Source organism: Anomaloglossus baeobatrachus, chromosome 2, assembly GCF_048569485.1.
Source record: "Anomaloglossus baeobatrachus isolate aAnoBae1 chromosome 2, aAnoBae1.hap1, whole genome shotgun sequence".
In the NCBI taxonomy this organism is placed as follows: Eukaryota; Metazoa; Chordata; class Amphibia; order Anura; family Aromobatidae; genus Anomaloglossus; species Anomaloglossus baeobatrachus.
In genome coordinates this window covers 280497699-280638557 of record NC_134354.1, presented here as the reverse complement: position 1 = coordinate 280638557, position 140859 = coordinate 280497699, and the positions used below count along the sequence as shown (strand labels likewise).

General features: G+C 49.7%; 1 protein-coding gene and 1 long non-coding RNA gene across 7 annotated transcripts; one reads left to right on the top strand and one right to left on the bottom strand.

The window, feature by feature from the left end:
* Positions 1-16060: 16060 nt before the first annotated feature.
* Positions 16061-21690, top strand: LOC142291355 (uncharacterized). The gene is made up of 2 exons (XR_012750460.1): positions 16061-16164; positions 21027-21690. It is a non-coding gene; the product is annotated as an uncharacterized LOC142291355 (long non-coding RNA).
* Positions 21691-28403: 6713 nt separating this feature from the next.
* On the bottom strand, positions 28404-91104 carry LOC142289858 (connector enhancer of kinase suppressor of ras 1-like). Of its 6 annotated transcripts, none has more exons than XM_075333801.1 (8): positions 90944-91104; positions 90618-90783; positions 83218-83420; positions 59836-60077; positions 59518-59675; positions 53793-53995; positions 37999-38083; positions 28404-28706 (listed from the first exon to the last, which is right to left on the bottom strand). In XM_075333801.1, the coding sequence occupies exons 4-8, from the start codon at positions 59885-59887 to the stop codon at positions 28692-28694; spliced, it is 513 nt and encodes a 170-aa protein (XP_075189916.1). In that variant the 5' UTR covers positions 59888-60077; positions 83218-83420; positions 90618-90783; positions 90944-91104; the 3' UTR covers positions 28404-28691. The 6 variants fall into 6 exon arrangements, 5 of the variants coding, with proteins under 5 accessions (XP_075189916.1, XP_075189915.1, XP_075189917.1 ...); XM_075333800.1 differs by having other exon boundaries at positions 90626-90783; XM_075333803.1 differs by lacking the exon at positions 28404-28706 and adding an exon at positions 43022-43078 and having other exon boundaries at positions 37998-38083; positions 90626-90783.
* Between the last annotated feature and the right edge of the window lie 49755 nt (positions 91105-140859).

The following is a 140859-nucleotide window of genomic DNA, read 5'->3' as shown; positions in this document are numbered from 1 at the left end:
TTCGAAGACCAACTGATGCAGGAAGCACAATTCTGCATATATGTACTGCAGCAAGCCTTTGAGTACTGGGCTAATTTCTAGTACTGCAGGTCTTGATTACATGCATGTGGCTAGCTTTGTCTGAAATCCAGGTCATGTGTCTCTCCCTCTGTTACGGAGATTGAGCAGAATGTAGTGTGTGGAAACTGCTTTTGAGACAAGGCTTTTTAGTGTGAGCTGTGCACAAAGGGAAATAAATTTGTTTACTGCTGTAAACACAGGACCTCAAGTTGAAGGGGACATCAAGACTGGTGGGACAATACTCCTTGTTTATGAAAAGTTTGTTTCAAGAAAATAGACTGAAAACTGTTCGGGTGAGCCCGCACTAACAATTACACTACTCAGAAAAAGTTAGGGATATTTGGCTTTCGAGTGAAATTTCAGGATGATCCTAAAATGCCCTCTAACTTTTTCAGCTGAACTTAATGTGATCTTCTCTAAACATTTGAAGGCACATGTCCAACTGTTCAGGGTTTCCATACTTTTTCATAACTTGCTATTCTCTAACATGGAGCTTAATGGCAAAATTCACAACAGGTGTTTGATCCTTGACTTGCCCAATAAATTTCGGAGTTCAGTTAGATTTGGTATTTAAACAGTCCTCCTCACCATGCTGTTCACATTTTGACATCATGAGACTAAGGCTATGTGCGCACTAGGCGTTTTTGCCGCGTTTTTAGCGGCGTTTTTTACCGCGTTTTTGTGCTGAAAACGCAGTGACATTGCTTCCCCAGCAATGTCAATGGGTTTTCAGAAGTGCTGTCCTCACACAGCGGTTTTTTTTTAGCTGCGTTTTTGTGGTGACCACAAAAACGCAGCATGTCAATTATTTCTGCGTTTTCCACTGCGTTTTTCACTCATTGAATTCAATGAGATGTTAAAAACGCAATGAATAACGCATATAGCCGCGTTTCTATGACTAAAAACGCAGCTATAAACGCAAGGGGTGGGTACTACAGTGACGTGTACAGGAAGAGGATTCCTTCTGTTGGTAAACACAGAAGCATGAATCCTCCCGGTACCGTCACCGCTGCCTCCACCTCCCGTCCTGTGCATGTCAGCTCCGTGCGGCGTCATGTCTGGGCGGGAGGTGGAGGCAGCGGCGAAAACCAAAGTGAACAGTAGAAAAAAAAAAAAATGTCATATACTCACCTGTCCGCAGGGTCCCGGTGCCATGCCCGCTCCCAGCTCCTCCCGGTCCCGCCGCTCTGGCTGTGTGCAGTCTCCCCGGGGCAGGACCTTGCTTGCAGGACCTGGCGGTGGATCACCTGATGCAGTCACCTGACGCATCAGCTGATCGCGGTGTCGCCGGCTTTTTCGCGCCCGGCCGGCTATCAGCTGATCCTGCCGTCAGGGGACTTCATCAGCTGATTACCGGCAGCTCCGGCAGCGATCGTATAGGATCAGACTCCTGTCCAATCGATCGCTCCAGGAGCTGCCGGTAATCACCACAGCACATAAGTGAGTATTATTTATTTTTTTTTTTTCTACTGATGCATCAGCTGATTGTATAATCGGCTTTTATACAATCAGCTGATGTGTGATGTGATTCAGGCACTTGATCCTGACACATCATCTGATCGCTTTGCCTTCCAGCAAACCGATCAGATGATATTGGATCCTGATTGGACGGCGCGGGACCCTGACCCAGGATTACTGCGGAGGGGGGTTTATTTCAATAAAGATGGAGTCACTAATTGTGTTGTGTTTTATTTCTAATAAAAATATTTTTCTCTGTGTTGTGTTTTTTTTTTATCATTACTAGAAATTCATGGTGGCCATGTCTAATATTGGCGTGACACCATGAATTTCGGGCTTAGGGCCAGCTATACAGCTAGCCCTAACCCCATTATTACCTAGCTAGCCACCCGGCTTCAGGGCAGCTGGAAGAGTTGGATACAGCGCCAGAAGATGGCGCTTCTATGAAAGCGCCATTTTCTGGGGTGGCTGCGGACTGCAATTCGCAGTGGGGGTGCCCAGAAAGCATGGGCACCCTGCACTGTGGATTCCAATCCCCAGCTGCCTAGTTGTACCCGGCTGGACTCAAAAATTAGGCGAAGCCCACGTCATTTTTTTTTTTAATTATTTCATGAAATAATTAAAAAAAAAGGGCTTCTCTATATTTTTGGTTCCCAGCCGGGTACAAATAGGCAGCTGGGGGTTGGGGGCAGCCCGTACCTGCCTGCTGTACCCGGCTAGCATACAAAAATATGGCGAAGCCCACGTCATTTTTTTTTTCTTTTTGGGCAAAAAACTGCATACAGTCCTGGATGGAGGATGCTGAGACTTGTAGTTCTGCAGCTGCTGTCTGCTCTCCTGCATACACTAGTGAATGGAGGATGCTGAGACTTGTAGTTCTGCAGCTGCTGTCTGCTCTCCTGCATACACTAGTGAATGGAGGATGCTGAGACTTGTAGTTCTGCAGCTGCTGTCTGCTCTCCTGCATACACTAGTGAATGGAGGATGCTGAGACTTGTAGTTCTGCAGCTGCTGTCTGCTCTCCTGCATACACTAGTGAATGGAGGATGCTGAGACTTGTAGTTCTGCAGCTGCTGTCTGCTCTCCTCCATACACTAGTGAATGGAGGATGCTGAGACTTGTAGTTCTGCAGCTGCTGTCTGCTCTCCTGCATACACTAGTTCTGCAGCTGTCTGCTCTCCTGCATACAATGAACATTTTGAAGAAGGAAATGACATCAGACCTTTTTTTTTTTTTTTTCATCAACAATCTTTAATGGCATTGTGCACTGATTAAAAACGCAGTGAGCAAAAACGCAGCAAAAAACGCACCAAATCGCGGCAAAAACGCATGCGTTTTTGCCGCGTTTTTTTAGCCGCGGGTGCGTTTTTTAGACAAAAACGCACATAAAAACGCAGCGTGAAAAAACGCCTAGTGCGCACATACCCTAAGGCTACATGCGCACGCTGCTTTTTTTCCTGCTTTTTTGCTGCTTTTTTGGCTGCAGTTTTGTCAGCAGAACTTTCTGACATCTGACTTCCCAGCAAAGTCTATGAGAAGTCAGATTTGTCATGCGCACACTGCAGTTTATTTGTCAGCGTTTTTTTTTGTCAAAAGTTTGTGACAAAAAAAATGCACCATGTTCATTCTTCCTGCGTTTTTGTCAACATTTGTCACCCATTTAAATCAATGAGGGCATCAAAAACGCAGGAAAAATGCCTGCTAATCAAAAGTGGTGCATTTTACCTGCCTTTTACCTGCGTTTTTGCTAGCAAAAACGCAGGTGATTTGTCAGGAAGTGAGGTCAGGCAAGTGGTCCCGTCCCGTCCCGTCCCGTCCTCCACGTGTTCCCCGAAGTACCGCTGTCCCCAGGGGAGATGATGTGGAGGACGGGGACTATCAGCAGCGGCAGCGAGAGGGGGATGGACATTGGCAGCTGAAAACATTGATTTTTCCCTCTTGCTGCTGCCGCCGCCGCTGATAGTCCCGTCCTCCCCGTGTTCCCCGAAGTACCGCGGTCCCCGCACAGGGGAGATGATGGACCCCTCTCACCGCCGCCGCTGACAGTCCCGGGCTCCACGCTCCTGCCGCCGGCCGGCTCCACGCTCCTGCCGCCGGCCGGCTCCACGCTGCTGCCGCCGGCCGGCTCCACGCTCCTGCCGCCGGCCGGCTCCACGCGCCTGCCGCCGGCCGGCTCCACGCTGCTGCCGCCGGCCGGCTCCACGCTCCTGCCGCCGGCCGGCTCCACGCTCCTGCCGCCGGCCGGCTCCACGCTCCTGCCGCCGGCTCCACGCTCCTGCCGCTGGCTCCACGCTCCTGCCGCCGGCTCCACGCTGTAGCGCGATCAGCTGAGCTGTCAGAGGTTACTCGCGGCCACCGCTGCATCCAGTGACAGCGGGTAACCTCGGTGACAGCTCAGCTGATCGCGCTATTGTCTTCATTAGCTGCATGGAGGTGACCGGAGCGGCGGTGTCTGCTGCTTCTCCGGTCACCTCCATGCAGCACTGCTGGATGCGACGCTGGAGCATGCTGGATTACGCCGGACAAGGAGGGCTTTGTCGGGGTTAATAAATTGGTAATGAGGGAATGTGTTTGTGTTTTTTATTTCTAATAAAGGATTTTTTCGGGTGTGTGTGTTTACTGTAACTTACAGATTAATCATGGAGGGTGTCTCATAGACGCCTGACATGATTAATCTAGGATTTAGTGGCAGCTATGGGCTGCCAATAACTCCTTATTACCCCGATTTGCCAACGCACCAGGGTAAATCGGGAAGAGCCGGGTACAGTCCCAGAACTGTCGCATATAATGTATGCGGCAATTCTGGGCGGCTGCTGACTGATATTGTTAGGCTGGGGGGCTCCCCATAACGTGGGGCTCCCCATCCTGAGAATACCAGCCTTCAGCCGTATGGCTTTATCTGGCTGGCATTAAAATTGGGGGGACCGCACGCCGTTTTTTTTAATTATTTATTTATTTCTAATTTTTTTTTTTTTCCAATTCAACAAGCTTTATGGGCTTGTTTGAACTGAAAAATACATGAAACAATTGTTGACAAAACTGCAGCCAAAAACGCACCAAAAAAGCAGCAAAAATGCACCAAAAAAGCACCTACATTTTTTGTGACATTTCCAGGCTCTCTCTGACAAGGTGCAGTTTTGGCTGCAGTTTTGGCTGCAGTTTTGGCTGCAGTTTGTGAACACGAAAAAGAAGCAGCGTGCGCATGTAGCCTAAAGGCCCCTTTACACACTGAGACTTTCTAGCGATCCCACCAGCGATCCCAACCTGGCTGGGATCGCTACAAAGTCTCTGGTGAGCTGTCAAACAGGCAGACCTGGCCAACGACGCAACAGCGATCCGGACCTGCAGAACGACCTAGCTAGTCATTGGGGACGTTGTAAAGCAGCTTTTTGAAAGGGAAGTCGCTGTAAAGTCCCCTTTACACACTGAGACTTTCTAGCGATCATGCTGCACAGCGGGAAACAAAGGACCAAAGAATGGTCCTGAACGATTTGTAGCGATCAGCAACTTCACAGCAGGGGCCAGGTCGCTGATGTGTTTCACACACTGCAATGTCGCTGGGGAGGTCGCTATAACGTCACAAAACCGGTTGCGTTACAGCGATGTCGTTTGCGATGTTGCAGTGTGTAAAGCCACCTTAAGACAACACCTAAAAATTGTTCAACATTGCCTCGCCATTGTGAGACTTCAAGCAGGATATTCTCAGAGGGAAGTGGCCAGTGAGCTTAGTGTCACCGTCTGTCAACAGAGATACAGAGAGACTGGAAGAGGCACTAAAAGGCATATAGGTTGACGAATTTTGGCCACATCCTACACGGATACCACTTCATTTTGAACAATGCCTTTCAGAGCCAGATGATGAATGCCACACAACTCCAGGCAGATTTAAGAGAGGTGAGAGGCACCCAAGTGTCACATCAGACCATTTGAAACCGTTAACATCCGTGTGGTCTACTTGTGGCCTGCAAGGGCACCTGATCGCACCACTAGTCACATACGTCACCATCTTACTGGATGACGGACTAGTGTGCATCAGTGCTGTTCACTGATGAAAGTCGATTCATGCTGAGGAGAAATAAAGGCCACCAATGATGTTGGAGACATCAAGGAGAGCGCTATGCATCCGCCACTCTTGTCACCAGACAACTTTTTGGTGGTGGTGTTACAGTGTAGACCATCTAGTCAATACAGAACTGCCTTACACTTTGTGAATGATACAGTGATAAGCCCCTACTACTTGAATAACATCATTAATCCAGTCACTGTGCCTCTGCATGAGCAACACAGATCAACAGATGCAACAGCTCATTGAGGTTGCATCATTAGGGAATGGCTGCTGGAAACTGGCGTACCTCAAATGGAGTGGCCTGCACTCGCTCCAGATTTGAATCCCATTGAAAACATATGGGATCAGCTGAGTCGCTGTGCAGAGGGCCGTACCTCTGTACCCCAGAACCTCAAAGACCTGAGGGCCACCCTTCAAGAAGAGTTGGATGCCACGCCCCAGCAGACAATACCTCGACTTGTGAACAACATGAGAAGTTAATGTCAATCTGTAATTGATGCTCAAGGCTACATGACAAGTTATTGAGCCTGACATTTTTGAGGGGGTATTTCCACCACTGTTATTGGCTTTTGTTTCAATAACTTGTTTGAGATGAGGAAATCACCACTGCATGATTCTACTTAGATGCTCTACTTTCATGATAAAATATCACTACAGTGTGAACGTTTTACGTTTTACATATATTTCACCCAATAGTCAACTATCTCTACTTTTTTGTGAGTAGTTGGATGTAACCCCAGCATTTTGTGCACAATGGGTGCATTTCTGGTACTACCAAAAGGACAAGCCTCTTCAGTCCCAGATTTTCTACCTGTTACACCTGATGCAAAAATGGCTGCAGCCTGAGACCTGCTTGCTTGGACAGATGGTGGAGAGAGTGGTTGTGGACCGATTTATCCATGCACTACCGAAAACCATGTAAAACTGGGTTGCCCTGGGAGATCCCTGGGATGCAGATGACTGTGAGTCTCGTGGAAATATATTTAGCTGTGGAGACCTCTTTGAGCAATCAAGGGAGCCTTAAGTCACTTTTTTGGGATACACAAAAAAAGGTCTAAGTCTCAGGAGGGGTTAGAGCCGGGTTCAAAGGGTACATCTCATACCATTGTCTGTTGGAGGTGTTTCTCCCCAAATCAGTTATCAGCCATTTGTCCTTTACCTTCTGAGCCAATGCACTGCTCCATAGGCTGGCACTACTCTTACTTTGCCTGCCCTGACTGACAGTGCTGTTCCTCATCCTGGCAAGGGACATCAGCTGTGACAGGTGACAGTGAATGGTGTAACTGTCATTGGACTCAGGTTTGGTGACCCTGGTAAGGACCACACTCCTGCATTTGCTAGTCCCTAGAGAGGGGGTAGGGGTAAGCTGTATCCATGCTGACACCAAGAACTATTGCATGTCTCAGGTCAACTTACGCAAAAGACTGCGGTTCCGTGATCACTTCCCAGTAGTCTGGTATGCTGCCAGGAGGTGGCTATAGTAATAAGGTCATGTGATGTGAACAGTGAATTTCATTTCACTTTACTAGCTTGAAAGTAAGATTTGTAGGCATCACTTACAGCCAATATCCATAACCTGGAAGAGTCCCAGGACAACTATGAGACTGCCAAGTTCAGAGACTTATCAGTTAGTGGTACCCTGGAAAATTTAAATATGTTAACTGATGTTCTCTAGGAGCCAGGAGCCTAAAGTCATTGGCCACAAATGGCCAGGCATAATAATGATCTGTTGTGTTGAGGGACCAAAGTGAGAGGCTAGATAAAAGAAGATATCCTCAAGGCACAAGAAGCACAGTCCAGGTCCAGGGAGTATAATTGGTTGGTTCAAGTGAGACAATTTTAACCATGGGATCGAGTACTTGTGTTAGTACCCACAGGGGAGACCAGGTTCCTTACCCAGTGGCTAGGACCCTATACGGTGGTGGAAAAGGTTAGAGGTCAACTATAAAATACATCAACTAGAGAATAGGAAGCCCTTTCCTATATATTATGGCAACCTGCTAAAATCCTGGAAGGATAGGAAACCACTAGAAACCCCTTTGTCACCTTTCCAAAGACAACACAGCTGGAAAATGGTACCCAAAAATCAGGGCAGGTTCTTGGGATTAGTGGATCACCCGCGAGTCATCAAGCATGAGTCTCCTGCTTGGGTCAATTTAAAGAGCCCTATGTCATGATTCGCCTCCCTATCCACATGGCTAGGGGGCGGAGCCTTCTCTCAGGCCTCACTTCCGGCCCCTGGATGCCTTTAAAATCTGACACTTCCAGTGAACCAGCGCCGGCTATAAGCTTAGTGCTGCTTTGCCTGTGATTGCTGGTCCTGTGAGTGATATCCTGATCTGTCTGTTCCTGTGCCCCCGTGCCCTTGTCTGTATTCTGTCCCCTGGTCGTCCCTCCTGTCCTGTGTCCCCCCTCCTATTCCCCACTCTGTTGCTTCCTCCGGTACTGACCTTGGCCTGACTTTGACTCTGCTTTTGCTCGTCCCTCCGGTCCTGCTTCTGCCCGTATGGTGTTTGACCCAGCCTGTCTGACTATTCCTTGCATGCTCTGCTTCTCAGCTGTGCTGATTAGGCAGTGCATGAGAACGCTGTGCATTTCCTTCCTGGTTCTCATTGCTCTGTGTAGTGTCGTCTGCTGCAGAGCCATGGCTCCCCCTGGTGGCAGCATTACAGTATAGCCGGCCTCAATAGGCTTTATCTCCCATAGGAAGGGAAAAAAAAAGCCATTTAATTCTTGGTAGTGGGATCCAACTTTGCAGGATAACAGACTGTAATGGATCCACTCAGTACTTTGTGCGAGCAAGTAGCCAACCTTACGCAGCTGGTGCAGGATTTGGCTGCAGAGCATCGCACCCTAGTAACTTCACACAACATTCTGCAGAGTGAGGTTTCTGCTTCTGCGAGGGCCACCTCTGTGGCAGTTACCTCACAAACTGCAGGACAGCATAGTCCCACTGATGTCCAACTGACCTCCCCCGAACCCACGGTGATGCTCCCCGATAAATTCTCGGGGGAGAAAAACCTATTTCGGACATTTAGGGAGAGTTGCAGGCTTCTCTTCACTCTCCGGCCTCGGTCCTCGGGGAATGAGACCCAGCGGGTGGGGATCATCATGTCGTTACTTAGAGGGGGTCCCCAGACCTGGGCGTTTTCCCTACCCCTTCGGCCCCGGAACGGCATTCGGTTGACCTCTTCTTTGACTCTCTCGGGGTGATATATGACGAACCAGACCGTGTACGGGTGGCTGAGGACAGGATCATGTGTCTCACTCAGGGAAACCACACTGCTGAGCTATATTGTTCTGAGTTTCGGCAGTGGTCCACTGAGGTACAATGGAATGGTTCTGCACTCAGGTGCCAATTCCGGAGAGGTCTTTCAGACTCCCTGAAAGACGCTTTGGCTCTGCACCCTCCTCCCAGCACCTTGGATGATGCGATGACGGAGGCAGTTCGTATGGACCGCAGATTACGGGAAAGAAGGGGAACCATGTGTGAGATTCTGCCCCCTCTACCTAGGGCACCTTCTTTGCCGGCTACGGAACAGATGGAAGTTGGAGCCTTCAGTCCAGATGAGAAGGAGAGGAGAAGACGCCGGGATCTCAAGCTGTGCTTCTATTGTGGACACCATGGACACTGGAGGAAAGACTGCCCGGCTTGCCCCTCCGCTAAACAGTCGTTGGGAAACTTCTAAGTCTGGGTAACGGTCGACGAGGTTGCCCAAACTATCAGGTACCTTTCCTCTCCTCCAATAAGATACTTCTGAATGTCAACCTCCGGGTCAAGGAGTCGGTCTGGTCTGCTACTGCCTTTGTTGACTGTGGGTCCGCTATGAACTTCATTGACTCTGAGTTGGTCCAAAGATTAGAGTTAGGGACAGTGAGGTTAGAAGGACCCATTCAACTCCTGGCAATTGATAAAACACCGCTGCCTCAAAACCTCATTCGGTTTGCTACAGAAAAATTTACTCTGGTGATCGGGTCTCTGCATTCTGAAACTATTTCTTGTTTTGTAATGGCCAATCTCCCTGCTGGATTAGTGTTGGGGTATCCATGGCTAAGGTTACATAATCCCGTTATTGATTGGGAGTGTCATACCATAGTCAAATGGAGTCCTGCTTGTCATAAAAGGTGTTTTCAATCTGTACCTGTGTTCTCCGTAAGTCCTGAGCGTCTTCCGGAATACCTGAGGGACTACGGAGACGTATTCTCGGAAACAGAGGCCGAGGTTTTGCCGCCTCATCGCCCATATGACTGTGCCATTGATTTACTTCCCAATACCAAATTGCCCAAGGCCCGTTTATATCACCTCTCGGGTCCAGAAAGGGCTGCTATGAAATCATACATATCTGATAGTATACGTAAAGGGCATATCCGTCCTTCTTCTTCCCCTGTGGCTGCTGGGTTCTTTTTTGTAAAGAAGAAGGACGGAGGTTTAAGGCTATGTCTCGATTTCCGAGAATTAAACAAAATTACTGTGAAAAACACGTATCCGCTTCCACTCATCCCTGATCTCTACAACCAACTCTCTGAAGCCCGGTAGTTTACCAAACTAGATCTCAGGGGGGCCTATAATCTTATCCGTATTAGAGAAGGGGATGAGTGGAAAACAGCCTTTCTGACGTCAGAGGGGTTATTCGAGAATTTGGTGATGCCTTTTGGTCTAACAAATGCCCCTGCGGTGTTTCAAAATTTCATCAACGATATCTTTTCCGATTTTCTTGGTCATTTTGTGGTCATCTATCTCGATGACATTTTGATTTATTCTGCTGATAGAGATACGCATATTATGCATGTTCGCTCAGTATTACAGAGATTACGTGATAACCATCTGTTTGCCAAGCTTGAAAAATGTGTTTTCTCTGTTCAGGAAATAGCCTTTCTTGGGTTACTCCTTTCTCGTGATGGGTTTAAAATTGACCCAGGAAAGGTGCAGGCTATCGTGGATTGGGTGCAACCCAGGGATATCAAGGCGCTACAACGCTTTTTGGGTTTCGCTAATTATTATCGAAGGTTCATTAAGGGGTTTTCTCAAAATTGCCAAGCCATTGACTGACCTTACACGGAAAGGGGCGGATCTGCAGAACTGGTCGCAAACGGCTGTCCAGGCCTTTCTTGAGTTAAAAAACCGGTTCATGTCCGCCCCAGTCCTGGTACAGCCTGACCTCGAGGCGCCGTTTGTTGTTGAGGTGGATGCCTCAGAGGTGTGAGCTGTTCTCTCTCAGGGCCCTGCTGCTCTGACTAATCTGCGACCATGTGCGTTCTTCTCCAAGAAATTCACTCCAGCTGAGAAGAACTATGATGTGGGTAACCGTGACTTATTGGCGGTAAAGTTGGCATTCGAAGAATGGAGGCATTTTTTGGAGGGTGCTGTTCACCGTATTACTGTCATCACTGATCATAAAAACCTCGCGTATATCGAGTCCGCCAAGAGATTGACGCCTCGACAAGCGAGGTGGGCTCTTTTCTTTTCTAGATTTCATTTTTGTATTACTTTTCAGCCGGGGTCTAAAAACGTGAGGGCAGATGCACTGTCTTGTAGTTTGGACCCGGTGTCACCTCCGGAGCCTCCTTCCTCCATTCTTCCACGAGGGGTGGTGGTCGCTGCCTTGTCGTCCGAGTTAGAGGCTGAGGTCAGGGAGGCCCAGTCCTCAGCGCCATCTTCCGCTCCAGACACTAAACTGTTTGTCCCTTTGCACCTCCGGTTACGAGTACTTCAAGAGTTCCATGAGTCCGTACTTAGTGGCCATCCTGGAGTTACAGCCACTCGCAGGGCTGTTGCTCGACTGTTTTGGTGGCCGTCTCTTCACTCAGATGTTGCTCGGTTTGTGTCTGACTGTGCTACATGTGCCCGTGCTAAGGTATGTCGTAACCGGCCGGCCGGGGAACTGGTTCCATTACCTGTTCCTGAAAGACCATGGACCCACGTGTCCATGGATTTCATTACGGACCTCCCTGTCTCAAATGGTATGACTGTGATCTGGGTGGTGGTGGATCGTTTTAGTAAACAGGCACATTTTGTTCCCCTCTCCGGTCTACCTTCTGCTGCGACCCTTGCCAACCACTTTATTGACCAGGTGGTTCGGTTACATGGGTTGCCCCTGAATATTGTGTCTGACAGGGGGGTACAATTCATTTCTCGGTTTTGGAGGGTCTTGTGCAGGAGGTTGGGAATTGAGTTGTCCTTCTCGTCCGCCTATCATCCCGAATCTAATGGGCAGACGGAAAGGACGAATCAGACCCTTGAGCAAATCCTGCGGTGCTTGGTTTCTGCTCAGCAGGAGGATTGGTGTACGTTTTTGCCCCTTGCGGAGTTTGCATTCAATAGCAGAGTCCATCAGTCTACGGGAACTTCTCCCTTCTTCTGTAATTATGGGTTTCACCCTCACTTCGGGACCTTCTCTAGAGTGGATTCGGGGTGTCCAGGGGCCGACTCCATCGTTCAGCATCTGGGAGAGGTATGGAAGGAGGTACATCGGTGCATCGTGACGGCTCAACAGTCCCAGAAACGCCAACGGACAAATGCCGTTCTCTGGGACCCCCCTTTCAGGTGGGGGACAAAGTGTAGCTGTCCACTCGGAATATCAGGCTCAGAGTTCCGTCTGCTAAGTTGGGTCCTAAGTTTATAGGGCCCTATGAGATCATCGAAGTGATCAACCCGGTGGCCTTTCGGTTGCAACTGCCCCAGACCTTGCGTATTCCCAATGTATTTCATACCTCCTTGCTTAAGCCATTTGTCCCTTCGGTGGTGGATTCTCAGACCCCTCCGGCTCCGATACTGGTGGACGGTGAGGAGGAGTACGAAGTTCAGCGTATTATCGACTCTCGTTGGGTTCGTAGTTCTCTCCAGTATCTGATTCACTGGAAGGGTTACGGTCCGGAGGACCGGTACTGGGTGCCGGCTTGCTCCGTGCGGGCCGATCGGTTAATTGCGGCTTTCCACCGGAAGTATCCTGGGAAGCCTGGGGTTCCAGTGGCCCCCCCTTGAGGAGGGGGTACTGTCATGATTCGCCTCCCTATACACATGGCTAGGGGGCGGAGCCTTCTCTCAGGCCTCACTTCCGGCCCCTGGATGCCTTTAAAAGCTGACACTTCCAGTGAACCAGCGCCGGCTATAAGCTTAGCGCTGCTTTACCTGTGATTGCTGGTCCTGTGAGTGATATCCTGATCTGTCTGTTCCTGTGCCCCCGTGCCCTTGTCTGTGTTCTGTCCCCTGGTCGTCCCTCCTGTCCTGTGTCCCCCCTCCTATTCCCCACTCTGTTGCTTCCTCTGGTACTGACCTTGGCCTGACTTTGACTCCGCTTTTGCTTGTCCCTCCGGTCCTGCTTCTGCCCGTACGGTGTTTGACCCAGCCTGTCTGACTATTCCTCGCATGCTCTGCAGCTCTGCTTCTAAGCTGTGCTGATTAGGCAGTGCATGAGAATGCTGTGCATTTCCTTCCTGGTTCTCATTGCTCTGTGTAGTGTCGTCTGCTGCAGAGCTCTGGCTCCCGCTGGTGGCAGCATTACACCTATAGGTCTTGTGTGTTTGCAGTTCATGCCCAGCCCTTGGTTTTAGGCAGAGGGAGGTTGGGGGGGGGGGGTTGTAGAAAATTCTAGCACTGCAGGTCTTGATTACATGAACGTGGCTAGCTTTGACTAAGTTCCAGGTCATGTGTTCCTTTGAGACTCTCACTCTGCTAGGGAGATTGAGCAGAGTGCAGTGTATGGAAACTGCAGAGACACAAGGCTGTTTAATGTTAGCTTTGCAGTGGCATAAATCTGTTTGGTGTTGGAAGCTACAGGACCACAGGCTGAAGGGAACACTGAGACTGGTAGGACCGTACCCCTTGTTTATGGAAAGTTTGCTCCAGGAAAATGGACTGTAAATTGTTCAACTGTGGGAGGCACGGGGCAGGCAGTAGTAGTTGTGCTTGCAGGAATCAGCACGACGCAGCGCAGCCGCTCGCTAACCCCATGCCTCCCCATCGCCACACACAGGATCACTCCCAACTCGTCCGCTCCACACTTCAGTTATTTTCAGAGAACATAAATGAGATGCCATAGCATTTGATTTCAACAACTTGTCTTTACTTTCTTTCTTTAGTTACAATTCCTTTCCGCTTTCCTCCACTTCTTTCCTTCACAACATCTGTTAACGTCTTGGTTACACGGTCACCATATTCAGACCCACAGGAGTTCCTTCCAGACTCCATTTCGTAAATAAATTTAGTGGCCGACCGTCTTCCTGGCACCTGGGTTCTGCAAGATACCGCTAGGCCCCTCATTTCCCCGTTTAATGTCACTCTGGCGTTGACCGGATCATACAGTCTCCTAAGCTTTCCGTTCCCACCCACAGGGATGCTTGCGCTAGGAATAGCTTATAGCATTTTAACTCCTCGATTGCTGGCTAGGTCAATAAAAAGCGTGTCCTTCTCCTTGAGGGCGCCACTGACCTTCGGTCTCACTGGGGAATTCGTAGGGAAATACGCTTCCAGGAACACAGCCGCTGCCCCGACTACCAGACTATACCCCAAGCACAGGGGACGTGAATAGTCCATCCTCCAGCTTGCCAGACTCACATATCCGTGATCAAGGGATGACTCTTAGAGTTGGAAATCAGTCTCGATCTGGGCTTTGCCTATTTTACTTCTCCTCTGGGACTCTCCTCCCTTTCTCTCTCTAACTGCCCTATTTATAGTGTCCTGTCCTCCTCCTCTATTAACCCCCTCTCTCTCTCTCTCTCTCAACACAGGTGCAAATAACATGATATTTGGGCCAGACTGCCACCTGGTGGCGACCCACACACAATACTATGCATTAGAACACAATATACTCAACCCTTCAGTGTGCTGCAGTTGTGCAGGGGTGGGCTATCCCCAACCCTCCCTACACAACACTGACGTGTGTGCCAGCTGAATGAACTGGTAATTTACTGTTATAACTTTGTGATCAGAAGAGGCTGTTTCTGATTGTTGAATCCCTGAGAGTTGTATAAAATCAATAGATCTGCAGGTTTGAACCAAACCATTTTGCCTTCATGAACGCTGCCTAATACCCATCCGACTGCATGAATCCGTACAGTATATATCTACTTTACAACATATTTACCCAGACTTCATGAAGGTCTTGGCTGTCAATCAACTTTGCTGGGGGAAAGAGGAGGTAAACTGAAACTGAATATTGCTGAAGTATAATATGACATTCATATTTACTGGGAAAACAGGATTAAACAAAGTACAGATGGCATCGAGAAACTTTCCAATAAGCACTGTAAGGAGTGTTTAAAAAGGAATATGTCACCAGGTTTTTGCTATGTGATTTGAAAGAAGCATGATGTAGGGACAAAGACCCTGATTCCAGAAATGTATCACTTACTAGGGCTTCTTGCTGTCATTTTGCTAAAATTACTGTTTCTCTCTGCTGCAGATCTACCAGTCCTCTGAATGCTGAACTCTGTATAACCCAGCCAACATCACTGATTGGCAACTTTCTGTGTACATTGACAATCTACCAATCAGTGGTGGGGGCATGGTTAAAATGAAGGATGATATGGCACGAGACAACTAGTCATCTAGTGATAATATCTTGCTGATATAATATTAATTTTATTGAAAAACAGCCTAGTAAGTGATGCATAACTGAAATCAGGGTTTCTGTGCCTACATCATGCTTTTTTCAGATCGCATAGCAAAAACCTTCTAAAAGATTCCCTTCAAAGACCCTGACACTGTAATGGCCATGTGAAAAAATACCTGGTGCAGTTAGCAACTAAACCACCAGGTGTCGCTTAAGTAAAACCAAACAGAATATACTAGCAGAAACCCTTCGAGGAACAGAACCCAGGGGAGAGTAATCAAAACAGGCTGAGGTCAATGCACAGAGAGGTAGCGTCAGGACAAAATGGGGAACCTAGACAGTCAGACTAAGCCGAGGTCAGTAAACCAAGGGAGTCAGTCACAGGATAGGGAAGAGAATGGACAACAGAGATGGGAAAGAAAGGAGAAAGAGGCTAATATAGCAGGGAGTCAATGGAGGAAGTTGGGCAATACACCGGGACGGGTAGAGACAAGGAGGGGAGATGGAGGGGGTCACAGGGAGGTCAGAGAAAGCAGACACGGGCAGAGGAAGGCAGTCAGGAGGACTGGAGGAGGGGAGCGATAGTGGGACAAGATCAGGGAAGACACAAGCAGGCAGATCACTAGCCGAGCACTAACCGAAGCCGGTAATATCACTGACAGCGAGGCAGCAGGGTCGGGTCTGCTATAAAGTGGAAGAAGGTCCAAATCGAGGTTAGAAGGACCCCTCCCACATGGTCAGGGAGAGGCTAAAAACCCAGAGGGGATGGCACGGGGTAAGCCAGCTCTGCATGGGGCCGGCCAGCAGAGCAATGAGAGAAACTGACTCCGCAGGACGACAGGCCTGCAGAGCATGGTCATGACAGGTCATGGCTGTTTTAGTGACAGATCTTCTTTAAAAGTTCACTTGAGTTATCTATATTATTTCTCTTTCAGTCATGGCATAAGGCCTGTTTCCGTTGTGCTAAGTGTGGGAAAGGATTGGAGTCTACAACATTGGCAGATAAAGATGGGGAGATCTACTGCAAAGGTAAGTAGCTACTACATTTTGCTACATTTATTATAGAACTCAGTAAGAGCACAAGATACGCAGCACAGGCTACAATTGTCCTGCTTTTGCATGTTAGTGGGAAGGAAGTGTACCATACTATCAATATACGACATGTCACTCATCTCAGTGACAGCAGCATGCTGTTACCTTTGACAGTGACACAGTCAGTTTGAATGACTGTTCTGCACATTTCTCTTCTGCCATTGTAACAGTTAATATCTTTTCAACTGTGGACTTTAAATTCTATCAGTGTCGACTTTTTTTTTCTTTGCTGCCTAATTTCCTAAGTTGCAGTGTACCGCCCCAGGGCTCGGCCGCAGCCGAGCCACTCGGATCCAGGCTCATCGGTGGGTGGCTCGAGCACCTCCGGGGGTCATGTCGCTCTCAAGGGAAGCTGGCGCTACTTGAGGGGTTTCGGTGGGGAGGTTCACGGCCGGAGCCGCAGTTTTGGGTTTAAGTTCGTGACGCCACCCACGGGTCGTGGTGAGTGTTGACACCACCGCTGCCGTTGACTAGGCTCCCGGGGACGGTGTTGCGCAGCCAGGTGTTAACCCCTCCGTGGGTAGGGGGTTGATGGTCCCGTGGCCCGGTTGTTGGGGTTAGGGTGCGGGCGTGTTGGCGTGATGCGGGGCGGTGCGCGGCCCGAGGGCACTGTTGTACTCACTATGACACATACACTGGAGTCTCTGGTAAACCAAAAAGATGGGGGTCGGTTCCCGCAGCCGGCTACGTCTGGTCCCCCACCCGGTTTGGTGGCTCCTGCCTTTCTCCTGCACCTCGTTTTGTAGACTTTGACTGCCTGCGCTTCCCCGGCTTTGTGTGTGTGTTGGGAGAGCCCATTTGCCCGCAGACGCTGGCCCGTGGGATCTCTCTACCTGAGCGGTGGCTTTCTATCCCCCTCGTTGGGCTGTTGTCTTCAGTCGGGACTTGGGTGGGAAAGAACCTAAGGTCCAGACACCAATCAGTGAATTTGACTCGGTCCAGTGGTTTCTGGGCCTCGTTCTGGGTCTGAGTACCCCTCCTGGTACTCCGGTTTCCAGTTGGTTCCCCGATTCGGTACCGGCGGGCCACTACCCTGTCCCGGTCCCTTACGGATCCACCAGCCGTTTTCCCGGCTCCTGCAGGCGGCAACCACCGTCTGCCACCCGGCTACGACCCAGATCCCCGACAGACGTTTTCTTCTTTTCTACTACTCTCCTCTCCTCCCTAACTTCATCTGCATGCTTTTCCCACCTCAGGCTATCCGAACTCCTCGGTGGGCGTGGTCAACAGCCTGGCTCCGCCCCCAGGTGTGAACGTCAAAGCCTGAGAGGGGAGACTCAGGGTTTTTAGGTTGGCTGCTGTTACCTTTTTCGGGGACTGGTGTTTGTGCAAGGGCCTGTCTGTGACTACCTGGCTAGTTCAGGGCGTCACAGCAGCACTTTGTGGGTTAAGAAAGACATTTTACCACAAACGACTCCCTGGGCCCCCCATATACCGTATTTTTCGGACTATAAGACGCACCCTGGTTTTAGAGGAGGAAAATGGGAAAATAAAACTTTAAGCAAAAAATGTGGTCATGACACATTGTTATGGGGCGAGGATCTGCTGCTGACACTGTTATGGGGGTAATGTCCCCAAATTCTCTACTAAGGTACCCCATCCTGGTAATGATCCTCCTGCCTTGTATATGATCCTGCTATAAACCCCCATCCTGCTCCTATACCAGCATCCTGCTCATATTCCCCCATCCTGCTCATATACTCCCATCCTGTTCATATACCCCATCCTGTTCATATACCCCGATCCTATTGATATACCCCCATCCTATTGGTATACCCCCATCCATCCTGCTCATATTCCCCCATCCATCCTGTTCATATACTCCCATCCTGTTCATATACCCCATCCTGCCTGCTCATATACTCCCATCCTGTTCATATGCTCCCATCCTGTTCATATGCTCCCATCCTGTTCACATACCCCCCCATCCTGCCTGTTCACATACCCCCCCATCCTGCCTGTTCACATACCCCCCCCATCCTGCCTGCTCATATACTCCCATCCTGCTATATGCCCCCATCGTGCTCATATACCATCCTGGTATATGGCCTGTATCCTATAGCACAGAGAAAAAAAATAAACGTTTATACTCACCTGTTCCTCACTCCCTGCAGCACCGATCATATCTTCCTCTCTGCACCACTGACCTGCGTGTGTGGAGCCGTTCCCCTGCTACATCGCGATGTCTTCCTGTCTGTGCCGATCAGCTGACCAGCTCAGCACAGATCAGCTGACCGGCACAGACAGGAAGATATCGCGTGCTGCCCACTGCTCCACTCACGGGGACGGGTGAGTGTACTGATTCACTGAACCCCGCGCTGGTAATGACGCGCGGGGAGCAGTGAATACAGCCGCACATGATCACTCCAGGCTGTAATTGCCAGGGGTGATCATGTGGACCGGCTCTTTGCTATGCGTGCATCCCCGTTCGTCCTCCTGCCCACCTGTCAGTGCCGGCTTCAGCGCTGAGAGATGGGCGGGAGGATGGGCGTGCATATGTAATGAGCGGGCCCACGTGGTCACGGCAGGCGCTCCTGCTGCCTGCTCGTGCCCCCGATGACCCGCAGCACCCTCATTCCCAGCCGCAGCCCTATAGTCAGACCATAAGACGCACCCCCAACTTTCCCCCAACATTTGGGGGGAAAAAAGTGCGTCTTATGGTCCAAAAAATACGGTAATAGATGATTTGTTACCTGTGCCTTAGGCTAAGGACACATGGCGAATAAAACGGAGCTAGTGGAAAGCAATAAAAAAAATCACATTGCACTCGAACCAATGTTACTCTATGGGGCAGCTCCCATGAGCAATTTTTTTTCTCAACCCTAATCAAACTGAAAAAACAATTGCAGCATGCTGCAGGTGGAATTCGATTAGTTTTCTCTCACACCCATACAAGTCTATGTTGCTGTGAATATTGCATTAGACTCCGCCATTTTGTTTTCCCACGTGCGTAAAACACTGTTGCCATAAGCAACAAACACAATTTTGAAAACATATATTAGACATAAATGGCTTTCATGTGGTGTAACAATCATTACCATAGAAACAAAAAAAATCACAAAGCCAAAGACTTATTAGCAGGCCCTCGTACTATTGAGCAATGTCGGCTAGTGTTTTTTTTCTCATGCCGATTAAGCATGAGAACAAAAATGTAGCTTTGTGCGTTTGGCAGCATACCTTAGCTGATTGGCACCCATACAACTCTATGGGTGCATTTGAAACATTGGACTACACTCGCATGACATCTGAGTGCAGTCTGAAATATGCAGACGAGAATGGAGAAAATGGAAAATATTAATCTCTCCATCTTCTCCACACCTGTCACATGAAAGAGAATCAGATATCAGTGAATGACACTTGGCTCATGTTCGCAGCAGAGATTGAGCCAAGCGTTGTTAGCGTATCGTATGCGATTCTCTTGTATTGGAAGTCGTACTCTAATGTGACCACGGCCTAATGCTGTTCCTTTTTCACTGGTTGTTGGAAGACGCTATGAAACCCCATTAGTTTGTTTTTGGATACACGAAAAACTAATAGAACAATGATTGAAAAAACTGACACACGGATCAAACTGTGGAAATTCGCATTCAAAACAGTGATGAAAATCAGTCAATTTTTATGACTTTGAGAGAGAAACAAATCTGAATGGGGTGTTAATGGCTTATAGCAAAAAAGAATCTAATTGTTTGAGGGGGGGGGGGGGGTAGGTTTTTTTTTTTTGTTTTCTTCTTTTTTTTTTGCTGACTTGAAGGTCCAACCACTGGAAACGCCAACGGTTCTGAAAACAGCTTTGTGAATGGATTGGAGATGCACATGCTCTGCGTTGGCTCCATTCATTTTTTATGACAGTGTTGCCCAACTCCCATCATCAAGGCCCACCAACAGTGCATGTTTTCAGGATTTCCTTAGCATGTGTTGGAATCACCACCTGTACAGTTGATTAAATTATCACCAGTGCAATACTATGGAAATCCTGAAAACATGCACTGTTAAGGATTGGAGTAAAGCGAGCTTTACACACAGCGACATCGCTAGTGATGTCGCCTGTGAAAGCACCTGCCCCCGTCGGTTGTGCGTTACGGGCAAATCGCTGCCCGTGGCGCACAACATCGCTAGGAACGGTCACACGTACTTACCTGCCTAGCGACGTCGCTGTGGCCGGCGAACCGCCTCCTTTCTAAGGGGTCAGTTCGTGCGGCATCACAGCGACGTCACTAAGCGTCCGCCCAATAGAAGCGGAGGGGCGGAGACGAGCGAGCGGAACATCCCGCCCACCACCTTCCTTCCTCATTGCCGGCGGCCTCAGGTACGGTGATGTTCATCGTTCCTGCGGTGTCACACATAGCGATGTGTGCTGCCGCAGGAACGACGAACAACCTGCATCCTGCAACAGCAACGATAATTGGGATTAGAACGACGCATCAACGATTAGGTGAGTAATTTTGATCGTTAACGGTCATTCTTGCGTTTCACACGTAACAACGTCACTAACGAGGCTGGATGTGCGTCACGAATTCCGTGACCCCAACGGCATCTCGTTAATGATGTCGTTGCGTGTAAAGCCCGCTTTAGTCAACACTGGTTTATGGGTCTGCTGAGTACAGCTCTCAATGATCTACAGTCCTATAGACAATTAATAGAAGAGAGGTCAAGCATCCACCCCTCCGATTGATTCACGATGGGGCTGCAGGTTTCTGTTCTCAGGATCTCTGGGGATTGCCTCTGTTGGACACCTAGTTATTTCCAAATATCAAGGTTTCTTGGCAACAAAGCTTAAATTGTATTTCTTTTTATTTTAGGATGTTATGCCAAGAACTTTGGTCCAAAAGGCTTTGGATTTGGTCAAGGTGCTGGAGCTCTAGCTCACACAGGATGAACATTCCATGAATACTTGTATGTCATCACTATTATAAGCATGCAATGGGCTTATTGCTGTTATTTCTTACATGCTGCAACTGAGAAGATTATATTTTACATTTTTCTGCTTTCACCTGATACCTGTAGTGGGTTGATTTTACTTAGCTGTAAACACTCCAAATGCACATAGTGTAGCACATGCCGAAACGTTGAGAAAATTAATAGAGGACCTTCAAATAAATTGATCACTAAAAAGATGTTTCCCACCCTGGGCTGAGAAAAGATGATTACGGGGTTGACAGCTGCTGAACTGTACCTTTTTGTTACTGAGTACAGTATCAACCCTACAGGAGGAATAGAAAGCATGTCAAACGTTGCGTCCGCTATAGTAAAAGGAATAGTGAGTAATACCATTTAATAACTAGCACTACAAGGAAAAACAAAATGCATTTTTACATTAACTAGTGATATATAATATAGAATTTAGTAGAAATATATTTAGGTGGAGAATCACTAACTAAATTGCATAGTTTGGATTACTGTCTGTTTCTTTCCACTCTAGTAAAATGTTGTTGCTAAATATAATAAAGGCATATGAACATCCAAGTGTGATTATTGTGTTTAATTTAATTGTGGTTATGCACAACCACTGAAAAGCAAAGGTACATCATGTTATCCAGTTACTGTATCAATATTCTAGGAGTCATGGCAGCTTTTAGGCAGGTTTGGAGTGAAAATAAAAATAAAAAAACTAAACTCATTTCCTATATACTTCAATTTCATTTTCTATCTTTTTGGCCGAGTGTGGAACCGAGAGGTTACTTCCAGGATACAGCAGGCCACGACAGAGGAACGAGACCAGACTAGGTTTAAACGCAAACTCTTTATAACCTGGTAAGGGAATCGTGAGTGAAACAAATGTGGTACGCAAATATCGACACAAAGAAAAGTACTTAATGAACCAAGATCAGGGTGCTGAGCCAGGGACCGATTCCAGTAGGAACAAGAACCACCGGGAACAATTTACCTAACCGGGAACTTCTGGAAGCAGTAGAAGGTATAAATCACTGTGTATTAAGGGCCTGTCCCTGGACACCAATTAAAAATCTTAACCCCTTCACCCCCGGCCACTAAAACACCCTATTGACCGGGCCATTTTTTGCAATTCTGACCAGTGTCACTTTGACAGGTTATAACTCTGGAACGCTTCAACGGATCCTGGCGATTCTGAGATTGTTTTTTCGTGACATATTGTACTTCATGTCAGTGGTAAATTTAGGCCGATATTTTGTGTGTTTGTGAAAATTTTGCAAAAATTTTGAAAATTTCGCAATTTTCAAATTTTGAAAATGTATGCCTATAAATCTGAGAAATATGTCACACAAAATAGTTACTAAATAACATTTCCCACATGTCTACTTTAAATCAGCGCAATTTTCGAAACAAAATTTTTTCCGTTAGAAAGGGTCAAAGTTAAATCAGCAATTTCTCATTTTTCCAACAAAATTTACAAAAGAATTTTTTTTAGGGACCACATCACATTTGAGGTGACTTTGAGAAGCCGAGGTGACAGAAAATACCCAAAAGTGACCCATTCTAAAATCTACACCCCTCACTGCTCAAAACCACATCCAAGAAGTTTATTAACCCTTTAGTTGCTTCACAGCAACCAAAGCAATGTGGAAGGAAAAAATTAAAATTTTACTTTTTAAAAACACAAAAATGTTACTTTAGCCATAAAATTTTAAATTTTCACAAGGGAGAAAAGACAAAGTGCACCATACAATTTATTGTGCATTTTCTCCTGAGTACGCTGATATCCCATATGTGGTAAAAATCAATTGTTTGGGCGTACGGCAGAGTTCGAAAGGGAAGGAGCGCCATTTGAATTTTTGAACACAAAATTAGCTGCACTCATTAGCAGACACCATGTCGGGTTTGAAGACCCCCTGAGGTGCATGTCGGGTTTGAAGACCCCCTGAGATGCCTAAACAATTGAGCTACCCCACAAGTGACCCCATTTTGGAAACAAGAGCCCTCAAATAATTTATCTAGATGTTTGGTGTGCACTTTGAACACCTGGGGGCTTCACAGAAGTTTGTAACGTTGAGCCGTGAAAAGAAAAAAATAAAATTGTTATCACTAAACTGTTGCTTCAACTAGGTAGCTTTTTTTCACAAGGGTATGAGGAAAAAATGCACCATGAAATTTATAGTGCATTTTTTTCCTGAGTACGACGATACCTCATATGTGGTGGAAAGTAATTGTTTGGGTGCATTGCGGGGCTCAGAAGAGAAAGAGCACCATTTGACAGCAAAATTGGTTGGAATCATTAGCTGACGTAATGTTGCATTTGGAGACCCCCTGAGGTGCCTAAACAATGGAGCTCCCCCACAAGTGACCCAATTTTGGAAACTAGACCCCTCAAGGAATTTATCTAGATGTTTAGCGAGCCCCAAGGGACTCCACACAAGTTGATAATGTTGAGCCATGAATACAATTTTTTTTTTCACCACAAAACTGTTACTTGAACCACGTAGCTTTTTTTTCACAAGGGTATCAGGAAAAAATGTACCATAAAACATATTGTGCAATTTCTCCTGAGTACGACGATACCTCATATGTGGTGGAAAGTAATTGTTTGGGCGCATGGCAGGGCTCAGAAGAGAAAGCGCACCATTTGACAGCAAAATTGGTTGGAATCATTAGCAGACGCCATGTCATGTTTGGAGACCCCCTATGGTGACTAAACAGTGGATCTCCCTCACAAGTGACCCCATCCCCTCAAGCAAATTATCTAGATGTGTGGTGAGCCCCTTGCACCCCCAGAGACTCCACAGAAGTTGATAACGTTGAACCGTGAAATTTTTTATTTACCACAAAATTTTTGCATCAACCAGGTAGCTTTTTTTTTTTTTTTTTTTTACAACGGTATCAGGAAAAACGGCACCATAAAACGTATTGTGCAATTTTTCCTGAGTACGCAGATACCTCATATGTGGTGGAAATAAATTGTTTGGGCGCATGGTGGGGCTCAGAAGAGAAGGAATGCCATTTGACTTTTCAAACGCACAGACGCGGTGCACTGATCGACCGCTGCAGGACGCACATTCGGATGAGATACAAAAAGAGTCGGTGATACGGAAAAAAAGAAAAAAAGTCACGCCAAAAATTGAGCAGGGATGCAGATCCGTTATCTGCATCCGTGATCAGTGCTTGGCGGGACGCACTGACAGATGAGGTGTAAAAATGGACAGGATACAGGGAAAAAAAAAAAAGTTATACTCACAGTACCTAGAGGAGTAGCAGGAGGAACAGAAGGCAAGCGAGATAGACATCTGTACCGAAGCAGCAGGCAGGACGTTGGACAGATCAGCAGAAGACCCAGGAAGAAGGACCCAGAGATGGAGGCAGATGTGATCGGGCCAGTGAAGAAATCGGACGACCCGGTGAAGGCAGGTAAGTGGACGTCAAGGGGAGGGGGAGAGCAGAGGGGGGGAGGGGGAGAGCAGAGGGGGATACCAGAGAAGCAAAGAAGGAAGGAAGCAGAATAGAGATGACAGAGGAGGCAGGCAGATCGCAGGTGGAGATCGGGACCGCGGGGGGCAGATCGGGGCGTGGGGGGGCAGACCGCGGGGGGCAGGGGCCATCACGGGAGCGCGCAGGGGCCATAACGGGATCGCGCACGGGCTGCAAGGGGAGTGGAATACTCACGTGGAGCAGGCGCAGAAGCGGTGACAAAAGCGGCGGCAGCGGTGGCGTGGTACCACAAGTACCAGCCACTCCACGCTGCAGACATGTTGGGAGAGGCTCCCCAGACCAGCACAGGCCTGTGGAGGACGGCCACCTGCAGATCAGACCGCCCCACTGCACACTGATTGGAGCGATTGCGCGTCATAGCACGATCGCTCCAATCAGTGGTGCAGGGGCTGGGGGCGGCATGTTTGAGATCCACCTATGATCTGCTGTACCTGCTACGGCATCTCATAGCAGGATCTCATAGTATCGCACTAATTCAGGCATTATTTTTGCCGAAATCAGTGCGAATGTTGTGGTTGGCGGTTCAGATTTGAACAGCCAATCACATCGATCGTCGATGGGGGTTGGCGATGCCACCCCCCCTGGGGTCAAGCAAAGGTCCCCTGCTGTAAGAAACAGCAGGGGACATCATATGAAAGCCGTTGCTATGGCCACGGCAATCAAATGAAGTTTAGGCCGTAAAATTACGTCCCTGGTCGTTAAGTCACGTTAAAATAGGACGTCATTTTACTGCCCGCGGTCGTGAAGGGGTTACCTGACTCTCTAATTCCCGCCCTTCCCCAACACATAAGCAACACCGGAAAGTACCCCGGGGTTAATCACCGGCTAGCAGGGATACACAAAAAGTTAGATTCAGTACTGTAGTAGTGACTGCTGCGTATTATGTATAAGACCTGGTTTAGCTTCAAAACCACTACTGAGTCAGTGTGCACACTTGTCCGCAAAAACAAAAAGATGTAGGCCGGGACTGAGCTCTGGAATTACTGTATCACCATATTTATCCAGAAAGTTCTCTGGTGCTATGGGGGGGTATCCGCTCCATTTACGGCTCCACAGCAGTTCCCTTTAGTACAGACACTCACGGGAACAATCCCTTCCGGCCTTGGCTCTGCAGCAGTACTCTGTGACATCCATTTAGGTCCAGTCACACGCAGCTGAGTTGACTTGGCTTGGACAGCAGTCAACAGGCTCTCCTTCGCACTCAAAGTCTGCTCGCACGACCGTCCGCAGGCAGTCTCCAACACTTCCGATCTTCAGCTCCGACCATGAAACAGGCAGCCACTTCTCTCTACCATCTCCTAGCTCTGGTTTTTTGTCTCTTTCCTCCTCCCAGACTGCACAGATCTCTCTCCGGTGGCTGGGAGGAGGCATTTCAGGAGAGGGCATGGCAGCTGGATCATCAGTAAGAGGTATTTCGGCTGGCTCACCAGGAGACACTGCCGCTGGCCCATCAGTCCTTTCAAGTGAGCTTCATAAAATTGCATCAAAATCTCGTGTATGAAGCATATTAAAGCTTCAGGATTTTTCCTGCCTTTTTTTCCCCCAAGCAAAAAAAAGACCATTTTACTGTCCCAGAAAATTGAATAAGATTTCTGAAATCTGATGTACTTATTTTTTTTCTTGCAGATTTTAAGCTTTTCCAAATCTGCAGCATGTCAATTCTTTCAGCATGTTTGCATTTTCTAACGAATGGGGAAAAGTGCATCAAATCTTTAACCTGTTTATATTGGATACATTTAGGGTATGTGAACAGTTTTTTTCTTTTTTAGTAAGTGGCTGTGCTATTATTTGAGATTCAAATCACATATTAAAATTTACAAAATATATTGAATATTACGGTAATCTCTTTGGAAACTGCTTAAACCTGCCATTAATTAATGCCAGTCAGTCATTTCACAATACTACGTTTTAATATTTACATCCCAGCATTGCCAATGTGCAGAGAGAGATTCCAGCCATGCCCTGCACCCCCAGGTGACTTCATTTTCCTCCAATTCATGATGACATGTGAAGAATGAGGGAGGTGACACAGGAAGTCAGCGTTACCATGAGCATGCAGGCGGCCCAGCAAGAGCAGGAGGAGACTTGCAGCTTTCTTAGGCCCCCTTCACACGTCCATTGAAAAAAAAAATAATTGTGTTGCACGGTCCGTTTTGCCCATCCGTGCGGCCAGTCATCTGTACTTGTATCATCCATGTGCAATCTGTGTGACATCTGTGTGACACATGCAGGAAAAAACTCGACACTGAAACGAATGGTTTTTAATGATGGATAGATACAAAGCTCGTAAAACTATTTAGCCAAATAAATAAAATAATTAAATAACAAGCACAGGTAAAGCAGACAGGTGAACAGATTAATGCCAAATTGGGGGGTATAATATAGTGTGTAAAAACAACTATCACTATATAGCAATATATTAAATACACCCCAACTTTAATAAATAGGCCATTTATATATAAATATTCAACCAACAAAGAAAAACAGCCAAAATCCAATAAAATATATTCCTTTATTAATAATATAATTAAAAACAGCAATTTCTAAGCAAGGTAAATGATGACAGGAGGGTCCCACAACACAGTCCAATAATAATTAAATATAGAAAGTGTAATTACATAAAATGGCCACCAGATGGCAGCAAGGGCTCAAAACAGGCGAACACACATGGAGAAACTGCCACAGAAATTATAAATAAATAAATATACATATATAAAGTGCAAATGCTATAGATTATACATAAAGTGCACAGCAATAGTAATAAAGTGTATAATAGTGATAAAGTGCACTATGATAAATAATACATACTATGGCAGACAATTCCATGTAGGATCACATGCAGAGGCACCAAACCAACCACCCGGGGTGAATCCAGAGTTGCTTAGTCAAAATGGACTACATAAAAGTACAATGTGCAAACAAATGTAAATACATTCAATCAAATGGATATACCTGAAGCCATATAGACCGTGTATAGGGAGCCTCCAACCCACCCTACACGTGTTTCGGCATACCTTCGTCAGGGAAATGTGTATTAAGACAGCTGGTATAGTCTCCTTTTAAACAATAGGCAGCCTATCAGCTGTTTAGGGCAGTCCCCACCGCAATCATTATAGGGCGCATGCGTGGGTAAGGAGAAGAGACCGCCACGTAACCGAAGACGTCATCCAGAGGCGGGGAGGATGACGCGAGCGGCAATCACCACGTGATATATCACGTGGCAAAACACTGATCACGTGATCCAACCCGCGTCAGATAAAGACGCGCACAGCCATGACGCGTTCCCACCCGATCCACGCATGCGCACAATTGCGGAGCACAGAGATATGAAAAAAGGGTAGATGGATAAAAAAAAGTGGCATATTATTACAGAAATATATTTATAAGCCCCGAAAAAACAATGAAATTACTGATAAAACATACAGATATACAGATCAATGATCAACATTAAATACATACCAAATAAATAAATATCATATTGAATAAATTAAACATATATAGGTGTACTAAAAAATGCAAAATATGTATAAAATAATATGTACACATATTAAACTATATTAATTTATGCAAAAGTGTATATAAATTGACACAAATATAGAAATATAGAAAATATGCACATAAATATACACATACATATGCATATACACTAGTGCATAAAAATACAACACGTGTAAAAATGGGAAAAAGTGTATACATATATGTGAAAATATAATAAAAATTATATATATATCTCTATCTCTATCTCTATATATAGATATATATATATATAGGATATATCCACATGTATGTATCAAAATAGTGAGATAATTTAAGTGAAAAATTGTAAAAAAAAAAAATCAAAAAACATAAAAACCTGTGCAAAAGTTACATATCAATATGAGTGAAAAGGTGATCAATCCAATATAATACACATAATATAACATCACGTAAAATCAGCATGTATAAAAAACATTCAATATATCCAAATTTTGTCTGTATATAAATAGATGTTAGTATCCATTGTTCGTCAGGGAAAAATCCAAAATGCTCCAAAATAAATAGATCCAATATGGAAAAAGCGGAATCCATCAATAAATAATAAACTACAATAAAATAAAAAATAATAAATGTTAGAAAAATACACAAATATAGAAAAGTAAATAAAAACATCCAAAAGACCATACCAAGTTAATCCACAAAAAACACTTTAATATATAGTTATACTAAAAAATAATTTAAAAAAATTAAAATTATTAAAAATAGCGATCAGGATAAAATTCTATTACCACAGAGGAGTATCAAAAAAATGTTTTTCTCTTATTGATTAGAATGCAAAAAGGGTCCAAAACTAATCGTCTCATTTAAACCCTTAGGGTGTATAGTATCCAATAACCATATCCACCGACATTCTTGTTGGGCAAGTCTCCTCATAACATTACCACCACGTATCCCCGTAATAATGTGATCTATACCCCTTACTTTGAACAACGAGGAATCCCCTTGGTGGCATTCCAAAAAATGTCGAGGAATTGTTTTTAAGGTACTGGTATCTAGAGCTGTATTAGCGGCATTAATATCACGGACATGCTCACGCACCCTGCCTTTTAGTTCCCTAGTTGTGAGGCCTACATAAATAAGTGGGCATGGGCATGTGGCGTAGTATGTTACAGCCCTAGTCGTACAAGTGATGCTATGAGTAATCTTATACTTCTTATTACCGGATGAATCAATAAAGTCCGTGGCAGTTTCCACATTCGGGCACGCCACACACTTGCCACATGGTTTACAACCCCATTTTGGTCCTGGTAAGGATGAAAAAGGCTTCTTGACTATTGGAACATAATGACTGGATGTAAGAAGGTCCCCAATATTACAACTCTTCCTTGCTGTTACACTCATTTGTGGCATAATATATTGCTTCACAATAGGGTCCGTCATGAGAATAGGCCAAAAGTTTTCAATACACTGTAAAAAAGTGTTTAAAAGAACCAAAGTCCTCAGTGGTTGATACCTTTTAATGGCTAACTGAAAAGATGGTGATAATTGCAAGCTTTCGAGACTACTCAGGTCTCTTCATCAGGCATGGTATAACACAAAATCTGAAGAGTCACATATTTATACACAACAGGACATAGAATAGTGCAGCAAAGAAAAAAAAAAACAAGTTACATGAAACATAACTATCACTATGGCAGGGGGGCAAGCTGTTGTGGCCATAAATATTGCTGCACTTCAGTGTGAAAGAGGACAATAAAACTTTCACACTGAACTGCAGCAATATTTATGGCAACAACAGCTTGCCCCCCTGCCATAGTGATAGTTCTGTTTCATGTAACTTGGTTTTTTTTTCTTTGCTGCACTATTCTATGTCCTGTTGTGTATAAATATGTGACTCTTCAGATTTTGTGTTATACCATGCCTGATGAAGAGACCTGAGTAATTTCGAAAGCTTGCTATCACCATCTTTTCAGTTAGCCATTAAAAGGTATCAACCACTGAGGACGTCGGTTCTTTTAAACAATTTTTTATCTATACTGGCTAACACGGTACAAAGATATATTTTACCTGTATCAATACACTGTTGCATTAAACGCCAATGTGAATGGTAATCCATGACTAGCCTAACAGGACCAGAATCACTCTGCTTTCTAGGATTATACAAGAGATCATGCCGATTAGAATTCTTAGCTCTCTTATATGCATGATCAATAATTCGTTGTTTATACCCACGTTCCTTAAACCTTTTTTAATCACCAGCCTGGGTTTCAAAATCCACATCACTAGAGCATATTCTTCTAATTCTTAAGAATTGTCCAGTGGGTATCCCCTTTTTTATGTGTGAAGGGTGTGAGGATCCAGCATGGAGAAAGGAATTCACTGATGTTTTCTTGCGGTATACATCTGTTTGCAGAAAATTCCTTCTGTCACGTTTGATAATGACATCTAAAAACTCAATATTAGTAGCACTATACTGAAATGTCAGATGAATATTAAGATTATTCTCATTAAGTGCCCGAATAAAACCTTCCAACTCAACAGATGACCCATTGCAAATGAAAAAAATGTCATCAATGAAGCGGGTCCAAAATATGACCCGCTCCATTGACACCAAGGATTCATCGGAAAACAGCTCTCTCTCCTACAGCCCCAGGAACAAATTTGCGTAGGCCGGCGTCAGGCATCATTATTTAAGCACCACCTGCCTGAGCCTGTTCCACCCTCATCCATGTTTGCTGGTCTGGCACTGTGAGGGCCAGTTCTGACATTGTGCTGGTGTTTGTGGTTCTGCCACACACACTGGCACCAGGACTGCCCTTTTACTCGCAGTTGTCAGTCCTTGCAGCATGGGAGCGGTTCAGACATGTATCATGTAGGTGGTGGTTCTTATATAGTCCTGCTCATTATATGACACCTTAAGGTACGATAATTTATAACAGTGTAGGGACCCCCCTATAGAAATTTGCCGTGACGGGGCAGGGGGGCTCAAATCATTGATCATTTGCAAAAAATCTCATTGAATTGTTACAGTAGCAATGAATTTGTGAATATTACACTTTTTATTTTCTCATTGTTGCATGCCATTCATGAGCAGTGCTGGCTCCCCTCCTCTTTTCGTGTCTGCTACATTAAGGATGATTCAGACCTACAGTACAGACCAAAAGTTTGGACACACCTCCTCATTCAAAGAGTTTTCTTTATTTTCATGACTAAAAATTGTAGATTCACATTGAAGGCATCACAACTATGAATTAAAACATGTGGAATGAAATACTTAAAAAAAAAAAAAAAGTGTGAAACAACTGAAAATATATCTTATATACTAGGTTCTTCAAAGTAGCCACCTTTTGCTTTCATTAATACTTTGCACACTCTTGGCATTCTCTTGATGAGCTTCAAGAGGTAGTCACCGGAAATGGTTTTCCAACAGTCTTGAAGGAGTTCCCAGAGATGCTTAGCACTTGTTGGCCCTTTTGCCTTCACTCTGCGGTCCAGCTCACCCCAAACCATCTCGATTGGGTTCAGGTCTGGTGACTGGAGACCAGGTCATCTGACGTAGCACCCCATCACTCTCCTTCTTAGTCAAATAGCCCTTACACAGCCTTGAGGCGTGTTTGGGGTTAAGGTCCTGTTGAAAAATAAATTATGGTCCAACTAAACGCAAACCGGATGGAATAGCACACCGCTACTAGATGCTGTGATAGGCATGCTGGTTCTGCATGCCTTCAATTTTAAATAAATTCCCAACAGTGTCAGCAGCAAAGCACCATCACACCTCCTCCTCCATATGTGACGCCCTGGACCCCAGGAGTCACAGGTCACTACACAAACACCTTACACCCCCTTCCCTGTACAGGTCACACCAGTCAAACATTAAACCCTTGTTGCCACCCTCCAGGGTTGATGTCCACACCAGGTGGGGCGGAGCCAGGCAGTTGGCTCCACCCACCGAGGAGTTCACAGGCTGGAGGCGGGAAAACACAGTAGCCAGTCCAGTGGTGGTCAAGGAGTCCAGTTCTGGGCAGGAGTGAGTGAGGAGTGAAAACTGTTTGTGTCTGGGTCACACCCCAGGCACTTCCAGCAAGGTCGGCAGACAGTGGTGGCAGCCTGCAGGAGTTGGCGAAGGTCAGCGGAACCATAGGACCGGGATCGGGCGGTACCGAACAGGGGAGCCGATTGATGCCAAGCACAAGGCAGGGTACTCAGACCCCGACTAGGCTTAAAGCCAACCTCTAGTCAAATTCTCTGATTGCGGTCTGGACCTCAGGGATTCATTCCCAACCAAGTACCGATTGAAAGCAACAGCCCAACCGTTCCGGATAAGTGCCACCGCCAAGGGCCAGAGATCCAAAGGACCAGCATCTGCGGGCAAAGGGGCTCCTCCGGCACGTATACGTCAGGGAGCGGACTACCGGTGCCCAGGCATTGGAGTCAACATACAAAACACAGGTGCAGGGAAACGACAGCCACCATCAACCCATCCAGGGAAAACACCGCAGCCGGCTGCGGGCCCCGTCCATCCAGCCGTTTGGTTTACCAGAAACTCTGTCCATCTGTGTGAGTGCACCAGTGCCATCCGCACCGCGCTGCGCCGCACCGCAACCCTGCGAACCCCATCCTATGGGAACCCAGTCACCGGGCCCCAGGACCAACAGCCCCTACCCACGGAGGGGTCAACACCTAGCTGCTCCCCGCCATCGCTCCCCGGAACCCAGTCACCAGCAGCGGTGGTGCCCACCATCACCACAACCCGTGGGTGGCGTCACGAACTCTATCCATCCCAGAGCAAATCCAATTCCTCCCCTTTTCACTCGTGGGTGAGGAGCGCTGCTCGAGCCCCGGGTCCGGCCCACTCGAGCCACTGAGGAGAAGGCACCGGACCCGAGCGCGATCTCCCAGAGCAGCCCCCGCGACGGGGAACTGGCCCCCGCCCTCGACACATGCATCATGGTGGGAACCAGGCATGTAGAGTCCATCCGTTCACCTTTTCTACAAACACACGGTGGTTGGATCCAAAGATCTCAAATTTGGACTCATCAGACCAAAGTACAGATTTCCACTGGTCTACTGTCCATTCCTTGTGTTCTTTAGCCCAAACAAGTCTCTTCTGCTTGTTGTCTGCCCTTAGCAGTGGTTTCCTAGCAGCTATTTTACCATGAAGGCCTGCTGCACAAAGTCTCCTCTTAATAGTTGTTCTAGAGAGGAGACTGTGTCCAAACTTTTGGTCTGTACTAATATATATATATATATATATATATATATATATATATATATATATATATATATATATATATATATATATATATATATATATATATATATATATATATATACACATATATACACACACACACACACACACACACACACACAGAGAGAGAGAGTAAGAACCCATCCGATCCAAATAGGCAAAGAAATAAAACCATAAATGTCCATAAATTACAAAACTTGAGACGTCAGAAGTGGCAAAGTGAAAAAGTATTTTACACACTGACATTTAGGCTATGTGCCCACGCTGCGGATTTTGCGCGGATTTTGCCGCGGATTTTCCGAAAATCTGCAGCAGCGGCACTTCCAAGCCATTTCAATGGCATTTTGGAAACGCTGTGTCCATGCTGCGGATTTTTCCGCGGCGGATTTGCCGCGGATTTTGATCCGGAAAAATCTGCAGCATGTCAATTATTGTTGCGGATTTTGGTGCGGATTTTGGGTATAGAATGGGGAAAAAAAAAAAAAAATCCGCATCAAAATCCGCGGTAAAAATAAGGTGCGGATTTGCAGCGAAAGTCGCAGATTTTCATGCAGAAAAATCCGCAGGTACATTCTACCGTGGACACATAGCCTTAATGCTTCATACGAAAGCCTTTGTGTTAACAGCTTCAAGTTGCCTCCCATATGGAGAAACTAGGGGCATACATTGCTCAGGTGTGATTTGGCCCATTCTCCTGCACAAAAACTGTTCAAAGTCTGAAGGTCATGTGGGCTCCTATGAACTATGAGCTTTAGTTTGTTCTATAAATTTTCGATTGGATTCAGGTCCAGTCATTGGCTGTGCAATTGTAGCAGCTTTTTTTTTCTTTTCCTTTGAAAAAAAAATTGAGAGTTTCATGTCTGTGTTTTTGGAATCATTGTCTTGAAATATCCACCCTTGTTTTACCTTCATCATCCTGGTAGATGGCAGCAGATTCTTATCAAGAATGTGTCGCTACATTTGTCAATTCATCCTTCCTTGAACTATTTGAAGTTTGCCAGTGCCATATGCTAAAGAACAGCCCCACATCATAATGTTCCCACCTTCAGACTTCACTGTTGGTATGGTGTTTTGGGGTGATATGCAGTGCCTTTTGGCCTCCAAACAGTGTGTATTATGGCATCCAAAGAGTTCAATTCTCCCTTGACAGGCTAGTCTAAATATTGTTGAGCAAACTTTAAGGCTGTGTGCTCATGTTGTGTTTTTATTTTAATGCATTTGTTAGTGCAGATTTGTCACAAAACTTGAAGGGAATCCTGATGCCAGCAATATCAATGAGAATCTTCAAGTGTCATACACACACTGCTAATTTGTAGCTTGCAGGTTTGGTACAAAAAAAAACCCCAAAACTGTAGCATGTGAATTCTTTCAGCATTTTTACAGCGTTTGATCACCCACTGACTTCAATGAAGACATTAAAAAAAAAAAAACAACACTATAAAAACGTGGATTTGCTGCATTTTTGTACAGTTTTTTCCATGGTTTTTAGACATATAAAAAAGCAAAAAAGAAAATATCATTACTTACAGCAAGATGGAATTGCAGCTGTATATTGCTCAGGCCAAAAGACTACTACTACTCCAGCAGGATACAGCTAAACCCCCACTAGGTGGAGGCAACACAGGTGCAGGTGGAGCCATTCACACTCACTTCCAAATATGGAGGAGGTGATGGCTGGATGGTAAAACTGCACACTGGTGGCTTGCATAGAGCACTGTTCACACTAGCAGACGCACAGTCACAAACCCGCAGCCTATTAGGTGACGCCCATACTATTAGATCAGGCGGGCTGCCAAGCCGTACCCCCACTGCGCGCTACGTAGGGACAGAAACTCTGATAGCAAGGCCTAACAAAAAGGGGCCTGGCTGTATCCTGTGCAAAAACGTTTGAGGTTTTTGCTTGGCTTGGCAGCCCGCCTGATCTAATAGTATGGGCGTCACCTAATAGGCTGCGGGTTTGTGACTGTGCGTCTGCTAGTGTGAACAGTGCTCTATGCAAGCCACCAGTGTGCAGTTTTACCATCCAGCCATCACCTCCTCCATATTTGGAAGGGAGTGTGAATGGCTCCACCTGCACCTGTGTTGCCTCCACCTAGTGGGGGTTTAGCTGTATCCTGCTGGAGTAGTAGTAGTCTTTTGGCCTGAGCAATATACAGCTGCAATTCCATCTTGCTGTAAGTAATGGTTTTTAGACAGCAGCGAATGCTATAGATATGGATAATAAAAACCTATTTGGCCTCCGTTTCAATATGAGTGTCAAATTGCCCCTGGGCGTCCCCGGGGCACATTCCTGTGGTAACTTTTGTCCTGCACTGGTTACAGTTGTATTAAACATATTATAATGGTTGTGTGGTTATTACTTGATTATGCACCTTGGTCTGCTCATTTGTTTGCACTGGCTAAGTTCTCCCTTTGTGAGACTCCAATACTTTCACACTTAAGAGCAATTATTCACACACACACCCTGTTGACTTTCTTTTCGCTTTATATTGCTATTATATTGCGTTAAATATTATTTATACAACCACTGTGATGGTGTGATTCAGAAAATAATGATTTTTACATTGTGCCCTGGGTCTGTTTTTGGCATGCTACACATTCACCCATTTTCCATTTTTAAATGGATTTAATATGTATAAGCCATTAAATTGATGTACAAATAAAGGAATTTTACATCAATCGTTGGAGAAGTGAGTATCTTTATCTGTCAGATCTACAATTAATAGATGGAGAGAGTGGACCGTTTTTGATGCATGAATGAATGAATGAATGAATGAATGAATGAATGAATGAATTAAAAAAAAAAATCAAAGTGGAGTTCCCCCACCCTTTTTCTGATTACTAGCAAAGGTAAAGCAGACAGCTGCAGGCTGATATTATCAGGGTGAGAAGGTCCATGGTTATTGGGCCCTTCCCAGCCTAAAAATGCCAACTCGCAGGTGCCCCAGAAGTGGCACATCACAATAGAAGTGCCAATTCTGGCGCTTCGCCTCAGCTCTTTCCGATTGCAATCGAGGTAATGTTAGTGGGGGTTGATGTCAGCTGTGTAGTGTCAGCTGTCATCAAGCCCTGGTGTTAGTAATTGAGAGCTGTCTATTAGACCAGTGATTCCGATGTAGTCCACAAATGGAAATCTAAAAGACCTAAGAGAGAAATTAAAGCAAGACCCTGTCACTCATTCACAAATTTATTAGAAAGCAAAGTTCCATGCTTCCATGTAGTCTAGTGTTCCCACAATATTTCTCTAATTACCTGGATCAAAGGTAATGAAACCTGAGAATGAGGCGCCATAGGCTTTGAGCAGCAGCCAGTCCCAGCTCATGCTACGCATCAGGAGACCCAGGACACTGATTATGTCAGGAATATCAACGCTCATCACAGTGATTAACGGTGATGATCCTGATGTCACCGGTCATCAGTGTCCTGGATCTCATGGTATGTTGCTTAACCTGGATTAGCTGCTGCTCAAAGCGCATGGAGCCTTGTTCTGCGGCTCCAGGTAATCTGTGGTAATCTGAGGTCCCAGGCCTTTGATCCACGTAATCAAGCAAAGTCGTGGGAACCGCTGGACTAGGTCAGAGCAGGCAACTTTGCTTGCTAATAAATTGATAAAGGAGGGATAGTGTCTTATTTATGTTTCTCTTTTATGTATCCTTCCCTGGACCATTTCGGACCTGCATGGATTTTTTTTTTTTAAATAAAATGGTGAACCAGGGAAAGTGTAGGGGGAAGTGTATTTAAAAAAAAAAAAAAAAAAAAAAAAAGTATATATGTGTGTGTTTATTTTCACTTACTGGGTTAGTACTGGGGATGTCTCAGACACCTCTCGTTTACTAACACCAGGGCTTGGTACCAGCTAACACTACACAGCTGACACCATCCAAAACTACCATCAACCCAAATGCCACCACACAAGGGCAATAAGAAAAAGCTGAGGCAAAGCGTCAGAATTGGCCCTGAGCAGGGCAGATCAAAATATTGTAGTGCGCCTGCGGAGGACCGCAGTGCCGGATAGCGTGCATGACGTAGGATGCGTCATGCACCCAGGTTTCAGAAGAATGAGTACAAAGATGGCCAAAAGAGGCGGCGCCAGACACAGAGAATAGAGACATCCATCCAACCGGTCTGCACCGCACCGCCCGTTAGGTATTATAAAGTGACTTTTACATTCTATACAGCAGCCTGATCTCTTATATACAGACTATTAGAATGCTGAATATAAGAGCGTGGTGGTGGCCACAGCTTATAGTTACTAAATCCGGTGACAAGTTCCCTTTAAAATGTAACGTTCCCATAAACTACACCATAGAGACACAAAAGACAGCATAAAAATTGCTGTCCGCTCCAGCTGCATTCTGACCTTCAAAAAGGTGTGAAAAATTCCTTTTAATAATTACTGTAACATGAAACCTGGATTATTTTGTCTCCATTATAAAAAAATACTGTATATTAAAAGATAATATTTACAGATATATGTTCATACTCAGGAAAGACCTTGGGCAAACACTTGGATCCTGCAAGGGTCACATCTGCATACGTAACGCCACTACAGGCTGGCACTATTAAAGGGAGTCTGTGTCTGCTTATTAACAGCTCAAAAACATTGAGTGAAGGTGAAATATATAGAAAATATTCCCATTCCATACCTTATGAAGCAGCTCTGCCAGCTCTACACACAGAGCAATAACATCCCGACTAGCGGAGTAGTCATTCAGGCGTGTGAACAGATACCTGGAGATAGAATACACAATGTAATTATACACAAAGTATACAATAACACACTGTGCAGAATTATTGGACTAGTGAGGATTTTGACCATATCATTTTTATACACATTTTCCAACTTTAAGCTGAATATAGTTGAATGCCAATTGCATGAAGCGGATCCGGTGATGTGTATTTGTGTAATGAGGGAGAATATGGCCTAAGGATATATACACCCTTTATACAAAATGGGCCAAAGAGCTGTAACTGACTCGAAAAAGTTCAAAATTGTCAAAAGTCTTAAAGGATGCAGCAGTCTTGACATTGCTATGATATTGAAGCGTGATTACAGATCCTTAAAAAGGTGGATCAGAAAAAGCAACACACATTAAAAGGGTTGTCAGATCCAAATCCACAACTCTTCATCAATTGTGCACTGGCAGGATTCTCCAGTGTCAGAGCCGAAAACGGAGGTCACATGGCCGCGACTACGCGATCTGCAAGAATCCAACTAGATGGGCGCAGCCTCACTAAATGCAAGCGTATTGAGTGAGGCTGCACTCATATAGTCAGATTCTGGCCGGGAGTATACATCGCATACTTGGAATCACTAACCGTGGTTCCCGACACTGACACCGGAGAATCCTCACAGCAACTGCCGACTTGTGGATTTGGATGGGAAAATCCCTTTAAACTGCTAAACATTTGGGAAAAATCAAACTAAGTTACCAGGAACCCATTATCCTCCAGTGCGGTCATATTCCAAAACTGCGTAGTAGGAGGCAGCACTTAAAGGGATATGCAAATGTAGCGCCCCTAACTATATCAGAGAACTGCATCCTGTCCTCCAGAGTGCAGGACCCAACCCCCGTTGTTACAGGTTCCCAATAACCAGTGTCACCCCATCAGCATTACAAATCCCAACCACACCTCACATCAAACCTGTCAGACACACCAGTGGGTTGGTCAAGCTGGAGTAGGGCCACCCACCTAGGGGTCAGGCAGACTGGTGGGAGAGAGGAAGGCAGTTGAGTGAGAGCCCTCAAAGAGTGAGGAGCTGGGAGTAGTAGCTCCCAGGGAGCGAGACCAAGGTTGGGTCGCAGACTGTGGAGCGGGACCACAGGAGTCGGGGACCGGTAGCAGGGACATTGGAAAGGGGTGTGACGGACATAGTCTTGGAGGACTATCGGCATCAGAACCCCAAAAGAACTTACCGGTACAGAGCACGGCGGAGTACAGGACCCTAGGTCAGGGGCAGGTTCCGCCGCCCTGATAATTAACCTGGGAGGGAGAGTATCTTCACAAACTTCCCTAAGAGCTCAGAGATTGAAGGCATCAGCATAACGCGGGGAATAGGGTTCTCCATAAAAGGCAACCCAACTGAAATCCCAAGTGCCAGCCATCAAGAGCACAGCTGCCCTACACACAGGTAGCGGGGCCCCAACAGCTTCATGCCAAGGGGCCACTAAAATTGTGCACGAAGGCAGAGTCCGGACTATCAAGTGACACCGGTGGGAGCGGACACCTGGACGGGCTCCCTGTAGTGACTGTGATGCACAGAGACTTCGGTTTATCTCCAGTGTGAGTGTCTCCTTTATAATCCTCATCCTGCACCACGACTACCCACAGTGAGTACTCTGTTCCCCTGCACCCTGCGCTCCCCAGTATCCACCAAAAACCCCAGAGCCCAGGGCCTTCCCTACTTGTGGAGGGACTGACACCTTGCTGCCCCAACACCATCTGCCCCGGTACTCCTTCCAGCAGTGGCGGTACTCCCATTACCGCAACCCGCAGGTGGCATCAAAAACTTCTCCCCTGTAAATAATCCCCCTTTCAAGGATCGGAGTGTTAGCCGAGCCCGGGTCCGGACCCTTCGAGGCAGCACCACCCCGAATCAGAGCACCCCGGTCTGCGCCGGGGCAGTACACGAACATGATTTTTCTTACAATCCAAGACACCCATGGCGGTTAAGACCCACCTGGAGCTTCATCAGAACAGGATGAACTGTGTCTGCAGGAAGGATTGTGGTGAGAGCGCTGGACTAATGTAATGGCGACTCTATTCGGAATTGGCGCCAATTCAGACATGTGACCAGGATGGGCAGCAGTTTGAGTTATATCATGGACACCATTTCATCTCATCCATGGAGAGTTCCTTTAAACGATTAAAAAAATAATGACCTGGTCCCTTCCTCACCTGACCTAAACCCTATTGAGAACTTTTGGGCCCTTCTTAAATGAGATATTTACGATGAAGGGAAACAGTCACCCATTTGTACAGAGTTTGGGAGGCCTTGATTGGCGCCTTTTAAATGTCAGAAATGTATTTTTGTACATTAAGTTGCATAATAATTCTGCACAGTAATAATTGGCCAATAATTCTACACACATTCTCCTAAGATAAATCTTCATTATTACTTTCTTAAATATTCAGGTTTATTAACCGTTTTGTTATGTCTGACAGCACTGTAGTTCTATAATAAAATGATTCATCAACCATGCATACTGCCAAATTATTGTGCACAGAGTATATATCAAGTGAAGTGATAGTCTCCATACGACACTGCTGTTTTGCTTTCTTCCCCATCACCACATTTTGAAAAATATAACCTTTTAGTTTTCCTATTTACGGTATATCAAAGTGAGTACACCCCTCACATTTGTGAATATTTCATTATAACTTATGGGATAACACTGAAGATAGGACACTTTGATACAATGTAAAGTAGTCAGTGTACAGCTTGTATAACAGTGTAAATTTGGGGTGCCCTCTAAATAACCAACACAGCCATTAATGTAAAAACCACTAGCAACAAAAGTGATTACACCCCTAAGTGAAAATGGCCACATTGTGCCCAAAGTGTAAATATTTTATGTGGCCACAATTATTTTCAAGCACTTCACTCTCTTGGGCATGGAGTTACTAGAGCTTCACAGGAGCCGCTGGAATCCTCTTCTGTCCTCCATGACGACATCATGGAGCTGGTGGATGTTAGGGACCTTGTGCTCCTCCACCTTCCATTTGAGGATGCCCCACAGATGCTCAATAGGGTTTAAGTCTGAGGACATGATGGCCAGTCCAGCCCCGCTACCCTCAATTACTTTAGCAAGGCACTGGTCATCTTGGAGAATTGTTTGGGGTCATTATGTTGGAATAGTGCCCTAGGGCCCAGTTTCTGAAGGGAGGGGGGGATCAGGCTCTGCTTCAGTGTGTCACAGTACATGTTGGCATTTATGGTTCCCTCAATGAACTATCGATCCCCATAGCCAGCAGCCCCCCAAACCATGACACTCTCACCACCATGCTTGACTGTAGGAAGACACACTCCCCATTCACACAGATCTTGTAACACTAATGAGTCACATGACACCAGGGAGGAAACATGGTCAATTGGGCACAATTTGGCCATTTTCTTTTAGGGGTGTGCTCACATTTGTTGCCAGGGTTTAAGCATTAATGGCTGTGTTGAGTTATTCAGAGGACACAGCATATTTACACTGTTATACAAGCTGTATACTACTTTACATTGTATCAAAGTGTCAGATCTTCAGTGTTGTCCCATGAAAAGATATACACAATATTTAGAAAACAGAGGTGTAATCACTTGATATACTGTAGATAACCATATTATTTGATTTTGGCTAGAGGTGCATTTTTTTTTTTTTAATAATCAGGTCTAGTGATGGGCGAATAGTATCTATTCAAGTTCAGATAATAGTTACTGAATTCAGAGTCTATTCCAGTATTCTTCACGACAAAAAAGAAAATGCTCAGGTTCCCCACTGACTTACATTAGGTTCATTATTCGTGACGAATACCGCCATAGTAGTTAGGGATTAGTTACGAATAATCCAAACATGAATAGTGACTATTCGCCCATTACTTCCCTTTTGGGATATATAATTTGATAATACACAATAATTTTTAATGGGAAAATTGATTAAGAGCACTTCTGCCGTTGCTTAGTAAAGGGGTTCTCCAGTCTAAAGAGCCAAGTCTGCAATGTCTGTGGATGCAGAAGTGCGAGAGTAAGATGCACACAGCGTCATGATACCTCTACATTCCCTGTGCCATTGGGCAGTCATGTATACGATTCATATAGCTGCGGTCACATGCCAACTAGTCGTATTTGGCATCTCACAATTTTCTTCTACTGAGAGAAGCTCAATAACACAAGTTGGCATGTGAGCATAAGCATGCAAACATATTTGTTATCATGTTCAGTAAGAAATTAATAAAATAATTTGAACTGTTCCTTAAATTCTAAGTTTATTCCTAGAGGTTTTACATTTACCACTAAAATTTATATAATGAAAAAAAAAAAAACCTTAATTTGGTATGGCTGTAACCACACTGACCTACAGAATCATTTGTGGGTAGAGATGAGCGAGTACCGTAATATTCGTATTTGCGATACTCGTACGGAGTACTTTGTAACACTCGCATATTCGTTTCGAATAGCGAGTACAATGCAAGTCAATGGGAAATGTGAGTCATTTCTACTGGAGTCCAGCAGCAAATTACTCGCATTTCCCATTGACTTGCATTGTACTCACTATTTGAAACAAATACGTTAGTATTACAAAGTACTCGTTACGAGTAAAGCAAATACGAATATTAGAAAAACTCGCTTATCTCTACTTGAGGGTTATTCTTACAGCAAAATGAATACTGTAAAATCAAAATGTAAACAATGGCACAATTGTGTTTTTTCACCATTACATTATATGGTAAAATTAATATGGCATTTCCCAGCCCACATTCAGCAATATCAGCATTTCTTCCTGTTTATTGCGATCAGCAGGAAGTTTGGAAATGTTACTATAAGCACTATTTGCACTGGGGGTGAGTAATGCTGATTGTAACTACGGTATGTACACAAATGTGGCAATATGAAACGTGTGCTTTGGAGCCTCAATTCAATGTTGGTTTCTAGAATACGCAGGAAATAAGAATTATTCTTACCGTTAATTCGGTTTCTAGGACCTTCCACGACAGCATAGGAGGTTGTCTCTCCACGCCCTAATTGGGACAGGAAGCACAGAGAGGTTAAAAGGACCCTCCCACCTCCCATAGCCAGTGTCTTACAAAGAACCCATAGCATATGAGAAGTACAAACACATCCAGGAACATCGAGGATAAGGGAGGGAATTACGTGCTGTCGTGGAAGGTCCTAGAAACCGAATTAACGGTAAGAATAATTCTTATTTCTCTAGTCCCTTCCACGACAGCATAGGAGGAATACCAACGAATTGATACCTAGGGGGGGGGACCACATCCTGCAGGACCTTCCTGCCAAAAGCCAAATCCCTGTTGGAATCCAGATCCAAACGATAATGCTTTGTGAAAGTATGGAGGGAAGACCACGTAGCCGCCTTGCAGATCTGCTCAGGAGAAGCCCCTGCCCGTTCAGCCCAGGAGACAGAGGTAGCCCTGGTGGAGTGCGCCGTAAATCCAGTAGGCGGAGACCGATGCTGAGCGAGGTAGGCGTCTCTAATAGCCCGCACAATCCAGTTGGCGACGGTACTTTTAGCCACCTTCTTGCCCTTATTTCGACCAAAGGGCTGTATGAATAGGTTATGATCAATACGCCAAGGTGCAGTAATAGCTAGGTAGTGCAACACCGTCCGACGAACGTCCAAAGAATGGAACACTTCCTCCCCCGGAGTCCTAGGATGCTGACAGAAGGAAGGCAGGACGATGGACTGAGAACGGTGAAAATCCGAAACCACTTTGGGAAGGAAGGAAGGATTCAGCTGGAAAACAAATGCTGTCATCTCTGACGGTCAGGTAAGGCTCCCGAATAGACAATGCTTGAAGTTCCCCGACTCTCCGAGCGGACGTAATAGCCACGAGAAAGGCAGTCTTGTGAGAGAGAGAACGGATGCTACAGGAGGACAGAGGCTCAAAGGGTGACTGAGATAGTCCGGTAAGTACCACATTGAGATCCCAGCGAGGTGTCAGGACCCTCTGACGCGGACAGAGTCTACTAGCGGACACGAAGAAACGGCGGATCCAGCGATGATCTGCCAGAGCCATGTCAAAGACTGCACTGAGTGCTGAGACCTGCACCTTCAGGGTGCTGGGCCGAAGGCCTAAGTCCAATCCACTCTGGAGGAAGTCGAGAATCTGCGCAATGTTAGGCCGGAGCGGGTCAGGAGGCCGGGAACCACACCAGGAGGAAAATCTCATCCAGATTTTATTGTAAATACTATTAGTCCCCGGTTTACGGTTGCTCTGTAGAGTAGCCACGACCTTGTCAGAAAGTCCTTGGGCCTTCAGTGCCCGGGCCTCAGAAGCCAGGCAGCCAACTAGAGTTTCTGGGGGTCCGGATGGAATATCGGACCCTGAGACAGTGGGGTCCGAACCCAGGAGGACCGGTCCGTCGATCCCGAGAGTCAGGATCAGGCTGTACCAACTCTGCCCTGGCCACAGAGGAGCTACCAGGATAGTTGCGGCTCCGTCGCCTCTGATCTTCCTCAGGGTTCGTGCTAGAAGAGGAATTGGGGGGGGGAAGGCGTAGGCGAGGCAAAAGGACCAAGTGTGGCAGAAGGCATCCACCCCCAACGCATTGTCCCGAGGGTTCAGGGAGAAAAATGTTGCGACCTTGCGATTTCTTGCTGAAGCAAAGAGGTCCACCTCTGGAGTACCCCATCTTGCCACCAGAGAGCAGAACACCGCTTGGTCCAGACTCCACTCCCCTGGGTGAACATCCCGACGACTCAGGAAATCTGCCTGAAGGTTTAGGGATCCCTTTAGATGGACTGCAGAAAGGGATAGCAGGGACCGTTCTGCCCAGTGGAAGATCCGGGAGGACACAGACTTCAGGGCGCCCAATCGTGTACTGCCCTGACGGCGGAGATGTGCTACCGTGGTGACATTGTCTGAGTAGACCAGGACGTGAGTGTCCCGGACGAGATCCTGAGCCGCAAGGAGGGCTTCCCTGACTGCCCTGAGCTCCCGGTAGTTGGAGGATTGGGAGCTGACATAAGGACTCCAGACCCCCTGAAATGGGGAGTTTGCCACCATAGCACCCCATCCCCGCAGGCTGGCATCGGTTGTTAGTGTAACCAGGGGCGTCTGAGTCCAGGCAACCCCCACCTTTAGGTTGTTGGGATGCAGCCACCAGAGAAGGGATGAGGAGACGGTCCCTGAGAGGCGAAACAGTTTGTTCAGGGAGGACGGGAGTCTGGCCCAATGCGCCAGGATATGATCCTGTAGACAACGAGAGTGGGCCTGAGCCCACATGACTGAGGGAATGCAGGACGTCATAGAACCTAGAGCCGACATAGCTGCTCGAAGGGTCGGGCGAGCCTGTCGGCGAAGCTTTGATATTTTGGTTAGCAGGGTCAACCGGTGGCTCCCCGGGAGAAAGGATACCTGTCTGTCGGAGTCCAGCAGCACCCCGAGAAACTGCAAAGTGGAGGAGGGTTGCAACTGTGATTTCTTGAGATTGGGGATCCAGCCCAAGGAACGAAGAATGCTTAAGGACTTCTCCACATGGCTCCGGAGGATCTGAGCGGAGGGAGCCACGAGAAGAAAGTCGTCCAAATATGGAACCAGACAGATACCTTGCAATCGTATGAAGGCGAACCACCTCTGCCATGATCTTTGAAAAGATCCTTGGAGCCGAGGAGATCCCGAAGGGAAGTACGTTGAATTGGAAATGAAGCACCTCCACCCCGTGCAGAACCGCAAACTTGAGGTATTGCCTGTGACACGGATGGATGGGTACATGGAAGTAGGCGTCTTTCAGGTCTATTGAGGCCATCTGGTGGTGCAGACCTATCAGTGGGATAGCCGATCTCACAGACTCCATCTTGAAACGCCGGTATCTGACCTGCCGGTTGAGACGCCTCAGATTGATGATAATCCGGACATCGCCAGACGGCTTTTTGACAAGGAAGAGACGGGAGTAGTGGCCTACTCCTCCTTCTGACTCGGGACTGGGGAAACGACCCCCGAATGCATTAGCTCCTGAATCTTCGAGTACAGGAGGGCCTGTGAACCCTGCGCCAGAGCCGTGACTCGGAGGCCTGGTAGAGGGGGGGGGAGATGAATTCTATTAATAGACCCTCTGAGACGATCTTCAGGACCCATTGGCAGGAGGTGATGGACCGCCACTGGGGAAGAAGAGCCGAGAGTCGTCCCCCTACCCGATCCGAGTCATGGTTTGTCTTGCTGAGGACGTTGTTGATGGGAAGGGATGAGAATGTTTCTCCCTCTTCCCTTAGGGTAGCTCCACCGGCCCGACTTCCCTTTCCCCCTGGGCTGGGAGGACTGAGGCATCGAGGGGCGAAAGGACCGCTTCCTGGAGGGCTTAGGATCCGGCAAGGCCTTACAATCATTCGCCTTGTCCAGAATGTCATCCAGGGCAGGCCCAAACACCAAATCCCCTTTAAACGGAAGGGAGCAAAGTCTCATTTTAGAGGTGGAGTCTCCACTCCATGCCTTAAGCCAGAGGGCACGTCTGGCAGAGTTAGACAAGACCGAGGTCCTGGCAGCCAGGCGGACAGACTCCACCGAGGTATCCGCCAAAAAACTGGTAGCTTTCCTAAGTAAGGGAAGGGATTCTAGCAACTCCTCCCGAGGGGTACCCTGGGAAATATGAGCCTCCAACTGGTCGAGCCACCTAAGTAGGGACCGGGAGACACAAGTGGAGGCAATATTGGCCTGAATGGTAGAAGACAAGGCCTCCCAGGATCGCTTCATGAGGCCCTCGACCTTCCTATCCATCGGATCTCTAAGCTGGGAAGTATCTTCAAAGGGGAGCGCCGTTTGTTTAGCAACCCTGGCCACCTGCACATCCACTTTGGGAACCTCCCAATGCAACCCAGAAGCCTACAGGGAAAATCGGCGCCTGGGGTCACCCCGGAAACGCTTCTCAGGAAATTCCCATTCCTGAGAGACAATATCCAGAATATTGGCATGAACAGGAAACCCTAATTGTTTGACGGTTTTCAGTCCAGCGAACATTTCATCCTGGACCGAGGGAAAAACCTGCACTTCCTCTAACCCCATAGTGCTCCTAACCGCCCCAATAAGATCCCCCAAATCTTCTGAGGGGAAAAGGAAGGACTGGGCAGACCTCCCGGAGGAAGAACCCTCGTCGGGACCCTCCGAGGCGGAATCAGCATCCTCATGATCAGACGGGGCTGACTGGAGTTTCCTTTTCTTTGGGGTAGAAGGGCCAGGAGCAGGGAGGGAGGCTAGTGAGGCCTGAATCTCCTGTTTCATCATGGACCGAAGCTCGTCTACCAGGGACGGTTGTTCAGCCCTAACAATCTGGTCCGTACACTGTTGGCAAAGCTTCTTATCCCAAACTGCAGGGAGCTTTTTTATACAGACTGGACACTTTTTAATCTTTTCAGTCTTTTCATAGCGGTCAGGCTTGGCAGGCTTATCAGATTTCTCAGACTTCTCTAATGTGTCACCTTTGTCAGATTTTTTAGCAGGCTTGTCCTCCTGGAAAACACAGACCAGGAGGAGCCATAAACACCAGCCTGAGACTATGCATAAGGGACCACCCCCCTCCTTACTTACTGCGGCATGGGGAACACTGGGCTCTGCAGACGCAGGGGAAGACATGTCAGTGAGCACAGTAGAATTCCTTACCATGATTCTGAAGTCTTCAGGGCGGCCTTTATGCAGAAAGGCCTGCCCTCCCCAGTGATAGGGAACGTTCCCCGCCTCCCGTATCAGGTCCCTGACAGGCCGTGGAAGCGACGGCGAGTCCGTCACGCTGCCTCCGTGACCGGAAGTGCCCGGACCGGAAGGTCGCGAGACCGGAAGTCCCGCCCGCGGCAGCACTTCCGGGTCGTACTGCAGCGTGCACACAGGAGGCGGTCGGCGGCTCAGGGAGGACGCCGGCCGGGGAGCTACACAGCCCGCATCACCCCAGAGGAGATCCGGAGGGCTGGAGCAGCGGTCCCTCACAGCGTGAGGGAACAGTATGGGAGGAGCGGCGAAGGCCCGTCCGATACTGCCCGGCTAAGGTAGGGGAAAAAAAAAAAAAATAGATATATATATATATATATATATATATATATATATAATTGCCTTATTCTGTCTGTCTGTCTGTCTGTCTGTCTGTCTCCAAAATTGTGTCCGTACGGTGACACAAAGCTGATTGGCCGCTGGGCTCACCATGGCTCCTCCCCCCGCACGCATTGGCCGCTCGCCTCGCCTCGGCTCGTCCCCCCGCACGGATTGGCCGCTCGCCTCGCCTCGGGTCCGCCCCCCCGCACGGATTGGCCGCGACTCAGACACACACTCAGACGCACACTCAGACGCACACGCACGATGGGGAGTGCTCAGCATGGGGGATGGAGCACGATGGGGAATGCACAGCATGGGGGATGGCGCACGATGGGGAATGCACAGCATGGGGGATGGAGCACAATGGGGAGTGGGGATTGAGCACGATGGGGGGTGCGCAGCATGGGGGATGGAGCAAGATGGGGGGTGGACCACGATGGGGGGTGCACACCTCCCCCCAAAACACACACACACACTGCCACACACGCACTGCACAATACACCACACACACACTGGGAACCACAAACACCGCCCTACACAGACACCCACACAACGCCGCAGACACACAACACCCAAACACCGCGGCACACACAAATATACGCACATACCGCACAACACACACATTGCACAAAACATACCTCCCCCAAAACACACACACACATACACAAACCGCGCAACACACATACACACAACGATACAGACACACAGCGCTCCACAAATAACGACACACAACGCAACACACAAACAACACCGCTCTCACCCCCCGCTACACCCAGACAACGCCCAGAACATGTACAGCCCCTACACAAACACTTGGTAACTACACAAAACAATATCATATATATATATATATATATATATATATATATATATATATATATATATATATATATATATATATATATATATATATATACACACACACACACACTGCAGTCCGCCGGCCACCACAGCATAGGAGAAAAACAAAACCTCTCCATGCCCCATGGGGACAGGAAAGACACTGGCTATGGGAGGTGGGAAGGTCCTTTTAACCTCTCTGTGTTTCCTCCTCCTATGCTGTTGTGGAAGGGACTAGAGAAATCTACAGTACATCAGCGTATTAACCCCTTCACAGCAGATGACGTAAGGCTATGTGCGCACTAGGCGTTTTTGCCGCGTTTTTAGCGGCGTTTTTTACCGCGTTTTTGTGCTGAAAACGCAGTGACATTGCTTCCCCAGCAATGTCAATGGGTTTTCATAAGTGCTGTCCCCACACAGCGTTTTTTTTTAGCTGCGTTTTTGTGGTGACCACAAAAACGCAGCATGTCAATTATTTCTGCGTTTTTCACTGCGTTTTTCACTCATTGAATTCAATGAGATGTTAAAAACGCAATGAAAAACGCATATAGCCGCGTTTCTATGACTAAAAACGCAGCTATACACGCAAGGGGTGGGCACTACAGTGACGTGTACAGGAAGAGGATTCCTTCTGTTGGTAAACACAGAAGCATGAATCCTCCCGGTACCGTCACCGCTGCGTCCACCTCCCGTCCTGTGCATGTCAGCTCCGTGCGGCGCCATGTCTGGGCGGGAGGTGGAGGCAGCGGCGAAAACCAAAGTGAACAGTAGAAAAATAAAAAAATGTCATATATACTCACCTGTCTGCAGGGTCCGGTGCAATGCCCGCTCCCATCTCCTCCCGGTCCCGCCGCTCTGGCTGTGTGCAGTCTCCCCGGCCGGCAGGACCTTGCTTGCAGGACCTGGCGAGGGATCACCTGATGCAGTCACCTGACGCATCAGCTGATCGTAGTCTCGCCGGCTTTTTCCTGCCCGGCCGGCTATCAGCTGATCCTGCCGTCAGGGGACTTCATCAGCTGGATCAGCTGATTACCGGCAGCTGCTGCAGCGATCGGACGGGATCATACTCCTGTCCAATCGATCGCTCCAGGAGCTGCCGGTCATCAGCAGAGCACATAAGTGAGTATTATTATTTTTTTTTTCTACTGATGCATCAGCTGATTGTATAACCGGCTTTTATACAATCAGCTGATGTGTGATGTGATTCAGGCTTTTGAACCTGACACATCATCTGATCGCTTTGCCTTCCAGCAAACCGATCAGATGATATTGGATCCAGATTGGACGGCGCGGGACCCTGACCCAGGATTACTGCAGAGGGGGGTTAATTTCAATAAAGATGGAGTCACTAATTGTGTTGTGTTTTATTTCTAATAAAAATATTTTTCTGTGTGTTGTGTTTTTTTTTTATCATTACTAGAAATTCATGGTGGCCATGTCTAATATTGGCGTGACACCATGAATTTCGGGCTTAGGGCTAGCTGATAATATACAGCTAGCCCTAACTCCATTATTACCTAGCTAGCCACCCGGCATCAGGGCAGCTAGAAGAGTTGGATACAGCGCCAGAAGATGGCGCTTCTATGAAAGCGCCATTTTCTGGGGTGGCTGCGGACTGCAATTCGCAGTGGGGGTGCCCAGAAAGCATGGGCACCCTGCACTGTGGATTCCAATCCCCAGCTGCCTAGTTGTACCCGGCTGGACTCAAAAATTAGGCGAAGCCCACGTCATTTTTTTTTTTAATTATTTCATGAAATAATTAAAAAAAAAGGGCTTCTCTATATTTTTGGTTCCCAGCCGGGTACAAATAGGCAGCTGGGGGTTGGGGGCAGCCCGTATCTGCCTGCTGTACCCGGCTAGCATAGAAAAATATGGCGAAGCCCATGTCATTTTTTTTTCTTTTTGGGCAAAAAACTGCATACAGTCCTGGATGGAGGCTGCTGAGCCTTGTAGTTCTGCAGCTGCTGCCTGCTCTCCTGCATACACTAGTGAATGGAGGATGCTGAGACTTGTAGTTCTGCAGCTGCTGTCTGCTCTCCTGCATACACTAGTGAATGGAGGATGCTGAGACTTGTAGTCCTGCAGCTGCTGTCTGCTCTCCTGCATTCACTAGTGAATGGAGGATGCTGAGACTTGTAGTCCTGCAGCTGCTGTCTGCTCTCCTGCATACACTAGTGAATGGAGGATGCTGAGACTTGTAGTCCTGCAGCTGCTGTCTGCTCTCCTGCATACACTAGTGAATGGAGGATGCTGAGACTTGTAGTTCTGCAGCTGCTGTCTGCTCTCCTGCATACACTAGTGAATGGAGGATGCTGAGACTTGTAGTTCTGCAGCTGCTGTCTGCTCTCCTGCATACAATGAACATTTTGAAGAAGGAAATGACATCAGACCTTTTTTTTTTTTTTTTCATTAACAATCTTTAATGGCATTGTGCACTGATTAAAAACGCAGTGAGCAAAAACGCAGCAAAAAACGCACCAAATCGCAGCAAAAACGCATGCGTTTTTGCCGCGTTTTTTTAGCCGCGGGTGCGTTTTTTAGACAAAAACGCACATAAAAACGCAGCATGAAAAAAACGCCTAGTGCGCACATAGCCTAACTGTACGGTATCTGGAGAGAGGGGAGCTTGCTCAGATTAACAGAGGCGACTAAACTGCAGCTATCACTGATAACTGCCACTGATTTGATCTGGAATGACTCAAATCTACAATTCATTCTATAATACACGAGCCCTCACAAAGCTAAAGTAGATATTTTTGAAGAAAGGAAACAAACAGGCAGGAATGGGTGAAAAATATTCCCTTACATGTGTTTTCTTAACCTACGTCTGCCCTGGCCAACTCCAGCAGCAGTGTACTAGGCTCTGTCCTAGGTGTTGGCTGTATCATACAGCCAGGACCCACAATTAATGCTAGGAGAGAGGAAAGTCCAGCGCAGTCCAATATATCCAGTTAAAAATCACATTTATTTGGTAAATCCATTAAAAATAGGAATACAAAGCGGTCAGCAGGATAATACAGGGATATTGTACAGACCCCACAGAGATTGTGATTTTTAATTGGATATATTGGACTGCGCTGGACTTTCCTCGCTCCTGATCGTTTATCTGGCAGCCTAGCCCTCCGTGCGCGGGTCCTAACAGACAGCGGATTACAGCAACTCGGTGAGCTGAATTTCTCTCTCTTTTTTCCACAATTAATGCTAGTGGCATCGCTCCTGTCCCGCAGTGCTACTGTGTTGTAGGAGTTGGGCAGCTAATTGAACACGGCCATTGCCAAACCAAGAAATTAAAAACAAAAAAACATTTCAGAAGCAACGGAATAGAATAAAAAGCAGCAGTGTGTATACATAGCCTGTATATGGCTGCAGTACTTTGTGTATAGATGAAAAGGAACAGTTTATTTGAATATAAGGCTATGTTCAGATGAACGGAGTTTCGCTCCAGACCTGCAATCAATGTACTATGGTAGCACCGGGCAGTAAGGAGTTGTTAAACTGTCAGGGTCCCGTCAGCACCCGATAATGTAGGACAGTCCATACTGCCCTGCATTGGCTATGGATGACAAAATCTAGCTGTGCCTGAAATTTCTAGTGCTGAGATAATCTGTGCAGGAATGCAGCCGAGCATTACAATCTGGCAGGTTACCACGGTGACCTCTGGGATGCCAAACTCTCCGGACTCCGGTAACCAATCTGGTAAATTAGCAGGAGTAAAGCCTGCTTTACACGTTACGATTAAGCATACGATATCATATGCGATTTGCAACGCCCCCATCGTACGTGCAGCACGTTCAATTTGTTGAACGTGCCGCACATACGATTAACCCCCGTCACACATACTTACCTTCCATACGACCTCGATGTGGGCGGCGAACGTCCACTTCCTGGAGTGGGAGGGACGTTTGCTGCAGGCGGCCAATAGAAGCGGAGGGGCGGAGCTGCGCGGGACGTAAACATCCCGCCCACCTCCTTCCTTCCGCATTGTGGGCCGGGAGCCGCAAGAGGCAGGTGAGATCTGTTCATCGTTCCCAGGGTGTCACACACTGCAATGTGCGCTACCCCGGGTACGATGAACAACCTGACGTTCAATTCGTCAGGAATGAACGACGTGCATGCGATGAACGGTTTTTCATTCAATCGAAATTGCACGTCGCTGTCACACGCTACAACATACCTTACGATGCCGGATGTGCATCACTTAAGACGTGACCCCGCCGACACATCGTAAGATATCTTGTAGCGTGTAAAGCGGGCTTTACTAATGAAGCAAAAAAGATTCTATAACACATCAGTATGATAGAGCACAATGGGGGACTAACAACAGGGAGGAAAAGATGGCAGACACTGGCATATGACAGGTCGATGCTTTTATTCTAGATGACTTTTTTTTTTTTTTAGTTTTATGCCACTCTCACCAGCAACCCAAAATTAGAAGGGGGTTGTACGAGTAGTGGACAACCGCTTTATAACTGGTAGATGAAAAGCCAGCCCCCTCCCCAGAAATAGAAGATCAGGTTGATTTTATGGGCATGGTTTTTCCTTTCTGCTTAGCATATGGATTGTTTTAGGCCACGCATAACATTGATTTCATTTCTATAGCACCAACATATTCTGCAGAACCTTACAAATATTTTAGATAATAATATCACATTAGGTCCTCATTATATATATAGTGTAGTATGGTATCACTGAGTGACCTCTTAAAGCGCAGGTATATGGGAAGTAATGTATAAAATCCTCCACAGTTCTGTGCCATGGCTTTCTAATCAGCGGTAGCCAAGGACCACGGCAGAGCAGGGAGAGCAGTGCGGAGCCAGTGCAGCCCCCTCATTCTTAGGATTCCTCACCCCCCAAATACCTGTTAAGCCAGGAGAAGAGGCCTCGTGCTGCAGAGACGATGTCTATGATACAAGCCAGCTGCTTCTGGGTGGGAGACAGAGCCAGGGCCTGGGACAGTGAAGAAGCCTTCCTGAGGAGGAGGATGTGCGAGGACAAGGACTGCGAGACTCCATACAGCTTGTCAGTGAGGGACCTCAGCGTCTCACTGTGCAGCTCATAGTGCTAGAAAAGAAAGAAACAACTACAGTCATGGCCAAAAGTTTTGAGAATGCTACAAATATTAATTTTTACAAAGTCTACTGCTTAAGTTTTTCTAATGGCAATTTGCATATACTCCAGAATGTCAAAGAGTGATCAGCTTAACAGCAAAACATCAGGGACAATGCCTTTTCCAGCATGATGGAGCACCTTGCCATAAAGCAAAGGTGATCACTAAATGGCTCATGGAACAAAACAGAGATTTTGGGTCCATGGCCTGGAAACTCCCCAGATCTTAATCCCATTGAGAACTTGTGGGCAATCATCAAGAGACGGGTGGACAAACAAAACCAACAAATTCTGGCAAAATGCAAGCATTGCTTATGCAAGAATGGACAGCTATCAGTCAGGATTTGGTCCAGAAGTTGATTGAGAGCATGCGAGGGAGAATTGCAGAGGTACTGAAGAAGAAGGGTCAACACTGCAAATATTGACTTGCTGCATTAACTCATTCTAACTGTCAATATAACCTTTTGGTACTCATAATATGATTGCAATTATATTTCTGTATGTGATGTAAACATCAGACAAACACAAATAAACACCAGAGGGCAACAGATCATGTGAAAATATAATTTTGGTGTCATTCTCAAAACTTTTGGCCATGACTGTAGATAGAAAGGGGAAATAAGACTATCAGTGTGCATAGGCACCAGCAATGAATAATACACACCAGAGTCTATACTCATTGTGTGCACCACAGCGTCCGAGTGGATAGAAGCACCTGCCGTCACACCTGGGCCCCGGTGTCCGAGTGGGTACAAGCACCTGCCGTCACACCTGGGCCCCGGTGTCCGAGTGGGTAGAAGCACCTGCCGTCACACCTGGGTCCCGGTGTCCGATTGGGTAGAAGCACCTGCCGTCACACCTGGGCCCCGGTGTCCGAGTGGGTAGAAGCACCTGCCGTCACACCTGGGCCCCGGTGGCAGGTGTTTCTACCCACTCGGACACCGGGGCCCAGGTGTAACGGCAGATGGCTCCACCAACAGACGCCAGGGCCCAGGTGTGACAGCAGGTGCTTCTACCCACTCGGACACCAGGTCCCAGGCGTGACGGCAGGTGCTCCTACCCACTAGGACGCCGGGGCCCAGGTGTCCGAGTGGGTAAGAGCACCTGCCGTCACGCCTGGGCCCCGGTGTCCGAGTGGGTAGGAGCACCTGCCGTCACGCCTGGGCCCCGGTGGCAGGTGTTTCTACCCACTCGGACACCAGGTCCCAGGCGTGACGGCAGGTGCTCCTACACACTCGGACGCCGGGTCCCAGGTGTGACAGCAGGTGCTCCTACCCACTAGGACGCCGGGGCCCAGGTGTCCGAGTGGGTAAGAGCACCTGCCGTCACGCCTGGGCCCCGGTGTCCGAGTGGGTAGGAGCACCTGCCGTCACGCCTGGGCCCCGGTGGCAGGTGTTTCTACCCACTTGGACACCAGGTCCCAGGTGTGACGGCAGGTGCTCCTACCCACTAGGACGCCGGGGCCCAGGTGTCCGAGTGGGTAAGAGCACCTGCCGTCACACCTGGGCCCCGGTGTCCGAGTGGGTAGGAGCACCTGCCGTCACACCTGGGCCCCGGTGTCCGAGTGGGTAGGAGCACCTGCCGTCACACCTGGGCCCCGGTGTCCGAGTGGGTAGAAGCACCTGCCGTCACACCTGGGCCCCGGTGTCCGAGTGGGTAGATGCACCTGCCGTCACACCTGGGCCCCGGTGTCCGAGTGGGTAGGAGCACCTGCCGTCACACCTGGGCCCCGGTGTCCGAGTGGGTAGGAGCACCTGCCGTCACACCTGGGCCCCGGTGTCCGAGTGGGTAGGAGCACCTGCCGTCACACCTGGGCCCCGGTGTCCGAGTGGGTAGGAGCACCTGCCGTCACACCTGGGCCCCGGTGTCCGAGTGGGTAGAAGCACCTGCCGTCACACCTGGGCCCCGGTGTCCGAGTGGGTAGAAGCACCTGCCGTCACACCTGGGCCCCGGTGTCCGAGTGGGTAGAAGCACCTGCCGTCACACCTGGGCCCCGGTGTCCGAGTGGGTAGGAGCACCTGCCGTCACACCTGGGCCCCGGTGTCCGAGTGGGTAGGAGCACCTGCCGTCACACCTGGGCCCCGGTGTCCGAGTGGGTAGGAGCACCTGCCGTCACACCTGGGCCCCGGTGTCCGAGTGGGTAGGAGCACCTGCCGTCACACCTGGGCCCCGGTGTCCGAGTGGGTAGGAGCACCTGCCGTCACACCTGGGCCCCGGTGTCCGAGTGGGTAGGAGCACCTGCCGTCACACCTGGGCCCCGGTGTCCGAGTGGGTAGGAGCACCTGCCGTCACACCTGGGCCCCGGTGTCCGAGTGGGTAGGAGCACCTGCCGTCACACCTGGGCCCCGGTGTCCGAGTGGGTAGAAGCACCTGCCGTCACACCTGGGCCCCGGTGTCCGAGTGGGTAGGAGCACCTGCCGTCACACCTGGGCCCCGGTGTCCGAGTGGGTAGGAGCACCTGCCGTCACACCTGGGCCCCGGTGTCCGAGTGGGTAGGAGCACCTGCCGTCACACCTGGGCCCCGGTGTCCGAGTGGGTAGGAGCACCTGCCGTCACACCTGGGCCCCGGTGTCCGAGTGGGTAGGAGCACCTGCCGTCACACCTGGGCCCCGGTGTCCGAGTGGGTAGGAGCACCTGCCGTCACACCTGGGCCCCGGTGTCCGAGTGGGTAGGAGCACCTGCCGTCACACCTGGGCCCCGGTGTCCGAGTGGGTAGAAGCACCTGCCGTCACACCTGGGCCCCGGTGTCCGCGTGGGTAGAAGCACCTGCCGTCACACCTGGGCCCCGGTGTCCGAGTGGGTAGAAGCACCTGCCGTCACACCTGGGCCCCGGTGTCCGAGTGGGTAGAAGCACCTGCCGTCACACCTGGGCCCCGGTGTCCGAGTGGGTAGAAGCACCTGCCGTCACACCTGGGCCCCGGTGTCCGAGTGGGTAGAAGCACCTGCCGTCACACCTGGGCCCCGGTGTCCGAGTGGGTAGAAGCACCTGCCGTCACACCTGGGCCCCGGTGTCCGAGTGGGTAGAAGCACCTGCCGTCACACCTGGGCCCCGGTGTCCGAGTGGGTAGAAGCACCTGCCGTCACACCTGGGCCCCGGTGTCCGAGTGGGTAGAAGCACCTGCCGTCACACCTGGGCCCCGGTGTCCGAGTGGGTAGAAGCACCTGCCGTCACACCTGGGCCCCGGTGTCCGAGTGGGTAGAAGCACCTGCCGTCACACCTGGGCCCCGGTGTCCGAGTGGGTAGAAGCACCTGCCGTCACACCTGGGCCCCGGTGTCCGAGTGGGTAGAAGCACCTGCCGTCACACCTGGGCCCCGGTGTCCGAGTGGGTAGAAGCACCTGCCGTCACACCTGGGCCCCGGTGTCCGAGTGGGTAGAAGCACCTGCCGTCACACCTGGGCCCCGGTGTCCGAGTGGGTAGAAGCACCTGCCACCGGGGCCCAGGTGTGACGGCAGGTGCTCCTACCCACTCAGACACCAGGTGTGACGGCAGGTGCTCCTACCCACTCAGACACCAGGCGTGACGGTAGGTGCTCCTACCCACTCAGACACCAGGCGTGACGGTAGGTGCTCCTAGCCACTCGGACACCAGGTCCCAGGCGTGACGGTAGGTGCTCCTAGCCACTCGGACACCAGGTCCCAGGCGTGACGGTAGGTGCTCCTAGCCACTCGGACACCAGGTCCCAGGCGTGACGGTAGGTGCTCCTAGCCACTCGGACACCAGGTCCCAGGCGTGACGGTAGGTGCTCCTAGCCACTCGGACACCAGGTCCCAGGCGTGACGGTAGGTGCTCCTAGCCACTCGGACACCAGGTCCCAGGCGTGACGGTAGGTGCTCCTAGCCACTCGGACACCAGGTCCCAGGCGTGACGGTAGGTGCTCCTAGCCACTCGGACACCAGGTCCCAGGCGTGACGGTAGGTGCTCCTAGCCACTCGGACACCAGGTCCCAGGCGTGACGGTAGGTGCTCCTAGCCACTCGGACACCAGGTCCCAGGCGTGACGGTAGGTGCTCCTAGCCACTCGGACACCAGGTCCCAGGCGTGACGGTAGGTGCTCCTAGCCACTCGGACACCAGGTCCCAGGCGTGACGGTAGGTGCTCCTAGCCACTCGGACACCAGGTCCCAGGCGTGAGGGTAGGTGCTCCTAGCCACTCGGACACCAGGTCCCAGGCGTGAGGGTAGGTGCTCCTAGCCACTCGGACACCAGGTCCCAGGCGTGAGGGTAGGTGCTCCTAGCCACTCGGACACCAGGTCCCAGGCGTGAGGGTAGGTGCTCCTAGCCACTCGGACACCAGGTCCCAGGCGTGAGGGTAGGTGCTCCTAGCCACTCGGACACCAGGTCCCAGGCGTGAGGGTAGGTGCTCCTAGCCACTCGGACACCAGGTCCCAGGCGTGAGGGTAGGTGCTCCTAGCCACTCGGACACCAGGTCCCAGGCGTGAGGGTAGGTGCTCCTAGCCACTCGGACACCAGGTCCCAGGCGTGAGGGTAGGTGCTCCTAGCCACTCGGACACCAGGTCCCAGGCGTGAGGGTAGGTGCTCCTAGCCACTCGGACACCAGGTCCCAGGCGTGAGGGTAGGTGCTCCTAGCCACTCGGACACCAGGTCCCAGGCGTGAGGGTAGGTGCTCCTAGCCACTCGGACACCAGGTCCCAGGCGTGAGGGTAGGTGCTCCTAGCCACTCGGACACCAGGTCCCAGGCGTGAGGGTAGGTGCTCCTAGCCACTCGGACACCAGGTCCCAGGCGTGAGGGTAGGTGCTCCTAGCCACTCGGACACCAGGTCCCAGGCGTGAGGGTAGGTGCTCCTAGCCACTCGGACACCAGGTCCCAGGCGTGAGGGTAGGTGCTCCTAGCCACTCGGACACCAGGTCCCAGGCGTGAGGGTAGGTGCTCCTAGCCACTCGGACACCAGGTCCCAGGTGTGAGGGTAGGTGCTCCTAGCCACTCGGACACCAGGTCCCAGGTGTGAGGGTAGGTGCTCCTAGCCACTCGGACACCAGGTCCCAGGTGTGAGGGTAGGTGCTCCTAGCCACTCGGACACCAGGTCCCAGGTGTGAGGGTAGGTGCTCCTAGCCACTCGGACACCAGGTCCCAGGTGTGAGGGTAGGTGCTCCTAGCCACTCGGACACCAGGTCCCAGGTGTGAGGGTAGGTGCTCCTAGCCACTCGGACACCAGGTCCCAGGTGTGAGGGTAGGTGCTCCTAGCCACTCGGACACCAGGTCCCAGGTGTGAGGGTAGGTGCTCCTAGCCACTCGGACACCAGGTCCCAGGTGTGAGGGTAGGTGCTCCTAGCCACTCGGACACCAGGTCCCAGGTGTGACGGTAGGTGCTCCTAGCCACTCGGACACCAGGTCCCAGGTGTGACGGTAGGTGCTCCTACCCACTCGGACACCAGGGCCCAGGTGTGGCGGATACCGCTGCACCCCATCGGCTGGGCGGATACGTCCATGCACCCTTCAGCATTATTACCTCCTTACCAAGGCGCACAGCTGTTCCACAGCTTCCAGAAATATCTCCTGGTGTCCAATGCTCCTGACTCCGAGGGCATCCAGATGCTGAGGGGACAGGTCCAGCAGGTTCTGCCCAGAGATACTCCAGCCCTGGAAGGGGTAATGCTGTACTGTGGGGTCCAGACCTGCGGATAACACACATACTGCAGCGATCAGTCACCTCCCGACCACCAGGGCTTTCCTAGCACTCCAATACCAGGCACACCCTCCCTGCTCTTACCCAGGACACCGTCCACACACGCCTTCCACAGCACTGTATACAGTGTCACCTCCTTCTGTACTCACCCTCTAAGTAGCCGCTGACCGTGTCCGGAGACCACGAGGAAATCAGCTCCATACTGTCTCCCGCACTTCCTGGCGGACCACCCTGCTGACGTCACGCAGGTGAGGCGAGAGGCGGCGCCTGTGACCACGCCCCCCGTGACTGGGGACGGGACTATTTTCTGTACGGGGGACTAGTACGGTCCTGCAGCATTCCTCCGCGGCGGAGGCACGTACCGGAGCCCCAGGAATGTCACCTCAATGTCCTGGGAAGGTGGGAAGAATAAAGGTCTTAAAATGTTGTATTTTACTTTTGGTTTCCATTGCCCCAACCTCACCATAAAAGTAATGCAGAAAAAATAGCATAGGGGGGCACCAGTGGTTGGCACAGTTAGGGGGGTACCAGTGGTTGGCACAGTTAGGGGGCAAGGGTGGTTGGCACAGTTAGGGGGGCACCAGTGGTTGGCACAGTTAGGGGGGCACCAGTGGTTGGCACAGTTAGGGGGGCACCAGTGGTTGGCACAGTTAGGGGGGCACCAGTGGTGGGCACAGTTAGGGGGGCACCAGTGGTGGGCACAGTTAGGGGGGCACCAGTGGTTGGCACAGTTAGGGGGGCACCAGTGGTTGGCACCGTTATGGGGCACTAGTGGCTGGAACGGTTATGGGGGCATCAGTGGCTGGCACGGTTATGGGGGCACTAGACGTCTGGCACGGTTATGGAGGCACTAGACGTCTGGCACGGTTATGGGAGCACTAGTAGCTGGCACAGTTCTGAGGGCATTACCTGGGAGGCCAACCACCCAGAAATTCCAGGACAGTCCGTAAAAATATGGCACTTTTTTGCCCCGTATGTAAAAAAAATGAGATTTTTTTTTTTAAACTGAAGAAGCTTGCAGATTATTCTGAATGTAATTGTGACAGGTCACTACACAACACCAGACACCCCCCTCCCTGGACAGGTCACACCAGTCAAACATTAAACCCTTGTTGCCACCCTCCAGGGTTGATGTCCACACCAGGTGGGGCGGAGCCAGGCGGGTGGCCCCTACCACCAAGGAGTTCACAGCCTGGATGCGGGAAAAACACAGTAGTCAGTCCAGTTGTGGTCTGTAGTGAGTGAGGAGTGAAACTGTTGAAGTCTGGGTCGGAACCCAGGCACATTCAGCAAGGTCGGCAGACAGTGGTGGCCGTCTGCAGGAGTTGGCGAAGGTCAGCGGAACCGTAGGACCGAGGTCGGGCTGTGGCCCGCCGGTACCGAACCGGGGAGCAGATTGGAGCCAAGCACCAGGCAGGGTACTCAGACCCCGACTAGTAGGCTTAAAGCCAACCTTTAGTCAAATTCTCTGATTGCGGTCTGGACCTCAGGGGTTCATTCCCACCCAAGTCCCGATTGAAGGCAACAGACCAACCGTTCCGGATAAGTGCCACCGCCAAGGGCCAGAGATCCAAAGGGCCAGCATCTGCGGGCAAACAGGCTCCTCTGGCACATATACGTCGGGGAGCGGACTCCCGGTGCCTATGGAGTCAAAACACAGGTGCATGGAACGACAGCCACCATCAACCCGTCCAGGGAGAACACCGCAGCCAACTGCGGGCCCCGTCCATCCAGCCGTTTGGTTTACCAGAGACTCTGTCCATCTGTGTCTGAGTGAGTACACCAGTGCCATCCGGCACCGCGCTGCGCTGCACTGCGACCTTGCACCCTGCCAAAACCCATCCCGAGGAATCCAGCCTCCTACCGGGCCCCGGGACCAACCGCCACTACCCACGGAGGGCTAACAACTAGCTGCTCTCCGCCATCGCTCCCGGGAACCCCGTCACCAGCAGCGGTGGTGCCCACCGTCACCACAACCCATGGGTGGCGTCACGAACACTCCATCCATCCCAAAAATCCAACTCCCCTCCCTTTTCACTCGTGGGCGAGGAGCGCTGCTCGAGTCCCGGGTCTGGCCCGCTCGAGCCACCGAGGAGAAGGCACCGGATCCGAGCGCGATCTCCCCGAGCAGCCACCGCGACGGGGAAAGCTGGCCCCCGCCCTCGACATAATTATCATCTCGTACTGTCTCCAGTGAGTGCAGCTGGTGTCTTCATATCAGAATTATGGGCTGTAGACATCGATTACTTATAATCATAAAGATTTATCATAGTTTTCCATTGTGTCTATAAAAATCATTGTCCGTGATTTTTTTGATAAACGGTCCAGAAAAATTCGTCAGATTGTAAACCCTGGGCAGTACAAAGGCTGGCACTGATGGAGAGCAATGCCCTGGGCACTATAAAGGCTGGCATTGATGGAGAGCAATGCCCTGGGCACTATAAAGGCTGGCACTGATGAAGAGCAATACCCTGGGCCAGGGCCGGCGTCAGCACCCGGCAAACCCGGGCAAATGCCGGGGCCCTGGAGAGCCTCGTCAGTTCTGTCCCTTGGCCGGGGCCCACTCGCCTTTACAGTTCTGCTGCCCCCGGCCGAGTTCCGGGGACCGCAGTCCTCGGCAGCAATCTGCGACGCCGTCACTTTAAGGCGCGCAGACATCCTGGTTTGAACTTCATCTGTGGGCGGAGCTACCGCCTTCTCAGTCCCACAGATGAAGGAGGCGAGCTTCTGTCCGGCGCTGTGTGGGCCCCCTCTCCACCGTGACCTAATCGGGTAAGTGCCCTCCCCGCCTCCCCATTATGGGCCCCTGTGAGCTGCTTCTACCCCCCCAGATGTATGCCCTGCCAATCCCCCCCCCGCCGATGCCACGGGTGCTGTCCCCGCCGATGCCGCGGGTGCTGTCCCCGCCGATGCCGCGGGTGCTGTCCCCGCCGATGCCGCGGGTGCTGTCCCCGCCGATGCCGCGGGTGCTGTCCCCGCCGATGCCGCGGGTGCTGTCCCCGCCGATGACGCGGGTGCTGTCCCCGCCGATGACGCGGGTGCTGTCCCCGCCGATGACGCGGGTGCGGGCCCCACAGAGCAGCAGAGTTGTGTGTGTTTGTCTTTATGTAGCAGAGTTGTGTGTGTGTGTGTGTGTGTTTGTCTGTCTGTATGTAGCAGAGTTGTGTGTGCTTGTCTGTCTGTATGTAGCAGAGCTGTGTGTGTTTGTCTGCCTGTATGTAGCAGAGTTGTGTGTTTGTCTGCCTGTATGTAGAAGAGTTGTGTGTGTTTGTCTGCCTGTATGTAGCAGAGTTGTGTGTGTTTGTCTGTCTGTATGTAGGAGAGTTGTGTGTGTGTGTGTGTGTGTGTGTCTGTAAGTGTATATGACTGTATAGATTTGTCTGTTTATATGTATTTTTGTGAGTTTGTCTTTAAATATGTATATGTACGTGTTCGTATTGGTGTCTGTGTGTGGATAGGGCCCACTGGGACTCTTCCGCCCGGGGCCCACAAAAACCTGGAGCCGGCCCTGCCCTGGGCACTGTAAAAGCTGGCACTGATGGAGAGCAATGCCCTGGGCACTATAAAGACTGGCACTGATGGAGACCAATGCCCTGGTCACGATAAAGACTGGCACTGATGGAGAGCAATGCCCTGGGCACTATAAAGACTGGCACTGATGGAGACCAATGCCCTGGTCACGATAAAGACTGGCACTGATGGAGAGCAATGCCCTGGGCACAATAAAGGCTGGCACTGATGGAGAGCAATGCCCTGGGCACTATAAAGGCTGGCACTGATGGAGAGCAATGCCCTGGGCACTATAAAGGCTGGCACTGATGGAGACCAATGCCCTGGGCACTATAAAGACTGGCACTGATGGATAGCAATGCCCTGGCGACTGAGGAAGTCTGCTTCCCAGTTTTCTACGCCGGGGATGTGAACTGCGGATATGGTGGAGGCCGTGGCTTCCACCCACATCATAATGCGCCGGACTTCCTGGAAGGCTTGCCGACTGCGTGTCCCCCCTTGGTGATTGATGTATGCCACCGCTGTGGAGTTGTCCGATTGAATTCGGATCTGCTTCCCTTCCAGCCACTGCTGGAAGGCTAGTAGGGCAAGAAACACTGCTCTGATTTCCAGAACATTGATCTGAAGGATGGACTCCTGCTGAGTCCACGTACCCTGAGCCCTGTGGTGGAGAAACACTGCTCCCCACCCTGACAGACTCGCGTCTGTCGTGACCACCGCCCAGGACGGTGGTAGGAAGGATCTTCCCTGTGATAATGAGGTGGAAAGGAGCCACCACTGCAGAGAGTCCTTGGCCGTCTGGGAAAGGGAGACTTTCCTGTCCAGGGATGTTGACTTCCCGTCCCATTGGCGGAGAATGTCCCATTGAAGTGGACGCAGATGAAACTGCGCAAACGGAACCGCCTCTATTGCCGCCACCATCTTCCCGAGGAAGTGCATGAGGCGTCTTAAGGAGTGCGACTGACTTTGAAGGAGAGCCTGCACCCCAGTCTGTAGAGACCGCTGCTTGTCCAGCGGAAGCTTCACTATCGCTGAGAGAGTATGAAACTCCATGCCAAGATACGTTAGTGATTGGGTCGGTGACAGATTTGACTTTGGGAAGTTGATGATCCACCCGAACGCCTGGAGAGTCTCCAGTGCAAAATTCAGGCTGAGTTGGCATGCCTCCTGAGAGGGTGCCTTGACCAGTAGATCGTCCAAGTAAGGGATCACAGAGTGTCTGTGAGAGTGCAAGACTGCTACCACTGCTGCCATGATCTTGGTGAACACCCGAGGGGCTGTCGCCAGACCAAATGGCAGAGCCACGAACTGAAGATGGTCGTCTCCTATCACGAAGCGTAGAAAGCGTTGGTGCTCCGTAGCAATCGGCACGTGGAGATAAGCATCTTTGATGTCTATTGATGCTAGGAAATCTCCTTGGGACATTGAGGCAATGACTGAGCGGAGGGATTCCATCCGGAACCGCCTGGCGTTCACATGCTTGTTGAGCAGTTTTAGGTCCAGAACAGGACGGAAGGAGCCGTCCTTTTTTGGAACCACAAAGAGATTGGAGTAAAATCCTCGCCCCCGTTCCTGAGGGGGGACAGGGATCACGACTCCTTCTGCTCTTAGAGAGTCCACCGCCTGCAGCAGGGCATCTGCTCGGTTGGGGTGTGGGGAGGTTCTGAAGAACCGAAGTGGAGGCCGAGAACTGAACTCGATTCTGTACCCGCGAGACAAAATGTCTGTTACCCACCGGTCTTTGACCTGTGACAGCCAAATGTCGCAAAAGCGGGAGAGCCTGCCACCGACCGAGGATGCGGAGGGAGGAGGCCGAAAGTCATGAGGTAGCCGCCTTGGAAGCGGTTCCTCCATTTGCTTTCCTGGGGCGTGAGTGAGCCCGCCAGGAATCTGAGCTCCCTTGTCCTTTCTGAGTCGTTTTGGACGAGGAGAATTGGGCCTTGCCCGAGCCTCGAAAGGACCGAAACCTCGACTGCCACTTTTTCTGTTGAGGTTTACTTGCTCTGGGCTGTGGCAAGGAAGAGTCCTTACCCTTGGACTGTTTTATGATTTCAGCCAATGGCTCACCAAACAGTCTGTCTCTAGATAATGGCAAGCTGGTTAAGCATTTTTTGGAACCAGCATCTGCTTTCCAGTCCTTTAACCATAAGGCTCTGCGCAAAACCACAGAATTGGCGGCCGCCATAGAGGTACGGCTCGTAGATTCTAGGACAGCATTGATAGCATAGGTCGCAAACGCAGACATTTGCGAAGTTAGGGACGCCACCTGCGGTACTGCTGGATGCATGATAGCATCCACCTGTGCCAGACCAGCTGAAATAGCTTGGAGTGCCCACACGGCCGCGAATGCTGGAGCAAACGACGCGCCGATAGCTTCATAGACAGATTTCAACCAAAGGTCCATCTGTCTGTCATTGGCATCTTTAAGTGAAGCGCCATCCTCTACTGCGACTATAGATCTAGCCGCAAGCTTGGAAATTGGGGGATCCACCTTTGGACACTGGGTCCAGCGTTTGGCCACTTCAGAGGGAAAAGGATAACGGGTATCCTTAGAACGTTTAGAGAAACGCTTGTCTGGATGAGCGTCGTGCTTCTGGATTGATTCTCTGAAGTCAGAGTGGTCCAAAAAAGCACTTAATTTACGCTTGGGATACAGGAAATGGAACTTCTCCTGCTGTGCAGCTGCCTCCTCTGCAGAAGGAGCTGGTGGAGAAATATCCAACAGTCTATTAATCGCCGATATAAGGTCATTAACCATGGCGTCACCATCAGGGGCATCCAGATTGAGAGGGGCCTCAGGATTAGAATCCTGATCACCGTCCTCAGTCTCATCACAGAGAGACTCTTCTCGCTGAGACCCTGAGCAGTGTGATGACGTCGAGGGTCTTTCCCAGCGAGCTCGCTTAGGCTGCCTGGGACTGTCATCTGAGTCAGAGACTTCAGCTTGTGATGCTTGAGACCCCCTTGAAGTACGGATTAGTTCCAACTGAGGGGGACCGGAGAGCATAGACACAGCAGTGTCCATGGTCTGAGGAACTGGCCTGGCCTGCAAGGTCTCCAGGATTTTTGTCATAGTCACAGACATTTTTTCAGCAAACACTGCAAAGTCTGTCCCCGTCACCGGGGCAGGGTTCACAGGCGTCTCTGCCTGGGCTACCACCACAATAGGCTCTGGCTGACGAAGTGCCACTGGGACTGAACATTGCACACAATGTGAGTCATTGGAGCCTGCCGGTAGATCAGCCCCACATGCAGTACAAACAGTGTACACAGCCCGTGCCTTGGCAGCCTTGCGTTTTGCGGATGACATGTTGCTGCCTCCTCAGAGCAGTACAGGGTGTCCAGCCAAGAAGCGACCTTACAGTGCACTATATAAATATATATATATATATGGTACCAAGAAAAAAGTACACTAATATAACACTGAGGCACTAGAGGGGCCAGCACTACTGTGCTGCTTACCGCCCGCTTAGGAGCGGTGTGTGGTCGCCAGAAATCCCTCTAGTCTGGGTCTCCCAGAGCCTGCTGCCTTTCCCCAGCCAGACCGCATGTGTAATGGCTGCCGGCGTCCTTGTGGAGAGGGGGGGGCGGGCCCTGGGCGTACACCGACGAAGAGCGGGAAGTCTGCTTCCCCCTGTGCCTAGTGAGAGGGCTGGAGCATGTAAATAAAGCTCCAGCCCTCGGCGCTGTCAATTGAGCAGCGTCTCTCCCCTACCCTGATTGACAGGGTGGGGGCGGGAACGAAGCGGCGCTAGGCCGCAGAAGCCGGGGGCTAAAGTTAGAAGCGCCGCCGCCGTAAAAGCGCGGTCGGCGCAAAGTCCCCGGCGCACTACAAGTCGCAGCTGCGCCGCCGCTCCAGGAGCGGTCGGCGCAGTAGTTCCCAACATGTAACGTCACTCAGCAAAGCTGCAGTGACCTAACCCCAGCGCACAGCGCTACTGTCCCCGGCGCACTATAACGCTCAGCAAGCCTTGAGAGTGTCCGTGCCTGCCGGGGACACAGAGTACCTGAAAGTTGCAGGGCCTTGTCCCTGAACGGCACTCCCGCTCCAAATCCAGCAGGTTCTCTGGGTCTGTGGATGGAGCCCGGCCCCAGGGCTTGGGGGCCGGCAAGATCCCACTTCCACAGAGCCCTCCAGGGGATGTGGAAGGAAAACAGCATGTGGGCTCCAGCCTCTGTACCAGCAATAGGTACCTCAACCTTACAAGCACCACCGCGGGTGAGAAGGGAGCATGCTGGGGGCCCCATATGGGCCCTCTTTTCTTCCATCCGATATAGCCAGCAGCTACTGCTGACTACAAACAGTGGAGCTATGCGTGGATGTCTGACCTCCTTCGCACAAAGCAGAAAAACTGGTGAGCCAGTGATCCCACTGGGGGTGTATAGCCAGAAGGGGAGGGGCCTTACACTTTTTAGTGTAATTGCTTTGTGTGGCCTCCGGAGGCAGTGCTATACACCCAATCGTCTGGGTCTCCCAATAGAGCGCCGAAGAAGTTCAAAATTGTCAAAAGTCTTAAAGGATGCAGCAGTCTTGACATTGCTATGATATTGAAGCGTGATTACAGATCCTTGAAAAGGTGGATCAGAAAAAGCAACACACATTAAAAGGGTTGTCAGATCCAAATCCACAACTCTTCAGCAATTGTGCACTGGCAGGATTCTCCAGTGTCAGAGCCGAAAACGGAGGTCACATGGCCGCGACTACGCGATCTGCAAGAATCCAACTAGATGGGCGCAGCCTCACTAAATGCAAGCGTATTGAGTGAGGCTGCACTCATATAGTCAGATTCTGGCCGGGAGTATACATCGCATACTTGGAATCACTAACCGTGGTTCCCGACACTGACACCGGAGAATCCTCACAGCAACTGCCGACTTGTGGATTTGGATGGGAAAATCCCTTTAAACTGCTAAACATTTGAGAAAAATCAAACTAAGTTACCAGGAACCCATTATCCTCCAGTGCGGTCATATTCCAAAACTGCGTAGTAGGAGGCAGCACTTAAAGGGATATGCAAATGTAGCGCCCCTAACTATATCAGAGAACTGCATCCTGTCCTCCAGAGTGCAGGACCCAACCCCCGTTGTTACAGGTTCCCAATAACCAGTGTCACCCCATCAGCATTACAAATCCCAACCACACCTCACATCAAACCTGTCAGACACACCAGTGGGTTGGTCAAGCTGGAGTAGGGCCACCCACCTAGGGGTCAGGCAGACTGGTGGGAGAGAGGAAGGCAGTTGAGTGAGAGCCCTCAAAGAGTGAGGAGCTGGGAGTAGTAGCTCCCAGGGAGCGAGACCAAGGTTGGGTCGCAGACTGTGGAGCGGGACCACAGGAGTCGGGGACCGGTAGCAGTGACATTGGAAAGGGGTGTGACGGACATAGTCTTGGAGGACTATCGGCATCAGAACCCCAAAAGAACTTACCGGTACAGAGCACGGCGGAGTACAGGACCCTAGGTCAGGGGCAGGTTCCGCCGCCCTGATAATTAACCTGGGAGGGAGAGTATCTTCACAAACTTCCCTAAGAGCTCAGAGATTGAAGGCATCAGCATAACGCGGGGAATAGGGTTCTCCATAAAAGGCAACCCAACTGAAATCCCAAGTGCCAGCCATCAAGAGCACAGCTGCCCTACACACAGGTAGCGGGGCCCCAACAGCTTCATGCCAAGGGCCCACTAAAATTGTGCACGGAGGCAGAGTCCGGACTATCAAGTGACACCGGTGGGAGCGGACACCTGGACGGGCTCCCTGTAGTGACTGTGATGCACAGAGACTTCGGTTTATCTCCAGTGTGAGTGTCTCCTTTATAATCCTCATCCTGCACCACGACTACCCACAGTGAGTACTCTGTTCCCCTGCACCCTGCGCTCCCCATGTCCACCAAAAACCCCAGAGCCCAGGGCCTTCCCTACTTGTGGAGGGACTGACACCTTGCTGCCCCAACACCATCTGCCCCGGTACTCCTTCCAGCAGTGGCGGTACTCCCATTACCGCAACCCGCAGGTGGCATCAAAAACTTCTCCCCTGTAAATAATCCCCCTTTCAAGGATCGGAGTGTTAGCCGAGCCCGGGTCCGGACCCTTCGAGGCAGCACCACCCCGAATCCGAGCACCCCGGTCTGCGCCGGGGCAGTACACGAACATGATTTTTCTTACAATCCAAGACACCCATGGCGGTTAAGACCCACCTGGAGCTTCATCAGAACAGGATGAACTGTGTCTGCAGGAAGGATTGTGGTGAGAGCGCTGGACTAATGTAATGGCGACTCTATTCGGAATTGGCGCCAATTCAGACATGTGACCAGGATGGGCAGCAGTTTGAGTTATATCATGGACACCATTTCATCTCATCCATGGAGAGTTCCTTTAAACGATGAAAGAATAATGACCTGGTCCCTTCCTCACCTGACCTAAACCCTATTGAGAACTTTTGGGCCCTTCTTAAATGAGATATTTACGATGAAGGGAAACAGTCACCCATTTGTACAGAGTTTGGGAGGCCTTGATTGGCGCCTTTTAAATGTCAGAAATGTATTTTTGTACATTAAGTTGCATAATAATTCTGCACAGTAATAATTGGCCAATAATTCTACACACATTCTCCTAAGATAAATCTTCATTATTACTTTCTTAAATATTCAGGTTTATTAACCATTTTGTTATGTCTGACAGCACTGTAGTTCTATAATAAAATGATTCATCAACCATGCATACTGCCAAATTATTGTGCACAGAGTATATATCAAGTGAAGTGATAGTCTCCATACGACACTGCTGTTTTGCTTTCTTCCCCATCACCACATTTTGAAAAATATAACCTTTTAGTTTTCCTATTTACGGTATATCAAAGTGAGTACACCCCTCACATTTGTGAATATTTCATTATAACTTATGGGATAACACTGAAGATAGGACACTTTGACACAATGTAAAGTAGTCAGTGTACAGCTTGTATAACAGTGTAAATTTGGGGTGCCCTCTAAATAACCAACACAGCCATTAATGTAAAAACCACTAGCAACAAAAGTGATTACACCCCTAAGTGAAAATGGCCACTTTGTGCCCAAAGTGTAAATATTTTATGTGGCCACAATTATTTTCAAGCACTTCACTCTCTTGGGCATGGAGTTACTAGAGCTTCACAGGAGCCACTGGAATCCTCTTCTGTCCTCCATGACGACATCATGGAGCTGGTGGATGTTAGGGACCTTGTGCTCCTCCACCTTCCATTTGAGGATGCCCCACAGATGCTCAATAGGGTTTAAGTCTGAGGACATGATGGCCAGTCCAGCCCCGCTACCCTCAATTACTTTAGCAAGGCACTGGTCATCTTGGAGAATTGTTTGGGGTCATTATGTTGGAATAGTGCCCTAGGGCCCAGTTTCTGAAGGGAGGGGGGGGATCAGGCTCTGCTTCAGTGTGTCACAGTACATGTTGGCATTTATGGTTCCCTCAATGAACTATCGATCCCCATAGCCAGCAGCCCCCCAAACCATGACACACTCACCACCATGCTTGACTGTAGGAAGACACACTCCCCATTCACACAGATCTTGTAACACTAATGAGTCACATGACACCAGGGAGGAAACATGGTCAATTGGGCACAATTTGGCCATTTTCTTTTAGGGGTGTGCTCACATTTGTTGCCAGGGTTTAAGCATTAATGGCTGTGTTGAGTTATTCAGAGGACACAGCATATTTACACTGTTATACAAGCTGTATACTACTTTACATTGTATCAAAGTGTCAGATCTTCAGTGTTGTCCCATGAAAAGATATACACAATATTTAGAAAACAGAGGTGTAATCACTTGATATACTGTAGATAACCATATTATTTGATTTTGGCTAGAGGTGCATTTTTTTTTTTTTAATAATCAGGTCTAGTGATGGGCGAATAGTATCTATTCAAGTTCAGATAATAGTTACTGAATTCAGAGTCTATTCCAGTATTCTTCACGACAAAAAAGAAAATGCTCAGGTTCCCCACTGACTTACATTAGGTTCATTATTCGTGACGAATACCGCCATAGTAGTTAGGGATTAGTTACGAATAATCCAAACATGAATAGTGACTATTCGCCCATTACTTCCCTTTTGGGATATATAATTTGATAATACACAATAATTTTTAATGGGAAAATTGATTAAGAGCACTTCTGCCGTTGCTTAGTAAAGGGGTTCTCCAGTCTAAAGAGCCAAGTCTGCAATGTCTGTGGATGCAGAAGTGCGAGAGTAAGATGCACACAGCGTCATGATACCTCTATATTCCCTGTGCCATTGGGCAGTCATGTATACGATTCATATAGCTGCGGTCACATGCCAACTAGTCGTATTTGGCATCTCACAATTTTCTTCTACTGAGAGAAGCTCAATAACACAAGTTGGCGTGTGAGCATAAGCATGCAAACATATTTGTTATCATGTTCAGTAAGAAATTAATAAAATAATTTGAACTGTTCCTTAAATTCTAAGTTTATTCCTAGAGGTTTTACATTTACCACTAAAATTTATATAATGAAAAAAAAAAAAACCTTAATTTGGTATGGCTGTAACCACACTGACCTACAGAATCATTTGTGGGTAGAGATGAGCGAGTACCGTAATATTCGTATTTGCGATACTCGTACGGAGTACTTTGTAACACTCGCATATTCGTTTCGAATAGCGAGTACAATGCAAGTCAATGGGAAATGTGATACAAGTAAAATATATCTTTGTACCGTGATAATCTCTACTTGGGAAATGTGAGTCATTTCTACTGGAGTCCAGCAGCAAATTACTCGCATTTCCCATTGACTTGCATTGTACTCACTATTTGAAACAAATACGTTAGTATTACAAAGTACTCGTTACGAGTAAAGCAAATACGAATATTAGAAAAACTCGCTTATCTCTACTTGAGGGTTATTCTTACAGCAAAATGAATACTGTAAAATCAAAATGTAAACAATGGCACAATTGTGTTTTTTCACCATTACATTATATGGTAAAATTAATATGGCATTTCCCAGCCCACATTCAGCAATATCAGCATTTCTTCCTGTTTATTGCGATCAGCAGGAAGTTTGGAAATGTTACTATAAGCACTATTTGCACTGGGGGTGAGTAATGCTGATTGTAACTACGGTATGTACACAAATGTGGCAATATGAAACGTGTGCTTTGGAGCCTCAATTCAATGTTGGTTTCTAGAATACGCAGGAAATAAGAATTATTCTTACCGTTAATTCGGTTTCTAGGACCTTCCACGACAGCATAGGAGGTTGTCTCTCCACGCCCTAATTGGGACAGGAAGCACAGAGAGGTTAAAAGGACCCTCCCACCTCCCATAGCCAGTGTCTTACAAAGAACCCATAGCATATGAGAAGTACAAACACATCCAGGAACATCGAGGATAAGGGAGGGAATTACGTGCTGTCGTGGAAGGTCCTAGAAACCGAATTAACGGTAAGAATAATTCTTATTTCTCTAGTCCCTTCCACGACAGCATAGGAGGAATACCAACGAATTGATACCTAGGGGGGGGGGGACCACATCCTGCAGGACCTTCCTGCCAAAAGCCAAATCCCTGTTGGAATCCAGATCCAAACGATAATGCTTTGTGAAAGTATGGAGGGAAGACCACGTAGCCGCCTTGCAGATCTGCTCAGGAGAAGCCCCTGCCCGTTCAGCCCAGGAGACAGAGGTAGCCCTGGTGGAGTGCGCCGTAAATCCAGTAGGCGGAGACCGATGCTGAGCGAGGTAGGCGTCTCTAATAGCCCGCACAATCCAGTTGGCGACGGTACTTTTAGCCACCTTCTTGCCCTTATTTCGACCAAAGGGCTGTATGAATAGGTTATGATCAATACGCCAAGGTGCAGTAATAGCTAGGTAGTGCAACACCGTCCGACGAACGTCCAAAGAATGGAACACTTCCTCCCCCGGAGTCCTAGGATGCTGACAGAAGGAAGGCAGGACGATGGACTGAGAACGGTGAAAATCCGAAACCACTTTGGGAAGGAAGGAAGGATTCAGCTGGAAAACAAATGCTGTCATCTCTGACGGTCAGGTAAGGCTCCCGAATAGACAATGCTTGAAGTTCCCCGACTCTCCGAGCGGACGTAATAGCCACGAGAAAGGCAGTCTTGTGAGAGAGAGAACGGATGCTACAGGAGGACAGAGGCTCAAAGGGTGACTGAGATAGTCCGGTAAGTACCACATTGAGATCCCAGCGAGGTGTCAGGACCCTCTGACGCGGACAGAGTCTACTAGCGGACACGAAGAAACGGCGGATCCAGCGATGATCTGCCAGAGCCATGTCAAAGACTGCACTGAGTGCTGAGACCTGCACCTTCAGGGTGCTGGGCCGAAGGCCTAAGTCCAATCCACTCTGGAGGAAGTCGAGAATCTGCGCAATGTTAGGCCGGAGCGGGTCAGGAGGCCGGGAACCACACCAGGAGGAAAATCTCATCCAGATTTTATTGTAAATACTATTAGTCCCCGGTTTACGGTTGCTCTGTAGAGTAGCCACGACCTTGTCAGAAAGTCCTTGGGCCTTCAGTGCCCGGGCCTCAGAAGCCAGGCAGCCAACTAGAGTTTCTGGGGGTCCGGATGGAATATCGGACCCTGAGACAGTGGGGTCCGAACCCAGGAGGACCGGTCCGTCGATCCCGAGAGTCAGGATCAGGCTGTACCAACTCTGCCCTGGCCACAGAGGAGCTACCAGGATAGTTGCGGCTCCGTCGCCTCTGATCTTCCTCAGGGTTCGTGCTAGAAGAGGAATTGGGGGGGGAAGGCGTAGGCGAGGCAAAAGGACCAAGTGTGGCAGAAGGCATCCACCCCCAACGCATTGTCCCGAGGGTTCAGGGAGAAAAATGTTGCGACCTTGCGATTTCTTGCTGAAGCAAAGAGGTCCACCTCTGGAGTACCCCATCTTGCCACCAGAGAGCAGAACACCGCTTGGTCCAGACTCCACTCCCCTGGGTGAACATCCCGACGACTCAGGAAATCTGCCTGAAGGTTTAGGGATCCCTTTAGATGGACTGCAGAAAGGGATAGCAGGGACCGTTCTGCCCAGTGGAAGATCCGGGAGGACACAGACTTCAGGGCGCCCAATCGTGTACTGCCCTGACGGCGGAGATGTGCTACCGTGGTGACATTGTCTGAGTAGACCAGGACGTGAGTGTCCCGGACGAGATCCTGAGCCGCAAGGAGGGCTTCCCTGACTGCCCTGAGCTCCCGGTAGTTGGAGGATTGGGAGCTGACATAAGGACTCCAGACCCCCTGAAATGGGGAGTTTGCCACCATAGCACCCCATCCCCGCAGGCTGGCATCGGTTGTTAGTGTAACCAGGGGCGTCTGAGTCCAGGCAACCCCCACCTTTAGGTTGTTGGGATGCAGCCACCAGAGAAGGGATGAGGAGACGGTCCCTGAGAGGCGAAACAGTTTGTTCAGGGAGGACGGGAGTCTGGCCCAATGCGCCAAAATATGATCCTGTAGACAACGAGAGTGGGCCTGAGCCCACATGACTGAGGGAATGCAGGACGTCATAGAACCTAGAGCCGACATAGCTGCTCGAAGGGTCGGGCGAGCCTGTCGGCGAAGCTTTGATATTTTGGTTAGCAGGGTCAACCGGTGGCTCCCCGGGAGAAAGGATACCTGTCTGTCGGAGTCCAGCAGCACCCCGAGAAACTGCAAAGTGGAGGAGGGTTGCAACTGTGATTTCTTGAGATTGGGGATCCAGCCCAAGGAACGAAGAATGCTTAAGGACTTCTCCACATGGCTCCGGAGGATCTGAGCGGAGGGAGCCACGAGAAGAAAGTCGTCCAAATATGGAACCAGACAGATACCTTGCAATCGTATGAAGGCGAACCACCTCTGCCATGATCTTTGAAAAGATCCTTGGAGCCGAGGAGATCCCGAAGGGAAGTACGTTGAATTGGAAATGAAGCACCTCCACCCCGTGCAGAACCGCAAACTTGAGGTATTGCCTGTGACACGGATGGATGGGTACATGGAAGTAGGCGTCTTTCAGGTCTATTGAGGCCATCTGGTGGTGCAGACCTATCAGTGGGATAGCCGATCTCACAGACTCCATCTTGAAACGCCGGTATCTGACCTGCCGGTTGAGACGCCTCAGATTGATGATAATCCGGACATCGCCAGACGGCTTTTTGACAAGGAAGAGACGGGAGTAGTGGCCTACTCCTCCTTCCTGACTCGGGACTGGGGAAACGACCCCCGAATGCATTAGCTCCTGAATCTTCGAGTACAGGAGGGCCTGTGAACCCTGCGCCAGAGCCGTGACTCGGAGGCCTGGTAGAGGGGGGGGGAGATGAATTCTATTAATAGACCCTCTGAGACGATCTTCAGGACCCATTGGCAGGAGGTGATGGACCGCCACTGGGGAAGAAGAGCCGAGAGTCGTCCCCCTACCCGATCCGAGTCATGGTTTGTCTTGCTGAGGACGTTGTTGATGGGAAGGGATGAGAATGTTTCTCCCTCTTCCCTTAGGGTAGCTCCACCGGCCCGACTTCCCTTTCCCCCTGGGCTGGGAGGACTGAGGCATCGAGGGGCGAAAGGACCGCTTCCTGGAGGGCTTAGGATCCGGCAAGGCCTTACAATCATTCGCCTTGTCCAGAATGTCATCCAGGGCAGGCCCAAACACCAAATCCCCTTTAAACGGAAGGGAGCAAAGTCTCATTTTAGAGGTGGAGTCTCCACTCCATGCCTTAAGCCAGAGGGCACGTCTGGCAGAGTTAGACAAGACCGAGGTCCTGGCAGCCAGGCGGACAGACTCCACCGAGGTATCCGCCAAAAAACTGGTAGCTTTCCTAAGTAAGGGAAGGGATTCTAGCAACTCCTCCCGAGGGGTACCCTGGGAAATATGAGCCTCCAACTGGTCGAGCCACCTAAGTAGGGACCGGGAGACACAAGTGGAGGCAATATTGGCCTGAATGGTAGAAGACAAGGCCTCCCAGGATCGCTTCATGAGGCCCTCGACCTTCCTATCCATCGGATCTCTAAGCTGGGAAGTATCTTCAAAGGGGAGCGCCGTTTGTTTAGCAACCCTGGCCACCTGCACATCCACTTTGGGAACCTCCCAATGCAACCCAGAAGCCTCCAGGGAAAATCGGCGCCTGGGGTCACCCCGGAAACGCTTCTCAGGAAATTCCCATTCCTGAGAGACAATATCCAGAATATTGGCATGAACAGGAAACCCTAATTGTTTGACGGTTTTCAGTCCAGCGAACATTTCATCCTGGACCGAGGGAAAAACCTGCACTTCCTCTAACCCCATAGTGCTCCTAACCGCCCCAATAAGATCCCCCAAATCTTCTGAGGGGAAAAGGAAGGACTGGGCAGACCTCCCGGAGGAAGAACCCTCGTCGGGACCCTCCGAGGCGGAATCAGCATCCTCATGATCAGACGGGGCTGACTGGAGTTTCCTTTTCTTTGGGGTAGAAGGGCCAGGAGCAGGGAGGGAGGCTAGTGAGGCCTGAATCTCCTGTTTCATCATGGACCGAAGCTCGTCTACCAGGGACGGTTGTTCAGCCCTAACAATCTGGTCCGTACACTGTTGGCAAAGCTTCTTATCCCAAACTGCAGGGAGCTTTTTTATACAGACTGGACACTTTTTAATCTTTTCAGTCTTTTCATAGCGGTCAGGCTTGGCAGGCTTATCAGATTTCTCAGACTTCTCTAATGTGTCACCTTTGTCAGATTTTTTAGCAGGCTTGTCCTCCTGGAAAACACAGACCAGGAGGAGCCATAAACACCAGCCTGAGACTATGCATAAGGGACCACCCCCCTCCTTACTTACTGCGGCATGGGGAACACTGGGCTCTGCAGACGCAGGGGAAGACATGTCAGTGAGCACAGTAGAATTCCTTACCATGATTCTGAAGTCTTCAGGGCGGCCTTTATGCAGAAAGGCCTGCCCTCCCCAGTGATAGGGAACGTTCCCCGCCTCCCGTATCAGGTCCCTGACAGGCCGTGGAAGCGACGGCGAGTCCGTCACGCTGCCTCCGTGACCGGAAGTGCCCGGACCGGAAGGTCGCGAGACCGGAAGTCCCGCCCGCGGCAGCACTTCCGGGTCGTACTGCAGCGTGCACACAGGAGGCGGTCGGCGGCTCAGGGAGGACGCCGGCCGGGGAGCTACACAGCCCGCATCACCCCAGAGGAGATCCGGAGGGCTGGAGCAGCGGTCCCTCACAGCGTGAGGGAACAGTATGGGAGGAGCGGCGAAGGCCCGTCCGATACTGCCCGGCTAAGGTAGGGGAAAAAAAAAAAAATAGATATATATATATATATATATATATATATATATATATATATAATTGCCTTATTCTGTCTGTCTGTCTGTCTGTCTGTCTGTCTGTCTCCAAAATTGTGTCCGTACGGTGACACAAAGCTGATTGGCCGCTGGGCTCACCATGGCTCCTCCCCCCGCACGCATTGGCCGCTCGCCTCGCCTCGGCTCGTCCCCCCGCACGGATTGGCCGCTCGCCTCGCCTCGGGTCCGCCCCCCCGCACGGATTGGCCGCGACTCAGACACACACTCAGACGCACACTCAGACGCACACGCACGATGGGGAGTGCTCAGCATGGGGGATGGAGCACGATGGGGAATGCACAGCATGGGGGATGGCGCACGATGGGGAATGCACAGCATGGGGGATGGAGCACAATGGGGAGTGGGGATTGAGCACGATGGGGGGTGCGCAGCATGGGGGATGGAGCAAGATGGGGGGTGGACCACGATGGGGGGTGCACACCTCCCCCCAAAACACACACACACACACTGCCACACACGCACTGCACAATACACCACACACACACTGGGAACCACAAACACCGCCCTACACAGACACCCACACAACGCCGCAGACACACAACACCCAAACACCGCGGCACACACAAATATACGCACATACCGCACAACACACACATTGCACAAAACATACCTCCCCCAAAACACACACACACATACACAAACCGCGCAACACACATACACACAACGATACAGACACACAGCGCTCCACAAATAACGACACACAACGCAACACACAAACAACACCGCTCTCACCCCCCGCTACACCCAGACAACGCCCAGAACATGTACAGCCCCTACACAAACACTTGGTAACTACACAAAACAATATCATATATATATATATATATATATATATATATATATATATATATATATATATATATATATATATATATATATATATATATATATATATATACACACACACACACACTGCAGTCCGCCGGCCACCACAGCATAGGAGAAAAACAAAACCTCTCCATGCCCCATGGGGACAGGAAAGACACTGGCTATGGGAGGTGGGAAGGTCCTTTTAACCTCTCTGTGTTTCCTCCTCCTATGCTGTTGTGGAAGGGACTAGAGAAATCTACAGTACATCAGCGTATTAACCCCTTCACAGCAGATGACGTAAGGCTATGTGCGCACTAGGCGTTTTTGCCGCGTTTTTAGCGGCGTTTTTTACCGCGTTTTTGTGCTGAAAACGCAGTGACATTGCTTCCCCAGCAATGTCAATGGGTTTTCATAAGTGCTGTCCCCACACAGCGTTTTTTTTTTAGCTGCGTTTTTGTGGTGACCACAAAAACGCAGCATGTCAATTATTTCTGCGTTTTTCACTGCGTTTTTCACTCATTGAATTCAATGAGATGTTAAAAACGCAATGAAAAACGCATATAGCCGCGTTTCTATGACTAAAAACGCAGCTATACACGCAAGGGGTGGGCACTACAGTGACGTGTACAGGAAGAGGATTCCTTCTGTTGGTAAACACAGAAGCATGAATCCTCCCGGTACCGTCACCGCTGCGTCCACCTCCCGTCCTGTGCATGTCAGCTCCGTGCGGCGCCATGTCTGGGCGGGAGGTGGAGGCAGCGGCGAAAACCAAAGTGAACAGTAGAAAAATAAAAAAATGTCATATATACTCACCTGTCTGCAGGGTCCGGTGCAATGCCCGCTCCCATCTCCTCCCGGTCCCGCCGCTCTGGCTGTGTGCAGTCTCCCCGGCCGGCAGGACCTTGCTTGCAGGACCTGGCGAGGGATCACCTGATGCAGTCACCTGACGCATCAGCTGATCGTAGTCTCGCCGGCTTTTTCCTGCCCGGCCGGCTATCAGCTGATCCTGCCGTCAGGGGACTTCATCAGCTGGATCAGCTGATTACCGGCAGCTGCTGCAGCGATCGGACGGGATCATACTCCTGTCCAATCGATCGCTCCAGGAGCTGCCGGTCATCAGCAGAGCACATAAGTGAGTATTATTATTTTTTTTTTCTACTGATGCATCAGCTGATTGTATAACCGGCTTTTATACAATCAGCTGATGTGTGATGTGATTCAGGCTTTTGAACCTGACACATCATCTGATCGCTTTGCCTTCCAGCAAACCGATCAGATGATATTGGATCCAGATTGGACGGCGCGGGACCCTGACCCAGGATTACTGCAGAGGGGGGTTAATTTCAATAAAGATGGAGTCACTAATTGTGTTGTGTTTTATTTCTAATAAAAATATTTTTCTGTGTGTTGTGTTTTTTTTTTTATCATTACTAGAAATTCATGGTGGCCATGTCTAATATTGGCGTGACACCATGAATTTCGGGCTTAGGGCTAGCTGATAATATACAGCTAGCCCTAACTCCATTATTACCTAGCTAGCCACCCGGCATCAGGGCAGCTAGAAGAGTTGGATACAGCGCCAGAAGATGGTGCTTCTATGAAAGCGCCATTTTCTGGGGTGGCTGCGGACTGCAATTCGCAGTGGGGGTGCCCAGAAAGCATGGGCACCCTGCACTGTGGATTCCAATCCCCAGCTGCCTAGTTGTACCCGGCTGGACTCAAAAATTAGGCGAAGCCCACGTCATTTTTTTTTTTAATTATTTCATGAAATAATTAAAAAAAAAGGGCTTCTCTATATTTTTGGTTCCCAGCCGGGTACAAATAGGCAGCTGGGGGTTGGGGGCAGCCCGTATCTGCCTGCTGTACCCGGCTAGCATAGAAAAATATGGCGAAGCCCATGTCATTTTTTTTTCTTTTTGGGCAAAAAACTGCATACAGTCCTGGATGGAGGCTGCTGAGCCTTGTAGTTCTGCAGCTGCTGCCTGCTCTCCTGCATACACTAGTGAATGGAGGATGCTGAGACTTGTAGTTCTGCAGCTGCTGTCTGCTCTCCTGCATACACTAGTGAATGGAGGATGCTGAGACTTGTAGTCCTGCAGCTGCTGTCTGCTCTCCTGCATTCACTAGTGAATGGAGGATGCTGAGACTTGTAGTCCTGCAGCTGCTGTCTGCTCTCCTGCATACACTAGTGAATGGAGGATGCTGAGACTTGTAGTCCTGCAGCTGCTGTCTGCTCTCCTGCATACACTAGTGAATGGAGGATGCTGAGACTTGTAGTTCTGCAGCTGCTGTCTGCTCTCCTGCATACACTAGTGAATGGAGGATGCTGAGACTTGTAGTTCTGCAGCTGCTGTCTGCTCTCCTGCATACAATGAACATTTTGAAGAAGGAAATGACATCAGACCTTTTTTTTTTTTTCATTAACAATCTTTAATGGCATTGTGCACTGATTAAAAACGCAGTGAGCAAAAACGCAGCAAAAAACGCACCAAATCGCAGCAAAAACGCATGCGTTTTTGCCGCGTTTTTTTAGCCGCGGGTGCGTTTTTTAGACAAAAACGCACATAAAAACGCAGCATGAAAAAAACGCCTAGTGCGCACATAGCCTAACTGTACGGTATCTGGAGAGAGGGGAGCTTGCTCAGATTAACAGAGGCGACTAAACTGCAGCTATCACTGATAACTGCCACTGATTTGATCTGGAATGACTCAAATCTACAATTCATTCTATAATACACGAGCCCTCACAAAGCTAAAGTAGATATTTTTGAAGAAAGGAAACAAACAGGCAGGAATGGGTGAAAAATATTCCCTTACATGTGTTTTCTTAACCTACGTCTGCCCTGGCCAACTCCAGCAGCAGTGTACTAGGCTCTGTCCTAGGTGTTGGCTGTATCATACAGCCAGGACCCACAATTAATGCTAGGAGAGAGGAAAGTCCAGCGCAGTCCAATATATCCAGTTAAAAATCACATTTATTTGGTAAATCCATTAAAAATAGGAATACAAAGCGGTCAGCAGGATAATACAGGGATATTGTACAGACCCCACAGAGATTGTGATTTTTAATTGGATATATTGGACTGCGCTGGACTTTCCTCGCTCCTGATCGTTTATCTGGCAGCCTAGCCCTCCGTGCGCGGGTCCTAACAGACAGCGGATTACAGCAACTCGGTGAGCTGAATTTCTCTCTCTTTTTTCCACAATTAATGCTAGTGGCATCGCTCCTGTCCCGCAGTGCTACTGTGTTGTAGGAGTTGGGCAGCTAATTGAACACGGCCATTGCCAAACCAAGAAATTAAAAACAAAAAAACATTTCAGAAGCAACGGAATAGAATAAAAAGCAGCAGTGTGTATACATAGCCTGTATATGGCTGCAGTACTTTGTGTATAGATGAAAAGGAACAGTTTATTTGAATATAAGGCTATGTTCAGATGAACGGAGTTTCGCTCCAGACCTGCAATCAATGTACTATGGTAGCACCGGGCAGTAAGGAGTTAATAAACTGTCAGGGTCCCGTCAGCACCCGATAATGTAGGACAGTCCATACTGCCCTGCATTGGCTATGGATGACAAAATCTAGCTGTGCCTGAAATTTCTAGTGCTGAGATAATCTGTGCAGGAATGCAGCCGAGCATTACAATCTGGCAGGTTACCACGGTGACCTCTGGGATGCCAAACTCTCCGGACTCCGGTAACCAATCTGGTAAATTAGCAGGAGTAAAGCCTGCTTTACACGTTACGATTAAGCATACGATATCATATGCGATTTGCAACGCCCCCATCGTACGTGCAGCACGTTCAATTTGTTGAACGTGCCGCACATACGATTAACCCCCGTCACACATACTTACCTTCCATACGACCTCGATGTGGGCGGCGAACGTCCACTTCCTGGAGTGGGAGGGACGTTTGCTGCAGGCGGCCAATAGAAGCGGAGGGGCGGAGCTGCGCGGGACGTAAACATCCCGCCCACCTCCTTCCTTCCGCATTGTGGGCCGGGAGCCGCAAGAGGCAGGTGAGATCTGTTCATCGTTCCCAGGGTGTCACACACTGCAATGTGCGCTACCCCGGGTACGATGAACAACCTGACGTTCAATTCGTCAGGAATGAACGACGTGCATGCGATGAACGGTTTTTCATTCAATCGAAATTGCACGTCGCTGTCACACGCTACAACATACCTTACGATGCCGGATGTGCATCACTTAAGACGTGACCCCGCCGACACATCGTAAGATATCTTGTAGCGTGTAAAGCGGGCTTTACTAATGAAGCAAAAAAGATTCTATAACACATCAGTATGATAGAGCACAATGGGGGACTAACAACAGGGAGGAAAAGATGGCAGACACTGGCATATGACAGGTCGATGCTTTTATTCTAGATGACTTTTTTTTTTTTTAGTTTTATGCCACTCTCACCAGCAACCCAAAATTAGAAGGGGGTTGTACGAGTAGTGGACAACCGCTTTATAACTGGTAGATGAAAAGCCAGCCCCCTCCCCAGAAATAGAAGATCAGGTTGATTTTATGGGCATGGTTTTTCCTTTCTGCTTAGCATATGGATTGTTTTAGGCCACGCATAACATTGATTTCATTTCTATAGCACCAACATATTCTGCAGAACCTTACAAATATTTTAGATAATAATATCACATTAGGTCCTCATTATATATATAGTGTAGTATGGTATCACTGAGTGACCTCTTAAAGCGCAGGTATATGGGAAGTAATGTATAAAATCCTCCACAGTTCTGTGCCATGGCTTTCTAATCAGCGGTAGCCAAGGACCACGGCAGAGCAGGGAGAGCAGTGCGGAGCCAGTGCAGCCCCCTCATTCTTAGGATTCCTTACCCCCCAAATACCTGTTAAGCCAGGAGAAGAGGCCTCGTGCTGCAGAGACGATGTCTATGATACAAGCCAGCTGCTTCTGGGTGGGAGACAGAGCCAGGGCCTGGGACAGTGAAGAAGCCTTCCTGAGGAGGAGGATGTGCGAGGACAAGGACTGCGAGACTCCATACAGCTTGTCAGTGAGGGACCTCAGCGTCTCACTGTGCAGCTCATAGTGCTAGAAAAGAAAGAAACAACTACAGTCATGGCCAAAAGTTTTGAGAATGCTACAAATATTAATTTTTACAAAGTCTACTGCTTAAGTTTTTCTAATGGCAATTTGCATATACTCCAGAATGTCAAAGAGTGATCAGCTTAACAGCAAAACATCAGGGACAATGCCTTTGAGCATGATGGAGCACCTTGCCATAAAGCAAAGGTGATCACTAAATGGCTCATGGAACAAAACAGAGATTTTGGGTCCATGGCCTGGAAACTCCCCAGATCTTAATCCCATTGAGAACTTGTGGGCAATCATCAAGAGACGGGTGGACAAACAAAACCAACAAATTCTGGCAAAATGCAAGCATTGCTTATGCAAGAATGGACAGCTATCAGTCAGGATTTGGTCCAGAAGTTGATTGAGAGCATGCGAGGGAGAATTGCAGAGGTACTGAAGAAGAAGGGTCAACACTGCAAATATTGACTTGCTGCATTAACTCATTCTAACTGTCAATATAACCTTTTGGTACTCATAATATGATTGCAATTATATTTCTGTATGTGATGTAAACATCAGACAAACACAAATAAACACCAGAGGGCAACAGATCATGTGAAAATATAATTTTGGTGTCATTCTCAAAACTTTTGGCCATGACTGTAGATAGAAAGGGGAAATAAGACTATCAGTGTGCATAGGCACCAGCAATGAATAATACACACCAGAGTCTATACTCATTGTGTGCACCACAGCGTCCGAGTGGATAGAAGCACCTGCCGTCACACCTGGGCCCCGGTGTCCGAGTGGGTACAAGCACCTGCCGTCACACCTGGGCCCCGGTGTCCGAGTGGGTAGAAGCACCTGCCGTCACACCTGGGCCCCGGTGGCAGGTGTTTCTACCCACTCGGACACCGGGGCCCAGGTGTAACGGCAGATGGCTCCACCAACAGACGCCAGGGCCCAGGCGTGACGGCAGGTGCTCCTACCCACTAGGACGCCGGGGCCCAGGTGTCCGAGTGGGTAAGAGCACCTGCCGTCACGCCTGGGCCCCGGTGTCCGAGTGGGTAGGAGCACCTGCCGTCACGCCTGGGCCCCGGTGGCAGGTGTTTCTACCCACTCGGACACCAGGTCCCAGGCGTGACGGCAGGTGCTCCTACACACTCGGACGCCGGGTCCCAGGTGTGACAGCAGGTGCTCCTACCCACTAGGACGCCGGGGCCCAGGTGTCCGAGTGGGTAAGAGCACCTGCCGTCACACCTGGGCCCCGGTGTCCGAGTGGGTAGGAGCACCTGCCGTCACACCTGGGCCCCGGTGTCCGAGTGGGTAGGAGCACCTGCCGTCACACCTGGGCCCCGGTGTCCGAGTGGGTAGGAGCACCTGCCGTCACACCTGGGCCCCCGGTGTCCGAGTGGGTAGGAGCACCTGCCGTCACACCTGGGCCCCGGTGTCCGAGTGGGTAGGAGCACCTGCCGTCACACCTGGGCCCCGGTGTCCGAGTGGGTAGGAGCACCTGCCGTCACACCTGGGCCCCGGTGTCCGAGTGGGTAGGAGCACCTGCCGTCACACCTGGGCCCCGGTGTCCGAGTGGGTAGGAGCACCTGCCGTCACACCTGGGCCCCGGTGTCCGAGTGGGTAGGAGCACCTGCCGTCACACCTGGGCCCCGGTGTCCGAGTGGGTAGGAGCACCTGCCGTCACACCTGGGCCCCGGTGTCCGAGTGGGTAGGAGCACCTGCCGTCACACCTGGGCCCCGGTGTCCGAGTGGGTAGGAGCACCTGCCGTCACACCTGGGCCCCGGTGTCCGAGTGGGTAGGAGCACCTGCCGTCACACCTGGGCCCCGGTGTCCGAGTGGGTAGGAGCACCTGCCGTCACACCTGGGCCCCGGTGTCCGAGTGGGTAGGAGCACCTGCCGTCACACCTGGGCCCCGGTGTCCGAGTGGGTAGGAGCACCTGCCGTCACACCTGGGCCCCGGTGTCCGAGTGGGTAGGAGCACCTGCCGTCACACCTGGGCCCCGGTGTCCGAGTGGGTAGGAGCACCTGCCGTCACACCTGGGCCCCGGTGTCCGAGTGGGTAGGAGCACCTGCCGTCACACCTGGGCCCCGGTGTCCGAGTGGGTAGGAGCACCTGCCGTCACACCTGGGCCCCGGTGTCCGAGTGGGTAGGAGCACCTGCCGTCACACCTGGGCCCCGGTGTCCGAGTGGGTAGGAGCACCTGCCGTCACACCTGGGCCCCGGTGTCCGAGTGGGTAGGAGCACCTGCCGTCACACCTGGGCCCCGGTGTCCGAGTGGGTAGGAGCACCTGCCGTCACACCTGGGCCCCGGTGTCCGAGTGGGTAGGAGCACCTGCCGTCACACCTGGGCCCCGGTGTCCGAGTGGGTAGGAGCACCTGCCGTCACACCTGGGCCCCGGTGTCCGAGTGGGTAGGAGCACCTGCCGTCACACCTGGGCCCCGGTGTCCGAGTGGGTAGGAGCACCTGCCGTCACACCTGGGCCCCGGTGTCCGAGTGGGTAGGAGCACCTGCCGTCACACCTGGGCCCCGGTGTCCGAGTGGGTAGGAGCACCTGCCGTCACACCTGGGCCCCGGTGTCCGAGTGGGTAGGAGCACCTGCCGTCACACCTGGGCCCCGGTGTCCGAGTGGGTAGGAGCACCTGCCGTCACACCTGGGCCCCGGTGTCCGAGTGGGTAGGAGCACCTGCCGTCACACCTGGGCCCCGGTGTCCGAGTGGGTAGGAGCACCTGCCGTCACACCTGGGCCCCGGTGTCCGAGTGGGTAGGAGCACCTGCCGTCACACCTGGGCCCCGGTGTCCGAGTGGGTAGAAGCACCTGCCGTCACACCTGGGCCCCGGTGTCCGAGTGGGTAGAAGCACCTGCCGTCACACCTGGGCCCCGGTGTCCGAGTGGGTAGAAGCACCTGCCGTCACACCTGGGCCCCGGTGTCCGAGTGGGTAGAAGCACCTGCCGTCACACCTGGGCCCCGGTGTCCGAGTGGGTAGAAGCACCTGCCGTCACACCTGGGCCCCGGTGTCCGAGTGGGTAGAAGCACCTGCCGTCACACCTGGGCCCCGGTGTCCGAGTGGGTAGAAGCACCTGCCGTCACACCTGGGCCCCGGTGTCCGAGTGGGTAGAAGCACCTGCCGTCACACCTGGGCCCCGGTGTCCGAGTGGGTAGAAGCACCTGCCGTCACACCTGGGCCCCGGTGTCCGAGTGGGTAGAAGCACCTGCCACCGGGGCCCAGGTGTGACGGCAGGTGCTCCTACCCACTCAGACACCAGGTGTGACGGCAGGTGCTCCTACCCACTCAGACACCAGGCGTGACGGTAGGTGCTCCTAGCCACTCGGACACCAGGTCCCAGGCGTGACGGTAGGTGCTCCTAGCCACTCGGACACCAGGTCCCAGGCGTGACGGTAGGTGCTCCTAGCCACTCGGACACCAGGTCCCAGGCGTGACGGTAGGTGCTCCTAGCCACTCGGACACCAGGTCCCAGGCGTGACGGTAGGTGCTCCTAGCCACTCGGACACCAGGTCCCAGGCGTGACGGTAGGTGCTCCTAGCCACTCGGACACCAGGTCCCAGGCGTGACGGTAGGTGCTCCTAGCCACTCGGACACCAGGTCCCAGGCGTGACGGTAGGTGCTCCTAGCCACTCGGACACCAGGTCCCAGGCGTGACGGTAGGTGCTCCTAGCCACTCGGACACCAGGTCCCAGGCGTGACGGTAGGTGCTCCTAGCCACTCGGACACCAGGTCCCAGGCGTGACGGTAGGTGCTCCTAGCCACTCGGACACCAGGTCCCAGGCGTGACGGTAGGTGCTCCTAGCCACTCGGACACCAGGTCCCAGGCGTGACGGTAGGTGCTCCTAGCCACTCGGACACCAGGTCCCAGGCGTGACGGTAGGTGCTCCTAGCCACTCGGACACCAGGTCCCAGGCGTGACGGTAGGTGCTCCTAGCCACTCGGACACCAGGTCCCAGGCGTGACGGTAGGTGCTCCTAGCCACTCGGACACCAGGTCCCAGGCGTGACGGTAGGTGCTCCTAGCCACTCGGACACCAGGTCCCAGGCGTGACGGTAGGTGCTCCTAGCCACTCGGACACCAGGTCCCAGGCGTGACGGTAGGTGCTCCTAGCCACTCGGACACCAGGTCCCAGGCGTGACGGTAGGTGCTCCTAGCCACTCGGACACCAGGTCCCAGGCGTGACGGTAGGTGCTCCTCGCCACTCGGACACCAGGTCCCAGGCGTGACGGTAGGGGCTCCTCGCCACTCGGACACCAGGTCCCAGGCGTGACGGTAGGGGCTCCTCGCCACTCGGACACCAGGTCCCAGGCGTGACGGTAGGGGCTCCTCGCCACTCGGACACCAGGTCCCAGGCGTGAGGGTAGGGGCTCCTAGCCACTCGGACACCAGGTCCCAGGCGTGAGGGTAGGTGCTCCTAGCCACTCGGACACCAGGTCCCAGGCGTGAGGGTAGGTGCTCCTAGCCACTCGGACACCAGGTCCCAGGCGTGAGGGTAGGTGCTCCTAGCCACTCGGACACCAGGTCCCAGGCGTGAGGGTAGGTGCTCCTAGCCACTCGGACACCAGGTCCCAGGCGTGAGGGTAGGTGCTCCTAGCCACTCGGACACCAGGTCCCAGGCGTGAGGGTAGGTGCTCCTAGCCACTCGGACACCAGGTCCCAGGCGTGAGGGTAGGTGCTCCTAGCCACTCGGACACCAGGTCCCAGGCGTGAGGGTAGGTGCTCCTAGCCACTCGGACACCAGGTCCCAGGCGTGAGGGTAGGTGCTCCTAGCCACTCGGACACCAGGTCCCAGGCGTGAGGGTAGGTGCTCCTAGCCACTCGGACACCAGGTCCCAGGCGTGAGGGTAGGTGCTCCTAGCCACTCGGACACCAGGTCCCAGGCGTGAGGGTAGGTGCTCCTAGCCACTCGGACACCAGGTCCCAGGCGTGAGGGTAGGTGCTCCTAGCCACTCGGACACCAGGTCCCAGGCGTGAGGGTAGGTGCTCCTAGCCACTCGGACACCAGGTCCCAGGCGTGAGGGTAGGTGCTCCTAGCCACTCGGACACCAGGTCCCAGGCGTGAGGGTAGGTGCTCCTAGCCACTCGGACACCAGGTCCCAGGCGTGAGGGTAGGTGCTCCTAGCCACTCGGACACCAGGTCCCAGGCGTGAGGGTAGGTGCTCCTAGCCACTCGGACACCAGGTCCCAGGCGTGAGGGTAGGTGCTCCTAGCCACTCGGACACCAGGTCCCAGGCGTGAGGGTAGGTGCTCCTAGCCACTCGGACACCAGGTCCCAGGCGTGAGGGTAGGTGCTCCTAGCCACTCGGACACCAGGTCCCAGGCGTGAGGGTAGGTGCTCCTAGCCACTCGGACACCAGGTCCCAGGCGTGAGGGTAGGTGCTCCTAGCCACTCGGACACCAGGTCCCAGGCGTGAGGGTAGGTGCTCCTAGCCACTCGGACACCAGGTCCCAGGCGTGAGGGTAGGTGCTCCTAGCCACTCGGACACCAGGTCCCAGGCGTGAGGGTAGGTGCTCCTAGCCACTCGGACACCAGGTCCCAGGCGTGAGGGTAGGTGCTCCTAGCCACTCGGACACCAGGTCCCAGGCGTGAGGGTAGGTGCTCCTAGCCACTCGGACACCAGGTCCCAGGCGTGAGGGTAGGTGCTCCTAGCCACTCGGACACCAGGTCCCAGGCGTGAGGGTAGGTGCTCCTAGCCACTCGGACACCAGGTCCCAGGCGTGAGGGTAGGTGCTCCTAGCCACTCGGACACCAGGTCCCAGGCGTGAGGGTAGGTGCTCCTAGCCACTCGGACACCAGGTCCCAGGCGTGAGGGTAGGTGCTCCTAGCCACTCGGACACCAGGTCCCAGGCGTGAGGGTAGGTGCTCCTAGCCACTCGGACACCAGGTCCCAGGCGTGAGGGTAGGTGCTCCTAGCCACTCGGACACCAGGTCCCAGGCGTGAGGGTAGGTGCTCCTAGCCACTCGGACACCAGGTCCCAGGCGTGAGGGTAGGTGCTCCTAGCCACTCGGACACCAGGTCCCAGGCGTGAGGGTAGGTGCTCCTAGCCACTCGGACACCAGGTCCCAGGCGTGAGGGTAGGTGCTCCTAGCCACTCGGACACCAGGTCCCAGGCGTGAGGGTAGGTGCTCCTAGCCACTCGGACACCAGGTCCCAGGCGTGAGGGTAGGTGCTCCTAGCCACTCGGACACCAGGTCCCAGGCGTGAGGGTAGGTGCTCCTAGCCACTCGGACACCAGGTCCCAGGCGTGAGGGTAGGTGCTCCTAGCCACTCGGACACCAGGTCCCAGGCGTGAGGGTAGGTGCTCCTAGCCACTCGGACACCAGGTCCCAGGCGTGAGGGTAGGTGCTCCTAGCCACTCGGACACCAGGTCCCAGGCGTGAGGGTAGGTGCTCCTAGCCACTCGGACACCAGGTCCCAGGCGTGAGGGTAGGTGCTCCTAGCCACTCGGACACCAGGTCCCAGGCGTGAGGGTAGGTGCTCCTAGCCACTCGGACACCAGGTCCCAGGCGTGAGGGTAGGTGCTCCTAGCCACTCGGACACCAGGTCCCAGGCGTGAGGGTAGGTGCTCCTAGCCACTCGGACACCAGGTCCCAGGCGTGAGGGTAGGTGCTCCTAGCCACTCGGACACCAGGTCCCAGGCGTGAGGGTAGGTGCTCCTAGCCACTCGGACACCAGGTCCCAGGCGTGAGGGTAGGTGCTCCTAGCCACTCGGACACCAGGTCCCAGGTGTGAGGGTAGGTGCTCCTAGCCACTCGGACACCAGGTCCCAGGTGTGAGGGTAGGTGCTCCTAGCCACTCGGACACCAGGTCCCAGGTGTGAGGGTAGGTGCTCCTAGCCACTCGGACACCAGGTCCCAGGTGTGAGGGTAGGTGCTCCTAGCCACTCGGACACCAGGTCCCAGGTGTGAGGGTAGGTGCTCCTAGCCACTCGGACACCAGGTCCCAGGTGTGAGGGTAGGTGCTCCTAGCCACTCGGACACCAGGTCCCAGGTGTGAGGGTAGGTGCTCCTAGCCACTCGGACACCAGGTCCCAGGTGTGACGGTAGGTGCTCCTAGCCACTCGGACACCAGGTCCCAGGTGTGACGGTAGGTGCTCCTACCCACTCGGACACCAGGGCCCCGGTGTGGCGGATACCGCTGCACCCCATCGGCTGGGCGGATACGTCCATGCACCCTTCAGCATTATTACCTCCTTACCAAGGCGCACAGCTGTTCCACAGCTTCCAGAAATATCTCCTGGTGTCCAATGCTCCTGACTCCGAGGGCATCCAGATGCTGAGGGGACAGGTCCAGCAGGTTCTGCCCAGAGATACTCCAGCCCTGGAAGGGGTAATGCTGTACTGTGGGGTCCAGACCTGCGGATAACACACATACTGCAGCGATCAGTCACCTCCCGACCACCAGGGCTTTCCTAGCACTCCAATACCAGGCACACCCTCCCTGCTCTTACCCAGGACACCGTCCACACACGCCTTCCACAGCACTGTATACAGTGTCACCTCCTGCTGTACTCACCCTCTAAGTAGCCGCTGACCGTGTCCGGAGACCACGAGGAAATCAGCTCCATACTGTCTCCCGCACTTCCTGGCGGACCACCCTGCTGACGTCACGCAGGTGAGGCGAGAGGCGGCGCCTGTGACCACGCCCCCCGTGACTGGGGACGGGACTATTTTCTGTACGGGGGACTAGTACGGTCCTGCAGCATTCCTCCGCGGCGGCGGCGGCACGTACCGGAGCCCCAGGAATGTCACCTCAATGTCCTGGGAAGGTGGGAAGAATAAAGGTCTTAAAATGTTGTATTTTACTTTTGGTTTCCATTGCCCCAACCTCACCATAAAAGTAATGCAGAAAAAATAGCATAGGGGGGCACCAGTGGTTGGCACAGTTAGGGGGGGTACCAGTGGTTGGCACAGTTAGGGGGCAAGGGTGGTTGGCACAGTTAGGGGGGCACCAGTGGTTGGCACAGTTAGGGGGGTACCAGTGGTTGGCACAGTTAGGGGGCAAGGGTGGTTGGCACAGTTAGGGGGGCACCAGTGGTTGGCACAGTTATGGGGACACCAGTGGTTGGCACAGTTAGGGGGGCACCAGTGGTTGGCACAGTTAGGGGGGCACCAGTGGTGGGCACAGTTAGGGGGGCACCAGTGGTTGGCACAGTTAGGGGGGCACCAGTGGTTGGCACAGTTAGGGGGCAAAGGTGGTTGGCACAGTTATGGGGACACCAGTGGTTGGCACAGTTAGGGGGGCACCAGTGGTTGGCACCGTTATGGGGCACTAGTGGCTGGAACGGTTATGGGGCATCAGTGGCTGGCACGGTTATGGGGGCACTAGACGTCTGGCACGGTTATGGGAGCACTAGTAGCTGGCACAGTTCTGAGGGCATTACCTGGGAGGCCAACCACCCAGAAATTCCAGGACAGTCCGTAAAAATATGGCACTTTTTTGCCCCGTATGTAAAAAAAATGAGATTTTTTTTTTTAAACTGAAGAAGCTTGCAGATTATTCTGAATGTAATTGTGACAGGTCACTACACAACACCAGACACCCCCCTCCCTGGACAGGTCACACCAGTCAAACATTAAACCCTTGTTGCCACCCTCCAGGGTTGATGTCCACACCAGGTGGGGCGGAGCCAGGCGGGTGGCCCCTACCACCAAGGAGTTCACAGCCTGGATGCGGGAAAAACACAGTAGTCAGTCCAGTTGTGGTCTGTAGTGAGTGAGGAGTGAAACTGTTGAAGTCTGGGTCGGAACCCAGGCACATTCAGCAAGGTCGGCAGACAGTGGTGGCCGTCTGCAGGAGTTGGCGAAGGTCAGCGGAACCGTAGGACCGAGGTCGGGCTGTGGCCCGCCGGTACCGAACCGGGGAGCAGATTGGAGCCAAGCACCAGGCAGGGTACTCAGACCCCGACTAGTAGGCTTAAAGCCAACCTTTAGTCAAATTCTCTGATTGCGGTCTGGACCTCAGGGGTTCATTCCCACCCAAGTCCCGATTGAAGGCAACAGACCAACCGTTCCGGATAAGTGCCACCGCCAAGGGCCAGAGATCCAAAGGGCCAGCATCTGCGGGCAAACAGGCTCCTCTGGCACATATACGTCGGGGAGCGGACTCCCGGTGCCTATGGAGTCAAAACACAGGTGCATGGAACGACAGCCACCATCAACCCGTCCAGGGAGAACACCGCAGCCAACTGCGGGCCCCGTCCATCCAGCCGTTTGGTTTACCAGAGACTCTGTCCATCTGTGTCTGAGTGAGTACACCAGTGCCATCCGGCACCGCGCTGCGCTGCACTGCGACCTTGCACCCTGCCAAAACCCATCCCGAGGAATCCAGCCTCCTACCGGGCCCCGGGACCAACCGCCACTACCCACGGAGGGCTAACAACTAGCTGCTCTCCGCCATCGCTCCCGGGAACCCCGTCACCAGCAGCGGTGGTGCCCACCGTCACCACAACCCATGGGTGGCGTCACGAACACTCCATCCATCCCAAAAATCCAACTCCCCTCCCTTTTCACTCGTGGGCGAGGAGCGCTGCTCGAGTCCCGGGTCTGGCCCGCTCGAGCCACCGAGGAGAAGGCACCGGATCCGAGCGCGATCTCCCCGAGCAGCCACCGCGACGGGGAAAGCTGGCCCCCGCCCTCGACATAATTATCATCTCGTACTGTCTCCAGTGAGTGCAGCTGGTGTCTTCATATCAGAATTATGGGCTGTAGACATCGATTACTTATAATCATAAAGATTTATCATAGTTTTCCATTGTGTCTATAAAAATCATTGTCCGTGATTTTTTTGATAAACGGTCCAGAAAAATTCGTCAGATTGTAAACCCTGGGCAGTACAAAGGCTGGCACTGATGGAGAGCAATGCCCTGGGCACTATAAAGGCTGGCATTGATGGAGAGCAATGCCCTGGGCACTATAAAGGCTGGCACTGATGAAGAGCAATACCCTGGGCCAGGGCCGGCGTCAGCACCCGGCAAACCCGGGCAAATGCCGGGGCCCTGGAGAGCCTCGTCAGTTCTGTCCCTTGGCCGGGGCCCACTCGCCTTTACAGTTCTGCTGCCCCCGGCCGAGTTCCGGGGACCGCAGTCCTCGGCAGCAATCTGCGACGCCGTCACTTTAAGGCGCGCAGACATCCTGGTTTGAACTTCATCTGTGGGCGGAGCTACCGCCTTCTCAGTCCCACAGATGAAGGAGGCGAGCTTCTGTCCGGCGCTGTGTGGGCCCCCTCTCCACCGTGACCTAATCGGGTAAGTGCCCTCCCCGCCTCCCCATTATGGGCCCCTGTGAGCTGCTTCTACCCCCCCAGATGTATGCCCTGCCAATCCCCCCCCCGCCGATGCCACGGGTGCTGTCCCCGCCGATGCCGCGGGTGCTGTCCCCGCCGATGACGCGGGTGCTGTCCCCGCCGATGACGCGGGTGCGGGCCCCACAGAGCAGCAGAGTTGTGTGTGTTTGTCTTTAAGTAGCAGAGTTGTGTGTGTGTGTGTGTGTGTGTTTGTCTGTCTGTATGTAGCAGAGTTGTGTGTGTTTGTCTGTCTGTATGTAGCAGAGTTGTGTGTGCTTGTCTGTCTGTATGTAGCAGAGCTGTGTGTGTTTGTCTGCCTGTATGTAGCAGAGTTGTGTGTGTTTGTCTGCCTGTAGCAGAGTTGTGTGTGTTTGTCTGCCTGTAGCAGAGTTGTGTGTTTGTCTGCCTGTATGTAGAAGAGTTGTGTGTGTTTGTCTGCCTGTATGTAGCAGAGTTGTGTGTGTTTGTCTGTCTGTATGTAGGAGAGTTGTGTGTGTGTGTGTGTGTGTGTGTGTGTGTGTGTGTCTGTAAGTGTATATGACTGTATAGATTTGTCTGTTTATATGTATTTTTGTGAGTTTGTCTTTAAATATGTATATGTACGTGTTCGTATTGGTGTCTGTGTGTGGATAGGGCCCACTGGGACTCTTCCGCCCGGGGCCCACAAAAACCTGGAGCCGGCCCTGCCCTGGGCACTGTAAAAGCTGGCACTGATGGAGAGCAATGCCCTGGGCACTATAAAGACTGGCACTGATGGAGACCAATGCCCTGGTCACGATAAAGACTGGCACTGATGGAGAGCAATGCCCTGGGCACTATAAAGACTGGCACTGATGGAGAGCAATGCCCTGGGCACAATAAAGGCTGGCACTGATGGAGAGCAATGCCCTGGGCACTATAAAGGCTGGCACTGATGGAGAGCAATGCCCTGGGCACTATAAAGGCTGGCACTGATGGAGACCAATGCCCTGGGCACTATAAAGACTGGCACTGATGGATAGCAATGCCCTGGGCATTATAAAGGCTGGCACTGATGGAGAGCAATGCCCTGGGCACTGTAAAAGCTGGCACTGATGGAGAGCAATGCCCTGGGCACTATAAAGGCTGGCACTGATGGAGAGCAATGCCCTGGGCACTATAAAGACTGGCACTGATGGAGACCAATGCCCTGGTCACGATAAAGACTGGCACTGATGGAGAGCAATGCCCTGGGCACTATAAAGACTGGCACTGATGGAGAGCAATGCCCTGGGCACAATAAAGGCTGGCACTGATGGAGAGCAATGCCCTGGGCACTATAAAGGCTGGCACTGATGGAGAGCAATGCCCTGGGCACTATAAAGGCTGGCACTGATGGAGACCAATGCCCTGGGCACTATAAAGACTGGCACTGATGGATAGCAATGCCCTGGGCATTATAAAGGCTGGCACTGATGGAGAGCAATGCCCTGGGCACTGTAAAAGCTGGCACTGATGGAGAGCAATGCCCTGGGCACTATAAAGGCTGGCACTGATGGAGAGCAATGCCCTGGGCACTATAAAGGCTGGCACTGATGGAGAACAATGCCCTGGGCACTATAAAGGCTGGCACTGATGGAGAGCCATGCATGACTCGAACACAGGGTTGCCAGTTTCATTTTTTTTCTTTTTTCCCCACTGTTTTTCCAAATATTCTCTGCCAGAAAATATTTTTTTGGACTCCATTGGAGGTAAATTGAGCTGAAATGCATTTGTACTGGATCTGGCCTGCGGCAAAATACCGCTGATGTGGATATGTTAGAGACCTCTAATAAATGGTGAGGATTTCTGCTGATCTATGTCTGCAGCCCATAATTTTGCTATGGAGACTCCGATGTATTCATTGTCTGCTATGAAAGGATAATCCTAGATAATTGTACAAGATCCTTCACATTCAAAAACAATGTACATTATTTTCTTTGAACGAGAAAAAATGTTTCATATTTTTATGGACTGTTCATGAATTACTGGATAGTTGACAACCCCAATTTTGTGGCAGTGGCTGCACCTTCATTTTTCGAGCACAGGTAACTTGGAGCTTGTGGTCACCTGTAACGTCCTGGAGGTGGATTCACGGGACCGTGCACCGGACTCCCCCAGAGAGACAACCAAGAGCTAACCCCTATACAGGGACTGTCTGGTCACCCCACCAGAGGGCCTAAATGCACGGCAGCCGGAACACAGGGAGTACGGGGTACGGGTCCTTCAGAGATCGGCACGGGAGATGACTAATAGTCCAACGGGAACCGGAGGCAGGACAGATGACGGGAACTGAGTACAGGTGCCGAGTAGTCACAGCCGACGGGGTCCGGATCCAGCGGGACGTGCAGGCTGGAAATTCCAGGTAAAGTCCAGGTGACGGAGTCAGGCTGACGGGAGTTGGCAGGATCCTCAGCAAACTGTCACCGGGACACCTCCTGGGTAATCGGCACTCTGGGACCAGGTCAGGACGGCAGACGGGCTCTGCAGAAGAGACAGGGTTAATCTGGGTACAAAACACAGAGGGACCTGAACACCGAGCTATGGGAACACGTTGATCAGGCACCGCCCACATGGTAAGGAAGTCCTAATATACCCTGTACCTGTAATTGACCATATCCTGTTTCCGGGACGCTGGCACTTTAAGAAGAGGTGAGTGAACGCGCACGCGCCCTAATGCGCATGTGCGAGGCTCATGTGCCGGAGACCAGAGCAGGAAGAGGTGCAGGAGATGCAGGGGGACCAGACAGAGTGTCCTGGGTCGCAGGGAGACGCTGGGACCGGCAGGCAGGAGGCACGGAGGACACAGAGGAGGGAGAGTGAGGGGGGCAGCCGCGGGCAGAAGGACCAGGAACCGGAGCGGTGAGTGACAGACGGCGCCGGGACCCAGGGAGCGTGACAGTACCCCCTCCCTCACGCCCCCTCCCCGCAACCAGGACAAGAAGTCACGTATAAGAGGAGTGCCAACGTTCTCCCGGGGTACCCAGGACCGGTCCTCGGGGCCGTAGCTCTCCCAATTAACAAGGAAGAACTGCTTACCCCGCACGGTCTTCATGGCCACTATATCTATTACCGCGTACACATCGCCGTCAGCAATAGGAGGAGGAGGAGTACCGGCATCAGAGGAGAAGGGGCCAAGGACGACTGGCTTGAGCACGGAGACGTGGAAGGAGTTCAGGATCCGCATTGTGGCTGGGAGCTGCAGTTTGTATGAGACCTCGTTGATCCGCTTGACGACCTTGAAAGGACCGATGTACCGCGGACCCAACTTGTAAGATGGAATCTTCAACAGGATGTATTTGGAGGAAAGTCATACCAAATCCCCAGGAGAGAAGTAAGGAGGGTCAAGGTGTCTCTTGTCCGCCTGTTTTTTCATCTGGGCGGAAGCACGTTCAAGGGAGGTTTTAACGGTACTCCATATATTGGAGAAGTCTTTGGACAGGGCATCTGCAGCGGGAACATCAGAAGTTGAGGATACCGGTACGGAAGGCTGAAGACCATAGACAACATAGAAGAGAGAGCTGGAGGAGGATTCACTGACGTGATGATTATGGGAGAACTCAGCCCAAGGGAGAAGCGTGGACCAGTCGTCATGATGGACGTTGACGTTGTGTCGAAGGAAGTCAGGACCTGGTTGACACATTCCACTTGGCCATTCGACTGGGGATGGTAGGCCGAGGAAAAGTCCAGAGATACTCCCAGATGTTCACAGAGCGCCCTCCAGAAGCACAAGGTGAACTGAGTTCCCCTGTTGGACACTATATGCAAGGGAAAGCCGTGCAGCCGGAAGATATGCTGAATGAAGGCATCAGCGAGCTCCTGGGCAGAGGGCAGTCCGACCATGGGGACGAAATGAGCCATCTTTGAGAAACGATCCACCACGACCCAGATGACCGTATGTCCGGAGGACAAAGGCAAGTCCGTGATAAAATCTATGGCAATGTGTTGCCATGGAACGGAGGGAATCGGCAGAGGCAGGAGACGGCCATAGGGCAAGTGCTTGGGCGTCTTGTTCCGGGCACAGGATGGACAAGCGGAGACAAAAGAGATGACATCCTTACGGAGAGACGGCCACCAATAGTGAAGGACAATAGCGCTCCATATTTTCTTCTGACCGGCATGTCCGGCCACTTTCGAAGAATCCCCCAATGAAGGACTTTTAGTCTGTCGTTCTCCGTGACGAAAGTCTTCCCAGGGGGTAACTGTGCCAGAGTGACGGGAGCCACCGGGATGACCTTACTAGGACAAATGATGGACTGGTTTGTCTCATCCTCTTGCTCTACCGGAACAAAGGACCGGGACGAGGCATCAGCCCGCATGTTCTTGTCCGTGGGCCGGCAATGCAGTTGGAAGTCAAACCGGGCAAAGAACAGGGACCAACGGGTTAGTCGCGGGTTGAGTCTTCAAGCGGATCGCAGGTACTCCAGGTTTTTATGGTCGTGTAGATAATAACCGAGTATACCGCACCCTCCAACAGATACCGCCATTCTTCCAGAGCCAATTTGACAGCTAGGAGCTCCCGATCGCCAATGGTGTAGTTGCGTTCCGGTGCCAGGAATATTTTGTAGAAGAAGCCGCAGGTGACCATCTTCCCAGTGGACAACTTCTGCATGAGCACGGCCCCGTCTCCTGAGGAGGAAGCATCCACCTCCAAGGTGAATTGTCGGTTCAACTCTGGTCTGTGGAGAACGGGAGAGGAGGCAAACGCCCGTTTCAAGGAACAGAAAGCGGCGTCGGCCTCAGGTGACCAGTCTTTCAGATTGGTCCCCTTCTTGGTCAAGGCAGAGAGAGGCGCCGTCAGAGCAGTGAAGTGGGGAATGAACTGGCGATAATAATTGGCGAAGCCTAGGAAGCGTTGAATGGCTTTCAGTCCGGAGGGAGGAGGCAACTTGAGGATAGAAAACACCTTCTCGGGATCAATCTGCAGACCCATGTCGGTAATCACGTAGCCCAGAAAGGGAAGGGACGACCGTTCAAAGACACACTCTTCGTACTTTGCGTACAGACGGTTCTCCCTGAGCCTTTGCAGAACGAGTCGTACGTTTTTTTTTGTGGGTCAGCAAGTGTGGGGAATAAACCAGGATATCGTCCAGATATACGACCACACAGACGTAGAGAATATCCCTGAAAACATCGTTCACCAGTTCCTGGAAGACAGCCGGGGCATTAGAGAGGCCGAAGGGCATCACAGAGTATTCGTAGTGCCCGTCACGAGTGTTGAATGCCGTTTTCCATTCGTCTCCTGGGCGAATACGGACCAGGTTGTAAGCTCCGCGAAAGTCTATCTTGGTGAAGATACGGGCCCCCCTGAGCCGGTCGAATAGCTCCGGGATCAGAGGTAGAGGATATTTATTCTTTATGGTGATCTGGTTCAAGCCCCGGTAGTCGATGCAAGGGCGTAAGTCACCTTATTTCTTCTTGACTAAGAAAAACCCTGCTCCCGTCTCCTGATGAACCCCCTTGCCAGGTTGTCTGCAATGTAGTCAGACATGGCATGAGCCTCGGCAGGGGACAAGGGATAGATCCGTCCGCGAGGAGGGGTAGTGCCTTTCAGCAAGTCAATGGCACAGTCGTAGGGTCGATGTGGCGGTAACACCTCTGCCTCCTTCTTTTCAAAAACGTCCGCAAACGACCAATATGCAGAAGGCAGTCCCGGTAGGGACTCCAGTGCTGGAGACTGATGGACGGGCCGTACAGCCTGCAGACAGTTCTCGTGACAAGACAGGCCCCAACGGGTAATTTCTCCAGAATGCCAACTGACGACGGGTTCATGAACTCGTAACCAGGGTAGGCCCAGCAGGAGTGAGGTGAGCCAGTTTCGGGAGGACATATAGAGCAATCCTTTCGGTATGCAGAGCGCTAATACGGAGTTGCATGGGTTTGGTAATAAGCAACACGGCTTCGGATAGAGGTTTCCCATCCACAGAAGCGATCACAAGGGGTTTTGAAAGCGGGATGACAGGTACCCGGTATTTGTCCACCGTAGCCTGTTGGATGAAATTGCCCGCTGCCCCTGAATCAAGGTACGCCTCTGCCGTGAACCGAGTCTCCTCCGCCGTCACTTGGACGGTCAGCGTAACCGGGTCCGAAAGGGTTCCGGTACCTAGGGTGGCCTCTCCCACCAACCCTAGGCTTTGGAGTTTCCCGGCTTCTCGGGGCAGGAACGAAGCAGGTATGTACCACTTCCACAGTAGAAGCACAGACCCTTGGCGAGCCGCTCTGCTCGGCGTTGTTCAGCTTGTCCTAGACAATCTATTTGCATGGGTTCAGGAGTAGAGTTGCCGGGTGGCACTGATTGAGGTGCGGTGGACCTCTGCGACCTGGAGGCATGACGTGTCGGTCGTCTCTCCCGGGATACTTCCTTGGACCGTTCCAGAAAATGGAGATCAATCCGGGTTGCTAGAGAGACCAGACCATCCAAGGTAGGAGGAACATCACGACCGGCCAACTCGTCCTTGATGCGACCGGACAGGCCCTCCCAGAAGGATGCTGTCAATGCCTCATTATTCCACCCTAACTCAGAGGCAAGTGTGCGGAACTGGATGGCATACTAGCCAACTTTTAGGGTTCCTTGGTGTAGCCGGAGAAGGGAAGAGGCGGCCGTGGTGGTGCGTCCCGGTTCATCAAAGGTGTTACGGAATTCCCGGATGTCGGTAGTCACTGGATCTTCCTTCTCCCATATGGGATTTATCCAGGCCAATGCTTCACCCTCCAAATGGCACATCAGAAAGGCCACCTTTGCTTGATCAGAGGCAAAGAGGTGCGGAAGCAACTTGAAATGCAGGGAGCATTGATTTAAAAAACCTCTATAGGTCTTGGGATCCCCGGCGTACCAGGGCGGAGAAGCTAGGCGGAATCTCTAGGTTGAAGAAGAAGCCACTATGGAAGCCGCTGCCATATTCTGATCTGACAGGGTTGTGGCTGTTGCTTGAAGATTAGTCAGGCTAGTGTCCACTGACAACATAAAGGCCAGCATGCGAGATTGGGTCTCGCGTTGTCGTACCAGTTCTTGTTGTAATCCGGCCAGCTGGGATGCTTGTGCTCTGGTGGAATCCATGGCCTGATCAAACTGTAACGTCCTGGAGGTGGATTCACGGGACCGTGCACCGGACTCCCCCAGAGAGGCAACCAAGAGCTAACCCCTATACAGGGACTGTCTGGTCACCCCACCAGAGGGCCTAAATGCATGGCAGCCGGAACACAGGGAGTACGAGGTACGGCTCCTTCAGAGATCGGCACGGGAGATGACTAATAGTCCAACAGGAACCGGAGGCAGGACAGATGACGGGAACTGGGTACAGGTGCCGAGTAGTCACAGCCGACGGGGTCCGGATCCAGCGGGACGTGCAGGCTGGAGCTTCCAGGTAAAGTCCAGGTGACGGGTTCAGGCTGACGGGAGATGGCAGGATCCTCAGCAAACCATCACCGGGAGACCTCCTGGGTAATCGGCACTCTGGGACCAGGTCAGGACGGCAGACGGGCTCTGCGGAAGAGACAGGGTTAATCTGGGTACAAAACACAGAGGGACCTGAACACCAAGCTATGGGAACACATTGATCAGGCACCGCCCACATGGTAAGGAAGCCCTAATATACCCTGTACCTGATTTGCGGAAGAGACAGGACAAGAGATACACACACTTAGGCTAGGTTCCCATTTCCGTCACTTTGTATCAGTCACAATCCGCGGCTCTGGTAAACAACGGAATCCGTTTGGCGGATTCCGTTGTTCCCATTTACTTGTATTAGCGGCAGATATTGACTGATGATGCTGCGTTGCATCCTCTGCCCGAATGATCAGTCGTGGAACGACTGACCGTCGGGCAGCAGGAACGCAGCATGTAGCATTTTTTGAGCAGCGGAATCCTTTTGATTATGCTGCGCATGCTCTCTCTCGGCGGCCGAACGATCAGCTGACCACCCGGCAGCCACCTTCTGTGAGCGATCAGCTGATCACCCGGCGGCCGGCTGCTGAGAGCGATCAGCTGTTCACCCGTCGGCCGGCTGCTGAGAGCGATCAGCTGTTCACCCGGCGGCCGGCTGCTGTGAACGATAAGCTGATCACCTGGCGGCCGGCTGCTGTGACCGATCGTCTGATCACCCGGTGGCCAGCTAATGAGAGCGATCAGCTGATCGCTCTCATTAGCCGGCCTCCGGGAGATCATCTGTTCGCTCTCAAAAGCCGGCGGCCGGCTAATGAGAGCAATCAGCTGATCGCTCTCTCTCTCACGTTTTACAACGGAGTTCGACAATGAATTCTTATTCTTGTCATCCGTTGTACAACGCTCAGTCACAAGCGTCAAGCAACGCATGTGATTGATGGAAAACAACGGAAATGTGAACCTAGCCTAAAGTGAGCTTTATACGCTACGAGATCGCTACAGCGATCTCGTTGGGGTCACGGATTTTGTGACGCATATCCGGCCGCTGTAGCGATGCCGTTGCGTGTGACACCCATGAGCGATTTTGCATCGTCGCAAAAACGTGCAAAATCGCTCATCGGAGACATGGGGGTCCATTCTCAATTATCGTTACTACAGCAGTAACGAAGTTGTTCCTCGTTCCTGCGGCAGCACACATCGTTCCGTGTGACACCGCTGGAACGAGGAAGCTCTCCTTACCTGCGTCCCGGCCACAATGCGGAAGGAAGGAGGTGGGTGGGATGTTCGTCCCGCTCATCTCCGCCCCTCCACTTCTATTGGGCGGCGGTTCAGTGACGTTGCTGTGACGCTGAACGAACCGCCCCCTTAGAAAGGAGGCGGTTCGCTGGTCACAGCGACGTCGCAGGGCAGGTAAGTACTGTGACGGGTCCGGGCGATGTTGTGCGACACGGGCAGAGATTTGCCCGTGTCGCACAAACGATGGGGGCGGTTACGCAAGATGGCGATATCGGTACCGGTAAAGCGGCCTTTAGAAGCAGTCTAGTCCAGGACAGGAACCAAGTGAGTCGCAGGAGGACACAGTCGCTGAGGGGAGAGCTGATAGCGGAGCCCTAGGCTGGTGGGCACTTCAAGTCCCGCCAGCAGAGTCCGCCGGACAGAGGATTTCAAGTGTTCTGGCCTACACACAGCGCCCGGGGCAAAGCATTATTTAGAGTCAGGAGTCGTGAACATAGGGCGGCTTCATCTACGGACCCGCAATCCCAGCTATACGGGACGGGGAACAGAACAACCCCAAGGACTCGGGTCCTAGCGAAGCTTTAAGCCGCAGGGACTCGCACAACATGGCACAGGGAGGAAAGACTCACTGAAAGAAACACTGGTTTTGACCTCGGAACTATCCGGGATCGATTGGAGCACATGACAGTAGGGTCCGGCAGTCCAAAGGCGGTGACATCTCAGTGAGTAAAGAACTTAAACTGCTCCCGCTGTGTCGTCTGATATTTCACGCGCCCCGCACTCCTTCATTAGAGTGGACTACTACTCACATCCTCCCAGGGGCTTAAACTATGCCTGTGGAGAGCTGGACAATCTGAGCTGCGTTATCATCTGAAGACCTCCCGCTGCGGCTAATAATTGGCCGCATACCACAGGTGGCATCACTAATAATAACAACAACCCCCATCATCTCCATCTCCCCATGTTTTATTAACACCGATGAGGTCACGGAACCGGGCCAGGCCGCTGTGACATCCCAAACCGGTTCGGTGACGGGTAGCCCTCACCCCAGAGACCCCGTGGGCACATCTCTGTCAGTCAGATTACTGACTGCAGGCGGAGGACCTCCTTTCTAATAACTATATCCTGCTCTCTACTGTATAGCTTAGATTACTGACTGCAGGCGGAGGACCTCCCTCTAATATCTCTATCCTGCCCTGTACTGTATAGCTTAGATTACTGACTGCAGGCGGAGGACCTCCTTTCTAATAACTATATCCTGCTCTCTACTGTATAGCTTAGATTACTGACTGTAGGTGGAGGACCTCCCTCTAATATCTCTATCCTGCCCTGTACTGTATATATTAGATTACTGACTGCAGGCGGAGGACCTCCCTCTAATATCTCTATCCTGCCCTGTACTGTATAGATTAGATTACTGACTGCAGGCAGAGGACCTCCCTCTAATATCTCTATCCTGCCCTGTACTGTATAGATTAGATTACTGACTGCAGGCGGAGGACCTCCCTCTAATATCTCTATCCTGCCCTGTACTGTTTAGATTAGATTACTGACTGCAGGCGGAGGACCTCCCTGTAATAACTCTATCCTGCCCTGTACTGTATGAATTAGATTACTGACTGCAGGCAGAGGACCTCCCTGTAATAACTCTATCCTGCCCTGTACTGTATAGATTAGATTAGTGACTGCAGGCGGAGAACCTCCCTGTAATAACTCTATCCTACCCTGTACTGTATAGATTAGATTAGTGACTGCAGGCAGAGGACCTCCCTGTAATAACTCTATCCTGCCCTGTACTGTATAGCTTAGATTACTGACTGCAGGTGGAGGACCTCCGTCTAATATCTCTATCCTGCCCTGTACTGTTTAGATTAGATTACTGACTGCAGGCGGAGGACCTCCTTGTAATATCTCTATCCTGCCATGTACTGTATAGATTAGATTAGTGACTGCAGGCGGAGGACCTCCCTGTAATAACTCTATCCTGCCCTGTTCTGTATAGATTAGATTAGTGACTGCAGGCGGAGGACCTCCCTGTAATATCTCTATCCTGCCCTGTACTGTATAGATTAGATTACTGACTGCAGGCGGAGGACCTCCCTGTAATAACTCTATCCTGCCCTGTACTGTATAGATTAGATTACTGACTGCAGGCGGAGGACCTCCCTGTAATATCTCTATCCTGCCCTGTACTGTATAGATTAGACTACTGACTGCAGGCGGAGGACCTCTCTCTAATATCTCTATCCTGCCCTGTACTGTATAGATTAGATTAGTGACTGCAGGCAGAGGACCTCCCTGTAATATCTCTATCCTGCCCTGTACTGTATAGATTAGATTACTGACTGCAGGCGGAGGACCTCCCTCTAATATCTCTATACTGCCCTGTACTGTATATATTAGATTAATGACTGCAGGCAGAGGACCTCCCTGTAATAATTCTATCCTGCCCTGTACTGTATAGATTAGATTAGTGACTGCAGGCGGAGGACCTCCCTGTAATATCTCTATCCTGCCCTGTACTGTATAGATTAGATTACTGACTGCAGGCGGAGGACCTCCCTCTAATATCTCTATCCTGCCCTGTACTGTATAGATTAGATTACTGACTGCAAGCGGAGGACCTCCCTCTAATAACTCTATCCTGCCCTGCCCTGTACTGTATAGATTAGATTACTGACTGCAGGCGGAGGACCTCCCTGTAATAACTCTATCCTGCCCTGTACTGTATAGATTAGATTAGTGACTGCAGGCGGAGGACCTCCCTGTAATAACTCTATCCTGCCCTGTACTGTATAGATTAGATTACTGACTGCAGGCGGAGGACCTCCCTGTATTAACTCTATCCTGCCCTGTACTGTATGAATTAGATTACTGACTGCAGGCAGAGGACCTCCCTGTAATAATTCTATCCTGCCCTGTACTGTATAGATTAGATTACTGACTGGAGGCGGAGGACCTCCCTGTAATAACTCTATCCTGCCCTGTACTGTATGAATTAGATTACTGACTGCAGGCAGAGGACCTCCCTGTAATAACTCTATCCTGCCCTGTACTGTATAGATTAGATTAGTGACTGCAGGCGGAGGACCTCCCTGTAATATCTCTATCCTGCCCTGTACTGTATAGATTAGATTACTGACTGCAGGCGGAGGACCTCCCTGTAATAACTCTATCCTGCCCTGTACTGTATAGATTAGATTACTGACTGCAGGCGGAGGACCTCCCTGTAATATCTCTATCCTGCCCTGTACTGTATAGATTAGATTACTGACTGCAGGCGGAGGACCTCCCTCTAATATCTCTATCCTGCCCTGTACTGTTTAGATTAGATTACTGACTGCAGGCGGAGGACCTCCCTGTAATATCTCTATCCTGCCCTGTACTGTATAGATTAGATTACTGACTGCAGGCGGAGGACCTCCCTCTAATATCTCTATCCTGCCCTGTACTGTATAGATTAGATTAGTGACTGCAGGCAGAGGACCTCCCTGTAATATCTCTATCCTGCCCTGTACTGTATAGATTAGATTACTGACTGCAGGCGGAGGACCTCCCTCTAATATCTCTATCCTGCCCTGTACTGTATAGATTAGATTAGTGACTGCAGGCAGAGGACCTCCCTGTAATATCTCTATCCTGCCCTGTACTGTATAGATTAGATTACTGACTGCAGGCGGAGGACCTCCCTCTAATAACTCTATCCTGCCCTGTACTGTATAGATTAGATTACTGACTGCAGGCGGAGGACCTCCCTTTAATAACTCCATCCTGCCCTGTACTGTATAGATTAGATTACTGACTGCAGGCGGAGGACCTCCCTCTAATATCTCTATCCTGCCCTGTACTGTATAGATTAGATTAGTGACTGCAGGCAGAGGACCTCCCTGTAATATCTCTATCCTGCCCTGTACTGTATAGATTAGATTACTGACTGCAGGCGGAGGACCTCCCTCTAATATCTCTATCCTGCCCTGTACTGTATATATTAGATTACTGACTGCAGGCAGAGGACCTCCCTGTAATAATTCTATCCTGCCCTGTACTGTATAGATTAGATTAATGACTGCAGGCGGAGGACCTCCCTCTAATATCTCTATCCTGCCCTGTACTGTATAGATTAGATTACTGACTGCAGGCGGAGGACCTCCCTCTAATAACTCTATCCTGCCCTGTACTGTATAGAATAGATTACTGACTGCAGGCGGAGGACCTCCCTGTAATAACTCTATCCTGCCCTGTACTGTATAGATTAGATTAATGACTGCAGGCGGAGGACCTCCCTGTAATATCTCTATCCTGCCCTGTACTGTATAGATTAGATTACTGACTGCAGGTGGAGGACCTCCGTCTAATATCTCTATCCTGCCCTGTACTGTATAGATTAGATTAGTGACTGCAGGCGGAGAACCTCCCTCTAATATCTCTATCCTGCCCTGTACTGTATAGATTAGATTACTGACTGCAAGCGGAGGACCTCCCTGTAATAACTCTATCCTGCCCTGTACTGTTTAGATTAGATTACTGACTGCAGGCGGAGGACCTCCCTGTAATAACTCTATCCTGCCCTGTACTGTATAGATTAGATTACTGACTGCAGGTGGAGGACCTCCCTGTAATAACTCTATCCTGCCCTGTACTGTATAGATTAGATTAATGACTGCAGGCGGAGGACCTCCCTGTAATATCTCTATCCTGCCCTGTACTGTATAGATTAGATTACTGACTGCAGGTGGAGGACCTCCGTCTAATATCTCTATCCTGCCCTGTACTGTATAGATTAGATTAGTGACTGCAAGCGGAGGACCTCCCTGTAATAACTCTATCCTGCCCTGTACTGTATACATTAGATTACTGACTGCAGGCGGAGGACCTCCCTGTAATTTCTCTATCCTGCCCTGTACTGTATAGATTAGATTACTGACTGCAGGCGGAGGACCTCCCTGTAATAACTCTATCCTGCCCTGTACTGTATGAATTAGATTACTGACTGCAGGCAGAGGATCTCCCTTTAATAATTCTATCCTGCCCTGTACTGTATAGATTAGATTACTGACTGGAGGCGGAGGACCTCCCTGTAATAACTCTATCCTGCCCTGTACTGTATGAATTAGATTACTGACTGCAGGCGGAGGACCTCCCTGTAATTACTCTATCCTGCCCTGTACTGTATAGATTAGATTAGTGACTGCAGGCGGAGGACCTCCCTGTAATATCTCTATCCTGCCCTGTACTGTATAGATTAGATTACTGACTGCAGGCGGAGGACCTCCCTGTAATAACTCTATCCTGCCCTGTACTGTATAGATTAGATTACTGACTGCAGGCGGAGGACCTCCCTGTAATATCTCTATCCTGCCCTGTACTGTATAGATTAGATTACTGACTGCAGGCAGAGGACCTCCCTGTAATATCTCTATCCTGCCCTGTACTGTATAGATTAGATTACTGACTGCAGGCGGAGGACCTCCCTCTAATAACTCTATCCTGCCCTGTACTGTATAGATTAGATTAGTGACTGCAGGCGGAGGACCTCCCTCTAATATCTCTATCCTGCCCTGTACTGTATAGATTAGATTAGTGACTGCAGGCAGAGGACCTCCCTGTAATATCTCTATCCTGCCCTGTACTGTATAGATTAGATTACTGACTGCAGGCGGAGGACCTCCCTCTAATATCTCTATCCTGCCCTGTACTGTATATATTAGATTACTGACTGCAGGCAGAGGACCTCCCTGTAATAATTCTATCCTGCCCTGTACTGTATAGATTAGATTACTGACTGCAGGTGGAGGACCTCCGTCTAATATCTCTATCCTGCCCTGTACTGTATAGATTAGATTAGTGACTTCAGGCGGAGGACCTCCCTCTAATATCTCTATTCTGCCCTGTACTGTATAGATTAGATTACTGACTGCAAGCGGAGGACCTCCCTGTAATAACTCTATCCTGCCCTGTACTGTTTAGATTAGATTACTGACTGCAGGCGGAGGACCTCCCTGTAATAACTCTATCCTGCCCTGTACTGTATAGATTAGATTACTGACTGCAGGTGGAGGACCTCCGTCTAATATCTCTATCCTGCCCTGTACTGTATAGATTAGATTAGTGACTGCAGGCGGAGGACCTCCCTGTAATAACTCTATCCTGCCCTGTACTGTATAGATTAGATTACTGACTGCAGGCGGAGGACCTCCCTGCAATTTCTCTATCCTGCCCTGTACTGTATAGATTAGATTACTGACTGCAGGCGGAGGACCTCCCTGTAATAACTCTATCCTGCCCTGTACTGTATGAATTAGATTACTGACTGCAGGCAGAGGACCTCCCTGTAATAATTCTATCCTGCCCTGTACTGTATAGATTAGATTACTGACTGGAGGCGGAGGACCTCCCTGTAATAACTCTATCCTGCCCTGTACTGTATGAATTAGATTACTGACTGCAGGCAGAGGACCTCCCTGTAATAACTCTATCCTGCCCTGTACTGTATAGATTAGATTAGTGACTGCAGGCGGAGGACCTCCCTGTAATATCTCTATCCTGCCCTGTACTGTATAGATTAGATTAGTGACTGCAGGTGGAGGACCTCCCTGTAATAACTCTATCCTGCCCTGTACTGTATAGATTAGATTAGTGACTGCAGGCGGAGGACCTCCCTGTAATATCTCTATCCTGCCCTGTACTGTATAGATTAGATTACTGACTGCAGGCGGAGGACCTCCCTGTAATAACTCTATCCTGCCCTGTACTGTATAGATTAGATTACTGACTGCAGGCGGAGGACCTCCCTGTAATATCTCTATCCTGCCCTGTACTGTATAGATTAGATTACTGACTGCAGACGGAGGACCTCCCTCTAATATCTCTATCCTGCCCTGTACTGTTTAGGTTAGATTACTGACTGCAGGCGGAGGACCTCCCTGTAATATCTCTATCCTGCCCTGTACTGTATAGATTAGATTACTGACTGCAGGCGGAGGACCTCCCTCTAATATCTCTATCCTGCCCTGTACTGTATAGATTAGATTAGTGACAGCAGGCAGAGGACCTCCCTGTAATATCTCTATCCTGCCCTGTACTGTATAGATTAGATTACTGACTGCAGGCGGAGGACCTCCCTCTAATAACTCTATCCTGCCCTGTACTGTATAGATTAGATTACTGACTGCAGGCGGAGGACCTCCCTTTAATAACTCTATCCTGCCCTGTACTGTATAGATTAGATTACTGACTGCAGGCGGAGGACCTCCCTCTAATATCTCTATCCTGCCCTGTACTGTATAGATTAGATTAGTGACTGCAGGCAGAGGACCTCCCTGTAATATCTCTATCCTGCCCTGTACTGTATAGATTAGATTACTGACTGCAGGCAGAGGACCTCCCTGTAATAATTCTATCCTGCCCTGTACTGTATAGATTAGATTAATGACTGCAGGCGGAGGACCTCCCTCTAATATCTCTATCCTGCCCTGTGCTGTATAGATTAGATTACTGACTGCAGGCGGAGGACCTCCCTGTAATAACTCTATCCTGCCCTGTACTGTATAGATTAGATTACTGACTGCAGGCGGAGGACCTCCCTGTAAAATCTCTATCCTGCCCTGTACTGTATAGATTAGACTACTGACTGCAGGCGGAGGACCTCCCTCTAATATCTCTATCCTGCCCTGTACTGTATAGATTAGATTAGTGACTGCAGTCAGAGGACCTCCCTGTAATATCTCTATCCTGCCCTGTACTGTATAGATTAGATTACTGACTGCAGGCGGAGGACCTCCCTCTAATAACTCTATCCTGCCCTGTACTGTATAGATTAGATTACTGACTGCAGGCGGAGGACCTCCCTTTAATAACTCTATCCTGCCCTGTACTGTATAGATTAGATTAGTGACTGCAGGCGGAGGACCTCCCTGTAATAACTCTATCCTGCCCTGTACTGTATAGATTAGATTACTGACTGCAGGTGGAGGACCTCCCTTTAATAACTCTATCCTGCCCTGTACTGTATACATTAGATTACTGACTGCAGGCGGAGGACCTCCCTGTAATAACTCTATCCTGCCCTGTACTGTATAGATTAGATTACTGACTGCAGGTGGAGGACCTCCCTCTAATATCTCTATCCTGCCCTGTACTGTATAGATTAGATTAGTGACTGCAGGCGGAGGACCTCCCTCTAATATCTCTATCCTGCCCTGTACTGTATAGATTAGATTACTGACTGCAAGCGGAGGACCTCCCTCTAATAACTCTATCCTGCCCTGCCCTGCCCTGTACTGTATAGATTAGATTACTGACTGCAGGCGGAGGACCTCCTTGTAATAACTCTATCCTGCCCTGTACTGTATAGATTAGATTAGTGACTGCAGGCGGAGGACCTCCCTGTAATAACTCTATCCTGCCCTGTACTGTATAGATTAGATTACTGACTGCAGGCGGAGGACCTCCCTGTAATTTCTCTATCCTGCCCTGTACTGTATAGATTAGATTACTGACTGCAGGCGGAGGACCTCCCTGTAATAACTCTATCCTGCCCTGTACTGTATGAATTAGATTACTGACTGCAGGCAGAGAACCTCCCTGTAATAATTCTATCCTGCCCTGTACTGTATAGATTAGATTAGTGACTGCAGGCGGAGGACCTCCCTGTAATAACTCTATCCTGCCCTGTACTGTATAGATTAGATTACTGACTGCAGGCGGAGGACCTCCCTGTAATATCTCTATCCTGCCCTGTACTGTATGAATTAGATTACTGACTGCAGGCAGAGGACCTCCCTGTAATAACTCTATCCTGCCCTGTACTGTACAGATTAGATTAGTGACTGCAGGCGGAGGACCTCCCTGTAATATCTCTATCCTGCCCTGTACTGTATAGATTAGATTACTGATTGCAAGCGGAGGACCTCCCTCTAATATCTCTATCCTGCCCTGTACTGTATAGATTAGATTACTGACTGCAGGCGGAGGACCTCCCTGTAATAACTCTATCCTGCCCTGTACTGTATAGATTAGATTAGTGACTGCAGGCGGAGGACCTCCCTGTAATAACTCTAACCTGCCCTGTACTGTATAGATTAGATTACTGACTGCAGGCGGAGGACCTCCCTGTAATATCTCTATCCTGCCCTGTACTGTATAGATTAGATTACTGACTGCAGGCGGAGGACCTCCCTGTAATAACTCTTTCCTGCCCTATACTGTATGAATTAGATTACTGACTGCAGGCAGAGGACCTCCCTGTAATAACTCTATCCTGCCCTGTACTGTATAGATTAGATTACTGACTGCAGGTGGAGGACCTCCCTGTAATAACTCTATCCTGCCCTGCCCTGTACTGTATAGATTAGATTAGTGACTGCAGGCGGAGGACCTCCCTATAATAACTCTATCCTGCCTTGTACTGTATAGATTAAATTTCTGACTACAGGCGGAGGACCTCCCTGTAATAACTCTATCCTGCCCTGTACTGTATAGATTAGATTACTGACTGCAGGTGGAGGACCTCCGTCTAATATCTCTATCCTGCCCTGTACTGTATAGATTAGATTAGTGACTGCAGGCGGAGGACCTCCCTCTAATATCTCTATCCTGCCCTGTACTGTATAGATTAGATTACTGACTGCAAGCGGAGGACCTCCCTCTAATAACTCTATCCTGCCCTGCCCTGCCCTGTACTGTATAGATTAGATTACTGACTGCAGGCGGAGGACCTCCCTGTAATAACTTTATCCTGCCCTGTACTGTATAGATTAGATTAGTGACTGCAGGCGGAGGACCTCCCTGTAATAACTCTATCCTGCCCTGTACTGTATAGATTAGATTACTGACTGCAGGCGGAGGACCTCCCTGTAATTTCTCTATCCTGCCCTGTACTGTATAGATTAGATTACTGACTGCAGGCGGAGGACCTCCCTGTAATAACTCTATCCTGCCCTGTACTGTATGAATTAGATTACTGACTGCAGGCAGAGGACCTCCCTGTAATAATTCTATCCTGCCCTGTACTGTATAGATTAGATTAGTGACTGCAGGCGGAGGACCTCCCTCTAATAACTCTATCCTGCCTTGTACTGTATAGATTAGATTACTGACTGCAGGCGGAGGACCTCCCTGTAATATCTCTATCCTGCTCTGTATAGACACTAGATTACTGACTGCAGGCGGAGGACCTCCCTCCAATATCTCTATCCTGCTCTGTACTGTCTAGATTAGATTACTGACTGCAGGCGGAGGACCTCCCTGTAATATCTCTAACCTGCCCTGTACTGTATAGATTAGATTACTGACTGCAGGCGGAGGACCTCCCTGTAATAACTCTTTCCTGCCCTGTACTGTATGAATTAGATTACTGACTGCAGGTGGAGGACCTCCCTGTAATATCTCTATCCTGCCTTGTACTGTATAGATTAGATTACTGACTGCAGGCGGAGGACCTCCCTGTAATAACTCTTTCCTGCCCTGTACTGTATGAATTAGATTACTGACTGCAGGCAGAGGACCTCCCTGTAATAACTCTATCCTGCCCTGTACTGTATAGATTAGATTAGTGACTGCAGGCGGAGGACCTCCCTGTAATATCTCTATCCTGCCCTGTACTGTATAGATTAGATTACTGATTGCAAGCGGAGGACCTCCCTCTAATATCTCTATCCTGCCCTGTACTGTATAGATTAGATTACTGACTGCAAGCGGAGGACTTCCCTGTAATAACTCTATCCTGCCCTGTACTGTATAGATTAGATTAGTGACTGCAGGCGGAGGACCTCCCTGTAATAACTCTATCCTGCCCTGTACTGTATAGATTAGATTACTGACTGCAGGCGGAGGACCTCCCTGTAATATCTCTATCCTGCTCTGTACTGTATAGATTAGATTAGTGACTCCAGGCGGAGGACCTCCCTGTAATAACTCTATCCTGCCCTGTACTGTATAGATTAGATTACTGACTGCAGGCGGAGGACCTCCCTGTAATATCTCTATCCTGCCCTGTACTGTATAGATTAAATTACTGACTGCAGGTGGAGGACCTCCCTGTAATAACTCTATCCTGCCCTGCCCTGTACTGTATAGATTAGATTAGTGACTGCAGGCGGAGGACCTCCCTCTAATAACTCTATCCTGCCTTGTACTGTATAGATTAGATTACTGACTGCAGGCGGAGGACCTCCCTGTAATAACTCTATCCTGCTCTGTATAGACACTAGATTACTGACTGCAGGCGGAGGACCTCCCTCTAATATCTCTATCCTGCCCTGTACTGTATAGATTAGATTACTGACTGCAGGCGGAGGACCTCCCTGTAATAACTCTATCCTGCCCTGTACTGTATAGATTAGATTACTGACTGCAAGCGGAGGACCTCCCTTTAATAACTCTATCCTGCCCTGTACTGTATAGATTAGATTAGTGACTTCAGGCGGAGGACCTCCCTGTAATAACTCTATCCTGCCCTGTACTGTATAGATTAGATTACTGACTGCAGGTGGAGGACCTCCGTCTAATATCTCTATCCTGCCCTGTACTGTATAGATTAGATTAGTGACTGCAGGCGGAGGACCTCCCTCTAATATCTCTATCCTGCCCTGTACTGTATAGATTAGATTACTGACTGCAGGCGGAGGACTTCCCTCTAATATCTCTATCCTGCCCTGTACTGTATAGATTACATTACTGACTGCAGGCGGAGGACCTCCCTCTAATATCTCTATCCTGCCCTGTACTGTATAGATTAGATTACTGACTGCAAGCGGAGGACCTCCCTCTAATAACTCTATCCTGCCCTTCCCTGCCCTGTACTGTATGAATTAGATTACTGACTGCAGGCAGAGGACCTCCCTGTAATAATTCTATCCTGCCCTGTACTGTATAGATTAGATTAGTGACTGCAGGCGGAGGACCTCCCTGTAATAACTCTATCCTGCCCTGTACTGTATAGATTAGATTACTGACTGCAGGCGGAGGACCTCCCTGTAATATCTCTATCCTGCCCTGTACTGTATGAATTAGATTACTGACTGCAGGCAGAGGACCTCCCTGTAATAACTCTATCCTGCCCTGTACTGTATAGATTAGATTAGTGACTGCAGGCGGAGGACCTCCCTGTAATATCTCTATCCTGCCCTGTACTGTATAGATTAGATTACTGATTGCAAGCGGAGGACCTCCCTCTAATATCTCTATCCTGCCCTGTACTGTATAGATTAGATTACTGATTGCAAGCGGAGGACCTCCCTCTAATATCTCTATCCTGCCCTGTACTGTATAGATTAGATTACTGACTGCAGGCGGAGGACCTCCCTATAATAACTCTATCCTGCCCTGTACTGTATAGATTAGATTAGTGACTGCAGGCGGAGGACCTCCCTGTAATAACTCTATCCTGCCCTGTACTGTATAGATTAGATTACTGACTGCAGGCGGAGGACCTCCCTGTAATATCTCTATCCTGCCCTGTACTGTATAGATTAGATTACTGACTGCAGGCGGAGGACCTCCCTGTAATAACTCTTTCCTGCCCTGTACTGTATGAATTAGATTACTGACTGCAGGCGGAGGACCTCCCTGTAATAACTCTATCCTGCCCTGTACTGTATAGATTAGATTACTGACTGCAGGTGGAGGACCTCCCTGTAATAACTCTATCCTGCCCTGCCCTGTACTGTATAGATTAGATTAGTGACTGCAGGCGGAGGACCTCCCTCTAATAACTCTATCCTGCCTTGTACTGTATAGATTAGATTACTGATTGCAGGCGGAGGACCTCCCTGTAATATCTCTATCCTGCCCTGTACTGTATAGATTAGATTACTGACTGCAGGTGGAGGACCTCCCTGTAATAACTCTATCCTGCCCTGCCCTGTACTGTATAGATTAGATTAGTGACTGCAGGCGGAGGACCTCCCTCTAATAACTCTATCCTGCCTTGTACTGTATAGATTAGATTACTGACTGCAGGCGGAGGACCTCCCTCTAATATCTCTATCCTGCCCTGTACTGTATAGATTAGATTACTGACTGCAAGCGGAGGACCTCCCTCTAATAACTCTATCCTGCCCTGCCCTGCCCTGTACTGTATGAATTAGATTACTGACTGCAGGCAGAGGACCTCCCTGTAATAATTCTATCCTGCTCTGTACTGTATAGATTAGATTAATGACTGCAGGCGGAGGACCTCCCTGTAATAACTCTATCCTGCCCTGTACTGTATAGACTAGATTACTGACTCCAGGCGGAGGACCTCCCTGTAATATCTCTATCCTGACCTGTACTGTATAGATTAGATTACTGATTGAAGGCGGAGGACCTCTCTCTAATATCTCTATCCTGCCCTGTACTGTATAGATTAGAATACTGACTGCAGGCGGAGGACCTCCCTGTAATAACTCTATCCTGCCCTGTACTGTATAGATTAGATTACTGATTGCAGGCGGAGGACCTCCCTGTAATATCTCTATCCTGCCCTGTACTGTATAGATTAAATTACTGACTGCAGGTGGAGGACCTCCGTCTAATATCTCTATCCTGCCCTGTACTGTATAGATTAGATTACTGACTGCAGGCGGAGGACCTCCCTGTAATTTCTCTATCCTGCCCTGTACTGTATAGATTAGATTAGTGACTGCAGGCGGGGGACCTCCCTGTAATAACTCTATCCTGCCCTGTACTGTATAGACTAGATTACTGACTGCAGGCGGAGGACCTCTGTCTAATATCTCTATCCTGCCCTGTACTGTATAGATTAGATTACTGACTGCAGGCGGAGGACCTCCCTGTAATAACTCTATCCTGCCCTGTACTGTATAGATAAGATTAGCGACTGCAGGCGGAGGACCTCCCTCTAATATCTCTACCCTGCCCTGTACTGTATAGATTAGATTACTGACTGCAGGCGGAGGGCCTCCCTGTAATAACTCTATCCTGCCCTGTACTGTATAGATTAGATTACTGACTGCAGGCAGAGGACCTCTCTGTAATATCTCTATCCTGCCCTGTACTGTATAGATTAGATTAGTGACTGCAGGCGGAGGACCTCCCTGTAATATCTCTATCCCGCCCTGTACTGTATAGATTAGATTACTGACTGCAGGCGGAGGACCTCCCTCTAATATCTCTATCCTGCCTTGTACTGTATAGATTAGATTACTGACTGCAGGCAGAGGACCTCCCTCTAATATCTCCATCCTGCCCTGTACTGTATAGCTTCGATTACTGACTGCAGGCGGAGGACCTCCGTCTAATATCTCTATCCTGCCCTGTACTGTATAGATTAGATTACTGACTGCAGGCGGAGGACCTCCCTGTAATAACTCTATCCTGCTCTGTATAGACACTAGATTACTGACTGCAGGCGGAGGACCTCCCTGTAATAACTCTATCCTGCCCTGTACTGTATAGATTAGATTAGTGACTGCAGGCGGAGGACCTCCCTGTAATAACTCCATCCTGCCCTGTACTGTATAGATTAGATTAGTGACTGCAGGCGGAGGACCTCCCTGTAATAACTCTATCCTGCCTTGTACTGTATAGATTAGATTACTGACTGCAGGCGGAGGACCTCCCTGTAATATCTCTATCCTGCCCTGTACTGTATAGATTAGATTAGTGACTGCAGGCTGAGGACCTCCCTCTAATAACTCTATCCTGCCCTGTACTGTATAGATTAGATTAGTGACTGCAGGCGGAGGACCTCTCTCTAATAACTCTATCCTGCCCTGTACTGTATAGATTAGATTACTGACTGCAGGCGGAGGACCTCCCTCTAATATCTCTATCCTGCCTTGTACTGTATAGATTAGATTAATGACTGCAGGCGGAGGACCTCCCTGTAATATCTCTATCCTGCCCTGTACTGTATAGATTAGATTAGTGACTGCAGGCGGAGGACCTCCCTCTAATATCTCTATCCTGCCCTGTACTGTATAGATTAGATTACTGACTGCAGGCAGAGGACCTCCCTGTAATAACTCTATCCTGTCCTGTACTGTATAAATTAGATTACTGACTGCAAGCGGAGGACCTCCCTCTAATATCTCTATCCTGCCCTGCCATGTACTGTATAGATTAGATTACTGACTGCAGGCGGAGGACCTCCCTGTAATAACTATCCTGCCCTGTACTGTATAGATTAGATTAGTGACTGCAGGCGGAGGACCTCCCTGTAATAACTCTATCCTGCCCTGTACTGTATAGATTAGATTAGTGACTGCAGGCGGAGGACCTCCCTCTAATAATTCTATCCTGCCCTGTACTGTATAGATTGGATTACTGACTGCAGGCGGAGGACCTCCCTCTAATATCTCTATCCTGCCTTGTCCTGTATAGATTAGATTACTGACTGCAGGCGGAGGACCTCCCTCTAATATCTCTATCCTGCCCTGTACTGTATAGATTAGATTACTGACTGCAGGCGGAGGACCTCCCTATAATATCTCTATCCTGCCTTGTACTGTATAGATTAGATTACTGACTGCAGGCGGAGGACCTCCCTCTAATATCTCTATCCTGCCCTGTACTGTATAGATTAGATTACTGACTGCAGGCGGAGGACCTCCCTATAATATCTCTATCCTGCCTTGTACTGTATAGATTAGATTACTGACTGCAGGCGGAGGACCTCCCTCTAATATCTCTATCCTGCCCTGTACTGTATAGATTAGATAAGTGACTGCAGGCGGAGGACCTCCCTCTAATAATTCTATCCTGCCCTGTACTGTTTAGATTAGATTACTGACTGCAGGTGGAGGACCTCCCTGTAATAACTCTATACTGCCCTGTACTGTATAGATTAGATTACTGACTGCAGGCGGAGGACCTCCCTGTAATATCTCTATCCTGCCCTGTACTGTATAGATTGCATTACTGACTGCAGGCAGGTGACCTCCCTGTAATATCTCTATCCTGCCCTGTACTGTATAGATTAGATTAGTGACTGCAGGCGGAGAACCTCCCTCTAATATCTCTATCCTGCCCTGTACTGTATAGATTAGATTACTGATTGCAGGCGGAGGACCTCCCTCTAATATCTCTATCCTGCCCTGTCCTGTATAGATTAGATTAGATTACTGACTGCAGGCGGAGGACCTCCCTGTAATAACTCTATCCTGCCCTGTACTGTATAGATTAGATTACTGACTGCAGGCGGAGGACCTCCCTGTAATAACTCTATCCTGCCCTGTACTGTATAGATTAGATTACTGACTGCAGGCGGAGGACCTCCCTCTAATATCTCTATCCTGCCCTGTACTGTATAGATTAGATTACTGACTGCAGGCGGAGGACCTCCCTGTAATAACTCTATCCTACCCTGTACTGTATAGATTAGATTAGTGACTGCAGGCAGAAGACCTCCCTGTAATATCTCTATCCTGCCCTGTACTGTATAGATTTCATTACTGACTGCAGGTGGAGGACCTCCCTGTAATATCTCTATCCTGCTCTGTACTGTATAGATTAGAATACTGACTGCAGGCAGAGGACCTCCCTCGAATATCTCTATCCTGCCCTGTACTGTATAGATTAGATTACTGACTGCAAGCGGAGCACCTCCCTCTAATAACTCTATCCTGCCCTGCCCTGTACTGTACAGATTAGATTACTGACTGCAGGCGGAGGACCTCCCTCTAATATCTCTATCCTGCCCTGTACTGTATAGATTAGATTACTGACTGCAGGCGGAGGACCTCCCTCTAATATCTCTATCCTGCCCTGTACTGTATAGATTACATTACTGACTGCAGGCGGAGGACCTCCCTGTAATATCTCTATCCTGCCCTGTACTGTATAGATTAGATTAGTGACTGCAGGCGGAGGACCTCCCTCTAAAAATTCTATCCTGCCCTGTACTGTATAGATTAGATTACTGACTGCAGGTGGAGGACCTCCCTGTAATAACTCTATACTGCCCTGTACTGTATAGATTAGATTACTGACTGCAGGCGGAGGACCTCCCTGTAATATCTCTATCCTGCCCTGTACTGTATAGATTACATTACTGACTGCAGGCAGAGGACCTCCCTGTAATATCTCTATCCTGCTCTGTACTGTATAGATTAGATTAGTGACTGCAGGCGAAGAACCTCCCTCTAATATCTCTATCCTGCCCTGTACTGTATAGATTAGATTACTGATTGCAGGCGGAGGACCTCCCTCTAATATCTCTATCCTGCCCTGTACTGTATAGATTAGATTACTGACTGCAGGCGGAGGACCTCCCTGTAATAACTCTATCCTGCCCTGTACTGTATAGATTAGATTACTGACTGCAGGCGGAGGACCTCCCTCTAATATCTCTATCCTGCCCTGTACTGTATAGATTAGATTACTGACTGCAGACGGAGGACCTCCCTGTAATAACTCTATCCTGCGCTGTACTGTATAGATTAGATTACTGACTGCAGGCGGAGGACCTCCCTCTAATATCTCTATCCTGCCCTGTACTGTATAGATTAGATTACTGACTGCAGGCGGAGGACCTCCCTGTAATAACTCTATCCTACCCTGTACTGTATAGATTAGATTAGTGACTGCAGGCAGAGGACCTCCCTGTAATATCTCTATCCTGCCCTGTACTGTATAGATTAGATTACTGACTGCAGGCGGAGGACCTCCCTCTAATAACTCTATCCTGCCCTGTACTGTATAGATTAGATTACTGATTGCAGGCGGAGGACCTCCCTCTAATATCTCTATCCTGCCCTGTCCTGTATAGATTAGATTAGATTACTGACTGCAGGCGGAGGACCTCCCTGTAATAACTCTATCCTGCCCTGTACTGTATAGATTAGATTACTGACTGCAGGCGGAGGACCTCCCTGTAATAACTCTATCCTGCCCTGTACTGTATAGATTAGATTACTGACTGCAGGCGGAGGACCTCCCTCTAATAACTCTATCCTGCCCTGTACTGTATAGATTAGATTACTGACTGCAGGCGGAGGACCTCCCTGTAATAACTCTATCCTGCCCTGTACTGTATAGATTAGATTACTGACTGCAGGCGGAGGACCTCCCTCTAATATCTCTATCCTGCCCTGTACTGTATAGATTAGATTACTGACTGCAGGCGGAGGACCTCCCTGTAATAACTCTATCCTACCCTGTACTGTATAGATTAGATTAGTGACTGCAGGCAGAGGACCTCCCTGTAATATCTCTATCCTGCCCTGTACTGTATAGATTAGATTACTGACTGCAGGTGGAGGACCTCCCTGTAATATCTCTATCCTGCTCTGTACTGTATAGATTAGATTACTGACTGCAGGCGGAGGACCTCCCTCGAATATCTCTATCCTGCCCTGTACTGTATAGATTAGATTACTGACTGCAAGCGGAGCACCTCCCTCTAATAACTCTATCCTGCCCTGCCCTGTACTGTACAGATTAGATTACTGACTGCAGGCGGAGGACCTCCCTGTAATATCTCTATCCTGCCCTGTACTGTATAGATTAGATTACTGACTGCAGGCGGAGGACCTCCCTTTAATATCTCTATCCTGCCCTGTACTGTATAGATTAGATTACTGACTGCAGGCGGAGGACCTCCCTGTAATAACTCAATCCTACCCTGTACTGTATAGATTAGATTAGTGACTGCAGGCAGAGGACCTCCCTGTAATATCTCTATCCTGCCCTGTACTGTATAGATTAGATTACTGACTGCAGGCGGAGGACCTCCCTGTAATAACTCTATCCTGCCCTGTACTGTATAGATTAGATTACTGACTGCAGGTGGAGGACCTCCCTGTAATATCTCTATCCTGCCCTGTACTGTATAGATTAGATTACTGACTGCAGGCGGAGGACCTCCCTGTAATAACTCTATCCTGCCCTGTACTGTATAGATTAGATTACTGACTGCAGGCGGAGGACCTCCCTGTAATATCTCTATCCTGCCCTGTACTGTATAGCTTAGATTACTGACTGCAGGCGGAGGACCTTCATGTAATAACTCTATCCTGCCCTGTACTGTATAGATTAGATTAGGGATTGCAGGCAGAGGACCTCCCTGTAATATCTCTATCCTGCCCTGTACTGTATAGATTACATTACTGACTGCAGGCGGAGGACCCCCCTGTAATAACTCTATCCTGCCCTGTACTGTATAGATTAGATTACTGACTGCAGGCGGAGGACCTCCCTGTAATAACTCTATCCTGCCCTGTACTGTATAGATTAGATTACTGACTGCAGGTGGAGGACCTCCGTCTAATATCTCTATCCTGCCCTGTACTGTATAGATTAGATTAGTGACTGCAGGCGGAGGACCTCCCTCTAATACCTCTATCCTGCCCTGTACTGTATAGATTAGATTACTGACTGCAGGCGAAGGACCTCCCTGTAATAATTCTATCCTGCCCTGTACTGTATAGATTAGATTAGTGATTGCAGGCGGAGAACCTCCCTCTAATAACTCTATCCTGCCTTGTACTGTATAGATTAGATTACTGACTGCATGTGGAGGACCTCCCTGTAATAACTCTATCCTGCCCTGTACTGTATGAATTAGATTACTGACTGCAGGCGGAGGACCTCCCTGTAATAACTCTATCCTGCCCTGTACTGTATAGATTAGATTAGTGACTGCAGGCGGAGGACCTCCCTCTAATATCTCTATCCTGCCCTGTCCTGTATAGATTAGATTAGATTACTGACTGCAGGCGGAGGACCTCCCTGTAATAACTCTATCCTGCCCTGTACTGTATAGATTAGATTACTGACTGCAGGCGGAGGACCTCCCTGTAATAACTCTATCCTGCCCTGTACTGTATAGATTAGATTACTGACTGCAGGCGGAGGACCTCCCTCTAATATCTCTATCCTGCCCTGTACTGTATAGATTAGATTACTGACTGCAGGCGGAGGACCTCCCTGTAATAACTCTATCCTGCCCTGTACTGTATAGATTAGATTACTGACTGTAGGCGGAGGACCTCTCTGTAATAACTCTATCCTGCCCTGTACTGTATAGATTAGATTACTGACTGCAGGCGGAGGACCTCCCTCTAATATCTCTATCCTGCCCTGTACTGTATAGATTAGATTACTGACTGCAGGTGGAGGACCTCCCTGTAATATCTCTATCCTGCTCTGTACTGTATAGATTAGATTACTGACTGCAGGCAGAGGACCTCCCTCGAATATCTCTATCCTGCCCTGTACTGTATAGATTAGATTACTGACTGCAAGCGGAGCACCTCCCTCTAATAACTCTATCCTGCCCTGCCCTGTACTGTACAGATTAGATTACTGACTGCAGGCGGAGGACCTCCCTCTAATATCTCTATCCTGCCCTGTACTGTATAGATTAGATTACTGACTGCAGGCGGAGGACCTCCCTCTAATATCTCTATCCTGCCCTGTACTGTATAGATTAGATTACTGACTGCAGGCGGAGGACCTCCCTCTAATATCTCTATCCTGCCCTGTACTGTATAGATTACATTACTGACTGCAGGCGGAGGACCTCCCTGTAATATCTCTATCCTGCCCTGTACTGTATAGATTAGATTAGTGACTGCAGGCGGAGGACCTCCCTCTAAAAATTCTATCCTGCCCTGTACTGTATAGATTAGATTACTGACTGCAGGTGGAGGACCTCCCTGTAATAACTCTATACTGCCCTGTACTGTATAGATTAGATTACTGACTGCAGGCGGAGGACCTCCCTGTAATATCTCTATCCTGCCCTGTACTGTATAGATTACATTACTGACTGCAGGCAGAGGACCTCCCTGTAATATCTCTATCCTGCCCTGTACTGTATAGATTAGATTAGTGACTGCAGGCGAAGAACCTCCCTCTAATATCTCTATCCTGCCCTGTACTGTATAGATTAGATTACTGATTGCAGGCGGAGGACCTCCCTCTAATATCTCTATCCTGCCCTGTACTGTATAGATTAGATTACTGACTGCAGGCGGAGGACCTCCCTCTAATATCTCTATCCTGCCCTGTACTGTATAGATTACATTACTGACTGCAGGCGGAGGACCTCCCTGTAATATCTCTATCCTGCCCTGTACTGTATAGATTAGATTAGTGACTGCAGGCGGAGGACCTCCCTCTAAAAATTCTATCCTGCCCTGTACTGTATAGATTAGATTACTGACTGCAGGTGGAGGACCTCCCTGTAATAACTCTATACTGCCCTGTACTGTATAGATTAGATTACTGACTGCAGGCGGAGGACCTCCCTGTAATATCTCTATCCTGCCCTGTACTGTATAGATTACATTACTGACTGCAGGCAGAGGACCTCCCTGTAATATCTCTATCCTGCTCTGTACTGTATAGATTAGATTAGTGACTGCAGGCGAAGAACCTCCCTCTAATATCTCTATCCTGCCCTGTACTGTATAGATTAGATTACTGATTGCAGGCGGAGGACCTCCCTCTAATATCTCTATCCTGCCCTGTACTGTATAGATTAGATTACTGACTGCAGGCGGAGGACCTCCCTGTAATAACTCTATCCTGCCCTGTACTGTATAGATTAGATTACTGACTGCAGGCGGAGGACCTCCCTCTAATATCTCTATCCTGCCCTGTACTGTATAGATTAGATTACTGACTGCAGACGGAGGACCTCCCTGTAATAACTCTATCCTGCGCTGTACTGTATAGATTAGATTACTGACTGCAGGCGGAGGACCTCCCTCTAATATCTCTATCCTGCCCTGTACTGTATAGATTAGATTACTGACTGCAGGCGGAGGACCTCCCTGTAATAACTCTATCCTACCCTGTACTGTATAGATTAGATTAGTGACTGCAGGCAGAGGACCTCCCTGTAATATCTCTATCCTGCCCTGTACTGTATAGATTAGATTACTGACTGCAGGCGGAGGACCTCCCTCTAATAACTCTATCCTGCCCTGTACTGTATAGATTAGATTACTGATTGCAGGCGGAGGACCTCCCTCTAATATCTCTATCCTGCCCTGTCCTGTATAGATTAGATTAGATTACTGACTGCAGGCGGAGGACCTCCCTGTAATAACTCTATCCTGCCCTGTACTGTATAGATTAGATTACTGACTGCAGGCGGAGGACCTCCCTGTAATAACTCTATCCTGCCCTGTACTGTATAGATTAGATTACTGACTGCAGGCGGAGGACCTCCCTCTAATAACTCTATCCTGCCCTGTACTGTATAGATTAGATTACTGACTGCAGGCGGAGGACCTCCCTGTAATAACTCTATCCTGCCCTGTACTGTATAGATTAGATTACTGACTGCAGGCGGAGGACCTCCCTCTAATATCTCTATCCTGCCCTGTACTGTATAGATTAGATTACTGACTGCAGGCGGAGGACCTCCCTGTAATAACTCTATCCTACCCTGTACTGTATAGATTAGATTAGTGACTGCAGGCAGAGGACCTCCCTGTAATATCTCTATCCTGCCCTGTACTGTATAGATTAGATTACTGACTGCAGGTGGAGGACCTCCCTGTAATATCTCTATCCTGCTCTGTACTGTATAGATTAGATTACTGACTGCAGGCGGAGGACCTCCCTCGAATATCTCTATCCTGCCCTGTACTGTATAGATTAGATTACTGACTGCAAGCGGAGCACCTCCCTCTAATAACTCTATCCTGCCCTGCCCTGTACTGTACAGATTAGATTACTGACTGCAGGCGGAGGACCTCCCTGTAATATCTCTATCCTGCCCTGTACTGTATAGATTAGATTACTGACTGCAGGCGGAGGACCTCCCTTTAATATCTCTATCCTGCCCTGTACTGTATAGATTAGATTACTGACTGCAGGCGGAGGACCTCCCTGTAATAACTCAATCCTACCCTGTACTGTATAGATTAGATTAGTGACTGCAGGCAGAGGACCTCCCTGTAATATCTCTATCCTGCCCTGTACTGTATAGATTAGATTACTGACTGCAGGCGGAGGACCTCCCTGTAATAACTCTATCCTGCCCTGTACTGTATAGATTAGATTACTGACTGCAGGTGGAGGACCTCCCTGTAATATCTCTATCCTGCCCTGTACTGTATAGATTAGATTACTGACTGCAGGCGGAGGACCTCCCTGTAATAACTCTATCCTGCCCTGTACTGTATAGATTAGATTACTGACTGCAGGCGGAGGACCTCCCTGTAATATCTCTATCCTGCCCTGTACTGTATAGCTTAGATTACTGACTGCAGGCGGAGGACCTTCATGTAATAACTCTATCCTGCCCTGTACTGTATAGATTAGATTAGGGATTGCAGGCAGAGGACCTCCCTGTAATATCTCTATCCTGCCCTGTACTGTATAGATTACATTACTGACTGCAGGCGGAGGACCCCCCTGTAATAACTCTATCCTGCCCTGTACTGTATAGATTAGATTACTGACTGCAGGCGGAGGACCTCCCTGTAATAACTCTATCCTGCCCTGTACTGTATAGATTAGATTACTGACTGCAGGTGGAGGACCTCCGTCTAATATCTCTATCCTGCCCTGTACTGTATAGATTAGATTAGTGACTGCAGGCGGAGGACCTCCCTCTAATACCTCTATCCTGCCCTGTACTGTATAGATTAGATTACTGACTGCAGGCGAAGGACCTCCCTGTAATAATTCTATCCTGCCCTGTACTGTATAGATTAGATTAGTGATTGCAGGCGGAGAACCTCCCTCTAATAACTCTATCCTGCCTTGTACTGTATAGATTAGATTACTGACTGCATGTGGAGGACCTCCCTGTAATAACTCTATCCTGCCCTGTACTGTATGAATTAGATTACTGACTGCAGGCGGAGGACCTCCCTGTAATAACTCTATCCTGCCCTGTACTGTATAGATTAGATTAGTGACTGCAGGCGGAGGACCTCCCTCTAATATCTCTATCCTGCCCTGTCCTGTATAGATTAGATTAGATTACTGACTGCAGGCGGAGGACCTCCCTGTAATAACTCTATCCTGCCCTGTACTGTATAGATTAGATTACTGACTGCAGGCGGAGGACCTCCCTGTAATAACTCTATCCTGCCCTGTACTGTATAGATTAGATTACTGACTGCAGGCGGAGGACCTCCCTCTAATATCTCTATCCTGCCCTGTACTGTATAGATTAGATTACTGACTGCAGGCGGAGGACCTCCCTGTAATAACTCTATCCTGCCCTGTACTGTATAGATTAGATTACTGACTGTAGGCGGAGGACCTCTCTGTAATAACTCTATCCTGCCCTGTACTGTATAGATTAGATTACTGACTGCAGGCGGAGGACCTCCCTCTAATATCTCTATCCTGCCCTGTACTGTATAGATTAGATTACTGACTGCAGGTGGAGGACCTCCCTGTAATATCTCTATCCTGCTCTGTACTGTATAGATTAGATTACTGACTGCAGGCAGAGGACCTCCCTCGAATATCTCTATCCTGCCCTGTACTGTATAGATTAGATTACTGACTGCAAGCGGAGCACCTCCCTCTAATAACTCTATCCTGCCCTGCCCTGTACTGTACAGATTAGATTACTGACTGCAGGCGGAGGACCTCCCTCTAATATCTCTATCCTGCCCTGTACTGTATAGATTAGATTACTGACTGCAGGCGGAGGACCTCCCTCTAATATCTCTATCCTGCCCTGTACTGTATAGATTAGATTACTGACTGCAGGCGGAGGACCTCCCTCTAATATCTCTATCCTGCCCTGTACTGTATAGATTACATTACTGACTGCAGGCGGAGGACCTCCCTGTAATATCTCTATCCTGCCCTGTACTGTATAGATTAGATTAGTGACTGCAGGCGGAGGACCTCCCTCTAAAAATTCTATCCTGCCCTGTACTGTATAGATTAGATTACTGACTGCAGGTGGAGGACCTCCCTGTAATAACTCTATACTGCCCTGTACTGTATAGATTAGATTACTGACTGCAGGCGGAGGACCTCCCTGTAATATCTCTATCCTGCCCTGTACTGTATAGATTACATTACTGACTGCAGGCAGAGGACCTCCCTGTAATATCTCTATCCTGCCCTGTACTGTATAGATTAGATTAGTGACTGCAGGCGAAGAACCTCCCTCTAATATCTCTATCCTGCCCTGTACTGTATAGATTAGATTACTGATTGCAGGCGGAGGACCTCCCTCTAATATCTCTATCCTGCCCTGTACTGTATAGATTAGATTACTGACTGCAGGCGGAGGACCTCCCTGTAATAACTCTATCCTGCCCTGTACTGTATAGATTAGATTACTGACTGCAGGCGGAGGACCTCCCTCTAATATCTCTATCCTGCCCTGTACTGTATAGATTAGATTACTGACTGCAGACGGAGGACCTCCCTGTAATAACTCTATCCTGCGCTGTACTGTATAGATTAGATTACTGACTGCAGGCGGAGGACCTCCCTCTAATATCTCTATCCTGCCCTGTACTGTATAGATTAGATTACTGACTGCAGGCGGAGGACCTCCCTGTAATAACTCTATCCTACCCTGTACTGTATAGATTAGATTAGTGACTGCAGGCAGAGGACCTCCCTGTAATATCTCTATCCTGCCCTGTACTGTATAGATTAGATTACTGACTGCAGGCGGAGGACCTCCCTCTAATAACTCTATCCTGCCCTGTACTGTATAGATTAGATTACTGATTGCAGGCGGAGGACCTCCCTCTAATATCTCTATCCTGCCCTGTCCTGTATAGATTAGATTAGATTACTGACTGCAGGCGGAGGACCTCCCTGTAATAACTCTATCCTGCCCTGTACTGTATAGATTAGATTACTGACTGCAGGCGGAGGACCTCCCTGTAATAACTCTATCCTGCCCTGTACTGTATAGATTAGATTACTGACTGCAGGCGGAGGACCTCCCTCTAATAACTCTATCCTGCCCTGTACTGTATAGATTAGATTACTGACTGCAGGCGGAGGACCTCCCTGTAATAACTCTATCCTGCCCTGTACTGTATAGATTAGATTACTGACTGCAGGCGGAGGACCTCCCTCTAATATCTCTATCCTGCCCTGTACTGTATAGATTAGATTACTGACTGCAGGCGGAGGACCTCCCTGTAATAACTCTATCCTACCCTGTACTGTATAGATTAGATTAGTGACTGCAGGCAGAGGACCTCCCTGTAATATCTCTATCCTGCCCTGTACTGTATAGATTAGATTACTGACTGCAGGTGGAGGACCTCCCTGTAATATCTCTATCCTGCTCTGTACTGTATAGATTAGATTACTGACTGCAGGCGGAGGACCTCCCTCGAATATCTCTATCCTGCCCTGTACTGTATAGATTAGATTACTGACTGCAAGCGGAGCACCTCCCTCTAATAACTCTATCCTGCCCTGCCCTGTACTGTACAGATTAGATTACTGACTGCAGGCGGAGGACCTCCCTGTAATATCTCTATCCTGCCCTGTACTGTATAGATTAGATTACTGACTGCAGGCGGAGGACCTCCCTTTAATATCTCTATCCTGCCCTGTACTGTATAGATTAGATTACTGACTGCAGGCGGAGGACCTCCCTGTAATAACTCAATCCTACCCTGTACTGTATAGATTAGATTAGTGACTGCAGGCAGAGGACCTCCCTGTAATATCTCTATCCTGCCCTGTACTGTATAGATTAGATTACTGACTGCAGGCGGAGGACCTCCCTGTAATAACTCTATCCTGCCCTGTACTGTATAGATTAGATTACTGACTGCAGGTGGAGGACCTCCCTGTAATATCTCTATCCTGCCCTGTACTGTATAGATTAGATTACTGACTGCAGGCGGAGGACCTCCCTGTAATAACTCTATCCTGCCCTGTACTGTATAGATTAGATTACTGACTGCAGGCGGAGGACCTCCCTGTAATATCTCTATCCTGCCCTGTACTGTATAGCTTAGATTACTGACTGCAGGCGGAGGACCTTCATGTAATAACTCTATCCTGCCCTGTACTGTATAGATTAGATTAGGGATTGCAGGCAGAGGACCTCCCTGTAATATCTCTATCCTGCCCTGTACTGTATAGATTACATTACTGACTGCAGGCGGAGGACCCCCCTGTAATAACTCTATCCTGCCCTGTACTGTATAGATTAGATTACTGACTGCAGGCGGAGGACCTCCCTGTAATAACTCTATCCTGCCCTGTACTGTATAGATTAGATTACTGACTGCAGGTGGAGGACCTCCGTCTAATATCTCTATCCTGCCCTGTACTGTATAGATTAGATTAGTGACTGCAGGCGGAGGACCTCCCTCTAATACCTCTATCCTGCCCTGTACTGTATAGATTAGATTACTGACTGCAGGCGAAGGACCTCCCTGTAATAATTCTATCCTGCCCTGTACTGTATAGATTAGATTAGTGATTGCAGGCGGAGAACCTCCCTCTAATAACTCTATCCTGCCTTGTACTGTATAGATTAGATTACTGACTGCATGTGGAGGACCTCCCTGTAATAACTCTATCCTGCCCTGTACTGTATGAATTAGATTACTGACTGCAGGCGGAGGACCTCCCTGTAATAACTCTATCCTGCCCTGTACTGTATAGATTAGATTAGTGACTGCAGGCGGAGGACCTCCCTCTAATATCTCTATCCTGCCCTGTCCTGTATAGATTAGATTAGATTACTGACTGCAGGCGGAGGACCTCCCTGTAATAACTCTATCCTGCCCTGTACTGTATAGATTAGATTACTGACTGCAGGCGGAGGACCTCCCTGTAATAACTCTATCCTGCCCTGTACTGTATAGATTAGATTACTGACTGCAGGCGGAGGACCTCCCTCTAATATCTCTATCCTGCCCTGTACTGTATAGATTAGATTACTGACTGCAGGCGGAGGACCTCCCTGTAATAACTCTATCCTGCCCTGTACTGTATAGATTAGATTACTGACTGTAGGCGGAGGACCTCTCTGTAATAACTCTATCCTGCCCTGTACTGTATAGATTAGATTACTGACTGCAGGCGGAGGACCTCCCTCTAATATCTCTATCCTGCCCTGTACTGTATAGATTAGATTACTGACTGCAGGTGGAGGACCTCCCTGTAATATCTCTATCCTGCTCTGTACTGTATAGATTAGATTACTGACTGCAGGCAGAGGACCTCCCTCGAATATCTCTATCCTGCCCTGTACTGTATAGATTAGATTACTGACTGCAAGCGGAGCACCTCCCTCTAATAACTCTATCCTGCCCTGCCCTGTACTGTACAGATTAGATTACTGACTGCAGGCGGAGGACCTCCCTCTAATATCTCTATCCTGCCCTGTACTGTATAGATTAGATTACTGACTGCAGGCGGAGGACCTCCCTCTAATATCTCTATCCTGCCCTGTACTGTATAGATTAGATTACTGACTGCAGGCGGAGGACCTCCCTGTAATATCTCTATCCTGCCCTGTACTGTATAGATTAGATTAGTGACTGCAGGCGGAGGACCTCCCTCTAAAAATTCTATCCTGCCCTGTACTGTATAAATTAGATTACTGACTGCAAGCGGAGGACCTCCCTCTAATATCTCTATCCTGCCCTGCCATGTACTGTATAGATTAGATTACTGACTGCAGGCGGAGGACCTCCCTGTAATAACTATCCTGCCCTTTACTGTATAGATTAGATTAGTGACTGGAGGCGGAGGACCTCCCTGTAATAACTCTATCCTGCCCTGTACTGTATAGATTAGATTAGTGACTGCAGGCGGAGGACCTCCCTCTAATAATTCTATCCTGCCCTGTACTGTATAGATTGGATTACTGACTGCAGGCGGAGGACCTCCCTCTAATATCTCTATCCTGCCTTGTCCTGTATAGATTAGATTAGTGACTGCAGGCGGAGGACCTCCCTCTAATATCTCTATCCTGCCCTGTACTGTATAGATTAGATTAGTGACTGCAGGCGGAGGACCTCCCTGTAATATCTCTATCCTGCCCTGTACTGTATAGATTAGATTACTGACTGCAGGCGGATTTCCTCCCTCTAATAATTCTATACTGCCCTGTACTGTATAGATTAGATTACTGACTGCAGGCGGAGGACCTCCCTGTAATATCTCTATCCTGCCCTGTACTGTATAGATTAGATTAGTGACTGCAGGCGGAGGACCTCCCTCTAATAATTCTATCCTGCCCTGTACTGTTTAGATTAGATTACTGACTGCAGGTGGAGGACCTCCCTGTAATAACTCTATACTGCCCTGTACTGTATAGATTAGATTACTGACTGCAGGCGGAGGACCTCCCTGTAATATCTCTATCCTGCCCTGTACTGTATAGATTACATTACTGACTGCAGGCAGAGGACCTCCCTGTAATATCTCTATCCTGCCCTGTACTGTATAGATTAGATTAGTGACTGCAGGCGGAGAACCTCCCTCTAATATCTCTATGCTGCCCTGTACTGTATAGATTAGATTACTGATTGCAGGCGGAGGACCTCCCTCTAATATCTCTATCCTGCCCTGTCCTGTATAGATTAGATTAGATTACTGACTGCAGGCGGAGGACCTCCCTGTATTAACTCTATCCTGCCCTGTACTGTATAGATTAGATTACTGACTGCAGGCGGAGGACCTCCCTCTAATATCTCTATCCTGCCCTGTACTGTATAGATTAGATTACTGACTGCAGGCGGAGGACCTCCCTGTAATAACTCTATCCTACCCTGTACTGTATAGATTAGATTAGTGACTGCAGGCAGAAGACCTCCCTGTAATATCTCTATCCTGCCCTGTACTGTATAGATTAGATTACTGACTGCAGGTGGAGGACCTCCCTGTAATATCTCTATCCTGCTCTGTACTGTATAGATTAGATTACTGACTGCAGGCAGAGGACCTCCCTCGAATATCTCTATCCTGCCCTGTACTGTATAGATTAGATTACTGACTGCAGGCGGAGGACCTCCCTGTAATATCTCTATCCTGCCCTGTACTGTATAGATTAGATTACTGATTGCAAGCGGAGGACCTCCCTGTAATAACTCTATCCTGCCCTGTACTGTATAGATTAGATTACTGACTGCAGGCGGAGGACCTCCCTGTAATATCTCTATCCTGCCCTGTACTGTATAGCTTAGATTAGTGACTGCAGGCGGAGGACCTCTCTGTAATATCTCTATCCTGCCCTGTACTGTATAGATTAGATTACTGACTGCAGGCGGAGGACCTCCCTGTAATATCTCTATCCTGCCCTGTACTGTATAGCTTAGATTAGTGACTGCAGGCGGAGGGCCTCCCTGTAATAACTCTATCCTGCCCTGTACTGTATAGATTAGATTAGTGACTGCAGGCGGAGGAACTCCCTGTAATATCTCTATCCTGCCCTGTACTGTATAGATTAGATTAGTGACTGCAGGCGGAGGACCTCCCTCTAATAACTCTATCCTGCCCTGTACTGTATAGATTAGATTACTGACTGCAGGCGGAGGGCCTCCCTCTAATATCTCTATCCTGCCCTGTACTGTATAGATTAGATTAGTGACTGCAGGCGGAGGACCTCCCTGTAATATCTCTATCCTGCCCTGTACTGTATAGATTAGATTACTGATTGCAAGCGGAGGACCTCTCTGTAATATCTCTATCCTGCCCTGTACTGTATAGATTAGATTACTGACTGCAGGCGGAGGACCTCCCTGTAATATCTCTATCCTGCCCTGTACTGTATAGCTTAGATTAGTGACTGCAGGCGGAGGGCCTCCCTGTAATAACTCTATCCTGCCCTGTACTGTATAGATTAGATTAGTGACTGCAGGCGGAGGAACTCCCTGTAATATCTCTATCCTGCCCTGTACTGTATAGATTAGATTAGTGACTGCAGGCGGAGGACCTCCCTCTAATAACTCTATCCTGCCCTGTACTGTATAGATTAGATTACTGACTGCAGGCGGAGGGCCTCCCTCTAATATCTCTATCCTGCCCTGTACTGTATAGATTAGATTAGTGACTGCAGGCAGAGGATCTCCCTCTAATAACTCTATCCTGCCCTGTACTGTATAGATTAGATTAGTGACTGCAGGCGGAGGGCCTCCCTGTAATAACTCTATCCTGCCCTGTACTGTATAGATTAGATTAGTGACTGCAGGCGGAGGAACTCCCTGTAATATCTCTATCCTGCCCTGTACTGTATAGATTAGATTAGTGACTGCAGGCAGAGGACCTCCCTGTAATATCTCTATCCTGCCCTGTACTGTATAGATTAGATTACTGACTGCAGGCAGAGGACCTCCCTGTAATATCTCTATCCTGCCCTGTACTGTATAGATTAGATTAGTGACTGCAGGCGGAGGAACTCCCTGTAATATCTCTATCCTGCCCTGTACTGTATAGATTAGATTAATGACTGCAGGTGGAGGACCTCCCTGTAATATCTCTATCCTGCCCTGTACTGTATAGATTAGATTAATGACTGCAGGTGGAGGACCTCCCTGTAATATCTCTATCCTGCCCTGTACTGTATAGATTAGATTAGTGACTGCAGGCGGAGGACCTCCCTCTAATATCTCTATCCTGCCCTGTACTGTATAGATTAGATTACTGACTGCAGGCGGAGGACCTCCCTCTAATATCTCTATCCTGCCCTGTACTGTATAGATTAGATTAGTGACTGCAGGCGGAGGACCTCCCTCTAATATCTCTATCCTGCCCTGTACTGTATAGATTAGATTAGTGACTGCAGGCGGAGGACCTCCCTGTAATATCTCTATCCTGCCCTGTACTGTATAGATTAGATTAGTGACTGCAGGCGGAGGACCTCCCTGTAATATCTCTATCCTGCCCTGTACTGTATAGATTAGATTAGTGACTGCAGGCTGAGGACCTCCCTCTAATAACTCTATCCTGCCCTGTACTGTATAGATTAGATTAGTGACTGCAGGCGGAGGACCTCTCTCTAATAACTCTATCCTGCCCTGTACTGTATAGATTAGATTACTGACTGCAGGCGGAGGACCTCCCTCTAATATCTCTATCCTGCCTTGTACTGTATAGATTAGATTAATGACTGCAGGCGGAGGACCTCCCTGTAATATCTCTATCCTGCCCTGTACTGTATAGATTAGATTAGTGACTGCAGGCGGAGGACCTCCCTCTAATATCTCTATCCTGCCCTGTACTGTATAGATTAGATTACTGACTGCAGGCAGAGGACCTCCCTGTAATAACTCTATCCTGTCCTGTACTGTATAAATTAGATTACTGACTGCAAGCGGAGGACCTCCCTCTAATATCTCTATCCTGCCCTGCCATGTACTGTATAGATTAGATTACTGACTGCAGGCGGAGGACCTCCCTGTAATAACTATCCTGCCCTGTACTGTATAGATTAGATTAGTGACTGCAGGCGGAGGACCTCCCTGTAATAACTCTATCCTGCCCTGTACTGTATAGATTAGATTAGTGACTGCAGGCGGAGGACCTCCCTCTAATAATTCTATCCTGCCCTGTACTGTATAGATTGGATTACTGACTGCAGGCGGAGGACCTCCCTCTAATATCTCTATCCTGCCTTGTCCTGTATAGATTAGATTACTGACTGCAGGCGGAGGACCTCCCTCTAATATCTCTATCCTGCCCTGTACTGTATAGATTAGATTACTGACTGCAGGCGGAGGACCTCCCTATAATATCTCTATCCTGCCTTGTACTGTATAGATTAGATTACTGACTGCAGGCGGAGGACCTCCCTCTAATATCTCTATCCTGCCCTGTACTGTATAGATTAGATTAGTGACTGAAGGCGGAGGACCTCCCTGTAATATCTCTATCCTGCCCTGTACTGTATAGATTAGATTAGTGACTGCAGGCGGATTTCCTCCCTCTAATAATTCTATCCTGCCCTGTACTGTATAGATTAGATTACTGACTGCAGGCGGAGGACCTCCCTATAATATCTCTATCCTGCCTTGTACTGTATAGATTAGATTACTGACTGCAGGCGGAGGACCTCCCTCTAATATCTCTATCCTGCCCTGTACTGTATAGATTAGATTAGTGACTGAAGGCGGAGGACCTCCCTGTAATATCTCTACCCTGCCCTGTACTGTATAGATTAGATAAGTGACTGCAGGCGGAGGACCTCCCTCTAATAATTCTATCCTGCCCTGTACTGTTTAGATTAGATTACTGACTGCAGGTGGAGGACCTCCCTGTAATAACTCTATACTGCCCTGTACTGTATAGATTAGATTACTGACTGCAGGCGGAGGACCTCCCTGTAATATCTCTATCCTGCCCTGTACTGTATAGATTACATTACTGACTGCAGGCAGAGGACCTCTCTCTAATAACTCTATCCTGCCCTGTACTGTATAGATTAGATTAGTGACTGCAGGCGGAGAACCTCCCTCTAATATCTCTATCCTGCCCTGTACTGTATAGATTAGATTACTGATTGCAGGCGGAGGACCTCCCTCTAATATCTCTATCCTGCCCTGTCCTGTATAGATTAGATTAGATTACTGACTGCAGGCGGAGGACCTCCCTGTAATAACTCTATCCTGCCCTGTACTGTATAGATTAGATTACTGACTGCAGGCGGAGGACCTCCCTGTAATAACTCTATCCTGCCCTGTACTGTATAGATTAGATTACTGACTGCAGGCGGAGGACCTCCCTCTAATATCTCTATCCTGCCCTGTACTGTATAGATTAGATTACTGACTGCAGGCGGAGGACCTCCCTGTAATAACTCTATCCTACCCTGTACTGTATAGATTAGATTAGTGACTGCAGGCAGAAGACCTCCCTGTAATATCTCTATCCTGCCCTGTACTGTATAGATTAGATTACTGACTGCAGGTGGAGGACCTCCCTGTAATATCTCTATCCTGCTCTGTACTGTATAGATTAGATTACTGACTGCAGGCAGAGGACCTCCCTCGAATATCTCTATCCTGCCCTGTACTGTATAGATTAGATTACTGACTGCAAGCGGAGCACCTCCCTCTAATAACTCTATCCTGCCCTGTACTGTACAGATTAGATTACTGACTGCAGGCGGAGGACCTCCCTCTAATATCTCTATCCTGCCCTGTACTGTATAGATTAGATTACTGACTGCAGGCGGAGGACCTCCCTCTAATATCTCTATCCTGCCCTGTACTGTATAGATTACATTACTGACTGCAGGCGGAGGACCTCCCTGTAATATCTCTATCCTGCCCTGTACTGTATAGATTAGATTAGTGACTGCAGGCGGAGGACCTCCCTCTAAAAATTCTATCCTGCCCTGTACTGTATAGATTAGATTACTGACTGCAGGTGGAGGACCTCCCTGTAATAACTCTATACTGCCCTGTACTGTATAGATTAGATTACTGACTGCAGGCGGAGGACCTCCCTGTAATATCTCTATCCTGCCCTGTACTGTATAGATTACATTACTGACTGCAGGCAGAGGACCTCCCTGTAATATCTCTATCCTGCCCTGTACTGTATAGATTAGATTAGTGACTGCAGGCGAAGAACCTCCCTCTAATATCTCTATCCTGCCCTGTACTGTATAGATTAGATTACTGATTGCAGGCGGAGGACCTCCCTCTAATATCTCTATCCTGCCCTGTACTGTATAGATTAGATTACTGACTGCAGGCGGAGGACCTCCCTGTAATCACTCTATCCTGCCCTGTACTGTATAGATTAGATTACTGACTGCAGGCGGAGGACCTCCCTCTAATATCTCTATCCTGCCCTGTACTGTATAGATTAGATTACTGACTGCAGGCGGAGGACCTCCCTGTAATAACTCTATCCTGCGCTGTACTGTATAGATTAGATTACTGACTGCAGGCGGAGGACCTCCCTCTAATATCTCTATCCTGCCCTGTACTGTATAGATTAGATTACTGACTGCAGGCGGAGGACCTCCCTGTAATAACTCTATCCTACCCTGTACTGTATAGATTAGATTAGTGACTGCAGGCAGAGGACCTCCCTGTAATATCTCTATCCTGCCCTGTACTGTATAGATTAGATTACTGACTGCAGGCGGAGGACCTCCCTCTAATAACTCTATCCTGCCCTGTACTGTATAGATTAGATTACTGATTGCAGGCGGAGGACCTCCCTCTAATATCTCTATCCTGCCCTGTCCTGTATAGATTAGATTAGATTACTGACTGCAGGCGGAGGACCTCCCTGTAATAACTCTATCCTGCCCTGTACTGTATAGATTAGATTACTGACTGCAGGCGGAGGACCTCCCTGTAATAACTCTATCCTGCCCTGTACTGTATAGATTAGATTACTGACTGCAGGCGGAGGACCTCCCTCTAATAACTCTATCCTGCCCTGTACTGTATAGATTAGATTACTGACTGCAGGCGGAGGACCTCCCTGTAATAACTCTATCCTGCCCTGTACTGTATAGATTAGATTACTGACTGCAGGCGGAGGACCTCCCTGTAATAACTCTATCCTACCCTGTACTGTATAGATTAGATTAGTGACTGCAGGCAGAGGACCTCCCTGTAATATCTCTATCCTGCCCTGTACTGTATAGATTAGATTACTGACTGCAGGCGGAGGACCTCCCTCTAATAACTCTATCCTGCCCTGTACTGTATAGATTAGATTACTGATTGCAGGCGGAGGACCTCCCTCTAATATCTCTATCCTGCCCTGTCCTGTATAGATTAGATTAGATTACTGACTGCAGGCGGAGGACCTCCCTGTAATAACTCTATCCTGCCCTGTACTGTATAGATTAGATTACTGACTGCAGGCGGAGGACCTCCCTGTAATAACTCTATCCTGCCCTGTACTGTATAGATTAGATTACTGACTGCAGGCGGAGGACCTCCCTCTAATAACTCTATCCTGCCCTGTACTGTATAGATTAGATTACTGACTGCAGGCGGAGGACCTCCCTGTAATAACTCTATCCTGCCCTGTACTGTATAGATTAGATTACTGACTGCAGGCGGAGGACCTCCCTCTAATATCTCTATCCTGCCCTGTACTGTATAGATTAGATTACTGACTGCAGGCGGAGGACCTCCCTGTAATAACTCTATCCTACCCTGTACTGTATAGATTAGATTAGTGACTGCAGGCAGAGGACCTCCCTGTAATATCTCTATCCTGCCCTGTACTGTATAGATTAGATTACTGACTGCAGGTGGAGGACCTCCCTGTAATATCTCTATCCTGCTCTGTACTGTATAGATTAGATTACTGACTGCAGGCGGAGGACCTCCCTCGAATATCTCTATCCTGCCCTGTACTGTATAGATTAGATTACTGACTGCAAGCGGAGCACCTCCCTCTAATAACTCTATCCTGCCCTGCCCTGTACTGTACAGATTAGATTACTGACTGCAGGCGGAGGACCTCCCTGTAATATCTCTATCCTGCCCTGTACTGTATAGATTAGATTACTGACTGCAGGCGGAGGACCTCCCTTTAATATCTCTATCCTGCCCTGTACTGTATAGATTAGATTACTGACTGCAGGCGGAGGACCTCCCTGTAATAACTCAATCCTACCCTGTACTGTATAGATTAGATTAGTGACTGCAGGCAGAGGACCTCCCTGTAATATCTCTATCCTGCCCTGTACTGTATAGATTAGATTACTGACTGCAGGCGGAGGACCTCCCTGTAATAACTCTATCCTGCCCTGTACTGTATAGATTAGATTACTGACTGCAGGTGGAGGACCTCCCTGTAATATCTCTATCCTGCCCTGTACTGTATAGATTAGATTACTGACTGCAGGCGGAGGACCTCCCTGTAATAACTCTATCCTGCCCTGTACTGTATAGATTAGATTACTGACTGCAGGCGGAGGACCTCCCTGTAATATCTCTATCCTGCCCTGTACTGTATAGCTTAGATTACTGACTGCAGGCGGAGGACCTTCATGTAATAACTCTATCCTGCCCTGTACTGTATAGATTAGATTAGGGATTGCAGGCAGAGGACCTCCCTGTAATATCTCTATCCTGCCCTGTACTGTATAGATTACATTACTGACTGCAGGCGGAGGACCCCCCTGTAATAACTCTATCCTGCCCTGTACTGTATAGATTAGATTACTGACTGCAGGCGGAGGACCTCCCTGTAATAACTCTATCCTGCCCTGTACTGTATAGATTAGATTACTGACTGCAGGTGGAGGACCTCCGTCTAATATCTCTATCCTGCCCTGTACTGTATAGATTAGATTAGTGACTGCAGGCGGAGGACCTCCCTCTAATACCTCTATCCTGCCCTGTACTGTATAGATTAGATTACTGACTGCAGGCGGAGGACCTCCCTGTAATAATTCTATCCTGCCCTGTACTGTATAGATTAGATTAGTGATTGCAGGCGGAGAACCTCCCTCTAATAACTCTATCCTGCCTTGTACTGTATAGATTAGATTACTGACTGCATGTGGAGGACCTCCCTGTAATAACTCTATCCTGCCCTGTACTGTATGAATTAGATTACTGACTGCAGGCGGAGGACCTCCCTGTAATAACTCTATCCTGCCCTGTACTGTATAGATTAGATTAGTGACTGCAGGCGGAGGACCTCCCTCTAATATCTCTATCCTGCCCTGTCCTGTATAGATTAGATTAGATTACTGACTGCAGGCGGAGGACCTCCCTGTAATAACTCTATCCTGCCCTGTACTGTATAGATTAGATTACTGACTGCAGGCGGAGGACCTCCCTGTAATAACTCTATCCTGCCCTGTACTGTATAGATTAGATTACTGACTGCAGGCGGAGGACCTCCCTCTAATATCTCTATCCTGCCCTGTACTGTATAGATTAGATTACTGACTGCAGGCGGAGGACCTCCCTGTAATAACTCTATCCTGCCCTGTACTGTATAGATTAGATTACTGACTGTAGGCGGAGGACCTCTCTGTAATAACTCTATCCTGCCCTGTACTGTATAGATTAGATTACTGACTGCAGGCGGAGGACCTCCCTCTAATATCTCTATCCTGCCCTGTACTGTATAGATTAGATTACTGACTGCAGGTGGAGGACCTCCCTGTAATATCTCTATCCTGCTCTGTACTGTATAGATTAGATTACTGACTGCAGGCAGAGGACCTCCCTCGAATATCTCTATCCTGCCCTGTACTGTATAGATTAGATTACTGACTGCAAGCGGAGCACCTCCCTCTAATAACTCTATCCTGCCCTGCCTTGTACTGTATAGATTAGATTAATGACTGCAGGCGGAGGACCTCCCTGTAATATCTCTATCCTGCCCTGTACTGTATAGATTAGATTAGTGACTGCAGGCGGAGGACCTCCCTCTAATATCTCTATCCTGCCCTGTACTGTATAGATTAGATTACTGACTGCAGGCAGAGGACCTCCCTGTAATAACTCTATCCTGTCCTGTACTGTATAAATTAGATTACTGACTGCAAGCGGAGGACCTCCCTCTAATATCTCTATCCTGCCCTGCCATGTACTGTATAGATTAGATTACTGACTGCAGGCGGAGGACCTCCCTGTAATAACTATCCTGCCCTGTACTGTATAGATTAGATTAGTGACTGCAGGCGGAGGACCTCCCTGTAATAACTCTATCCTGCCCTGTA

Bases quoted from the DNA above. Each gene is read 5' to 3' on its own strand.
- LOC142289858 (XM_075333801.1), bottom strand. From the start codon at position 59,887: ATGGAGCTGATTTCCTCGTGGTCTCCGGACACGGTCAGCGGCTACTTA. The intron at 59,676-59,835 runs GTGAGTACAGAA...TGTTATCCGCAG, and splicing joins GGTCAGCGGCTACTTAGAGG to GTCTGGACCCCACAGTACAG. The intron at 53,996-59,517 runs GTAAGGAGGTAA...TTTCTTTTCTAG, and splicing joins TGGAACAGCTGTGCGCCTTG to CACTATGAGCTGCACAGTGA.